General features: G+C 34.2%; 27 protein-coding genes and 1 long non-coding RNA gene across 72 annotated transcripts in view; 15 read left to right on the top strand and 13 right to left on the bottom strand.

The window, feature by feature from the left end:
• LOC107264076 (zinc finger protein 250) overlaps positions 1-1,525 on the bottom strand; it is a 4,122-nt gene extending 2,597 nt beyond the window's left edge. Inside the window, exons 1-3 of one of the 3 annotated variants that reach the window (XM_025081286.1) lie at positions 1,086-1,525; positions 736-981; positions 1-609 (exon numbers count right to left, since the gene is read on the bottom strand). The exon at positions 1-609 is cut by the window's left edge and continues 24 nt beyond it. In XM_025081286.1, coding sequence (XP_024937054.1) covers positions 1-609; positions 736-966 — 840 coding nt within the window. In that variant the 5' untranslated portion in view covers positions 967-981; positions 1,086-1,525. Of the gene's footprint in view, positions 610-735 lie in introns of all 3 variants that reach the window. The other 2 variants (XM_025081287.1, XM_015731946.2) reach the window with 2 other exon arrangements.
• Positions 1,526-1,728: 203 nt separating this feature from the next.
• On the bottom strand, positions 1,729-6,453 carry LOC107264074 (mutS protein homolog 4). 4 transcript variants are annotated; one of them, XM_015731944.2, is made up of 15 exons: positions 6,196-6,453; positions 5,970-6,117; positions 5,796-5,860; positions 5,568-5,716; positions 5,315-5,508; positions 5,111-5,232; positions 4,633-5,045; positions 4,367-4,553; positions 4,164-4,303; positions 3,982-4,085; positions 3,700-3,919; positions 3,539-3,640; positions 3,144-3,466; positions 2,813-3,005; positions 1,729-2,749 (listed from the first exon to the last, which is right to left on the bottom strand). In XM_015731944.2, exons 1-15 carry the CDS (start codon positions 6,317-6,319, stop codon positions 1,826-1,828), a joined length of 3,408 nt encoding a protein of 1,135 aa, XP_015587430.1. In that variant the 5' UTR covers positions 6,320-6,453; the 3' UTR covers positions 1,729-1,825. The 4 variants fall into 4 exon arrangements, with proteins under 4 accessions (XP_015587430.1, XP_024937048.1, XP_015587431.1 ...); XM_025081280.1 differs by lacking the exon at positions 6,196-6,453 and having other exon boundaries at positions 5,796-5,855; positions 5,970-6,083; XM_015731945.2 differs by lacking the exons at positions 5,796-5,860; positions 6,196-6,453 and having other exon boundaries at positions 5,970-6,100.
• An 87-nt stretch (positions 6,454-6,540) lies between these two features.
• On the top strand, positions 6,541-10,436 carry LOC107264081 (RCC1-like G exchanging factor-like protein). Of its 2 annotated transcripts, XR_003058614.1 has the most exons (9): positions 6,541-6,802; positions 7,243-7,503; positions 7,584-7,872; positions 7,968-8,140; positions 8,223-8,384; positions 8,466-8,725; positions 8,813-8,892; positions 10,230-10,328; positions 10,402-10,436. XR_003058614.1 is itself a non-coding variant. In XM_015731956.2 (8 exons), the coding sequence occupies exons 1-7, from the start codon at positions 6,694-6,696 to the stop codon at positions 8,888-8,890; spliced, it is 1,332 nt and encodes a 443-aa protein (XP_015587442.1). In that variant the 5' UTR covers positions 6,541-6,693; the 3' UTR covers positions 8,891-8,892; positions 10,055-10,173. The 2 variants fall into 2 exon arrangements, 1 of the variants encoding a protein (XP_015587442.1); XM_015731956.2 differs by lacking the exons at positions 10,230-10,328; positions 10,402-10,436 and adding an exon at positions 10,055-10,173.
• On the bottom strand, positions 9,093-14,030 carry LOC107264077. Its single transcript, XM_015731947.2, has 15 exons — positions 13,741-14,030; positions 13,424-13,619; positions 13,084-13,249; positions 12,787-12,965; positions 12,498-12,656; positions 12,262-12,419; positions 11,820-12,163; positions 11,631-11,742; positions 11,436-11,565; positions 11,228-11,367; positions 10,938-11,138; positions 10,663-10,812; positions 10,405-10,565; positions 10,104-10,326; positions 9,093-9,958 (listed from the first exon to the last, which is right to left on the bottom strand). Exons 1-15 carry the CDS (start codon positions 13,778-13,780, stop codon positions 9,822-9,824), a joined length of 2,496 nt encoding a protein of 831 aa, XP_015587433.1. The 5' UTR covers positions 13,781-14,030; the 3' UTR covers positions 9,093-9,821.
• A 710-nt stretch (positions 14,031-14,740) lies between these two features.
• Positions 14,741-18,667, top strand: LOC107264079. 3 transcript variants are annotated; one of them, XM_015731950.2, is made up of 14 exons: positions 14,741-14,852; positions 15,110-15,296; positions 15,479-15,741; positions 15,814-15,984; positions 16,056-16,217; positions 16,286-16,453; positions 16,520-16,698; positions 16,769-16,995; positions 17,079-17,221; positions 17,286-17,486; positions 17,574-17,699; positions 17,792-17,940; positions 18,064-18,268; positions 18,353-18,667. In XM_015731950.2, the coding sequence occupies exons 1-14, from the start codon at positions 14,780-14,782 to the stop codon at positions 18,484-18,486; spliced, it is 2,388 nt and encodes a 795-aa protein (XP_015587436.1). In that variant the 5' UTR covers positions 14,741-14,779; the 3' UTR covers positions 18,487-18,667. The 3 variants fall into 3 exon arrangements, with proteins under 3 accessions (XP_015587436.1, XP_024937057.1, XP_024937056.1); XM_025081289.1 differs by having other exon boundaries at positions 14,757-14,773; XM_025081288.1 differs by lacking the exon at positions 14,741-14,852 and adding an exon at positions 14,893-14,966.
• An 8-nt stretch (positions 18,668-18,675) lies between these two features.
• On the bottom strand, positions 18,676-24,532 carry LOC107264073 (nuclear pore complex protein Nup133). Of its 2 annotated transcripts, none has more exons than XM_015731943.2 (20): positions 24,378-24,532; positions 24,141-24,259; positions 23,644-23,983; positions 23,127-23,444; positions 22,807-22,977; positions 22,573-22,702; positions 22,292-22,471; positions 22,047-22,206; positions 21,791-21,959; positions 21,485-21,644; positions 21,297-21,409; positions 21,089-21,195; positions 20,799-21,015; positions 20,551-20,694; positions 20,272-20,473; positions 20,030-20,189; positions 19,739-19,934; positions 19,416-19,610; positions 19,117-19,339; positions 18,676-18,916 (listed from the first exon to the last, which is right to left on the bottom strand). In XM_015731943.2, the coding sequence occupies exons 2-20, from the start codon at positions 24,233-24,235 to the stop codon at positions 18,783-18,785; spliced, it is 3,414 nt and encodes a 1,137-aa protein (XP_015587429.1). In that variant the 5' UTR covers positions 24,236-24,259; positions 24,378-24,532; the 3' UTR covers positions 18,676-18,782. The 2 variants fall into 2 exon arrangements, with proteins under 2 accessions (XP_015587429.1, XP_015587428.1); XM_015731942.2 differs by having other exon boundaries at positions 24,141-24,272; positions 24,378-24,531.
• A 298-nt stretch (positions 24,533-24,830) lies between these two features.
• On the top strand, positions 24,831-30,145 carry LOC107264078 (gamma-tubulin complex component 3). Its single transcript, XM_015731948.2, has 11 exons — positions 24,831-24,909; positions 25,210-25,376; positions 25,453-25,585; positions 25,705-26,122; positions 26,198-26,700; positions 26,795-26,987; positions 27,118-27,322; positions 27,398-27,619; positions 27,704-27,835; positions 27,910-28,170; positions 28,313-30,145. The coding sequence occupies exons 1-11, from the start codon at positions 24,831-24,833 to the stop codon at positions 28,487-28,489; spliced, it is 2,490 nt and encodes an 829-aa protein (XP_015587434.1). The 3' UTR covers positions 28,490-30,145.
• On the top strand, positions 29,337-34,341 carry LOC107263855 (armadillo repeat-containing protein 3). 4 transcript variants are annotated; one of them, XM_025081282.1, is made up of 15 exons: positions 29,337-29,438; positions 30,267-30,488; positions 30,567-30,829; positions 30,890-31,214; positions 31,303-31,470; positions 31,534-31,737; positions 31,829-31,991; positions 32,084-32,202; positions 32,274-32,432; positions 32,511-32,749; positions 32,817-32,981; positions 33,061-33,194; positions 33,265-33,442; positions 33,532-33,847; positions 33,943-34,341. In XM_025081282.1, the coding sequence occupies exons 2-15, from the start codon at positions 30,468-30,470 to the stop codon at positions 34,261-34,263; spliced, it is 2,775 nt and encodes a 924-aa protein (XP_024937050.1). In that variant the 5' UTR covers positions 29,337-29,438; positions 30,267-30,467; the 3' UTR covers positions 34,264-34,341. The 4 variants fall into 4 exon arrangements, with proteins under 4 accessions (XP_024937050.1, XP_024937051.1, XP_024937052.1 ...); XM_025081283.1 differs by having other exon boundaries at positions 30,551-30,829; XM_025081285.1 differs by lacking the exons at positions 29,337-29,438; positions 30,267-30,488 and having other exon boundaries at positions 30,737-30,829; positions 30,890-30,932; positions 31,039-31,214.
• Positions 34,342-34,463: 122 nt separating this feature from the next.
• On the bottom strand, positions 34,464-44,186 carry LOC107264080. 3 transcript variants are annotated; one of them, XM_025081292.1, is made up of 8 exons: positions 44,051-44,186; positions 43,239-43,937; positions 42,913-43,135; positions 42,421-42,825; positions 36,067-36,632; positions 35,710-35,941; positions 35,273-35,632; positions 34,464-35,166 (listed from the first exon to the last, which is right to left on the bottom strand). In XM_025081292.1, the coding sequence occupies exons 4-8, from the start codon at positions 42,799-42,801 to the stop codon at positions 34,969-34,971; spliced, it is 1,737 nt and encodes a 578-aa protein (XP_024937060.1). In that variant the 5' UTR covers positions 42,802-42,825; positions 42,913-43,135; positions 43,239-43,937; positions 44,051-44,186; the 3' UTR covers positions 34,464-34,968. The 3 variants fall into 3 exon arrangements, with proteins under 3 accessions (XP_024937060.1, XP_015587440.1, XP_024937059.1); XM_015731954.2 differs by having other exon boundaries at positions 43,239-44,112; XM_025081291.1 differs by having other exon boundaries at positions 42,913-43,132; positions 43,239-44,112.
• Positions 37,025-40,801, top strand: LOC107264082. 2 transcript variants are annotated; one of them, XR_003058617.1, is made up of 6 exons: positions 37,025-37,269; positions 37,371-37,650; positions 38,031-38,172; positions 38,349-38,773; positions 38,835-38,956; positions 39,078-40,801. It is a non-coding gene; the product is annotated as an uncharacterized LOC107264082 (long non-coding RNA). The 2 variants fall into 2 exon arrangements; XR_003058616.1 differs by having other exon boundaries at positions 37,025-37,650.
• A 6,620-nt stretch (positions 44,187-50,806) lies between the features above and the next one.
• On the top strand, positions 50,807-56,875 carry LOC107264291. Of its 8 annotated transcripts, none has more exons than XM_025081293.1 (8): positions 50,807-50,927; positions 51,770-52,108; positions 52,674-53,274; positions 53,569-53,628; positions 53,724-53,851; positions 53,951-54,147; positions 54,220-56,490; positions 56,562-56,875. In XM_025081293.1, exons 2-7 carry the CDS (start codon positions 51,878-51,880, stop codon positions 54,299-54,301), a joined length of 1,299 nt encoding a protein of 432 aa, XP_024937061.1. In that variant the 5' UTR covers positions 50,807-50,927; positions 51,770-51,877; the 3' UTR covers positions 54,302-56,490; positions 56,562-56,875. The 8 variants fall into 8 exon arrangements, with proteins under 8 accessions (XP_024937061.1, XP_015587881.1, XP_015587885.1 ...); XM_015732395.2 differs by having other exon boundaries at positions 50,822-51,029; XM_015732399.2 differs by having other exon boundaries at positions 50,823-51,029; positions 53,569-53,625.
• LOC107264295 lies at positions 55,559-56,152 on the bottom strand. Its single transcript, XM_015732412.2, has 2 exons — positions 55,772-56,152; positions 55,559-55,647 (listed from the first exon to the last, which is right to left on the bottom strand). Exons 1-2 carry the CDS (start codon positions 56,122-56,124, stop codon positions 55,644-55,646), a joined length of 357 nt encoding a protein of 118 aa, XP_015587898.1. The 5' UTR covers positions 56,125-56,152; the 3' UTR covers positions 55,559-55,643.
• On the bottom strand, positions 56,503-64,941 carry LOC107264293 (glycine-rich protein DOT1). Of its 11 annotated transcripts, none has more exons than XM_015732403.2 (11): positions 64,625-64,941; positions 64,346-64,452; positions 63,876-64,013; positions 63,542-63,754; positions 63,270-63,467; positions 62,963-63,179; positions 62,776-62,887; positions 62,412-62,549; positions 61,731-61,772; positions 57,522-60,694; positions 56,503-56,765 (listed from the first exon to the last, which is right to left on the bottom strand). In XM_015732403.2, the coding sequence occupies exons 2-10, from the start codon at positions 64,438-64,440 to the stop codon at positions 60,648-60,650; spliced, it is 1,200 nt and encodes a 399-aa protein (XP_015587889.1). In that variant the 5' UTR covers positions 64,441-64,452; positions 64,625-64,941; the 3' UTR covers positions 56,503-56,765; positions 57,522-60,647. The 11 variants fall into 11 exon arrangements, with proteins under 11 accessions (XP_015587889.1, XP_024937065.1, XP_015587888.1 ...); XM_025081297.1 differs by having other exon boundaries at positions 57,522-58,346; positions 64,717-64,940; XM_015732402.2 differs by having other exon boundaries at positions 64,717-64,938.
• Positions 64,942-65,516: 575 nt separating this feature from the next.
• Positions 65,517-69,743, top strand: LOC107264373 (serine/threonine-protein kinase polo). Its single transcript, XM_015732570.2, has 7 exons — positions 65,517-65,774; positions 66,386-66,610; positions 66,686-66,903; positions 67,001-67,296; positions 67,378-67,674; positions 68,107-68,507; positions 68,626-69,743. Exons 1-7 carry the CDS (start codon positions 65,682-65,684, stop codon positions 68,812-68,814), a joined length of 1,719 nt encoding a protein of 572 aa, XP_015588056.1. The 5' UTR covers positions 65,517-65,681; the 3' UTR covers positions 68,815-69,743.
• Positions 69,744-70,238: 495 nt separating this feature from the next.
• LOC107264374 (transmembrane protein 43 homolog) lies at positions 70,239-72,681 on the top strand. Of its 3 annotated transcripts, none has more exons than XM_025081294.1 (6): positions 70,239-70,533; positions 70,804-70,986; positions 71,055-71,287; positions 71,401-71,701; positions 71,762-71,967; positions 72,047-72,681. In XM_025081294.1, exons 1-6 carry the CDS (start codon positions 70,519-70,521, stop codon positions 72,132-72,134), a joined length of 1,026 nt encoding a protein of 341 aa, XP_024937062.1. In that variant the 5' UTR covers positions 70,239-70,518; the 3' UTR covers positions 72,135-72,681. The 3 variants fall into 3 exon arrangements, with proteins under 3 accessions (XP_024937062.1, XP_015588057.1, XP_015588058.1); XM_015732571.2 differs by having other exon boundaries at positions 72,030-72,681; XM_015732572.2 differs by having other exon boundaries at positions 70,395-70,533; positions 70,807-70,986; positions 72,030-72,681.
• A 98-nt stretch (positions 72,682-72,779) lies between these two features.
• Positions 72,780-77,172, top strand: LOC107264068 (regulator of nonsense transcripts 3B). The gene is made up of 6 exons (XM_015731936.2): positions 72,780-73,043; positions 73,570-73,984; positions 74,076-74,227; positions 75,591-76,296; positions 76,380-76,687; positions 76,779-77,172. The coding sequence occupies exons 1-6, from the start codon at positions 72,927-72,929 to the stop codon at positions 77,007-77,009; spliced, it is 1,929 nt and encodes a 642-aa protein (XP_015587422.1). The 5' UTR covers positions 72,780-72,926; the 3' UTR covers positions 77,010-77,172.
• A 922-nt stretch (positions 77,173-78,094) lies between these two features.
• On the bottom strand, positions 78,095-84,608 carry LOC107264060 (condensin complex subunit 1). Its single transcript, XM_015731920.2, has 22 exons — positions 84,556-84,608; positions 84,144-84,289; positions 83,896-84,030; positions 83,614-83,795; positions 83,377-83,519; positions 83,163-83,244; positions 83,015-83,077; positions 82,705-82,938; positions 82,274-82,606; positions 82,014-82,182; positions 81,606-81,943; positions 81,131-81,523; positions 80,825-81,069; positions 80,626-80,746; positions 80,236-80,547; positions 80,035-80,165; positions 79,658-79,912; positions 79,309-79,581; positions 79,091-79,233; positions 78,683-79,003; positions 78,495-78,596; positions 78,095-78,400 (listed from the first exon to the last, which is right to left on the bottom strand). The coding sequence occupies exons 2-22, from the start codon at positions 84,277-84,279 to the stop codon at positions 78,237-78,239; spliced, it is 4,275 nt and encodes a 1,424-aa protein (XP_015587406.1). The 5' UTR covers positions 84,280-84,289; positions 84,556-84,608; the 3' UTR covers positions 78,095-78,236.
• Positions 84,609-84,821: 213 nt separating this feature from the next.
• Positions 84,822-89,435, top strand: LOC107264069 (WD repeat-containing protein WRAP73). Its single transcript, XM_025081512.1, has 6 exons — positions 84,822-85,039; positions 85,171-85,353; positions 85,423-85,602; positions 88,375-88,801; positions 88,889-89,098; positions 89,173-89,435. The coding sequence occupies exons 1-6, from the start codon at positions 84,875-84,877 to the stop codon at positions 89,370-89,372; spliced, it is 1,365 nt and encodes a 454-aa protein (XP_024937280.1). The 5' UTR covers positions 84,822-84,874; the 3' UTR covers positions 89,373-89,435.
• On the bottom strand, positions 85,622-88,265 carry LOC107264063 (probable elongator complex protein 2). Its single transcript, XM_015731928.2, has 2 exons — positions 86,909-88,265; positions 85,622-86,828 (listed from the first exon to the last, which is right to left on the bottom strand). Exons 1-2 carry the CDS (start codon positions 88,090-88,092, stop codon positions 85,661-85,663), a joined length of 2,352 nt encoding a protein of 783 aa, XP_015587414.1. The 5' UTR covers positions 88,093-88,265; the 3' UTR covers positions 85,622-85,660.
• On the top strand, positions 89,304-93,145 carry LOC107264065 (GPI mannosyltransferase 4). Of its 2 annotated transcripts, none has more exons than XM_015731933.2 (5): positions 89,304-89,378; positions 90,421-90,608; positions 90,700-91,100; positions 91,167-91,705; positions 91,820-93,145. In XM_015731933.2, the coding sequence occupies exons 2-5, from the start codon at positions 90,431-90,433 to the stop codon at positions 92,730-92,732; spliced, it is 2,031 nt and encodes a 676-aa protein (XP_015587419.1). In that variant the 5' UTR covers positions 89,304-89,378; positions 90,421-90,430; the 3' UTR covers positions 92,733-93,145. The 2 variants fall into 2 exon arrangements, with proteins under 2 accessions (XP_015587419.1, XP_015587420.1); XM_015731934.2 differs by lacking the exon at positions 89,304-89,378 and adding an exon at positions 89,825-90,033.
• On the bottom strand, positions 93,061-102,430 carry LOC107264061 (histone deacetylase 6). 4 transcript variants are annotated; one of them, XM_015731923.2, is made up of 19 exons: positions 102,073-102,429; positions 101,432-101,608; positions 100,549-100,971; positions 100,367-100,464; positions 100,083-100,256; positions 99,814-100,006; positions 99,599-99,658; positions 99,188-99,277; positions 98,999-99,105; positions 98,778-98,921; positions 98,597-98,703; positions 98,341-98,510; positions 97,915-98,255; positions 97,635-97,830; positions 97,270-97,399; positions 96,564-97,154; positions 96,323-96,504; positions 95,964-96,251; positions 93,061-95,838 (listed from the first exon to the last, which is right to left on the bottom strand). In XM_015731923.2, the coding sequence occupies exons 1-19, from the start codon at positions 102,073-102,075 to the stop codon at positions 95,740-95,742; spliced, it is 3,573 nt and encodes a 1,190-aa protein (XP_015587409.1). In that variant the 5' UTR covers positions 102,076-102,429; the 3' UTR covers positions 93,061-95,739. The 4 variants fall into 4 exon arrangements, with proteins under 4 accessions (XP_015587409.1, XP_015587407.1, XP_015587408.1 ...); XM_015731921.2 differs by lacking the exon at positions 102,073-102,429 and adding an exon at positions 101,887-102,021; XM_015731922.2 differs by lacking the exons at positions 99,599-99,658; positions 102,073-102,429 and adding exons at positions 99,489-99,548; positions 101,887-102,021.
• On the top strand, positions 101,583-106,500 carry LOC107264064 (mitochondrial intermediate peptidase). Of its 4 annotated transcripts, XM_015731929.2 has the most exons (12): positions 101,583-101,625; positions 101,868-101,916; positions 103,408-103,542; positions 103,657-103,919; positions 103,991-104,177; positions 104,243-104,322; positions 104,418-104,606; positions 104,691-104,832; positions 104,928-105,266; positions 105,351-105,572; positions 105,647-105,877; positions 105,947-106,500. In XM_015731929.2, exons 1-12 carry the CDS (start codon positions 101,591-101,593, stop codon positions 106,247-106,249), a joined length of 2,175 nt encoding a protein of 724 aa, XP_015587415.1. In that variant the 5' UTR covers positions 101,583-101,590; the 3' UTR covers positions 106,250-106,500. The 4 variants fall into 4 exon arrangements, with proteins under 4 accessions (XP_015587415.1, XP_024937278.1, XP_015587416.1 ...); XM_025081510.1 differs by lacking the exon at positions 101,583-101,625 and having other exon boundaries at positions 101,901-101,916; positions 103,398-103,542; XM_015731930.2 differs by lacking the exons at positions 101,583-101,625; positions 101,868-101,916 and adding an exon at positions 103,033-103,317.
• Positions 106,501-106,524: 24 nt separating this feature from the next.
• LOC107264062 (cullin-4B) lies at positions 106,525-113,552 on the bottom strand. Of its 3 annotated transcripts, none has more exons than XM_015731926.2 (11): positions 113,003-113,384; positions 111,846-112,209; positions 111,572-111,760; positions 111,311-111,457; positions 111,040-111,226; positions 110,768-110,960; positions 110,375-110,676; positions 110,005-110,235; positions 109,646-109,924; positions 109,408-109,560; positions 106,525-109,326 (listed from the first exon to the last, which is right to left on the bottom strand). In XM_015731926.2, exons 1-11 carry the CDS (start codon positions 113,382-113,384, stop codon positions 109,231-109,233), a joined length of 2,523 nt encoding a protein of 840 aa, XP_015587412.1. In that variant the 3' UTR covers positions 106,525-109,230. The 3 variants fall into 3 exon arrangements, with proteins under 3 accessions (XP_015587412.1, XP_015587413.1, XP_024937277.1); XM_015731927.2 differs by having other exon boundaries at positions 109,067-109,326; positions 110,768-110,957; positions 113,003-113,552; XM_025081509.1 differs by lacking the exon at positions 113,003-113,384 and adding an exon at positions 112,942-112,960 and having other exon boundaries at positions 109,067-109,326.
• Positions 113,553-113,686: 134 nt separating this feature from the next.
• Positions 113,687-114,855, top strand: LOC107264072 (peptidyl-prolyl cis-trans isomerase NIMA-interacting 4). The gene is made up of 5 exons (XM_025081514.1): positions 113,687-113,996; positions 114,066-114,087; positions 114,169-114,294; positions 114,413-114,532; positions 114,639-114,855. The coding sequence occupies exons 2-5, from the start codon at positions 114,067-114,069 to the stop codon at positions 114,795-114,797; spliced, it is 426 nt and encodes a 141-aa protein (XP_024937282.1). The 5' UTR covers positions 113,687-113,996; position 114,066; the 3' UTR covers positions 114,798-114,855.
• Positions 114,856-114,918: 63 nt separating this feature from the next.
• LOC107264071 lies at positions 114,919-118,775 on the bottom strand. Its single transcript, XM_025081513.1, has 5 exons — positions 118,579-118,775; positions 117,770-117,888; positions 116,106-116,285; positions 115,856-116,021; positions 114,919-115,538 (listed from the first exon to the last, which is right to left on the bottom strand). Exons 2-5 carry the CDS (start codon positions 117,879-117,881, stop codon positions 115,337-115,339), a joined length of 660 nt encoding a protein of 219 aa, XP_024937281.1. The 5' UTR covers positions 117,882-117,888; positions 118,579-118,775; the 3' UTR covers positions 114,919-115,336.
• Positions 118,776-120,973: 2,198 nt separating this feature from the next.
• Positions 120,974-126,868, top strand: LOC107264067 (zinc finger protein 567). Of its 2 annotated transcripts, none has more exons than XM_025081511.1 (8): positions 120,974-121,478; positions 122,076-122,613; positions 122,703-122,970; positions 123,068-123,265; positions 123,403-123,570; positions 123,650-123,842; positions 124,034-124,311; positions 124,378-126,868. In XM_025081511.1, the coding sequence occupies exons 1-8, from the start codon at positions 121,356-121,358 to the stop codon at positions 124,595-124,597; spliced, it is 1,986 nt and encodes a 661-aa protein (XP_024937279.1). In that variant the 5' UTR covers positions 120,974-121,355; the 3' UTR covers positions 124,598-126,868. The 2 variants fall into 2 exon arrangements, with proteins under 2 accessions (XP_024937279.1, XP_015587421.1); XM_015731935.2 differs by having other exon boundaries at positions 120,979-121,478; positions 124,034-124,297.
• Positions 126,869-126,919: 51 nt separating this feature from the next.
• Positions 126,920-128,766, bottom strand: LOC107264070 (general transcription factor IIF subunit 2; the record flags this gene model as incomplete). Its single annotated transcript, XM_015731939.1, is given in 6 exon segments — positions 126,920-127,360; positions 127,451-127,594; positions 127,692-127,816; positions 127,887-127,976; positions 128,399-128,550; positions 128,613-128,766. Coding segments are annotated over 6 exon segments (819 nt in total). The 3' UTR covers positions 126,920-127,201.
• A 65-nt stretch (positions 128,767-128,831) lies between these two features.
• LOC107263854 (GATA zinc finger domain-containing protein 14) lies at positions 128,832-131,560 on the top strand. The gene is made up of 2 exons (XM_015731501.1): positions 128,832-130,659; positions 130,834-131,560. Exons 1-2 carry the CDS (start codon positions 128,832-128,834, stop codon positions 131,553-131,555), a joined length of 2,550 nt encoding a protein of 849 aa, XP_015586987.1. The 3' UTR covers positions 131,556-131,560.
• The last annotated feature ends 1,234 nt before the right edge of the window (positions 131,561-132,794 follow it).

Here is a 132,794-nt window from a genome sequence, read left to right as displayed (position 1 = left end):
AATTTTGTTCATAACTTCTTTAGAGAGACTCCCGTTCTCACATACGTTGTGAACGTTACGGCCAAATAGTAAATCATATGGAATTTTACCATCCTTGGATTGAAAAGTTGTATTTTCAAGAATCTGTATAAATTTAAGACTTTGATACCAGACTTTTGATGGATTTTTTATGAGCCATGATTTTATAAGATTTTGGTAATCTCTCTTACTGCTTTCATCACATTTTGACACATTTCCATGCACTATTGTAAGATTCGTCCAAAGTGAACGTAATTCGCGCACCACACGTTCAGTAAATTCGCGACCATTACCACTTTGCAAAATTCGCGGTGCTCCAATGATTGTCAGTACATCAAAGAGTTTCAATGTGACTTCTTTGATAGTATTAGTTCGTAAAGCTTTGAGAACAATAAATTTAGAAAACTGATCTTCATAAATGAACAAATATTTGTAATTGTGTTCTTCTTCAGCTTGTATCTCCATTAAATCAATTTGACCTCTACACAATGAGTCTTGATTTATGACACTTGCTAATACAAAAGTTCTTTCGTTAGGAATTGCAGGCAAAATATCTGTGTTGGATTCTCCATTATGTGACAGCAAAGTACTCTGGAAAATATATAAATTTAAAGCTCTATAAATGTATCAATAATATAAGTAAACTTTGATACTGTGCTTTCAGGCTTTTATAAAATCTAAGCATGCAAAGTAATAAAATAAGCATGTCAATCTTACAGCTGGTTGTGCTTTTGAAGAAGATGGCATTGCATCAGTTTCATTAGTCTTTTGCTTATCAATGCATTGATCGCGATTAATTCCTATCTCTTGTGTTTTAGGACATAAAGTTTCATCAAATAATTCCATTTCTTGTTTGACAGATATAAAATCTGACTCAGTTCTTGCATTCAAAACTTGACTTAGCACATTCTTCATTGAAATCTTTTCTGTCATCCAGTCAGTTGCCATTGTCACAGTACAACACTTTTGAACAAATTTCACAATGTTTAACACAGCTTAACAATAGATATGCGCTTGATAAGTTATTCTCATAAAAATTTTTGAAATTATCAATTAATCATTTGTACTTTTTCTGTTTTATCTGTATTGTAGTAAGATTCACTTTGAAGAATATCATCTCAAAGTTTTAGAATATTAAAAAATCCTTTGGGGAGAGTTTATTATTAAAAAATATCAGACCCGGTTGTTGATCAATTTGACACTTTAAAAGGACGCGTTCGAAGTAATAAAAGTCATTAACCTATAAAATATCCTAGACACATCTACTGAAACTAGTAGCCAGGGTGAACATTTTTTCAATGCGAACTTATGCGGCACCGTCATCTAATAATATAATATATAGATTATTATATGCCAACTATTTTATATTCATTAAAAATTTATGTATAAAATATTTTCCCACTACACCGCCTGATGTGGACACTTGTATCATTGACAATATAAAATAATAATAGGAAGATGAATCTCTCTTTAGGATGACTACAGAAATTCTCTACTTCTTGGTCACAGTTTCTAGTACCAATTTAGGCCACCTTGTGGCGCATGTGCTTCAACACAGTTAACTTCCTTCTGGTTTGTCCTCTTCGTCCTTCAGACTGAACAGCTAATTTCCAACTTGTAAGGGTTGAAATAGATAAGGCAATACATGTAGACACGAATTTAATATAATAAAGGGATGGTACCTTTGAATATTTTTCGGAATTATTCGAATTAATGGTTTGAAGAATGTTTAATGTGTAATGTTTAACTTCGATTATGTACATTGAAATTAATCAATAATCTTGGAGATTGGGTAGAATCAAATATATTATTTATAACCACGACTTGTACTTGGTTCGTTTTTAAAATCATTTTTAAATTGTAATGTATATTGATCTGACGGAATTCCTCGAAGATTGTTTTCGATAATCATAATATCATTTTCGTCGTCATTTATCCTAAGAGAATTAAAAAACTGAGACTCTCGAAAATCATCGCCCTCAATGATTTTGAATATCTCGGCCTCTTTTCTACGCGCGGATAATTTCGCAGCCAGCGTTGAAATGGATGTTTGAGAAAATGTCACAGACTTGTCTTCGCTCAAATCGGGCGTTATCGGTTGACTTAAACGATTAGGTAACTTAGGAATCGGTAGCTGAATATTTCTTTCTGCTGAATATGACTTTTCGACTTGTAGATTTAGTTCCGGTTTTGGATTTTCGTTGTTCTCTTTTCTAACAATATCTCTAAAAGACGTAAATTCTTCATCCATTAGTTTGACAGTTCGGTTTTTCAAAGAAGTCAGATTTACCACTGTACATTTTTTTTTCGATAATTTACTCTCTTGTTTAGACATTTGCGTAGGCATGACCTTTTTTGACTCTGATAAAAATTCAAATTTTATTAATTTTGAATCTGAATATTCGCCTATGCTGTCTGTCGCTTTTCGTTTCTCGACAGCACTTAAATTTTCATGTTTTGAAATTATTGGCGCCAAATTGCTACAGCTTTTCTTGTATTTGTTCTTGTTTATTGGAGTGTGCTGCGCAACTGGATTTGATTGTGCGATCATTATCTTAGTCGTATCATCAGGATCTTCAATATCAAATTGTTGCATCTGTGTAATAAGCTCAAGAACATTTTGCTCTGTGAATTTGTTATCGTTTTCCAAAAGATCATATACTTCAGCTGCATACTTGTACCATTTCTTATTTTGTGACATGGCACTATTTTCTATAATATCTTTGCCGGGCTAAAATAACGGATAATCATTATTTGACATACATATATTAAGAAATATAATAAATAAATTTACCATGATTGTGTCTGATATCTTTAAAATATTTTCCCGTGCATGTTTTATCACACAATCAGGCAAATTACATGATTCTGCTAATGATATTCCATAATTCTCAAATGTTTCGATTCCTGTTTTCAATTTGTGGGTATAAATTAAGCGTGTCTTCTCAAATACCTTCTCAATCCTTGGTTTTGTTTCGAAGTAATGACTATACACAGATACAAAAAAAAGACAGATATTAATGTAAAAAATAATTATACCAATACGACAGTGACTATAAAATGATGTTATAAAAATAATGCCCTATTAATATTTTACCGAAGAACATCTAGTAATATATACTCACTTTATTACGTTGTTGTAAAGTTCAGTTAGTCGAGTCAAGTACAGAAAATGAGTTGCGCAGAACGTAAAAGCAGCTGTACATAAAAGAGATTCGCATATTGCCCAAACGAGTGATGTACCTTCCTCAACTGTAGTGCCTCTGCATAATTCATCAATAACTATTAAAGATCTTGGAGTGATTGTTTGCAAAATATACTGTACTTCTTTGACTTCCCGAACAAAAGACGAGGCATTACATTCAATATCGTCGCCGAAACATAGTGTACAATAAATTCGATCAGCTATGCGAAATTCAGCCTTTGTTGCCGGTACGTAACATCCAATCTAATAAATAGAAACTATAATACTGTAATATAAATTATTATTGTTCATTAATTGTAAACGATTGATTGATACCTGGGCCATAATTTGTAATAATATTATCTGCCTCAAGTAAACAGATTTTCCACTCATATTCGGTCCAATTATTGTGTGAAAATTGTATGGCACAGATGCTTCCTTAAAAAATAATAATATATTGATGGAACAGTCATTTGTATTGTGTAATTGTTATTTACCACATCATTGGGTGTGGGATTATCGGTTCCCATAATATCCATTATGGGATGTTTTGAATCGACTAAATTTAATCTTAATCCAAAAATTGGTTTTACGTAATCTTGTATGGAACTGATAAGTGCGTGTGAAGTGACAAGATCTAATTCTGCGATGTCTGCACTCAACTGATAAAGACAACCAATGTGTTCCCTGATTTCTGTTAAAGTCTCATTTAAAATACTGTAATGAAACAGAACATTAGTTATGGAGTTGCATCGCAATTTTTAAATTATTAAACGTACACGTTACTCATCAAATGAAGTTCATCACAAGCATCTTTACAATGTTGACTTTGTACCAGCAAGATATCCGTAGTCATATAAAACCAGCTTCTAACCTTCTTTATCTATTAAATAAAATCATAATAACTGCTGATTTAACTCTAAAATAATATTATACCTATTCCAATAATGATTTGTATAACCTCAATGAATTCTTTAGGTAAATCGGTGACTTTAATATTTCTGCGTCGTGGTACTTCCATTTGAATATGATAACCCATTGTTGCGCTACAACCTAGCGCAAGAGGAAGATTATATTTTTCATTTAGTCCCTGAACCATACCTGTAAATTGAAAATGATATAATTTCTATCGATAAGAATTTAAAAAATTCAATTAAAACGAACTTTTCATATCATCAATCAGCTCGCAATATGTTTGTCGCGCAACATCCAACATATCACTGATACCAGCTTTTAAGGCAAAGCATCGTTGCATATTTGCAGAAGTGAAACCCGCCACAGACCTGGCTTCCGGTTGAATCACTTTTAAAATCTTTTCTTTCATAATACCATATTGTGAATCTTGCAAATTCTATGAAAGAATCAATTAAACGAATTCTATTGCATAATAGTTTTGATGTACCGTCATATTGTTTCTTATATCAAGATACCTTTCTGGTTTTAATAAAGAATGATGATTTCGCAGTTTCTAATACAGCGTGAAGCACAGGAACTGCGTCAATCGTATGCTTCAATAAGAGCACAGAATTTAAATTTCGTTCAGCACTCAATACATTGTCATCGTGTAGAGTCTGCATTGATAAATTGTGAAGATGATCAACACCAGAAAATCGACGTACAGTCGCTTGGATGACCATCAGTAATGATTTATTGTTTACTAATTCAGCAACACATTTTTGTCGTTCCAAAATATCATTTGTGACGCATGGAGGCTGAAGAATTGAAGCTCTTAATAATTTTCTTCCCATAGGAGTTGAGCACCGGTCTAAAGTACCAAACAGACTGATATTTGCACGACCAGCTTGGGCCGATACCAGTTCTAGGCTTAGGGCGCTCTCTAAATCTGTAGGTAAATAAATAAGTCATTTTAACAATATCTCTAGACATAAAAATCTATTAACAATATACCTATGGTAGTAGAATTTTGAGATCCCTGAAACTCAATTCTCATTGACTTTGGTGCATACAGAATGTGTTGTATGTACTCGACATATTTTAACAAGGCTGCAGCAGCTGCCAAAGCATAAAATCTATAATAATTATAAATGAATAATTATGTTACACATTTATATTAATCGTAAATATTCATTTTAGAAAGTATAATTAACATGCTTTTGTTTAACAAAGAGTTCTACACTTGAATATTCATTAGCACAGTGGGTTCTTATGCGATCCATTCCTATGGTATCATTAAAATGCCATCGTCCAATTCCTGTGACATTCACATCTTTAAATTTTTCTTTGATAAACTGGTACAACCTGCTTAAACTGGTTGGTCGCTCACACATTGTATCTGGCATTAGAATCTATAGTAATTAGATATTGTTTTAATTTTATGATAACTTTCTTAAACTATGAGAGTTACCTCGACAGGTTGAAAGTAGTGAATTTTTGTCAGGGTATTTATGTATGTTTGACAGTCACTAATCTGACATAATATCATGTGAGGTTGTTGTAGATCCACTGCGGCCATACCTACTTCACATTTTGCATCACCACGTCCTGCTGTTATTGCTACATAAATTATTTATTATATTATATCATTGTATTTACAATTCCATATTTAAAAAACACAACCAAATTGCCTAAGTACCAAGAATAACAAGTGAAGTTATGCTGCTTGATGTTCCAGGAGTTATCATCGGAGCATTAGCTGAGCTAGATATACTTTTATTAGTATTAGTAGCTAATATTAACTAACCAAAGTATTACCTAACATTAATTTGAGTAACAAATTATAATGAACTTATATATTAAACGATCTTACGTAGAACTTCGTATTCGAGAGTAATATTTTTGGGCTGATGAGGAAGTGGTGCTTCTTCCTCTATACTTCCTTATTGGAGTTTTCATAGAAGATGAAGTGGCAGTTGTCGTCAATTGAACAAGTGGACGTCGATACCCAGAATCAAATTCTACAATATAATTATTTCTTTCGTTTCTATCGCGTAGTATTATAGTTGGATAGTCATGGAATGAATAAAGAAGCTTACGATATTTTGGCAGAATATTAGGGAATGCATCTTTTCCAAGATATCTATGTTTCTCATCTATTTTTGGCCGCTTCTTTGCTTTTGATGAGTGATTTACGTTTGCGTCTATATGCACGACATTCATTTTTGAATTTGATAGGTTCTTGGCTCTTTGACTTAAATGAAACTTAAAACGAACTTAAGTTTTTGATTAAATGAGTTTAAAACGTTCAGTTTTGTAACAATGGTGAGAAAGAATATAATAGTAGCGTTTGAATTATTGGGATTGAATTATCATGTCACGTGACTTAGAAGCTTTTTGATTGGTGGGTATTACAGACAATTTTATTGTTGTGGTTTGAAATTCTTTCCGCACGCACGTGTAGCGTGGATAGATAACTTCAGATACATTATGTGATGTTGTTTGTATAAATCACTTTGAGGTTATGGCGAAGTTAATGACATAAACTTATACTTTTTGAAATATTGAGATACAATACGTATCACAAATGAATTATAATGATCGGGTTAATCAGATCTTGTTCTAGTGCACTTATAAAACGGAGTAAGAAAGGCGCATCTGTGAAAAAGCCTAAGGGACCGAAACAGAAATTAAAAACCTTGCCGGGTAAGGATCAAGAATTAATATTATTGCTAAAATAAATAATGACATTATCTGTATACATTGTTCTTAGATTTTTAATAATTTATATTTCTATACAAACTTTGTATTATAGTAGTACTAGCGTATGATATTATTTAACATGTGCTAACTTAAGTATAACCTTATAAGTCACTTGTTAATTTGTTATATTACGATGTTTCTGTTTTCAATAATAATGTCGACGTTGCGTTTTAATATGAATATTTTTCTTATCTATTACCTGCAATGGTACTAATAAATTTTGGGATATTTTGACTTTTTGGAGATTTACATTAAATAATTAGTTATTTTTAGTGCTGTATATAATATAACATTTGTATAAATATAGAAATATTTAAAAATACATTTTAACTACAATATGTTTACTTAATATGATTATATGCTTGATAATAACTTTTTTTTAGAATTTCAATATCCCGTAAGTGAAGCAAGTGATCGCAGATTATATGTATGGGGACTTGCTGAACATGGAGCTTTGGGCTTAGCCATTTCTACCAAGGGAAAAAATAATATTGCATATACTCATAATCCACGGCGATTATCATTTGGAGAACGCCATAAAGTAGTAGACCTTGCTTGCGGTTATGGCTTTACAGCATTTGGAGTTCATTCAAATGACACTAATATTGTATATGGTTGTGGAATCAATACAGATTCTCAGCTAGGTAAAAAAAGTTCAAATCTTAGATATATATTATTACAACTTGTATTATACAATGAGAATCATTAAATATATCTTTAATAGGATACCATGTATCAGATGAAAAGAACAAGAGTGGGATAATAATAGACCCAAGGCCAGTAACCTTGCCCTTGAAGGAATCATCAACAAGGGTCGTTGGTTTAGCTGCTGGTAGAGCACATTTACTGATACTTACTGATGAAGGAGTTTTTACATTAGGTAACAATGGTTACGGACAATGTGGAAGACCGATTATAAATAATGAAAACTATACGAAAAGTAAGGTAGTGCATCATATACCAAATATTAAAGGTGATCGGATCACAGCTGTTTCAGCAGGGCAAGATCACAGGTTAGTGAGTATTTACTTCATGTACAAGTATAACTTTTCTGCAAATTTGTAAATCAATCAAACTTATAAATCAAAAATATATTGCTTTTTATCAGTATATTGCTAACTGAAAAGGGGGAAGTATACGCATTTGGTTGGGGTGCAGATGGACAAACTGGTCTTGCACATTATCGCAATGAATTTAAACCCAGTCTAGTCAAAGGAGACCTGGCTGGTCAAAATATAATTAAAGTTGCCTGTGTAGCAGATTGTGTCCTTGCACTTAGTGGTAAGTCAAGTTACATTTGCAAAAGTAAATTGTCACTTAACAGTTATTAATTTCTAACACTATCCTGTAACGCATTCAACAGATAAAGGTAAAGTTTTTGGATGGGGCAATTCGGAGTATGGACAATTACCGGTTCAGGGCGATACTCATCAAATAAATATAGCGACTGAAATTCACGAATGCCAAGACTTGGGTCACATCGTAGATATTGCGACTGGTGGAAGTTTTTGCATGATCTTAAATAGTAAGGAAGAGCACTGAGCTCTATTTAACCGATAAACATTATAATTTGGAAATATATTTCATCTATTATTGACTCAACCAGATACAGGAAATGTTTATGTATGGGGCTATGGAATTCTTGGCCTTGGACCCCAAGTTCAAAGGGTTTTAAAACCTACTCTTATACCATCAACCCTCTTTGGTTTAAATGCTTACGAAACCAATTCCCAAGTATCAAAAATATACTGTGGGATAAGCCATCTATCAGCAGTGACAAGGACCGGTGATCTTTATACATGGGGAAATAATAAATTTGGATGTTTAGGATTAGGGCATGAAAATAACCAATTCTTCCCATTAAAGGTATAGATGCTACTTTCTTTTTGTAATACAAAACTGTATATGATATTTTCAAAACTTATGATGACTTGAATATGTTTCCTTTACCAGGTGGCTGTTGGAGCTCAAGTTCAGAAAGTGGGTTGTGGAGTAGATCACACTATAGCAATCTGTAAACCTTTTGTTTAGAGGTATATCATTTTCTTTATAGACCATCAATATAAGACTTATTTTACTTATTTATTGCGTTTATTTTATTGAGACTTAATTCTTACTCTCCACTTAGTCGAATTACATATTTTCTGAATTTTAAAATAAACTATCATGATCAATGCAATCAAGGCAGATCAATTTACTTTTGTTTAAAGGATTATCATTAAGGCTGTGAGACTTACTAATTACTATGTAATTTTATTGACATGAACTTATTTATAATGTACACACAGTACACAACAGTCAATTCCATACTTTAATTTAAAATTGTACTTTTTATTTGATGTCCATGTTTACTCTTTTATAAAATATACAAATGATAGTAGTTTTCATCCTGCTAAGTCTGATTTGTCTAAAATAATTGCTAATATTACTTCATCTATCATAACGACAACCATAATTCCTGAATACATTTTTCAATAGCCATTTTCTTTGCTAAACAAAAAATATATATTTTGCTAAATGAAGATAAGTCTTCTTTATAGTACATCATGAAATAATGAATTACATAGTAGAAATTTACTTGTCTAAAATTTTTATGTAGTTGTATGGGTGACACCAGGTCTGTATATCAGACGAGGTATGTTCCAGGTACAAGAAATGAATTATAACTATATATAAGTCAAAATCGAACTTTTTGATATTCTCATGAAAATACAGTTAATTAACAAGTACAAAACTGTATTCAGGGGATTCTTTTATGTGAAAAATTATAAGAAGATGGTCCCTCCAAATTACATTTTACTCGTGGACAGACTATATGCAATTTCATTTGAAACTTCAAACACTACTAACACATGATATGGTGAAACTAAAATACGATTTATATTATCCTGGTTGAAAAGATAAAAAATAATTCTTCATCGCTGTATGAGATATGTTTGTCCCTAATGCCAGAAGCTATTAGTTAATAAAAATAAAAACAGATGATTGATAAAATTAGAATTACTGGTTTTGCAAATGAACTTGCACCACTTCTACACAGAAGATTTTCATATGAAAATGTGTACTTTAACATATCTGGGAATCGGCAGACGCTTGCATCTAGAATAAAACAATATATTACAGTATTCATTTAACAAGTAATATAACTATCCATGTCTGATTATGCTATATATTTGTATTGTGTATAAATTTCAGAGTTTATTACTTTCTATTGATATTTTATACTAATACTTTATAAACTCACCTGTACACTGGTATGAAGAACTGCTGGATACATTGCCAAATACTGCTACGTACAATGGTTGACACTGATGAATTACACTTGCATCTGGACAAGAGACAGTAAAACTATATGTGTTGCTTGTCACAGATGTGCAAGATGCAGCTGCAAGTGCTTCAGTTGTATTTACATGGAGAACATTGCGCGAAGTGCATACAGTGAGAGTGCCCCAGCCCGCCCCCTGAACCTGTAAATAATAAAAAATGTTGAGTCTTAAATAGATTTGCTTATTTTGAAAAATAATTTTTGATATTCGTTGCAGTACCTTTACTGTGGGAAGGTTTGACGATTCGGCAGTAAAGAAATAATTGGGATGGAGTCTGTAAAAGTTGACACCTGACGGTTCCACGTAATCGATAAATGAATTTGATGATCCTGATGATACAAAGTTTGCACCGCATTGCGAGTTTATCAATCGTTTTTGATCTGCAATTATATTTATAGATTAGGCTCTTTGACAAAAATGATTTTTTATACGAAATTCTAATCCCATCCTATGTTTTCTTTAGTATTATTAACGTACTTCGTTTTATCCTGGCTACCAAGTTACCAATTGGTTCTAAGGAACTTGTCGTATCCCCTGATGTGATGGCAAAGATATCTGTTGAGGGGTTAAACACCAAATCAGACCATCTGTCCTTTGATCCATAAGTCAGAAAGAGAATCGTAGCATCTGTGGGAACAGATTAATGCTTTAGATATACAATTATGATAATGGGAAATTTTTAATATCGTAAAATGACGTAATAATCTATTTTCGTGCGCGCTGCTTAACATTAATAATTTGTTTTCGTATACCTGGAACTTCTTCCCGCATAGTTCGCAACTGTTCCAAACAGTATTGTTTGTCAGTCTCAGAAACCGTGGAAGTGTATGGAATAATTAATACAATGTCGGAACTTCTTCCACCAATACCCAATCTCTGTTCAGAGTTTAATTTGTCAGTTTGCAACAATCGAAGAGTTTCGAAAGTTTTTGCAAGATCAAAACCAGTGGTATCTAAAATAATAATCGACTAAAGATATATTACTATTTTAGTTTTAATTCGTCCTATGTTATGTGGCAATATTTTTTATTAGTAAACCTACGATTTTGATAATTAGAGGAATTAAAGTTGTAAAAATTCAAAATGCTATTAGAAGAATCGATCATGATACTTCCATTGAAGGCGTTTATCAGAGTGAAGTTACTGTTAAACATGCCAACTTCTATACTCTCCAGCAAGTTGCTAAAATAAAAAGAAAGGTTGCAATAAATAAAAAAAGTTCTTTAAATAAGTACCCCAGAAGTACTTGCCCCAGAATTGGTTGTATAGAAGAAAATGGCCAATTGGTATCAAGGATGATAGTTAAATCAACAGAAGCACGATTGATATCGTTATATGCGTCCGTAATAGTACAAGTCAAATCACTGTTCATTGATGTCGCTAAAAGATTTACCAGAATCACAAATAATTAATTCACTTAAAATTTAATAAAATATTTTACTCACGTATATAATTCAATAATTGATTTGTGGAATAAGTGACGAAAGTTTCAATTCTAGCTGGATCAATTGTCGCCGTAGCAACATCTTCGCTTAGAAGCAACGATGCAATGTAAGCCTAAAAAGTTTAATTAAGCACATAAACCTTATAAAATGAAATATCTACAAGAGTAGTAATATAACAATTAAGTTTACCTGTGCAGCTATAGTTGCATTAGGTGCAACACTTGTTAATAACGTTCTACGATTACAAGCTCGTATGGTGGAATTAAAAACGCCACGAGGACTGTAATACATATCTAAAATCTGTGAGAGTCGAATAGTGGAAGTGCGGGAGTACCAGCTCGCTACATAATTTGCAAGAATTAAACCGTCCAAGTCACCCCTTATTTCAGCTGTAGTAAACTCAAGATTTTCGTTAGTACTGAGAAAATACCATTTTGGCAAAGCCGTAGAATTCCAATTGCCATTAACACCGACACTCAAAATTTTATCTGGTTTATCTGGACCCTGAACTAGTGCAACCTCAGCTAAGTCCCCTGTAAATAATAAAAGAAAAAATAGCGATCGTTATACCATTCCCATTGTAATTTATTGATAATCCTTTTTCAATTTTAATTTTACTGCCAATTATTACCAGCAAAAGTTGCAATCCACTTGTTATCTAGTGTTGCAGCCGAATCGTAACCCTTCTCTATTAGTTCTTCTCTTAATAAGCTACTTAGGCTTACAGTTTGTGGCTGAAGTGCAGCTGCTATACCTGCAAGAAGTGGACCACCTGCTACGGCACCCCAACTGTAAGATGAATTGGGATTAATAGTAATATAAAATTAGTATTGTAATTTTTTAATAATCCTATGCCCTATCACTTACGGGGTTTTAATGACTCCATTCTCGACGGGACATCTACTTGGGGTAATTATTGCCATGACTTTTGCGCTATCAGGATGATTCGGTGGTAATTCCGGATACAACCAATTTGGATCAACAGTATTCATCTTACGTTCTCCATTGTTGCTCTTCATTATTTCTCTATAGTGAAAGACACATTTTAAGCAGGTTTTATTTACACTAAGATGAATTAAGCTTAAGCAATTTGCGTTATTTCTAATTTATGTAATGATCTTTTATTTTTAATATTATATATATTGAACTTTCTTACAATTGCTCTGGAGACAGGGTCTCGACGTCATCAATAATTATATTCTCTGTATTACTTTCTGATTCTTCATTGACACTTCTCTCATTTCTATACAGATTATTTGTTACTCGACAAGTAGTCGCTTCGTCTCCTCTCTCAATTATTTCAATACTGCTTGACAGCATAAAGTGAAGAGTACACTGAAATAATGATAAATAACTTATCCTAATGTAGAAAAGTAAATGTAATTACGTATAATTAATTAATAATTAAAAAGCCAATTAAATTGTCAATGTGAATACGACATTTGTTTCTTACCCTTTCAACATCACTGAGACTATTATTCGGAAACGTAACTGCATTGCCTGGAATTAATCGAAGTGTCGCAGCACCCCGATAAAATTGTAATCCATTTGGTGCATACGGCGTGATACCATTTTGTGCCTGAACTCTATGATTTCGTTCGATACCATCTTGCCGAAATCTAAAATAAAATAAAGAATTAAAATGAAAAAAAGTATTTATTATACATACTTAGTACGCATCATGCATCGTATTTAAAATCAATATTAATCATCAAATCATTCAATCAGCTATTGAGTATTATGAATGGCATTAAGTAATTTTTTGGTAATTAAAATTATTCATTAATATTTACCTGTGCAAAAGAGCTACTGAAAGACCACGCAGATCCATATTTAAACCTGCAGTATTTTCAATCTTACGTAGGATTGCAATTAATGTATTAATATTGTGTGGAAGTCTGCTGTCCTTCTCCAAAAGGTAGGTATTATTATAACACTCGAGAAGAGATGACGGAACATTTCGTTGAGCATTTTCTTGCGCGTTAACGGCTGGAATGTGAAAATCATCATTAATACTGATAAGCTAAAAGTCGGCCGAAGTGCAGTATCGTCTGAACTTTTAATAAAATAGTCTAACGTGAAAATTACAAATCAATTTGAAATTCCTTACCCAATACGCCGATCACGACGATGTATAAAAACGATTGCATCTTTTAAATTACAGGATTGAACGTAAACTCAGAAACTGTAATTTTCTTCAATGCAGCTGCCACACGGTTACAAGCCACATCGTCAGCCACGAAGTAAATTTTAAATTTTAAACTTTTATCACAGCTATACAAATCCTTTCACCTTTTTCTCTTTTACATAAAGTACACGTTGTATGGTAATAAATTAAGGTATTGTTCTTCGTGAAAAACTTAGTGTCTTTATCGATTCGTTTCACTGGAGAAGCTGTACCACACCTTTGAAACGACATACAAAAAAGCTACTATCACTATCTGATGATAAGATACGATATCCTATGAGTAACCTGTTCCCTTCTCTGTGGAAAGATGGACAGATATGATATTACGGAAAGACTAATAGCAGAAAGTGTGTGTTTGAAAATTTCGAATTATTCAATTACGAAGGAATGCGTGAGCGAGTCACGCAACCCCATGTTGGATATCATTTTCATCAGAAGACGATTAACGTAGATCCAATATCGATTTCACAGTAAAAATTTTAGTCATTTATTTAACTAGTATTGTATTTATCAGAAATTAAGAAGATTGAATTATTTGAAACGCGAAGCCTCACATATTACTTATTATTAGTTTTATTTTAATACCGGCCGTAAGAATGTTGAAACTTTTAAAAAGTAACTCATTATCATACATTTTAAAATAAGATTTTAATAAACATATCTGTACATTCTTTGGTATTATAATAAAAATACATAACGAACAATGAAACACGGAATTAAAGTTTGTTAAATACTTTCTATTTTCTTCAAAGTTAATTCCATCCTTCTCAGATTTGCTGATGTATTTCAAAATATGACCACCAAAACTCTTAGATGCAAGGTTTAAAGAGACAAAGAATTAGGGCACATTTTTAAGAATATTTGTCCTTATCTTATCAGAGGTAGAGTAATGATATCACAAACCATCTCCATATCTCTGTGAGTCAGTGACTAGGATATACAAGTAGAACGTAGTGTGCGTATGACAATTTTCAATAATGCGATAAAGACGACCAACATGAGAGTTCAGCGTTTGGTGTTCTTAATGTGTTATGGTACGGACGCTGTCAAAATTTCGAAACAAAATTCACAAAGATCCTCGATAAAGATTCAACGTGAAAATCAGTACTTATGTGATTCTTCTTCTGACACCACATAGTGATGATTGTGTAGATGTTCATTCGATAACAAAATATTCAAGAATGCCATTGATGAACAATCGAGGATATTTATAACTTGCTCCATTGATCAATGCATTACAATATAACAATAGTATAACGATATGTCATATGTCATACTTTTATATCCACAGTATTATGCCTGGTAAATTCGCAAACCAGTATACCTGAGAAACTTCGAGAATGCTATACAAATGGAATTATGGAAGGTACTCAGTTACCGATGAATTTACGAGTCATAGTAGACATCGTGAGAAAGGCAGAAAGATATTCATATAGTTCAATGAATATGAGAGCAATGGCTACATCATTGTTACATAGGTGAGCAATGATGAGAATGACATTTTATATGTAAAAGTTGTTAAATAAAATTAATGTTTATAAGCACCACGTTTTTCAAATCAAACAAACTTTCGATCATTGTTGCATATTATATAGTCTTTATATTGTTCGGCATGATACTTAAAGATGGCGGGATATACAAGATATTTATTGAATTTCAGATTCAAATTCGACGGCGTTGAATTTCATGATAATCTGTCATTGATTGATGGTATATTTCCATTCAGTGGTACAGGATCGCAAAGAGCAAAGCATAGAATCATTGAGGAATTGATTCCTGGAAACGCAGATAGTTTCCATTGGGATGTTCTTACCTTAGAGGAACGATGCGCGTTGCATCGTGCTATTTCAAATACGATATGGAATCATCAATCAGCATCGGATGATAAACTGTGTACTTTTGGGAATATAGAGAAGATATCTGGTAAGGTAATTGTATAAAGTTAAAATTTAACATGCAATGGCTTCGGATATAATTATCTGAAATTAACTGCAGGCAGATCAATGACTGGTGACAAGAAAAAATGTCCCATAGAGTATGGAGTAATTATAACACCATTTGGTACTGTTGCAACTGGTGTAGTAATAAGTGCAATTGCTGCATCCCTTCAGCCACAGAGTGTAAACATTAAAATGCTACTGCCAGCAATTACTGTTAAATATTCAGGTATCCACAATCTTTATTCAGTTCAGATTTAATTTCCTTTAGACATATGCATTAATCACTGAATATTTTAGATGGTTTTCAAGATAGTGACTTACAGAGTATAAATTATAGCGAAGATGAAGTTGATCTTATTGTACCAAAGCATGAAATTCTTCTACGGAGATCAATGTGGTTTCAAACACTTGTTGCTTCCTCTGCTAAGCTCGACAATGTATGGGCAGCTACCTTGTCAGGTGAAAGACTCATTAGCAATTCTCTGTAAATTAACTAACGATTAAACCTTGACTGATTTTCATTTCAGGTGACTTAGCAGAAATGGCTGTCTATCAGGGTCCTATCGTTGGTTCAGAAATGGCAATTGGTGCAACAGGATTCTGGAATAGCACTATGCGTCCTAGCATATTCTATCTTACAGATAAACATGGAAGTTTAGATGCTACCAGAGCTGAAGTTGTAGGAGGAGTTGATGGTGAGCAAGAGAAATTCAAGATAAATAATATGTCAGATAACAAAAATTAATTCTGCATAATTTCAGGACTAGTGATTGCAGGAAATTTACAAGGATGGATTGATCAGATTCATAGTCTTCGATTGAGTCAGGTACTGGATATGTATTACAGCAATAGAGGAGTATCTTTTGATAAAAATATTAAAGCTTGCGAGAGAGCTAGAGCTTTCTTACACGTAGCTCCAAAAACGATATTGGATGAGCAAGTACGTTGTTACACAAATTATACTAACATTAATTTTTTAATGGTATTTATTATTATTTTTTTCCTATCAGACATACACAATGACACGTGTACTTGCATATCGCAATAGCATCGCATACATGACTGATGAAGCGTTAGAGAGAATGGCCGGTTATGCGAGTAATGCATTTTTTAATTATGCAGACAAATACTTATTTACAGAATTACACTGTTACAATGAGAAGGAAAAGCCTCACGTTGAGATGTTAATAGCATTTGATGGAGCATGGTCTAAAGAATATACTCAAGACTTTCTTGCGCAAGTATTCATACATCACAGATTTTTACTGACTATTTAAATCTTTATTTTTTATTGTATCATCAACTTAATTAATGTTTCAGCGTATTGTTGGAAGATACTGATGTTTCTATGTTTGGTTCCAAAATGGGTATAATTCATGGAACGACCGGCGAGTTGTTATTAAATGTTACAAACAGTCCTGCTGTCATTCACCATTTTATATCAGACATGACAAATATGACTTGTAAGTATTATTGCTAACATTTATCTTTAAGTATATTCGTTGCTCTAATGATACGAATACCTAGGGCCTTCGCAACTGAATTATACTAGAGTATTAGAAACAATATCTGTATATCTGGATAATGTATGGGAACAGAAAAGCACAGTTCGTACCATTGGAAATCTTGGACAGGCAGTAGTATTACTTGTTCCTCTTAATTCACTGGACGAAACGGAACAAGCATCGGCTATGGTAAAATTACGACAAATTAAATCTAAACATCCAGGTAATCATAATTATTTCTGTATTATTCAACGCTCAGAAATAAATGTAATAGACTACGATGAGTATCAGTGCAATATTCAAATTGCAGATGTACATTTCTTGTATTACACATCTGAATACAATGCTCAAATTTACCGAAAGTTTCTACTAACTCAGGAAGATCATTTGATAAGGAGCTTACAAATAGACGACATTACAAGACACCTCTCAATGGGTACGTTTAATTATTTTTGTTTATATCTTCTAAATTCTGATAACTACTATACTGCATTGTACGAATTATTCATACATTTGCACATCATTTAGTGCCAATGACAATACGACCAATTCCGTGTAATGCAAATAGTACAGTAGGAGCGAAAAATCAATTTGAAGCTTATATTAGTTCAGCACAAGATATGACATACCGATTGCATCCAGCTTGGAGAAACAATACGATGAGAATAATAGTAACGGTAAATTTAATTATCCCTTGATTATTCATATTAAATATTAAACAAAAATATGATAAAAGTAATGAACAATTGAGTTTGAATTACTATTCACTTTAATCAAAGGCAATATTGTTAATTGAATAGGTACACGGTGTTGGCTATGGTACAATAAAAGTGTGTTCATGGAACAAATGGAATAATAACGTTGAAAGGAAAGGATTCTATTGCAAAGAATTGTCTGGTCACAAAGAAATTACTTTAACTGATTATTCTATCTGTACAAAGGGCAAATCCTGTCCTGATACATATTATAGGATACAGAGTGTTTCATCATTAATGAAATGTACAGGTATGCTTAGTTATCAATTATATTCTAATGGAAATACTTTTGGTATGTTATTTATTTTAATCATCAAAATATTTTATATTTTAGAAATAGATTGCGAAACACCAGAGCACGTAAGATATATTATTCGCGCCGAGAATCAATTCTGCTCAGGATCAACATCCACTGTGTTTCTGTTACCAATTATAATAGTTTTTACGTTTACGTCACTGATTTTGTAAATAGTAACATCAAAGTACAAAAATTTACTACTCGCAATGCGCCTACAATAATTTTATAATTTATTATTTGTTCGCTGCACATGTCATAATTAGTTAATCGTATAAACATAGACCAATGAAAAAAAATCATGAAATTATTAATACTTGATGGTGTGCCATTTTACAATGGAAATTGATTAATACAAGACATTGTATTTGAAAAGTATTAAACATCGTTTATTACATTTACAAAGTATTAAATATACAAATAGCCTACTCTATTCATCGATTAAATGCAAATCTTAGCTTCAAGTGATTCAATAATTATGATCAGCGTATTCGTAAACAATTTCAATGAGAAACTTGAAGTTACTGGAGGCTGCCAGACTTCCCAGTTCTGGTTCTTTTAGGATTTCTTTAACAGGCGGTAGGAACTCGTAATGTTCTCCACCTATAGTAATACGAAAAGGTGGTTAAGATTTGTTCCATTTCCTATTAATTTCATTGCGTTAAATAATTATACTTTGTTCGCAAAATTCGCAAAAGAAATTTTATACTGTACGTGTCTTATCGATGCAAAGATAGAAAATTCATGTGTCAACTAATTCAAACAATGTTATAAGTTTGTGCACATATTAAAATATTACTTACCCATCAAATGTGTAAGGTCCATCAATTTGAAAAACAGTGTCTCCTGGACCTCTTGTTCACGATTGTTGCCAACGTTGTCCCATTTATTGCGTCGAGCAGCGCGCGCCCAAATTTTTAATTTCAATGCTGATCTATCCTCCTCTTCTTCAACGTATTCAAGCAAATCAAGTGCTTTCTTAAAGTCATACTCATTCGCAATAACATTCTCATCAGACGTATACAACTGAAATGGAGTAGATAGCTTAGAAAGTTATTCGACAAGGATATATAACCAGAAATACAGAGACTCAGAAATGTACCATGATAAGCTCCGTAGGACTAAGTACTCTCATTTTATCAATATCGTAACCGTATGCTGCTAGTACTTGTTCTGGTAAGTCCTCTTGATGTGCAATTAACGCCAATTCCCGGTCTACACTTTTGAGGCAGTCCTCTGTCTCCTCTAGAGGACCATCTGACGCTAGTAGTGCTAATTTCGATAGAGAGAGCATCGTCTATTTATGAAATAAAATATTAATATATTTTTCTATTAAGAATACCAGTGGTTTATAGTGACTCTAGAATTGCAGTTTCTTTTATAAACAAACATTAAATATGATACAATGATAAACTGTTATTCTACCTTCTTACGAGTGACCAATTCACTTTCTTCAAATGCCAAGGCATGAAGTGTGTTTGAGGCAAGACGTATTTCACCAGTAAGTGCAGCCTGTACCCAGGAAAGAGATGGATGCTCTGATAATCTTTCTGTTAATTCAACAGCACCACCTCGTCTACACCGTTCGATCAATTGTCCTTGTCGTCCATCCTTGACATACCTAACAAATTGATTATGCATTAATTATGCAGGTCTATATTTTATGTAATGTATCACAAAATAAGGTATCAGGGTTAATAATCATGCATGAGTTACCAAGAGAATAGAAATCCTGCAAAGTCCTGTGATGCAAATCTCTCCATATAAGAATCAAGTCGATTCTTATTATTTGTCAGTTCACATATTTGTATAAGAGATGCAAAGTCTGAATACTTTTCAGCAAGCATTGCAGCATTCTCATACTGCTCATCTTTTACTATTAAATAAATACGAATATAACAATGATAATTTCTATATTACAATATTTGTCAAACCACTTAATAAATTTAATTACATACTGAGTGGTTGAATCAGATTGGTCCTCTCAGCTTCATACTGTTTTAAGAGGTTATCAAATTTTTCTGTTCCACGTATACTTTCCAAATGGCATTTTCTTCCATCCAATATTAAATCTATAAGTCCAACTAATTGTTCGTATAGTTCATTTCGTATTGTTGAATCATTTGTGCCAGTAACACCATATTTCAAAGTTATAGTTTGCTAAAATAAGAACAAAAATCAGATCCGCGTTAAGATCACGTGTTTGATAAAAATGCATACTTTGATAAAATACAAACCATTGTATGAAGGCACTGATGTAACCCATGTTTACCAGTGGCTGCAGTCCACGGAAGATATTCTGTTATTGCATTTGAACCTCTCGATGGTACAAAATTTTCAGCATTATATTGTCTGTATTTTACTACCTCATGTAGAACACCCTTCCAATCGTACAAATAGAAAATCATATAACAAATAATATAACGACTTAATTTTGACAGATCTGTCAAATCGGTATTCAAAAATATTTTTAATTATCACTTACCAATAAAATCGAATTGACTTGCATTATGTACTGGGATACTTGTTGCGGCGATCTTTCCGTTTGGGTTATTTCGGAAGCGCTATTTACTAAGGTGGGTAAAAGTAAATGAACTTTACTAACTTCACGATAAAAAATGTCGCGCGTTGCCAAATCCTTTGAGACATAGGCTTCCGGTGGTAAGGTCTGTTCCATTATCGTATCCAGGATCTCAGAATTTCTTTTTGTCGTCGAATAACAATGATTAATAAATATTTGCATAATATTCAAAACAGTAAATATTAAACTTGTACCTGCTTTGCAGATTATAAATGGTTATCGCAGCTACGACTTTCTCAGCATATTCGCCGAGAACGTGTGATGTAGCCATCGTTATTCCTCTGTAAGACACTGCGCAAAACTACAAATAATTATAAGATAATTAGAAAGTTTCATAAGTACCGTATTGATAAAATATTGTTTATCTGATGAAAATACACAAGAACTTTGGTTAATACGCACCCTGTTCCACAAGTTGAATTCTTTGAGGAAACGTATGTAAAAATCTAAGGCTTTTTGCTTGCCTTCTAACTGATGCGGTATTTGCATTGACGTAACGTTAGTCAAAGTCATAGCTACAAAAGAGATTAATAATTAAATGTTAATAAAAATAGTAAGAAAAAAAGTATTAAATAAAATACAATACTAACATTGATCTCTGTGCTGCTCCCATCGTGGATCATTAGCTGGATAGTCGTCAATTAAATCTTTTGCAACTTTTAAGACAAGTGTATCTAGAACAGCATCAATGTCCATCACGGGTTCTTCTTGAAGCGGGAAAAGTTCATTAAGTATTTCTTCAGATTGAGCCTGATAAAATATAAATTTATAATATTTATAAACGATCAAAACGAATATTTCATTATATGATATAATAGTAGTCAACATATACACTGTTTTAGGTATTCAACATAAAGGAACAATATTTTTGTAATTTACATAAAATAAATAGCTACCTTATTCCGTCGAAGGCTATACAGAAATGCTGCACGCAATTGCGCTGCACCGTCCGAACTACAGAAAATCTGAGCATCGTCATTATTCGTGAAAGTTGAAAAGTTTTCAGCGGTTAAACTATTATTGCCTGCACCATAATCGATGCTCACATTTGAATCCATGTAACTTCTACAATAAGAACAATGAAAAGAGTGAAATACGTAAAGATACTAAAGCATTTGTACTGCTGATAAAAACTTAGACAATATAGCATACGTATTAAAATCTTGTGTGTTAAAGTCCGTAGGTATGATAGTAATGAGACCATTGTTTTTTGTGAACAATACTGGAGTTCCTGAACATAAAGCTCCTCCTAAAATACTATCCTCGCCACCTTTTACTAAATCGATATTGTCCTGTTCATGTTCGGAGGTCGCTAAATCGAAAGATAAATTGATATGATTAGCATTGATTAAAATAAATTATCGACAATACGAAACTTCGTTAAACAATATGCTTACTGTTAACTACGATTACGCTGTTTCGATCATATATAATTGCTTCCCATCCACTTAGAATGAAACGATAAGGCTGTGAAATTGGCTCAGTATTATCATGAATCATGTAGTAATAACCAATTTGTATAGGTATAAACCATTTAAACATGTTTGACAACATTGTACCTGATAACGGTATTAATCCTGGAAAATAAGAATCACTGTGTAAATAAAAATGACACGGTGAATAATTAAATTTTAATATTAATATTTCTTAACATAAATCTGTTTGCTTGCGTATTCACCTAATGCGAAATATAAACGTTCAAGTATATCTCCACGACGTCCTGCCATTAGAAGAACTATTCCTTCTTCACATGGCTGCATGTCAATTAACCAAGTGTTTACTTTTTGTGGATTACTTGCAGTCGATTCCTAGTAACATTAAAGTAGACACGAATTATAATTTTGTATTAATCAATAATAGCAATCAATCAAGTAAAATAGTTTTTTATAGTTGCTACATAACGAAAACTCACCCAGAAACTTCTTTGAAATGCTTGAGAAACAATATGACCAATATCTTCATCAAATTCCATTTTTTCTTGTTCATTATGTGGAAAAGACCAATATTGTAAAGAGGATCCTGCGAGTATCAGAACTCGCGACCCTCTATCACCCATTGGCGTACAAGTTACTTTAACCAATTTCTGTTAATAAATGAAAATAAGAACGTTTATTCTGTAATGTTATGCAGATCATACAATGATAATCGCAATGTTTCTCAGTATAAAATGCAAAATATATAAATCATTATTTGTAAAATCCTTAAGGCTGTTTTTAATTATAAAAATAGTACCGTTTCCATAACGGGCGACTGAGGCATTGCACCAAAAATGAGGGACGACATTCTGCGACCTATTCCACCTAGCCATCCTTGACTGGTTCGAAGGACTCTACACGAAATAGTATTCCGTCCGTTTACAAATTGCGGTTGTAAGAGTGCAACGGTACATGTTGTCGTGGCTAAAATACATCCATGACCTGGAATATAAGTAAGGCAGTCGACTTCCTGGCCTGCAAGTTCTGCACTTGTTTCTACTGAAGAGCCTTCGTGAGCCACGCTTGCCCAATAACGAACAATTCCTTCTGGTGATACTGCCATGCAGCTTGGTACCTAACGAGTCGAGACAGATCAATAATTTATACTTGAAGCAGTATAATTTTGTTATCAGTATACAATCCAAAATACTATATGTAAAATAATTTTAGATATCCAATAATTGAAGTACATTGTTATTGAGTGAGAGATAACAAAGCAATCAGTGAAGATGTAACACTATGAGAGAGGAATCAGATATAACATTATGTTTTACCTGTTGACCTGGTGGTAACCATACTGCAATGCATTCAGCTTTGTGCGCAAGATCACTTTGAGGTAAAAGTAATTCACGGCATTGACTGTTAAATGTTCGTCGTTGTTTGGGATCGTGGATGGTAGTTTTGCACTGCCATACCAGTAATCTTCGAGCACACACTAACCATGCCCAACCATCCAGTGATACATTGACACTGACTGTAGCATTACGGTCAACAAATGTTAAAGCTTCAGTTACGAGTACAGGTAATGACGATCCAAAACTTTCTACTGCATGATTCGCACTTCTATAAATTACTTGAACAGACTGATTCGAACGACCAGACACACTCGGAATACTAAAACATACAGTAAAACCATATTTACATAATATTTGAAGCTTGCATATACATTAACAGTATGCAGTTGAAGACAATATATTCTTCTTTTTACTTATGTACAATATCTCTTTTAATTTTGTTATAAACTATAAATTATGTAAAAAACGTTACTTACGAGCTGCTTTTCTTTAAAGATTGTACCATTGACAACCGTTTTCTTGGCGAATTTAGGGATTTACCCAAAGAATTTCCAATGGCACTACGATCCATTTTTCTTCCACTCACAATATGACACTTGAAAAGATTTCTATTTAAGGTTTCTACCAGTTTCTACAGGTTCTTATATCCAATTCTACTCAAACTGATTATTAAATAAATAAGTTTAGGTTAAGGTTGTATTCGTGAAACTAACCGGGAACCGAAAGCCGGCTGTAAATTTGAAATCATCGAAAAAAAATACATGTGGCGCCGTAAGATAATATACTCCAAATATGTAGAAAGGCCGACAGATGAAAACTGCAGCATTTTTCAGCCATTATGTAGGAAGCTATTTACCAACTGCTGTAAAAAATAATTCAAAGTATCAATAAATCTCTTATTTTTTTAAAATTGAAATTGGTTAGTTATTTAATTATTGTACAAATACAATATATATATTAAAAAATTGCAATTCATGACACTGCTCCAGTACATAGTTATGCATAAAATTTATCACTACTGCAACGTCAGATTTCAATTTCCTACATACTTCGTGCTTGTAAACAGTGAACAAGTGTCAGTTAGTTTTGAAATGCGTAAATGAGGGAATAATTAAAATAAGACTTGTTAATTTACAATTAGGGTTTGTGCGCCTTAAGGTATTACGATGACTGAATTAGAATCTGAGACTGTGAGCGATCTTCTGCAGAAAATGGTTATCTCCATTTGTGGAGAACAGAAACCAGGTTAGATTTTATTTCAGCCTACTTCATCTTCTGAAGAATGATATACTATGATTCTTAGTCTAATTATACCTAATTGTTTACATAGCTGAATGATTACAATATATTCTAGCTATTACATACTTATGCCACTCCTGTCACAACCTATGTCAATATTTATTTATCGACATAAAGTTAACATAGTAACTTCATTGTATATATAATTAATATTTAATATAGTTTACTTTTATTTATATAATTTATATTATGGAGTGTAATAACGTTTTTCTTTTTTTCAATAAAAAAATATTGTTTATGACATAGATGTTCTTAGAAGATTTATGCGATTTGCACTGGGTCTCTTGTCATCAACCCAAGGAATAGAAACATTTCGGGAAGATGAGTTATCTGTGGCAAGTCATATAAAGAGCAAATTGTCAGCACATGATGCTATACAGTTTGACAGGTTGCATAATGATCTTAAAGATAAGGTAACAACTTTAACATTTATTAAAAATACATAGAAGTATTATTATGTATTCATTCTTATAACAATTTCTTTTACAGCCATTAAAAAATAGATTAGGTATCTTGATATTTCTCCTCAACATGGGACAATCAGCGGAACAAGTCAAGGAGAAATATTTCACATTTCCAGATACACGGTTAGGATTACATTCACCGATGGCTTCATCAAGTGGTGAATAACAATTTTGTTTAATTCTTATATAAAAGATTCAAGAGAAGAGAGCCTTACATAGAAATGTATATGCAACACACAATCAAATGTTCAACATTTCATCTTATTTTTATAATCAGGTCAATCATCCCAGACATCATGTGCTCATGCTCAAATAGTCCCAGCAAGTTCTACCGGATCAAGCATACGCAGATTTCCCGCTAATCCAAGCAGAATTTTCAATGAGGACTGTGTCTCTGAAGATGTTCTCGTTCGAGATCTGATATATTCCTTCCAAGGCATTGAAGGAAAAATTCTTAAATTAGACTCCAATTACGGATTTCAAATCGATTCCACAGTAAATGTCAACAGATCTCATAGACAAGCTGTATTACGATTAAGTGAATTGGGATACTTGCATAATGTAGTGCGTAAAGGCCTAGATAGAATGTCTGTGGCAGGTGCAGGTATAGTAGCTGATAGCTTTGTAGCTGCTTTGCACCAGGAGTTATCTGAGTACTACAGGTTTATTGCTATCATGCAGGAAGAAGTCAATAGGTACGAGATTTAGTAATTCGTTAGTAATTCATTTCAGAAAATCAAAAAATATAAACAATTTTTCTCATTTAATAGAGCGCAAGGTCCATTGGGTTTGGATGGGGTAACACTTTCTCATCTGCATCTCTGGGCTTACGACCCTCTGGAAACTTTGAAATGGATGGCAAGTATTGTAAGAGCTTGTCGTGGGCAAAAGGGTGGTGCATTAGCTTCAGCTGTCTATGCATTCAGTCATCATGGTGATGCAGTAGTAAAGAGGCTTGTGAAAAGAATTTTGCAAAGCGTTTGCGATCCTCTTTATAACATGTTAATGAGATGGATAACAGATGGTGAATTGGATGATCCGTACAAAGAATTTTTCATAGAAGCTTGTGCTGATGTTGCGGATGATAGAATGTGGCACGAAAAGTATCAAGTGAGAGATTCCATGGTTCCATCTTTTATTAGTAAATGCCAAGCTAAAAAAATCTTGGGAACTGGGAAGAGTATAAATTTTCTAAGGGAAGTTTGTAAAGACTTTGCACCACTTCAAGGTCGAGATACAGGAATATTCAAGAACAATTCTCAGGATTCTAATGGTGATTCTTTTACATAAATAATTAAGGAATCTACATTTTGATAATCAGACCATTATTTTGCAGACAAAAGTAATTTACTTTTTTCTGTTTACAGTTGAAGCTTTCTTCGATATGGACCCAGATGGGCATCTACAAACCATGATGGATGCAGCTTACAAAGAAACTTCAATCAGAGTTGTTGAAATACTTACGAAACAGTATCAACTTATGGACCATTTGCAAGGGATAAAAGGATATTTGTTACTTGGTCAAGGACACTTTATACAGCATCTCATGCATTTGCTGGAGTATGTATTGACGATATATTTTCATGAAAATTTTTTGCATTGTTAAAATCTCATTAATTTTTTATACGAATTAGTTTTATAAAGATTTACAGTATTTCTTATTATCAGAATGTTTTCTACTCCATTCCAGACCTGAATTAGCAAAACCAGCAAATTCTTTGTATCCGCATAATATATCCTCGATACTCGAAACAGCAATTAGAGCAACAAGTTCAAAATTCGATGATTTAGATGTACAAAGACGTTTGGATGTCAGATTACTAGCACCGTCCGAAAGTGAAACCGGGTGGGACGTATTTATTTTAGATTACAACGTTGACGGACCCATAGGAACGGTAAATAAGATATTTATAGAATTTATTATTATACTCTCATAAAATAATATCAACTCTTTTTGTTCATTATTTTAGATTCTTGAACCTAATAGACAGACGTACCAAACTGTGTTCTTTTCTCTCTGGCGCGCGAAACGCATGGAAACGATTTTATCTGCAATTTGGAAACAGCAAACGACATCAGCAAAAATGTTTCGGAAAATGCGAGAAGTTTTGCCAATTCAAAATCATATTCATCTCATCACAAGCAGTATGGTTCATCTTGTGCATCAGATGCAATACTACTTTTTATTCGAGGTAGACTTACTATACTTGATTTGCAATTATATAGAATTTAGATTCTTGTTACTAGAAGATTCAAAGAATAATTTTTAATCATAGGTGATTGAGTGTTCTTGGGATATATTCGCAAAACAATTGGGACAAGCTGATTCCCTAGATGATATTATATTGGCGCACAATAATTTTGTTGAATCAGTAAGGCGAGGAACATTGCTCGATGAACAATCACAGGTAAGTCTTCGTATATATTATTCAAATATAATATATTTCTAAATACCATGCGATCATAAGCATCCTTTCTTTAGGAACTGATGGACCATTTACGTTCTGTATATGGACCAATACTTGATCTCCAAAATCTCGAGGAAAATTTTCTTGCTCGAGCAACTCAGGAATACGAAGCTAGATTGAACGAAGAAGAGTTCATTGGTGTGACAAGTGAAAAAACTAAAAAATGGGGCAAAACCAAAGCAGGAGATATTGAAAACTCCGAGCGGAAAAGTGCCTTCATGAAATATTTAAATACTCTCTCCATCCAATTAAGATTATTATCCAGAACTTATCAGGTGAGTTAATCTCATTCATCTCGTCTATAGTAAGTTTTATAGAAACTAAGTTATTAATATTAGTACATAAAATTGATAAATTAAATCGATAGTCAGTTATGACTTATGTAATGATCGGTAATAAAATGATTTCATGTTTCAGGATCGAGTGAAAAAATTCCTACTGATGTTAGCATCCGCAGAAGACGTGTCGCTGCAATTATTAAGTGTTCGACTGGACTTTAATGAATATTACAAGAGCAAAGACAGTCGTTTGGTAGCACCTCTCACTTATCAACACCGTCGGCAGAACGAGCAAAGTTTATTATCATGCAAGTGACAGTCGCCGATGAAAGATTCATTAAAATGTCTGAATAGTCCAAGTGATGATACTTGGGATAAAAAATACTCGTCCCCCAAGAGATCACGAATTGCTTTAAAAAATAGGGATAAAAATGTGCGTTTTGAGGTTCATGAAACTCTCTCGCCATATCGTCAGTTGCATAATGAGTGCGACGCAGCGAGTCACTTCTATCGGCATGAAAAATTGCCAAAATTAAAATTAAATATACAGGATTGTATTGCGTTAAAAAAGAAAACACAGAGAACAAATTTGAAGAATGTCGAACTGAGCAAACTGAAGTTTCGAATTTTTCTAGAGAATGAAATTTTGTCGTGCGCGCAAGTGGAATTTAAAACGAATAACGTCGACGGTGTCGAGACGCCTACAACACCTCTGACGCCAAATGTCGATTTTAATGAGATTACTGATTTTTCTCTTTATCCTCCTGCCAGCTCTTCTATTCCACTAGTTTTTCCATCGCTCGATGACATAAATATGTCTGAAATCATCCTAGCGAATGAATTTGATATATCAGAGCATAGTGATTTTTTAAAAAATCCTACCGACGACGTTCTCAAAATTCTAGATGATGCGTTCATCGTAAGCATCGAGAATTTTGAGAGTGTAGAATTCAATTCCGTACTGGAGATACAAGAAAATTATTTTACACCGGAACACTTTGAAATTTCACATGAAAATCTTAATTCCATCAATGAACATAGTGCTACGATAAAATCAAAAAAAACTAGAAGAAAAAAGTCCAAAGGAGAACTAACGGAGAGTCTCATAAAAAATATTAATAGCATTGAAATAGATGCTTCTTCAGAAAATTCCGCTTCCAACAATACAATCTTGGGAGTGGATGCAAATGATATGAATTGTGAATTGAATCCACAAACAAGAAGAAATCGAAAAAGCAGAATACCATTTTGCTGTCTTGGTTAAGGTACAATATACGATGAATATATACGAATAATAATTGTAGAACGTCGTACATATACATATGATCTTTACACAGTTATGTAGTACCATTATACTGCGTGTTACACAGTACAAAAACGATTGAAATTTCAATTTGGAATCTCTTATGCAAAATTATATTGAAACATATTCTCTCAAAAAGGCAAGCTTATTTCTTGCAAGGGATTATTGGACTATTTTTTATTAAAAAAAGATTCGATTGTATCGTTGATGCCAGGAATACTGTTAACGTACACAGTTATTGAATAACAAGTGATTAGACTAAACACTACGTGCCCATTTTGTAGAAAAAAAATACTCATATATGTACGCAAGGCATATATTTACAGCATTACTCAATATGAGTTAGCTGAGTTGCCATGCCAAATTTCTCATAGCAATCAACTATAAAGCACCATAACATATTTTCATAATGCATTAGTACCTGCTTGGTAGACTATTATATAATAATGATGGTACCTGTACTCCCTATCAATACTGCTTGTGCCATTGTAGTATTATTGTTCTTCTGTCGATACCCTATTACACCTTTTATTTATCTTCCATTTATTGATATTATTTCAAATGGAGTTGATTGATTCTGTAATTATCAGTTTTGGAGTAGCACTGTTATAGGCGCTTGATGTCCCTCAATATTTATCTTGGAATACGGAATAAAAGAACTTTATGTGATCTAATTATTTTTATTGCTGTTTAGTGCTATTGAATATATATAATAAAATCTTCTACACATATATTAATATCATTGTGAATTTAAAATATATTATTATCTATATCTATATGCTATCGATAGTAGGATGTGGGAAAAATCCCATCATCTGGCAATACTGCCGATAGCCAATCACATTCCGAATAAAGAAACAATCTTACAATCGCAATTCGAAAAAATGTAATGTAACATGGACAATTTTTTTGGAAGAGGAGGAAAGGATTCAATTAGTAATTTCAACAGGATATTTATCTATTAATACTTCAGTAACTAATATCGGAGAAAATGATTCAAAAGGATCCTGGCGTGAGATATTTTAATGGTTTAACTTTTTATGTTGACAAAGATGTTCTTTCATTTAATATCAGTTTTACAAAATAATAGAAATGCTTATCAACCGGAAAAGAACGTCAGGATCGTACAGTTCAGTTAAAAAGTAAACTTGATTTACTCAGCATAGACGTAAAGAATCCTGGAACAGCTGTACTTCTTTTACAATGCCAAGAAAATTCTGTGCTAATTGCTGCAGTTGCAGCATTATCAAAATTTGCATCAAAAGCTCAGGAAAATTTAGAAATTTTATTCGAATGTGGGATACTAGAAAAGATTGTACCTTTAATGAATCATGAGGACACATTTACACGACGGTCTGTTTATTAATGTCAAAATAATTGTCTTCTTTTAATCTTCATATTTGTACAAGACAGATTTGCAAGTAAATTATTGGCAGAAATGGCTGCCATTCCATTGGTAAGAAATGTTTTACTTGAATGCGAAGATTATGTACCACACTTTACAAAAGTTTTGCAAAATGATACTGACGTTTTTGCACAAGAATTTTCATCCTTGATACTAGCTCACCTTTCGAAGGATATGTATGGGGTAGCACAAATACTAAATCAGTGTCCTCGAATGGATTTTCTTTTTGAAAGGATCCAGTCATCTGATCCTGATGTTAAAAAGAACAGTATTGAAATCATATACAACTTACTTGAAGATCCTGTAGGATTTGCAAATATTCTTGGAACAAAGGTCCTTTTTATCCTATATTGCAACTATTTCATCTTTGAATCCAAGTAATAAAAAATGTCAAGCTAATGCTAATTCTTTTGCAATACAGACTTTTAGTTTTCCTTTGATATATAAACTTCTTGCGGAACCATATCCAGTTATTCAAAAAATTGCTTTGGATGTTCTCGAAAATCTAGTTTCAAGGAATAAAGATGATCAGCTTCAAGAAAATTTTCAAAGTACAGGAGGTTTGCAAGCATTGCTGAACATACTTGACGTAAGACTTAAATCGTTATATTAAAATTTATTATTAATATATGGTACTGCTATTTTATTATAGAATGACGAATGGATTGATGTGCATAGTAAAACATTGAATGTCCTTGCACTCGCAAGTGATAATATAAAAACGGTGGAGCTTTTAAATAACATTGGTGGAATTTTGAGATTGTTTAAATACATGGAGAATGCTATGAATTCTAAACTCCGTCATGAAGCTTTTAGTATTATTGTTCGTCTTGCAAATTCTTCTACTGGCAGGAAGGTTCTTTGATCTAATATTCTTTTCGTGAATGGATTCTTAATCAGTCATACCTTTGAAAAGAAACTGTACTATTACGTAATTGTTCTTAAAGGCTCTATATAATTATGGGATTATCGACTATTTGCTTGAAACTGTAGCTGAAGCTGTGACATTTGATTTTTATGAAGTTTCTTGCTATGGCATTGCGAAAATGACTTTGGATAAATCAGCTGCTCAGGAATTAGCTTTAAAAAATCCTATAAAAAAATTATTAGGTGAGGTTTTTCTATAATTATCACTCTTATACATAATATTTGGATATATTATTTAAACTGTCCCATGGAGAGTGAGCCTATTATTATCATAGATATTTTGAAAAATGAAAATCTAAAATGGTTCATAAGGCAAGCAGCAAGTTTTGCATTAAAAGAATTACTTAAAGCTGATCGAAAGAACTGTAAAAACTTTCTTGATGTAAAAGGCCAGGTAAGCAATATTTAACAATTGCAATATTATAATTTTAGCAAATTATATTTTCAAATAAATGCATTTTCCAGACTCTCTTATTGTGGCTACTCAAACAACCAATAGGAAAAATATCTGCAGAGACTCAAATAATAGCGATTGAAGCTTTATCCACTGTAGTAGAGTATGCTGAATTTAATAGTACTTTATTAAATGCTGATCTTGTTGACGCGATGTGTTCCTCTTTTGAAGTAAGTTTGTATACTTAATATAAAAAAAAAAGATACGATTACCTAAAACAATATAGCCACTTTCAAAATATTTCACAGTCAAAATATCATCAGAGTGATGAACTTCCAATAAGTTCCTGTCAAGCCATTGGGAAAATTTGTATCGATAAACATGGAAGAGATTTATTTATTCGCGTTAATGGACCAGTCAGACTCTATAATTTACTTAAATCTTCGGAATCTCTACCCGTCAAAAACGCTGCAGTTCAGCTTATACAGGAATTATCTGCGGATTCGTCTCTCGCTGCTTTACTCATAAAAGCTGGATGTTTTACATAGTGAGTAGATATACATATTTTAAAATGTTATTTGTTACATAATATAATATAAACTTTATTGAAACAGTATGACGAATGAACAAACAGATTTTAATATCATATCCTCTTGGAAAACTTGCAAGGAAACTCTTCTAGCTGCATATTTACCAGCCAAATTTGCATTTACGGGACGATTATCTCTGCACGACGTAACGCAAGATGGTTTTTATGTTATGCGTCGCACATTTTGTCCGTAAGATTGCACAGACTTTATTGAATGTGGAAAAATCATGGGGAACTTTTTTTCACGTGGATTTTGTTTACATTGTCAGGTTTCCTATATTAGACGACCTATTTCGTCTAAAGATATGTCCGTTGGATCCTATTTATGTAATAAATTTTTCTCAGCCACCTTCTGACTATCAAGATACATTAAACTTACAATATGAAAAGGAAAAAAGTCAAAGTATAGTCAATAGAGAATATATCAATATATAGTTGGATAATATAAAGGAATATTATTCTCTGATATGCAGTTCTTGGAACCAGAAGAACGTCTACGAGAACAAGTATTTCTAGAAAAAGTTTTGCGAGTATAGAAGTTATTAATAGTGCTATGGAATGGAAATTCGGAAAATTGCAACCAGACCCGTATCTCTACGAATACTTGGAATTATTCAAATGCAAGCTCATAGCGAATGAGATAGCAGAAACGTAAATACAATATAATTAATTATCATATAACTCATATATGTAATTCATCAATGTGACTGTGGTTAAATCAATCCATATTCATTTACTAGGTCATCAACTACATTGCCAGGACTTGCAAATATGAGTTTTATCGAATCTAGAGCAAGATTATTAGGTAAATTCGTAGCTCGACAAATGTCTGGTCCTGATCCTGATTGTCAATGCCGTAATCATCAATTCGACATACATATCAGTGAAATTAAACTGGACATCGAGACCAGCGTAATTCCACTTGGACAAGTGCGTGTTGGTTCCTTTCTTGAAAGAGCTTTGCTATTTAAAGTAATGGCAGATAAAATCTGTTTACCCACCGCTCTGGTACGCGGACAGTATGGCAAGGCTTGGGTTGAAATTGCAATCCCAAAGGTATAAAAGAATAGGAATTTTTTCTTATACATTTGCGAAATTCTTTGACTGACTACCGGTAGAGATATTATAATTGAATTTTTGAAAAATTTTAGATTGAATTGTTAAATAAGCAGTATCTAAAAACGCCAAGCAGTGTGAATGCTCTAATGAGTGACAGTGAAAATAAACGCACCAATACAAGTAAACAATTGATGTCTTTGAGTATAAATTCAGAAAGAAATTTGCCGTATGATAATCGAAATTTAGTAACAAATAGAAATCGTAATAGCGTATTTAATGGCCATAAACAGCCTATATTCCCTACAAAATTACTTCGACCAAATTTTATTGTTGATCTCATTTATAATCCTGGAGATCTTCTACCTATTGGGAGTTTGCAAGCTAAAAAGTATTGTGATGAGATTATTGCATGATTTTCCTTTTTATGCATGTATTTTTGATATTGAAAATAGTTTTTTTTTGGAGATAATGTATACACTGAGTTTTGAAATGAATTATATTTCTTAGAAAACTATTTATTATTATTTATAATTTATGTATTGTTAGGATATGTTTTATATTGATTGAATCATGTATCGATAACGGAAGATAGAGAAAATGATATTGACTCATCTTTACTTTGATCTTAGAGACAATTTATTACAATAATAAAATACAAAATGTTATTTACATTCGTTTCGTTACATCTGAGATCGCTAAAAGAAACTCAAGTTCGTATTCAGATCTGAGTACGTTAAGTTATAGTTAGCTTGAATAATTATTTAGTACTATTAATATTATTTACTATTGCCTTAGAAGATATTTGAAGTTAAATAAAGGATCTGAATACGTACGTCAGCATACGATTATTGACAGTTTAGCAACAAATAGGAAAATGGCGCCTAAAAGCTCGTTAATATATGAATTACGTATAAATAACGTTATTTCGATGTTAAGCCGATGTTAAATAATTGTGAGGATTTGGATGGATCGTCTCAGAAAATTCAGCTCTCGGATTATTGTCATTCACTGCTCGAAGCTGTTGATTAATCACCCGTTAATTCTCCATCGTCTCCTTTAGGTTTTCTCATAGAATCGATAAACACAACACGGTCCACGCGAGTGATCCTAATCCCTATTTATTGTTGTTGCTGCTGTTTCTGCTGTGGTCTCATTTCGCCAAGCTTTACAAGACCAAAGAAGCTTTTATCACGTTGAAAAAGTGTATATCGTGCTGGTCCAACCTCCTTTATAACTAAACGATCATTAGCTTGTAAATATGTCACTTGTGCCGAGAAACATGATCGACTTTTGTGTCCAACACCTGGACTATATACCTGTTGAAAAAAAAAAGATATTTTACCAAAATTCCTTATACTATAAAACTTTCTATAATCAATCCTCAAAGAGTACTTAAATCAATACCTATATAAAATAACTTACCATACATTGTAAAACTGGTACTCCATTTACTAGCATATGAAAACCATTTTCATCATGTTCGTCAAGATAATGAATTTGACCATAGACCAAATAAAGTCCAGCTTCGTGAACAGTAAGATATCCATCAGAACCAAGCGAAAAGTGTTTTGTCATCCCAAGATCATTTACCCAATTACTAGATTGCCATGCTTTAAAAACACCGCTGCCATGTCGAACCCTTCCGTTTCCGGTATGTTCATCCTCACTAGAAAAAAGGGTACTATCCGCACCATAGTGAGCAGCATACACAGGTCTGGGTGCTCGAAGATGACGTCTAGTCAATCCATGTCGTGCAGGTTTAACAGCTGTTGGGGTGAATGCCTAAAGAAATGTTCAAATAAAAAAAAAATTAAAAAAATCTCCAATCAGAATTAAACTAATAAAAATATTATCCCTACCCTCGAAGCTTTTTGTTCCTGAACCATAAGGGACTGTGGTGCCTCATCCCTCCGTCTTGATGTTCTACCATTATCAACCCCTCTATCAGAGCCATCACTGATATCTGTCATTCTTTCATTTTCATTTTGACTACTACTACCACGTCTCGATGGAGGGGATACGTGTGCCGTCGCTCGTCTTCTTTGAGCATAGTACTTCTTAGGAGGATGTCTATTAGAGGCAGTAAGCATTCTGCAACATAATAAAAATGATGCTCAATGAGGTGATAAATAAATACAATTGCATATGTCTATGTATCCATAAAAGAAAGGGTTTATCAATCTGATCATATACTAATTATTAATAAAAAATCGTACTCATGGTGAATCAAAGCTCGATTCCTACTCTTCTCCGTCGTATGATGCATCAATGTATCATAGAGCATAAGTCTTGGAGCAACCGTGTCACGAGAAGAATTTCGAATACTCGAAAAATATCCAGAAGAATATATAGGTACCCCACTATTAGAAAATCCAACAGGCGGTTCCGATGGTATAGAACGCTTATGCTTTGTATGACTATCGTCGGGCTTCTCATTATTTCTTCTTTTGTGCTCCCTTTCTTCTTCCAATAAACGTTCCCGCTCGATATTCTTATTATTCTCACGAACATTCTTTTCAAATTCAGGTCCCCTCTTCGCTTCGACTTTATGAAGAGCCTCCAGCATCTCTTTCAAATCCTTGTCGGATCCAGCCGTATCCTTATCCGCTTTGGTAGCCTGAGAAAACTCTGACGAACGTGTACTGTATCCCGAGGCATGATAGTCACTAGAATAATCATGTGAGCCAGGAAATTCATCGTCGTAACTTGAATCATAATCAGCATTGTCTATATCAGCTTCCCCGGAATCATCATCCTCTTCGTTACCTTCCTCGGCGTTTATCTATAAAAATATAAATGAAATTCATTCTATTATTATATGGTAGCGAATAATCCCTAACCCAGTACCACGATATTATCCCGTTGGATACGCACGAACGAAAATAACAATTACGCTCGGCATAGGAAGTTAGGTTAGGTACTAGACTACACGGTATACTGCATATACGTTATACATATACTACATAGTGTATATATTATATATGTGTATATAGACATTCACGTGAGTATAGTTCTATGCTAAATTCACCATGGGCTACTACTTATGCACCAGCTATACTAAATATAGATTGCCAATCTTACAGATCCCGACCATATATGCAGATCGGTATGAACTCGAGATTTCTTTGGTGCTGAATCAATGACTGTACAGTATATTTGTATACGTTATTTACCTATATTACATGTACTGTATACATATATGCGTACTCGATGAATCAGCTACACTCAAGGAATTCCATCGACGGCTTTGTTTACGAGGGGGACTAACCTTATCGTTGGATGAATTTAGCTAGTGATAAGAGACAGGTTTTTGTCCTCCTGCGGCATTTAAGGTGGCACGTGTTAAGTGTCCTGGTGGGGCTCTGCCGTGTGTATTAACATGTATGCGCATATAGTCAATATACGCCTTGGACGAGCACGTGCGTAGACACGCGATAATCAATTTCATTATGAGACAGTGATAACAGGTGGTCGTGTCATGAGAACTTTTTAGGGTGTAATAATATTATGGAATTTATAGATTTTCATACGATAAATCGATCGAGGGTTGTGGAGGATAATGAAAAAAGAAAAAACTTTTGGATAAAGATTCTTCACGATGACAAGACTCAGTTGACGATGGTTTTATGTACTTTCCCTTGTCGATGATCAGTTGGGCAAAATTTTTGACGTTGAATAGTCGAGGATGCTGGCGAAGGGTGGGAGCAAAAAAGATCTGTAATTTTTTTTATCACAGTCGTTTCGTAAATAGATGACTCATCAAAGTCGAACTATATCGTGTATTGACTATACAGAGAAAGGTGATATCATATTTGTTAGTATTTGAAAATTATTTGAGTGCTATAATAATCCTTGGAGTACCAAGAGATAAATTTTTTATCTAAATTTGGTACTCTTTATATATTTTGCTGAAAATAGCTTCCTGAAGACGGATCTAACCTAAAGTTTTTTAAATGTTGGGGCTATATATTGTAACTTATCGACATATAGAAACACCCCTGGGACAGCATCCATGTCCAAAGGGATATGGATGAGGTTGTGACAGTATAATTTAATGGTTATATATTTTTCAATATAATTTTTTAATCTGTTTCTATTTTCAGTATTGTTAATGATGCAATCTATTGATCATTAAGACAGCACAGCAAACATTAATTGAATATATTTTCTTTTCTTTCAGCTCAATATTCCTATGTGACAAGTCAAATATATTTTTCGTTCGACGCCATTGAATTGCCTTTGGCCGCTGTATTGGGACGTTCATTAATGAACAAATATGACATATATTAATCTTTACCGTTGAATCATCCTGTCTACTAGAGGTAACAATGTCAACATGTATTTTCATTTAATTTTAATTTAAAATCTACTGTCAATTCTTGTTGGTATGATAAATTTACTGCTAGGCTTTATCTTATATCCGTAAATCGTCGTAAATAATGAAAGGAAATTTAAAAAATGTTTTATCAATATATTTAATAATTGTTATTAAACACAGGTTGAGAACCATTGGATTTTATGGTACCCGTGTAAATTGAAACTTGCTACTTCGCGTATGGCGACTTTCCACGTTGGAAATACGACTCGGGGGACTCAAGTGAGTCCCTACTGGATTATGTGTACCAATATATGTATATACATAATGTATACATGATACTCCATACGTCAAGCCATTGACCTCAACTGGATGGTACTTAATTTTACATGAACACTTTGTTCGAAGCTGAATACTTCTGCAGGTATTTTAATGAAACTCTTTGACAGGATTCCTATGTGAGCGACAAGGCATTCCTCCTTTTATCGACCTTTCAAGACTCTCAGTCACGTGGTGTACAGAGAAGTAGCCACGTGTGTACCCGTATACACAATTACTGGAGATTAGCAAGGATCCCCAGTAGAGAATTTTATCGCTGTTCTTTTATGGTAAATGAATCATTACGTTCCTTTATGAATTGTCAGTCACTGAAATAGTAAACAATTCCAGATCCTCATTTTTCGTACGAACCAACAGAAGTCCTCGACCTATCGACTTGGCTCGTAGATGACTTGTCCCATTTTCGAAATACATCCCTGAGGATATGATAGCCTAAGGGCTTCTTGCTTAAGGTCAGTACACAGTCAGAGTCATTGATAACGTCAATAGGCTAATCCGCTATGCAATTAGTGACATAGTAGAGATTAAGTAGCTGTTACTTAGTTGTTAAATAATCATTTTATTTTATTTTAGAACCAACCGGTGACAGCACGAAAGTACATTCATGAAAAAAATGAGGCTTCGATTTGAGCATCCCCGAATTTGTATGGTAGTCTGAAGACACGTGAAGATTAAGTCATACATAATACATCAATTAACCCAGGAATGGTTGCGTGATTTTGTTCTCCATTTGAAAAACATTGAGTTGGGGTGTCTTAGACACTTCACGCCCCTATTTCCGGGCTAATGTATTTACAGAGCCTTTCATAAGACTATGGCATTAGATGATGTATGTACAGCATAAGTATTTTTTATCAGTTTACTGTTCATTTTTGGTAAAAATATTTTTTTTATTTGTTACGCTAGTATTTACATAAATTCATTGTTGGGTTTAGGAAACATTTTCTTAGCTCTTTAAGGCTTATCACAAACGTGGATGTCTTCATGATTTGTTGTAGTAAACGCAACCGCAAGATCCTTTTCGAATAACAGCACTGTGCTACTTGACATAATAATGTCGATATGAATAACGCTTTACGACATACAGGATGCGTGATTCATTTATTTAACTTTTATCCCTTTAACCGTTATGTATACCACTGTCAAAGTCTCTCTAATGTTCTTTTCAATACTGATATATTGACTAAAAACTAAATTGGTCAATAAATCTTGTAAAGAAAAACAAAAAGAAGTTTGAATGCTCTTACCAAGAAACTTAAAAACTGTGTAGAATTAAATGTAAAAATTATCTTGTCACACTCGATTGTACTTAATGACGATTGTCGTTCGTTAATTTATCATTTAACGCAAGATACAACTCGGTGAAAGTATCCAGTCATTGTGTTATGGGCATAGGTGAGGCAATTACAGGCACGATTAAATACGATTAGACCAATTAGAAAAAATAGCTGATCTCGTTACGCTATTAACGTTGTAAAATAGTTTCAATTACGAATATTTCTAGCACGTAGTTCTCCCAACAGCATCCGACACTTCATTTCGTCTCGACTTCCTTGTAAAGAATTAACAAGTAATTTCTACCAAGTGCAACTTTATGCGTTCATCTTATTTTATGCCTATCATAGAAATTTTAGCATTCGAAAGTCCCTTTAATCAAACAGCAACATAACCTTCAATTTTTGGTTCTGACATTTTGCTCGTGCTGCAAAGCGCAATCGTTATATTCTTTTGCTAACCTGTCGAGAATTTTTTTCTGGAAACTTTGGAATTACAGGATCTCGTGGAAACGTTATCGAAAGGTGAAACACATATCGTTCTTCTTACTACCGGCGTTTGTCCATTTTGCAAAAACTACGAGACAAGATGGCCGTCCGAATGGCGCCAACACAAATTAGAATCCAGACTCTGCCCTTTTGAGTCAGCTTGGTGAGCGTGGGTGATACATGTTCCTCGTATAATTCGAATAAATTCATATATAGAAATGCAACTTCTAGGTATGTATGACCTTTCAAATAAAATTTGTATATAGTCAGCCGATCTAGCAGCTGTAAAAACTCAATCGCAATTCATGTTTTACTTGATTGAACGTACGACCCATTTGAATCAATTTGCGATATTTAACCCCCTTATATGTTCACGGCACATGTGCCTTGTAAATTACAAGAGCATACAAGTTCCACAATATATGCTTATCATAGCGATAAACGTTTCCGGATAATGTGTTTTGCATGAGACATAAAAGCAAAATGCTTATCTTTTTTAATCGTTACTGACAAAGATACATGATTTTCCCGAAACATTTACTACTACGGATTTACAATAATTTTAAATATACGATATAACAACTATTACTGTATCAAGTAAAATCACCCATTTAAATACAAACACTACATGTCAAATTAGCCTATTGATTTTGTAACAGTATTATATGCTTGTCAGTCAATATTATGGTATCAGTAGATACACGAATATGCTTTCAACCATTGACACATAATTAATCAATAAGTAAAATCCTAAAGTAAATTCATTACTATATCCGAGTGTCAATAGACGGCGGACTGATAAGATGAGATTAAAAGGTTAGAAATTTTAAATCAAAGTGACGCTTTGCCATCTAACTTAGTCAAGAATTTCGTTAATCATGCGAGACTGTTACTAACAAAGCCAGCAGCAGAAGTCACTTCGCGATTTCCTAAAACCCACGCGACTCATTTGAATTTATAATTCCTCTGTTATATAAAAGATGGATTAATTTTCCAGAGTGAGTGCGACACCTACACATATTAATGGAACTAAACAAACATGATTTTTCTTATAATAAATTACAATTAAAATCTATAAATATAAAATACACGGTTCCCGATAAAAGTACCAACGTTGGTTCTACCATGGAGATCAAATGGGCGGGCTAACTTCAGGTGGTTGCGCTCAGTGTGATACCTATCAGCTGTATACCTATATTGACGTAATGTAGCTAATATATATATATAATTAACGCCAGGTACTTCAGTCATCAACACGAGAAATGGTTACTGCATCCAGGCCATTAATATCGTCAGTTACCATTTGAACTGCCGACAATTGCTCCAATAACAATAATGTAACGACTGACATCGATTGACCTAATTCTGTTCGTGCATATAGTTGCGTAATTAAGGGCAATATTAGAAATGAAAATCCCATTCCTTTGACAGCCTGTGTTACGCAAGAGTACTATCGGAATAAAAATATATAGATTTGAAGGAGTCTGGGGTGGAGACTGTTAATGACAATTCAAAGTACGAGTGTCACAAGTGCATTAAAGTGTATTTTATGAAAACTAACCTTTAATTTCTTATAAGATATACATATATATATATAAGAGGAGTTAGGATTAATCGCTTCTAAATACAATTACGTAAGATAATTTTGTCAGATTAATCTCTGGGTTCAAAAGTTAATGGCATGATCGTGTTTCATTGCAATAATTATAATGATAACGTTATTGTCAGTTTTGTACGTTTTGTCATGGCGTTATTTGGTCGTACGATTATTGCATGATTAAATGACTGAACATAATGTTGCGTACGACCGATAGTGAAAAGAAATGGAGTATCTCATAATTATAGACGCGTGAGACAAGCATGTACAAATTGTCTTGTAAGAATGGCATAGTAATAGTCACGAGATAATTTGACGTCGAAGGTTTTTCAATTCTTCGACAAAGTCAAGATTATTGATACTTGGTAAGAATTCTCGTGATTAAAAAAAAAAAAGCAATTATTAACCTCAAGGAGATTGATTGGCTTGGATCAGTGGAATTTATCCTAAGAACAAGACTAGATTTAAATACCCTTATAAGAATATTCAATCATTTTTGTGTACAGGTGGAAAGATGAAAATTATTTAAAAAAAAAAAAATTATAAAATCTCTCACCTCTTCTTCAAACGCCTTCAACTCGTTGAGAAGATCTTCCTCCAGGAGTCGATGCTTCAGACTTTCAACGTCCCGTTTCAGAATCTCCACGTCCCGTGCACTTTCCAGTACACGTCGCACCTTCCAGATCTCAAGACCAAGACACACGAGAGCAATAAGAATCGCCGTGACCCCCAATATCGTATGTCGTCGAGGTCGGAATCGCGGTTTATTAAAACCTTGCTCAATATCCGAATGGGATATGCTCAAGTTTTCACGTGAGAAGCTTAAAAACGAGCGCGACTCGTCCCTAGTTGCAGTATCGTTAAGTATCTTTTGATCTTGAGACTTTTGTTTAACGCGGGCAGCATTGCCATCTTCTTCAGGCAGCATAGAAGTCATGTCTGCATAAGATTACTCTCTTCCCTTTAAAATAAATGACTCCAATCTAATCCTGTTTCCTTCTGGGGAATCTACTTGCCCTCTGGCAATTATTTAATTCTCTTGAGATACCTTGTTCCTTGAGAATTTCCTAATTCCTTGAATGACGATGTCGAAATCTATCATTGAGCAGTGGTCATTCTTGAACTCGTTTTTGTCACGTGTAACTTCCTCTTTGATTGCGTCTTGCCGTCAGGTTAATATTATTTGTTTCTTATGTTTCAATAAACTCGTAGTACTTTTTTCTCCTCTCTGCCTCCCTTCAACGAGATACTTGTCGAATAGACTCGTACTGCTTAAAAGCATTAATAAGACATAGTAATAATTAGGATAATGAAAAATTCAACCTGAGGAATAATAGAATTTCTTTGGCGAGGTAATGCGGCATTGTTATTCACCTGCATAAGCGGGAATCCATACGAGAGACTTTAATGCCAAGGTGAGCGATGTTCCAGTTAGTATTTAATGTAAATAATTTATATTTTTGATCCAGCTCCGTATATGTCCAAGAGATGTTAATGACTGTCTAGAAGATATCCCGCCACTACGTGATTCGAAGATTTCCAATATTGATTGAATAAAAGATCGTTTGACTGTTACTCGTCAGACTTCTGAATGATTTAATTTTCTAGGATCTACGTGAAAATCTAAACAAGCTTTTGTCTGGGTTCATGAAACTTTGTCGAATTTTTCTCTCAATAACAGCAGGCCGCCTTGTCTCGCGTAGGCGAACCTAAAAGATTTACGATGAACCGAGACGTTAAATGTCCAGCGGGCAGCTACAAGAGCACGACCCCCTTTAAAACCTGTCGGGTAACTTCTTTTCCCCTTCTGACTTCAAGAAGATCAGGACTGACACGTCCACTCGGTTCTACGTCCTCCTCATAAACCGTCACTTCCTCTCGGTATCCCTTATATTCTTCTTCTCCTTCGTCTTCTTCCTCCTCTTCTTTATCAAGTCTTTTTCTCTTGAAAGCGATGTTTCACGCGCTCCCACGGTTTCTACTCCGGTGACACCGAGCACTCAGTGATCCTCATCTTCGGCGCAGGTATTAAAATACCGTCAAGATGACAGTAAATACGTTAACTCGTAGAGTCTGTGACAAGGATGTGCAATGTGTCAGAAATAAGAGAGAAGGTATCAGCAGGGAACTAAAGTACAATTGTCGTATAGAAAGTAAAGGGAGTATAATGTTTTAAAAGACGATACTTGTATTGCGTATGGCTAAGTAATAACCGGCGTACTGCCCTCGAGAGCTTTTGGCAGACTGGCTAGGAAGAGCTCGGTGGCTCCGTGTTTATCACAACGGCGCCTACAGCATTGCCAATGGCGTAGCCACCACTCGTCTCTACACATACATGTACTCCTATGAGTTCCTCTCACGTGCCCAGTCCCTCCACGACTATTCCTCATGTCTTTCCTCAACCAATTCCTCTCATTCGATATCTTTCATCTGTGTATCCTGATGTATCTGAGCACTGATGTGCCACCCTGTGATTCTGGTAACGATCAACATCTTGACACATATGTATACCAATATACACCGTCTACGTTCATCTTTTGTACCTTCCTTACAGCTCATCACTCTCTGTGAATTTGAGGTTAACTTACGAGAGCAATGTAACGGCAATTGTACCTGATAACAATTTCTTCGTAATCCTTGCATGGTGGTATTCGTGCCAGATAAATCTCATGATTCAATAATATAATTTACTTATCAATTCCAAAGATTGATTCAGGAATGACAATCTAGGGCGTATGGATGATGACATCACTTTGATAATATTTCGCAGTGACGGTTCCCTTCCTGGAAGTAACGTGCTTATTTATGTTATGCCAGTTATTGCTGACTATTACCTATAGGCAACTGGTTAAATAACTCTAACGTGATGTCACTCGGTGTTTGGGTAGCTTCCGAAGTTTTTTATTCCTCTATTTCTTTCTTCCTCTAGCAGCGCCATCTTTCCTTTTTCTCTCGACTTCCCGGCGTCTATTACACAAAGGAGAGGAACGTCTGCAGATGGGAATTCCTCGGCAAAGACTGGACACACGCGTACGGAAAAAAAGAGAAGGAATTAACAGCACGCTAAGACGAATCGACTGTGTCTTGACGTGGATTAACCTTTTCTCACGCGGACGTCACTTTAGTCACTTTAGCGTTCCCGTCATGAGTTACTTTTATTCTTCGACGCCACGATTGGAAAAGACTGCAGCACGTGTCATTAGACATATAAACGAAGCACAAATTACTTCTAGCTGGAATAAATCCGACGAACTAAGGGAAAAATCGTATCAATATCTCTTAAGCAAATTCTTCGTGATCTCTTGCTGAGATGTTAATTGGCCTTCGAACGATCGAGACAAATGGCGGTTTGTTCAATAATGGTCATTGGCGCAAATATTCTAGATCGCACGCACGCACATCGTTCAATTGTCTTGATAATATAAAGCTCTCAACCCTCTCAACTAATCCATGTTTTCTATGAACAACAATTCATAGTTATGTATTCAAACATACGTATGCACGAATAGTAGGAATCATGGCAAATCGTTTTGTGAAATATTTTAGAACGCACTGTTTTTGACGATGGCTAATGAGAAGTCTTCAGAGACTGATTTAGTAGTTGACGAGATAAGAGAATGCCGAAGAATCTGGGGAACGCATTAATCTCTTATTATTCAGGAATGCCGGGAATGCCTTATCGTTGAAAATACTTTTTGCTATCTCGCTCTCGAGTCTGTTTGCCTGCAAACTCCTTGGTTGTTTTGACGCTATATAATGATAAAAAGCCACACGTGAAATTCACTCTCGTGATAACTTTCGTCGACCTATATTACAAGGATTTTGATCAACGATTGATTAACTACTATCGAAATAGCAATCGATTTTAAATCAGAACCGTGATACGTTAACGGAGCATAAATTATAAATACCTCTGTTACTTAATATTATATAAACGACAGTGATCTCTATGGCACCAACATTATAATCGCCAATTCAACTTTTTAATTATATCTATAATGAAAATAAATATTAAAATAAAAAGATCTACTGCAGCTACTTAGGTACTTGAAAGATGCATTGTATACGCATAAAAAAATGTCAACAATTACATCTCATAAAATATTTCATAAATCGACGACTGTATTTTTTTCAATTATTATTTATAATCCTCGCGTGTTTCCAAATGATCATCGTCGCTTAAACTTTATAGCTCTCGACGCTAACACTAGTGTAAAACGTCGTGTTTCTCCACGTGGGCGGTATAAAACGACCAAAAGTCATTGTCCGTTTAATTATAATCCAGAAGAGAGGACAGTTCCTGGCATAAGTTGACGTTTGTCATTGCCAATAGGTAAACTTGATATTTAAAATATTTTTTTATAAATATTACAATTCAAAAATCAAACAGGATATCTACTTGCACTGAATTTCCTCAATAATTTGTATTATAAAATAAAACTTGTATACAACTATTGCGCTCCTATATAATGATTAACTAATGAGTTTTGCAGACGTTAACCAAACCATGTAGGACGAGACGAAGAAAAACTTCGTCGTTATTAGAATCAATTTACGTATGATTGGACAGAACACTAGTTAAACACTGACAATTACCTCATTCTGAATTCATTCTTAGTTTTTCTTCCTTTTTATCATTTCGTTAATCCTCATAACAGGTTTCAATATAATTCCACGTGAGACTAATACAATTAATAAAACACCTCACGTAGCATCCTAATACCCAATTCTGAATTAATTTCTAATCTGCATCGACCAATGATTAAATATATTTAAATTATCTACCAGCGTGTATCCGGCAGTGAGAATATTAAAATTAGAATAACGTTATAATTAATATTACAAATAATACAGATTACTTATATAATAATTATAATTATTATCACTGTCTAGTAATCATTATGCAACTCTGATTATAATAAAAGCACTTTGCTAAGACTTTCTATGAAAGAACCTTATTCCTCTTGTTATGCACTGACCTCTAACATTTCTGGGACATACTCCAAGGTTAGTACATACAATGATACTTGGTTACAAACAAGATTTTAGATAAGAAAGGCATTTGCCCTCTTGCGCTATGTTGTAAATAACTATCATAATTTGGACCTTCAACGTATGTATTCTACATAGTGTAGAACGTAAAGGTAAAGTAAATGTTACTTATTGCGTTTAACTAAATTGAATTTAACTATGTACTATATCCTGAGGTAGGGGAGACCGGTGTCAGTTTAAACACGGTATCGAATAAAATAAAACCGTTTAATTTATCATCTATTGGCATTGAATAAATTATAATTGCCTGATCAGCTGTAATGTTGCTTTTAAAAAAAGTGAGCAACATTTCACAAGAAAATTTTGTAAGAGTCATTCATGATATTAATTTAGATATAATTCGTTTGTGCTTCAACCGATACCCGTCTCCTCTAGGCTTAATAAGTTAATTATGAATATAGAAGAAAATAAGGATACGTGAACGTACGATATGGGCCATAGCTGAATAAGCAATAGGCACATCAATAGACATACGTACAGGTGAACAGTCAGATACAGTATCGTAACCGTAACGCAATGAGATTTCGCAATTCCTTAGCATAGGTCCAGGTAGGTTGGCAAGGTAGGATTTATTTTCATTGTTTTTTTCTCCTCGGCAGAACCAACGGCATTGACCTCGCTGAACGAGGCGCCAGGTCGACCTAAATTCTCTCTCGACGGAGGTCCACTTGTTGGTTAATATATCACATCCAGGATGTTAGTGCTGTTTTCTTGAAAGTGAAAATCGAACTGATTTCTTCTTAGATTTTATTTCCATTCCATGTTGTCTCGTATTCTGGAAATGTTCAGACACAAAATTACCTTGTACGCAGTAACGTGGATCTATGTCAGATTGGGAAATAGGAAGGCCTTTGGGTTTCTTACCTGTTGTCTGGTTGTTTCCAAGTATTCTACCTGGTAGTATCCGGAACGTTGTCAGTTATAAATTGTAACAGCTTGTGTTCAGGAACATCATGAGAAAATAAAGAAAAAATAGATAATATGAGTAGCTTAACTGTAGCATGACTTCCATGTTTTATTTTGAGATATAATTGTTGATTTCAGTTATTTTAATCAGATAAGTATATGTATAAGTATACATTTTCTAAGATTTTTAAGCCATTAATAATTATAGTTATGAGATAATGAATTCTCACGAGTAATAATAGATTTTCGTAAGTTCCGGCTGTTTGAAAAATGACCGTTATACCTACTTAGTCAAATATGATATTGCTAGTTCTAGTTTAAAAACACGTTCTCCGTTTTTAAATAACATCTCTAACTCTCGTTCGTATTTCTAGAAAGTAATTTCAAAAAGTTGAATATAGGTTTCTCAAATCCTAGTGACGTATCTTCTGGCAGACTAATCGTGCATATTGATATGTTGGTCCTAGAGACGATGAACTATGACGATTATCTAAATATAGGTTGATCCGGGTCTTTTCAACCCAGGGGGTCAGAAATTCGAAGTGAAGGTAAACCATACCGATTATGAAAAATAGGGCGTGCGATTGCTACTTTTTTGTTTTTGCGTCGCAACTAGCATAATTCAATTAGACAGCACTGGAATCAAAAACATCATTAAACGAAAGTAAATGGCATTAAAGGTCAGATTTAGTATTGCAATAGCATTTCACTATAGATTATAAAACAAAAAATATTAGCACTAAAGAAAAAGTCCGTTACTCGTCGTCAGACATTCAATTAAATTCTTATTAAATATATTATATTGTGTAGACAGAAATAAAAGATACGTGTAATGAGAAATAAAAAAATTATGTAATGACAGTTATACAATTTCGTAATGAATGTAATAATTTCATTGGCAAGTTTTGAATTAATTACAATGGATATACTGCCAACTGCGTAAATATTAAACGAAATAACGTATCTGGTCTAACGCTGATGGATTAACATTACAGTCAATAAATGATACCAGGGAGTAAAACCAGAGTCGCGATGTGTAATAAAACTTATGTATTCAAATATATATATACGAATAGAAACTTGAAACGAGTAGTTGGGATTCCTAATAGCCTCAAGTCTTACGATCACAGATTGGATGGTTGTCGTTTCTAATAGTTATTGCAGGAAGCTGCGACTCGCTTATAGAGATTCCAATCGACACTTTGAAGATTGACCTTCGTCATGGAGTCAAGTGGGCTGTTCCAGGAACTGATGGTTGATCGCAATCAAATAAAAAATATTGCCATTAAATATATAAAGAGAGTCTTGTGCTTATTGCATTGAAAAATTAGATCACGTTGTATTAGTGAACCGCGAATATCGAGAATTCATACTTTCGTATGCAATAAGAAGACACGTATTTGACTGAGGTAGAACAGTTTGGTTATTTAAAAAAAATGTTCTTCATTTAAGCTCTGTATTTCTTCACAGAATTATAGTTTTATCATTTCATTGCAAAGAAGAAATATTTATACTGCATTTTAATGCAACAGCGCACTCTGTATTGAGCGAAAAGAAGCAGCATAGCTAATTTAAAGTATAACCATGTTCTGCAATACCGACCACTCTTGAAGACTTCATATATTATAAGTTTATATTTTTTGATTATATTGTATTTCAATTAGTGATTAGGTATTTATAATATTATCAATGGGATTTGCTGCAAGATATACTATAATTAAGTATTTGTGTTTTTTTTTATATCCTTTTATGCATGAGGAATTTCGATTAACTGGTCAAAGTACGTAATCTGGGATAGTGTAATAAATCTGTGATGTGTGATGAATTTGTACTATTATTATAATAGATATTGTATAAGTAAATTTGAATAAGCAGATGTATATTAGTTGACAAACATTCCTTTTAGTTAACAATCGGATTGTATTGACAAGAAGTAACGAGTGTTTCGAAACTTCGTTGAATTTCATTCGTGATAAACATGAATGAATAATTCGCGCGATCAGTTAATTTCTTACTATTATTAGCAAATGCGTATAGCGTTATTGGTGCTTATTGTAAGCAAGTTTTATAGTGCGAGTATATATAGATATATATCGTATGATAAACACTGGAAGCTTACATTTATTTCAGATATAATAATGAATCTGCAAGAAATCCCGTATGTGAATTACATAATTACAATAATGACGTGGATGAACGTATTCTGGAAAAAGCCATGAGAAATTTACCGATTGTAGGATGGGACACGGTAAATATGGAATTCGTAGCAAGGAACTCGAGTAAGGAACCAGTTCTTGCCTTGAGAGGAAGCCGAAAAAAGAAAGGAAAGAGAGATAAAAGTGTTCCGGCATTTTTGGCCAGCTTTCGAATGCTAAGGATGACTGTAAAATTTGGCAAAATTCAAAAGAAAGCAAAGAGCATTAACGCATACAGATATTCAGCAATTCAAAAGTACAAATGTATAAAATCGAGGAAACATAAATACGATGAAATCGTCACGATTATGGATACGACGTACGTGATCTCGTATAAACGATTCTAATTATGGTACTGTAAAATGAATCGATGGCTAGTCAGGTGTTCGCGGAAATAAATGGTACCGGATACATTTACATTTGCCGAATGAACGCATTTGCGAATACCATCGACATGATGTGTCTCACGAACTCTGATTCGATTCAAAGAGGCATAATAAAAAATGCAGAGGTACGCATTTCCCACAATGACCCATCTAAATGCATCTACAATTACATCTTTTGTCACTCTATGGTAAAAAAATAGCTGTTTCTAAGAAATTCGAGACAGGTTAGGTCGTATTCATGATTTTTTAACCTTTATCTAATTTTTTAACACTCTTCGGAAATATCGCTGAATCAATCGCCTGATGTATTTTTGTTAAAAAAATAATGTTACACAAATAAAGGGTTCAACAGACGAATGCAGATGCGTTTGAGCGCTGCTGCTGTTGCTCTAGGGAGTTTAGAAGGGAATGTTGGTACGATTTTGATAACGAAGAGTCAACCCGGTCGAATGGTAGAAGGAGCAACTGAGGGGCCCCGTTCAGTACCGTCAGGCCCCGAAGTAGTTGAGGGATAGTAAACAAAGGTAGGACTGTGAGTCCCGCATTACTTTTACTCCAATGGACTCGTGAATAGGATCCCGTGAATGGCTGTGGTATTTGTGCGAATATTCCGCAATGCGTAAGGGGTAAGTGATAGTAATGATAAGAGAGATATTTGAGCGTTTTTGTAGATTCTTATTATCTCCCACTCTCTTGTTATTATCGCTCTCGTGGAAGCCTATAAACAAAAGGCGCCAATGCGTCTTCCGAGAATGCAACAGGTGCCGCCGCCACTTTGCGATCTCTACACGAATACCAATTTGAATCACTGCGCTAGATTCGAAAAATGAAACTCGAGACTCCTACACGTGATTTTTTTGTTGTTGTGTAAGATACATACATTATTTTATTCACTTATGCCAAGACGCTGTCAGTTTTCTTGCGGCTTTCGACGGGACATGATTGCCGTTAGAGACTTTAGAGTGAATCTATTTTTGACGCGAAAGTGTGATAACTGTAAAAGAAGATATACCGTTTTAGGTGATTCAGTGTACATATTGGATAATTTTCAATCAACTTTGGAAGTTTATCATGAGATGTTTTGTGATCTCAGTTAAGCGCATCGCGTATCATTTTGTTGCGCTATTTTATTTAATTTTTTGAAAATTGATTAGTTTACTGGATATCATCTTGATGTGCTTTCTGGATGATAATACAAAGTTAGAATATAATTTTACTATCCTTTTTTATATTTAGCGTATATTTAATTTTATATATCACAAATACCTTTACAATGTTTGTGTTTTATTTAATTTATATTTAATGAACATAGAAAGTATTTATTTTTATTTTGTTTGTCAATTAATATAATTTGTGTATGTTGCAGAGAACATGCGGTGCACAGGCCATTAGTCAAATAGTGTGGCCAGCAACAGAACTACCCATCATTTTCAAATTTTAAAACCTCAAAGACATCAAGGTTTTAAAGTTCAATATGGAAGTTAGAGGAGATCGTACACAAAGCATCTTAGAGATTGATAATGCACAGCAGCCAAACGATACCAATATAGTTGATTGGAATGTCAATATGAAACTGACATTGCCAAATTCAAAAAGGGAGAAAATTTTCCGAAGAATAAGAGATTCGCTAGTTTTCATATTAGCTATTGCATTTGCCATTTTATTATCCAATGTCAAGAAAGAAGTGCATGCTTTACAAGTGCAGGTAATTTTTAATTTCAAGTAAGGTCGATGTTTAATAATGGTCATTGGATACATATTAAGTGTAACCATTTATAGTTATGAAATTAATTTGATTATCAGTATAATCTTTACAATTCTAGTCTTTCTGAAAAATACCATATCAGTAACTCTTTATTGCAAAGTAAAAGATAACTGAATCTATATATTGTATTTCTTCACATTGTTAAAGTATATAGCTGATTATATATTTTTTACATCTACATATCTTCTTTTATCATTCTTATTAAAAACACATTGCACTATATGTTTTTTTTATATATGGACAACGGACACGTTCGTGATAAGATTATTCCAAAACGCAGGATGTGTACACATTTGACTCACGTATGATTTTGTCATCAGGAGTTGAATGTTATTTCTGTGTGATTGTCGAAATGACAAAAAATTAATATTAACGAAGCAATAGTAATAGTTCTAATCTGTATATAATCCATCATCATGAATAATAATACTTAATCTCAGTATAATACAGTAACAAATGACGTAAATCAATGAAACTAATAAACTATTTTAATTTTTGGCCTCAGGTGCATTGTATGAACACAAATCTGGTAATTCTAATGTTCAAATACGACAAACTACACAGGAATTTCAATCGTGCATGGTTTCAACATTTGAAAGACAAGTCGCAACGGTCTCCATATAACTTAGATGTACAGGAACTTCCGGATAATTTCTTCGAGACTTCCATATCGGATGATGAATTAAAAAGCATTGAAACACAACACAGCTCCGACCCGACGAACGCTACCAGCAATTTGCAGAAGACTGGGACACAATTTCCAAATACAGTAACAATAATGGCGAACAGAAATGGTTCATCAACAAATTCAAATAGCAAAACAAGTGCAATGACTAAGCACAATTTTAATTCCCATCATTTGAATGACACTGAGATTGGGGACTATGACGAGAAAGAAATAGTTGTACGAGTCGAGAGAGCAAACTTAACTAACGACGAACAGAGTTCCATATCGGATGAGCGATCGCGTTTTAAAAGCTACGATACTGATGACGATCAGACTTCGTGGACCGAATCTCGCAGAAGCAGATCGCGAAGGGATGATGGAAGAGGTAAAAAACGGAGAAAGAGCCAAAGGCGGCCCAAGCGCAGTCGCAGGCGATTGGGTATACTTAGACGATATTTGTATACAGTCTCTATACTATGAAATCTCTATAAAATTTATACGCGGCACGGACGATATTTTGTTGTACATCTTTAATAAATTTATTGAATATTTCATACTTGAGAAAGACCAAGGGTCTTTATATAACGTTTGAGTAATTGTTATGCTTGAGAAATATGCTTACTCTTAATTCTTAAAGCAAAAGTAGGTCTCTTAGATATCTCAATGATTACGTCCGCATGCCGCACAGTATGTTAATGTTGATAAATGAATGAATCATTTCATGATTTTGTAGGTCCGTTGGTAGCAACGTTTATAGGAGCTGTGCCAGAACAGCAAGTAACGGATACAGGTAGTTAGTATATGTCATCAGTTGTCACAGTAATCCAGATTTGAAAGTCTAGCTTACTCTGGTATTAGGATTGCTAATGTTTTCATATCTCGTTACAGTTTACATTGGACCATGGGTAAAAAGTACTAAGAATGAGTCACAGTACAATCTTAATAAATTTCATTTGGTAGAGGACAAGAGATCTATCGAAGTGACCACCAGTGGCCTTTACATGATTACCACTCAAGTGAGTGATATAAAATAGTTCTTATCTGAAAATCCTTTGTCAGTATCGTATTGGAAAATTCTATGTATACCATTTCATTCGATTTAATCCTATTTATAGATTTTCTACTTTGGTGAACATACGCATTACTCCTATTGGATTCTGTTAAGTTCGGAGGGTTCTTCTACAACCAAAAAAATTGCTAAATGCGCTACGGACTCTACTATTCCAGCTACAGAAATATCATGTTATACAGGTGTGGTGATGCCATTGCGTAGAGGTGACAGATTACGCTTACAACAGCAAGAACGCGACAGGTAAGATAATTAATAGACAAATCAATATATTGTATAAAATGTTTAATAACTATAAAATTATTTCCTTCTTAGGTTAATTAATTTACGTGCTGGTCACAGTTACATTCAGCTGGTATTATTATCCAGTGATGCTCAGAGAAGACACCCTTGGTGAAACAAGAATAAGATATTCTGGTTCAATAATTCCCTTAAGTTAAACTCCGGAAAGATCTCATTGCCAAATATAACATTTGGCAATAGAATAAAGAGAACGACTTATAACCGTATGCTGATAACACCAATCTTGACTGTTGTTAATTTTTATGCAGTCTATCTTAGCAGTATCGATACAACAATCTTTACGTTTTCAATTGATTGTTACTATGCCTTAGAGCATAGACCGGTATAGCTTGCGAGAGAAAATTTATGTTTAATACACAATTAGTCTTTAATTGTGACCGTGATAATGTTTTTTGTCTTTAATTAATAGTCACTATCAAACAACAAGAATTTGTATGGTTACCAACATGTTATCCAACGAATTTGAATAACGTGATAATTCGAACTATGTGCCCTATAGGCATAAAATTCAAATCATCTATAAATGCCTTGATGCAAAATTGAGGTAGTCAGAGATACGATATTTTTAAAATCAGTCAATTCTCACTTTTTCAATACATCATTGTTTAAAAACACTGCCATAGCTTTTGGGCATACTATCGAATAATACCAAATACTTAAAACTTTTCTATAGTGAGCAATGCTTCCTAACTATACTGCTTAACTATTGTGTACGGCAAAGTATGTACTGTTTGTTGTATACTTAATTTTGTTTACGTCTTAAGGCTAATTGCCAATTTGTACATAAAATCAAGTGAATTTTAGACGTGCAATGTTAATTAACGTCTGCTGTACGTGTCGAGAATATTTTAGCGTTTATTACCGCTTCACGAATACATTGATGAGCCGAATAATTTAGAGCATTTATAGAATAGGGTTACTGAAGACGTATAAGCTCAAACAGTTAGAATATATAATAACATAAAAAAAACCTGTGTGAGGTGGATAAAGTATTTATTGTTATCGGTATAACGTTCATTATAAAATAATCAGGAAATGAGAAATGATACAAAGAGATAAATGGTAGTTAATCTTAGTGTTCATTTTTGGTAAACGTATTCATACTTTTATCTTGATATAAAAAGAAATGTACATGCCATCTTTAAAAAGCATATACTTCTTGTGGAGAAATAATTTCATTGACTTTATCCACCTTGTACAGATTAAATCATGGTGATAATTAACGCGCTGTCATATGTATAATATATTAAGTGATAGTTATTTTTTATAGCTGCTTCATTACGACGTCATATTTTTTATATATTTTTATTACAGTTTATATTAGTCAATTGTGACAAAGCACTACGTTTTTATATGAACGAATCAGCGTTAAACTTCGTGACTTTAAGAATATACAGTGCCATTTTATTTTATTTCCTCTGGTGCTTTTGTTGTATTTACCTATTGTAAGAAATAAAGGACCATTTTGTAAAAGTTTCTCGTGCTTTCAATTTTTTAAATTTGTTAATTAACACAAAAATTCGTTAAGCAACATCCTTCTAATCCGTTTATCCTAAGGAGTTACCAAAAATCTTTAGAATTTTCGGACGTGTCTCCCTCTGCAGGACTGTCACATCCGTCATTAATTTGCAAATTCCCATTGTCATTAACGTTTACTTTGTCGATTGCTTCGTTCAGCGACAAACCTTTCAAAGTTCCTTGTAAAATTTTCAACATCTTCTCTATCAATTCTACAGGAATCTGTAATATGGCCTCTTTCCTTTTCAAGTCTCTTGCAACTGATTCGACATTACTCTCTCCATTGAAATCTCTTATCGGCATTACCAACTGTTTCAATTTCTTATCCGCTTTATATTCCAGTAACAAACATGGAACTTTTATATTTATTCCAAATTTTGTCAAAGTTAAATGACTCATGTCGCAACAATCTATTATCTAGAGGGACGACATTAGCTACTGGCTACTTTGTATCGATTACCATAGTCGTATACTGAGTTATTATTTCCGTTACCATGGTAACAGGTATTATTCATATTACTGAAAACTATTTACTATGGCAAGAACTAAATCGTGAGTGAACTGTACCAGTTCAAAAGTTGACACTGGATTGTTCAAATCTTACATTGAAACTTGTGTTATTTTGCGGTCCGTAGTAATAACTTAAAGAAAAACACTATCAACAGACAAAGATTGCAATAGAATAAGGGAGAAGAAAAACAAAATGTAAATAAAGCACAATTGAAGATTAAAGATATTATCGAAACATTAAATACCAATATAAAGGTAACGTGACTCTTTTGACACTTCAGTAATATTGGTTTATTTGTAAAATATATAAATTGATACTGTACTAGAAAACATCAGTGATACTACTTGAGAATGGATGGCTCAATAAACTTTCCACATATTCTGATGATGCTGGCCGTCAAAGGACATCAAGCCTAGGTCCAATTCCTTGATGATGTTGCATTAAGCACTGGAGCCAGTCATGTGGCAGATACAATTCAAGATGATTCCGTTCGTCATGGCCAAAAGTGCAGGAGTCAAGAGTTGTCATCCTAGAGAGAAAAATGTGATGTAGTATTCAATGACTTGGAAAGTATTGTAATTACGATTATCAATAATCCTGGGCCTACTGCCTGACGAACTTTAAATACTTTCTCTGATCGCTGGTTATTCGTTTTGATAATCCTTCGCATTATAAGATAGGCTTTTCGTCTTTTTTGGGAGTCAATGTAGACTTACATGTACTGAAACGTCCCACTTAATCTTATCAGTCGTAGCTTATTTTATTCTTTCCTTCTATATCTCGTTAATACTTTAGTTCTTTTTCATCATATTATCTCACCAATGTCTTTCACTATCGTAACTAATCATCATTTCGTATCTCGTGCTTCTTTTAATTTCTATCACGTGTCCAATCACTACCTAACGCTTTTTCAATACTTGCAGAAATTAGTCTATCACTAATCAGCAATATTATCCTACGTATAAAGTGGAAGGTACGTGGACCTGGAAGCTGTAAATTAAAAGATTTAATTTACTTTCAAGTTAACCATACCAATTCAATTAATATTTTCAAATTTCTTTGTTCAAGCTTACAAAAATTATTTCATCGTATTCCTTTCTTAATTAAAAAAAAAAGATTATCAGGTCGTACGGAGCTCCACTTTATACTGATCCATGGTAGATAAATTAGATTGCCGTTTCTTTTTTTTTTTTCTCTATTAAAACCTCTTGTGAGCGATACGACGTACTCAGATTTTTTGTTTACAAAGAAAGAACGAATAGATACTGAGTTTGTTTTTACTCACCTGAGCTTGGGCTGAGGTCTACACGAGCATTTGATATTTTAAGGTTTTTTTTTAAAGGTATAGCGCAGATTTACTGTACGTCATATATTTTCTTTTCTTATTCATTGCTTTCACGTTTCTTTCTTTCATTTCATTTTGTTAACGACATTGTCTCGACTTGCATTCAGTATAATTGAAAACCACTTAAGGATGTCTCTCGCGCAACGTGTCTTTCTTTTTCCATCGTACATTGTATTGAGTACATTACGTATATTACGTATGCAAGAATCCATGTAACCTCATTACACACATCAGTGTGATAAATTAGTCGTAATAGCTCGGAGGATGAAAGAACTTCTATCAAATATTAATTAAATGATGTAACAGATACTAATAATAACGAGAGCAATGAATGGCATATCGTTTAATAATGAGTTATCGATATTTCATCTTTTTCACTCAAACAACAAGTTATTTAATATTGATCCAATAATAAAGAAAACTACTATATACGGTTTCATGAAATATTTTACACACAGTGTCACTATATTATTGTTTTGTATATTTCTCTTGAATTTTTCTCTTTTTTCTTTTCAACCAACAAACTTCATCGTTAATCATAGAGCAAACCGTATATTGAGATTTTAAAAGTACTTTATCATATAAATATATAAATATATATATACCGTCGCTCTCAAATTAATGCTACACTTTTATCAATACGATATTTGTATTATTATTTGCATATACTTTCAGTATCGGTATCTCTGGTATGCTGGTAACTCAGGAAGGATATTCTCTCTTTCGTTCTTTCTGATTTCTGAGTTTCTCAGGTGGTCGCTACGCCTGTGGAATAAACTTCAATTGCGTCAAACTCCCTCGCAGAAATATTTTCATACGTTCATTAAATTTTCATTCGCAATTTCGTTGTGTTACGTGTACACGTGCGATGACAAAATATTTATTAAAAAAAGACAATTAAACGCGAGTTATAAATACAACGACGATAAGACGATACGTACGAATGACGTAAGGGATTATTTTTTTAAAAATAAAAAAAAAACCTAAATCCTTGTTCTCTACAACGTGTTTGACTTAAAAAGAAAAAAAGAGTCAATAAAGTGTCTTTTACCTGCGTGTCTTACACCTTTATACTCTATACCTAAGATTTGACTTCAATTAAAATTTACCTGCTATATTACATTCGTTTAGAGCCGATAACGCATTGATAATGTGTAACGTCGATTTTCTTTTTTGTTTTCTTTCTTTCTGCTTTATCTTATCGCTCTTTCCCTAGGGCAGTTGCTGGTTTCCCAGATACTCGAAGCAATATCTTCTCGTGAAACGCATCCTTCGCAGAACAAGGTGAGGTAATAATAAACGTAAGAGATATTGCTTTTTGTTGTGATAATTTTTTTTTCAATCTTCCTTGCACTTCGACGTTCGTTCTATTGCTTACAATATTAGATGTTCGACACTACGTCTATTAGGATGACATTACGACAATGAGTTTTGTATAATAAATTAGCTATTGGTTAATTAATAATAACTTTTTATATTAAAACAGAATATTGGACGAACCAATATTAGGTTAGGAGTGTGTGTACTGTCACGAAAGAATAATGAATTTTTCTTCTTCTCCTTCTTCTTCGTATTCATGAGAAAAGTCATGAGAGTCACAGCAAGTCATGAGAAATTACGCCTCCTTTCAATACGAGACTTGTACTTTAAAACGTGTTTCACTGACTGATTGTCATTCTGTCAAGAATACGTGAAAAAAGATCAATGTTTGAATTCAAATTTTATAAAACTTTCCGTCAAAAGATTTCTCGGTCCCAAATCCCATGCGACATACGTCACGATACACAAGATGGATGCCGGAGAAATATGACGTGCGTGATGAAAAAAAAAAAAAAATGAAGAGAAAGTAAAGTAAAAATAGATCATAAGTCTTTGCGTGATAATAATCAATTAATTAAACGAACGTTAAACGACTCTACGCATATTCGAATTAATTAACACGTACGTATATATAATTGTCTGCTTTTGAGCAGCGCAGTATAGATGCTCGATTGTCCCATTGACATTTTGAAAAAAAATTCCTTTAAGGATTGGGCTAAGCTGAATTAAAACTTTTTAATAGATTATATCGATACGTCGAACTAACACACACATACACACACGCGCGCACACGCACACATTCTCTCTCTCTCTCTCTCTCTCTCTCTCTCTCTCTCTCTCTCTCTTTATATGTATATATATACATATATATGTTAAATATATATATATATTAACAGAAACGGGGAAAATAAAACGGCTGGTTGAAAGAAGTTGCGTTTTCATGTCGGTTTGGCCGTGCATAAAATACAATGGATGAGTGAATCTCATATAGCGATACGAGCGTGAGAAAGCAAAAAAAAACTCTTCGTATACTTACAAACGAGTGGATTTTCATCCAATAATCTTTTACATGTTCATTTAATGTTTCTCTTTGTTCTTTATTTCATAACTGTCAATCTCACCTTTGCGTTATTATAATTAAATCAAACCTGCTCGCCCGTTGATAACGACCTCGCAACGACGAGAATCGATCCGTATCGTCGCGACAATCGATAAATCGATATTATTCATCGATCTTGATACTAGACTGGCGTAAAATAATCGGTGCTCCGTCGGAAAAAAAAATATTTTTACTTAAATTTACAAATTTAATTAACCAATTCACGACGTAGATACTTTTACTGTTAGTCAGGTAAAATAGAAAAAACGATCTTGTCGTTTTATCATATTCGATCTCATTGGGAACCTCCTTTGATCGGATTTGTTTTTTTTTTCCTTTTTCGTTTCTTATGTTCGCGCTAATCCACGTTGTGTGCAATCTTCCCAGCCACGCGATAAACTCTGGTATTATGAGATCACGCAATCGTTTTGTACGTGCCGGCAATCGAATGTAACTATATTACCTAAAGTCGTTAGCATTTTTTTTGTTTGTTTAGAAATACTTGAAAAGCATTCCAGCAATTTATCGTGCTCATTGTAATACGCGAGTCCGCGTTTATCACGCGGTGGGAATTACGAGTTTAAATTAATTTGGAAAAGATAGTGATGTTTTGATAATTAAAATTAAATAGTCGAATTTTTAAATATTTAATAGCGTCGCTGAGACTGGGCGTTTTGGTAACCAGCACTGCCACCTGCGAACAACCATAGCTCCTCCGTTCAGTAACTTGGAATTTTTCATTCGATAACTGTTTTTCTTTATATGATACTTATTATTTTGATATTGCATAGATCATATTAATTACTCTCAGATACCTATCAACTCATTGGTATAAACCTGACTGATTGAATGTTTCTCTTCAGAGATTTTTCTATCTGAATTTTACCTGTTTATACTTGACATTCTCTTTTTCACTTCTACCTAAACAGCCTTCTATGCTTCATTCTTAGCTGATTCTTGCTCATGACTATCGTTATACTATAATGATTAACCTAAGACAGAAGTTCACGATGTGACTTTTTCATTTAAAATTCCAAGCCTTGTCGTTATATCTCCTCTTTGGTCCCAGCCTATCGTTACCTTCGTCAAGCAGGCAAATAAGTACTAAATTAAGCTTGAGTGGAGAAACTATTTTTTTTTTCCTATTATTATTTCAGCCTACACCATTTTCCAAAACCTAATCATCTCATTGCTCTGTCGCTCCTGCGAAGTCAACTTTATTCCAATTGCACATACGAAGAATCGACTTTACTTTCTGTTATCCGTTTTTGCTTGTAAAACAATCGAAATATAATTATTTCCATCTTAAGCGTGGAACTTTTAATTTACAAAATACCTAACTTGATTTGAATTTTCTTTATCTTAAATTTACTTCGGGTCCGCGTGTAGTCTTTTATGATCTTGTTGCTGATTGTATTCTTACGGATCAAATAACTCCTGGGCCTTTCACCACGTCTAGCTTTTTCCGAACGAGACTGTTGTACCTTAATACCTTCTCATAAATAAACCTATTGACAAATATTTTTCTATCAAATACCAGTCGTGCTCGAAGTATCTCATTTTTATATATACATATATGCATACGTACTCTACATACATATATGATTTTGATCTAACGAACGGCAGCCGTTTAAAGTATCAGTAATAAATATAGAAAAGACTCTGTGTCGCCTAACCTAACGATTTCCTAAGATCTCAATATGTTTTTCGATTGTGAGATTGGTACTCACCGTAATCCTGCTTCCCGTATGAGCCATCTTGATTTGAATAATCTGTAACAATACCAGAGAGACAGAGTGTTAGTAGGGATACTATTAGAAAAAAAAAAAAAGAAAAGAAATCCATTTAAAGAAAGCATTAGTCTGACTCAGACGAGAAAGATCTACAACGTTCGAAACATCTTACAAATTCTCGATTGCCCGTCTCTTAGGAATACAAGTCATAAAAAAAATTTCTTTACTATTTTAACACTACTATAGATTTCGCATGCTATTATTCAATGAGCCAAATAGCATGAGAAGGCAGGGAGGTAGTGTGCTGCAGCGCTGGTTATCAAAATAAATGAAAAAGAACTATAAGAATTACCATCGTCCGTCAGGTTCTTCTGAATTAGAATTTCAGACGGGTACTAAACGAAGCAATACAAAATCTAGATAACGTATATATAAAAGCCCTCCTACTATCGAGAAAGTGCCGCAACAATTGCTAAATATATTTGTACTTAAAAAATGGGCATCTCTTCTATAACGTCTTCCTGATCAGCCATTTCTCGTCTGAATCACATCACATCCGAAGCGTAAATGAGGCGTGAAGTGATGAAAAGCGCGAGCGAACAAAGGATAGAAGCAAACCCGTAGACTCTACGGAACAAGGAAAAATAGACTGAGGAATGATCAGTCGAAATAACTAACCATAGGTTTGTGTGGAGTAGCCACCCTCGTTGGTGACGTTGGTGGCATTAGAGGATCGGTCATCGTAATGATTGCTAGGGGCATATGCCCCACTGCCTGCAGCCACTGCAGCTCCTACTGCCCCCTGCTGGTAACTGGCTGTGCATGCATCATGGACTGTTATTATGCTGCACTCTTAATGCGCTGGTTGTTCAAACGAAGATGCAATTTTAATGAAATTACTCGCAATTCTATTATACAAAGTTATTGAAGCTTCGTTTAAACTTCCTGTCACGCGTTACACCTATTATCATTGAATGAGCAGATAATGCTGCCTCGAAGGTACATAGGAAGAGGAAACTTACACCAGAAACCAGATACTCACCGGAAGGAGCTTTGTTGTAACCGTAGGGATCGCCTGTGTTGTATGCCCCAGCAGCAGGAACAGCAGGAGCTCCTCCGTACCTGCTATCAGGTGGTACTGTTGCTCCGTAACCCTGGATAGAGAATATTTAGATGTATTTTTATTTAGCATTTTAATAGTTCATTGTCATGCAAAGAGAAACATTTACCGCTGGTGGTACGTAATCCGGAGGTTGATAACTTTCGTATCCTTGATAGGATGATTGTGTATAACCACCACTTTGCTGTGGACCTCCGTATCCTCCTCCGCCGGTACTTCCACCACCACCATTTCCACCACCGTAACCTCCTACTTGCTGTTGTTGCTGAGGAGGTTGTTGCTGTCCTCCGCCGTAGCCATTACCCGCGCCTCCTCCATAACCTTGGCTATGAAATCAATGAAACAATTGTTAAGATAAATTATTACAATTTTTACACGCACCGTAGCATTTTTTAGGTCACCAGAAGTCAGTTTACCTAGGTGGCTGTGTGGCATAGCCATTTGCAGATTGTACTGGTGGTTGATCATATCGGGGTCTTTTAGGAGGTCCACTGGCACCTGGAGGTCCTCCTCCACGTTTCATAGGTCCACCACGTCCACCGCCACCTCCTCCTCTACCACGATCTATGTAACCACCTCTACCTCCTGGTCCTCCTCTTTGCATTCCACCACCCCTATAAGAATTCCGATTGTAGCTTTCAAGTTAGATTCAAAATAATGCAAAATATAATGTAACTTGCTATCATACCTAGATCCACCTCTCGTACCACCACGATCCATGCCCATACCGCCACGACCTCGGAAGAGACCACCACCTCCCCGAGAATCTCCTCTACCAAAGTCGCCTCTACCTCTTCCACGAAAGCCTCCTCCCATCCCGCCTCTACCTCCTCTAGGAGGTCCGCCCATTCCTGGAGGAGGTGGGCCATTGCCTGGACCCATTCCTGGTTCTGGAGGACCTCTGAAAATTATTTTATATTTATATAAAATAGTATTTGTCTTTTTAATATCCATAATTCAGTTTTCTTAGAACTACTACTCAAAGATATATTGTACGTAATAGAATTTGTATACACAATTACCCCGGTGGAAAGTGTCCACCACGACCACCTCGAAGAGGTGGACCTCCTCGTCCACGCATGCCTGGTGGCCCACCACGCATACCACCTCCAGGACCACCACCACGTCCTCTCATCATTCCTCCTCTTGGAGGACCACCCCTGTAAAACAGAATAAGTTTACAGAATATTACTAAAAGACAATTGGTTAGTTTCGTATACTTTAATATAATAATAAATACTGGTTTTAATATCTTACACTACAAAATAAAAGACGATTCTTTGAAATAATATGTAATTCAATACCATGATCTATATTAAAGACTTTTCAGGAATTTTATTTTTAGTGTATAAAATATTCAAACCAAAAATATGATACCAATTTTCGAATTCTATTTTGGAGTAACGCATAATCTTCGACTACATATAATCAGTTATGTCTATTCATTGTAAATAGAAAATACAATGTAAACAATACATAATCCAACACGAACCTTCCTCTATCACCAAATCCACCGCGTCCTCGCATAGGAGGTCCACCAGGTCCTCCGCGACCCCTAAAGACACCCCTCCCTGGCGCACCCTCCATTATCAATAACTTCTGTAATAACAAGCACGCTTTCAAAACACCGGTGCAAATCTTAAAAAATATAAGCACATTACACCACGGACGCCATCGAGAAAAATCACGAGCTAAGAATTTTACGCGCGATTTTTCGCCGATTTGCACAAAACGGTTGATCTATATTTCTATAAAGTGTACAGAATATTACACTCTCTAAGTCTCTTGAGTCGCCCGTGGAATAACTTAATTGCACTTTACTCTTCTCTTAGTTATTTGATGAATGAGAAATAATCCACGCACAGACTAAAGACGCGCCAACAGGGTCGACAAGCCGCCAGGGAAAATGGACGCCGGCTGCCGGAAAGAGGAGCATCGACCATACTAATGAAAATGAGCACCGATGGCCGCCCGCTGGTTTACCGGATGTTACCTCTCATTGGCTACTGTTACACGAGTACAAATTATAAACGAAACCATAACCTTCATGTCAAATAGAATGAAGAATTACTGAACCCATAAAGATGAGATTCTTTCCATTCAGATTATAAGTACATAAAAGTTAACATATTTGGCAACAGAGTGACTAGTTCGTATGACACTGTCTTTTTTAACTTTGAATAAGGAGTGCCTACAAAAAGTAGCGTTAATATATTATTTCACCATTATAATGTTAATATCTAATATATTCGAAATAAATAAATTGAATGATTATACATTTCAAGATTTTATATATTTAAAAATTTTGAAATCATCCATTGAGTAATCTATTTTGCAATTATAGTACTATAAACTTATTATTATATTGATGAACTCTTATCACTTATACGTTTACTTTAAGCACAGTCAATTTTATTATTTTGTTATCCATTTTGACATAAATTTATAAATGTAAAGGTACTTTGGAAATAGCCACTATACATGCTGGATTCTCAAAGGACAGTTGAGAACAGTGTAAGGATCTATCGGCCGGCGAATGAAGTTTCAAGGACTGCCGGGAGGGTGCGCATTATTGACGCGGGTTTATTTAAATTTGGTCAGGCGGTTCAAGTCTCGCGTTGTGATTGGTTGATTTGAAATATTCTGGCGATTTAAACATCGAAGTCCGTTGCTCGTTTTCTGCGAGAAGCAACAGCTACTTGAAAGCGAGTTGCCAAGAAGACCAGTTTTGTCGCTTCAGCGTGAGCTTGTCAACTACGAACTTTTTACTCGACTTCGAAGTTTTATACATTGACTGCTCTGCCATAAGGATCACGAAAGGACGCATTATGTCGAAAGAGGAAAAGGAGTGTACCATTCCGGACATCATATACGACGTAAATTCCGGAAAAAGTTACATCAAAGGCCGGTTTTTCGGCAAGGTGAGCATGTACTTTCAAAATGAACATGATGCCCGTCAATCGTTTCTGTAACGCCTACTTTAAACTAATGCATTTTATTCCAAGTACACTGGAATAATATTTTTTTTACAGAAGTTTCTGACTCTTCCTGTATTTATCAATTCCTTGTAAACTTCTATACTTATATCTTTGTCTTGCTTATGAAAATATTTATATACAAGGGTAAATACACTATGAAAGACTTATTGGTTACAAACACTTATGAAAGTTCACACTTTTGGTAATGGATCGTAGTTTAATTTTGTTGGACATGACATCTGATACCAACATTCCAATAATGCATATGCATTTTCATGAATTTTAATGTGCTCGACATATATTGATGAATTTCATAAATCAGTTTTTCAATATCAGTCATCCTAAGCAAAACGATATGTTACGATTCATTATATATAAATGTTTTATAAATAAGAGAAATTGTTTTTGTAGCAACATTTTATTAACACTAATATTGTTGACTAAATACATAATTTTATCAAGTTTCCTTTTAAGAGTTTTCTTTAATTGATCCAAATTATATTGTGTTGTTAAATATTTATACAAATTGCTTAAGCTTTTCTTCATCTCAATAGGGTGGATTTGCAAAATGTTACGAAATCAAGGAGTCAAAGTCACATCACGTCTTTGCTGGAAAGATAGTGCCAAAATCGATAATGACTAAAAGTAATCAACGCGACAAAATGACACAAGAAATAGCTATTCACAGAAGCTTAAACCATCGGCACATTGTAGGATTTCATGGATTCTTTGATGATTCAAATAATATATATATCATCCTGGAGCTCTGTCGGAAAAGGGTAAATCATTTTGGCATCGTAAAACTATTTTTGCTAAGAGCAGAATATGAAAATTTCATAATTATATCATTTTAGTCAATGATGGAGCTACATAAACGTAGAAAAGCATTGACTGAGTGTGAAACGAGATTCTACATGAAGCAAATTTTGGATGGTGTTTTTTACTTACATCAAAATAAGATTATTCACAGAGATTTGAAGCTAGGAAATTTATTCCTCAATGACGATTTACAAGTAAAAATTGGTGATTTTGGTCTTGCAACGAAATTGGAGCGTGACGACGAACGCAAAAAGTACGTAAAGAAAATTCCATAAAATACAAATTAAACCAGTGCTCTCTCTTATATTAAATTTAAAGTTTTTATTCTTTTTGCTCTCCTTCTAATACAGAACACTGTGCGGGACACCAAATTATATAGCTCCAGAAATTCTTAACAAAGTTGGACATTCTTATGAGGTTGATGTATGGAGTATCGGTTGTATTATGTACACATTGCTTGCTGGGAAACCTCCATTTGAGACCTCCAGTCTGAAAGAAACATACGCAAGAATCAAACAAGTTCAATATAAAACCCCACAACATCTCAGCACTGCTGCAATGAATATGATATCAAATATGTTGCAAGGGAATCCTTCGAAACGTCCCAATGTAGGAAAACTAATGAAGGACGTGTTCTTCACTTCAGGTAAACTTATTTTCAATTTATTTCAATTAGACAAACCATTTGATCAACTCCTAAATGACTCATAACGTAATATTTCTATAGGGTTTTTGCCAACGAGTTTACCCTTATCCTGCCTCACAATGGCTCCACGATCCGATATGTTGGAGATGCACAATCAACGCAAGCCATTAACTGAAATGAATCATAATACGGGCAAGGAGACGATTGATAATATACCAGGGATTCCCAACAGTCCAGCGCCCAAGTCGAAGTCTGTGGATGGCAATTCGGAAGTGCAGAAGTTAAATCATGACATAAAGAAGATGCTGCAAACGTTAAAAGACCAGCTGGCTGCAGTCTTAAGTTCTAAACCGACGCGCAAAGCAGCTAACTCTGCAGGTACCTTTCTTCAATCGGCAAATAGCATGTTTATTATTTTAACTTTTGGTATTGTTTAATATTAACGATGCCATCCTAACAACAAGACCACATTGCGCTCTGAGGATGCTTTTGTAATTGGTTTGCTTCATAGTATATTTTACTTAGTTTCTTTTAACCAGAAGATAATTAAGGTTTCGTCACAAGTAATGACAATCATTTCCATGACTTTAGCTATCCGAGATTTGTTCATCATGTTATGGTAATTAATAATCTCTAATCTAAACGTTACTCGAAAATAAACCAAATGGTAATTTCCAGTTTTTTCAAAGATCGTTATTTAGTTATTAGTACGTAATAACGTTATAGAGAAGAAAACATTATTTTATAAATGTAAACTTGATTATTATTCATTCTAAGGAATCTTTATACTAAATCCATGAAATTTCACAGATGAAATGACTGACCCAGCTGCACAGCCATTTGTCTGGGTAAGTAAATGGGTGGACTATTCGGATAAGTATGGTTTCGGTTACCAACTTTCCGACGATGGTGTCGGTGTGATGTTTAATGATGGAACGCGCCTGATAATGTTGGCGAACGGCTTCAACATTCATTACATAAATCGGGAGGGAAAAGAGTTGTATTACACGACCAAAGAATTTCCTAGTCACCTCGATAAGAAGATGAAACTGTTGGACTTCTTCCTGCGGTACATGAACGAACACTTAATGAAAGCAGGAGGATCCGTTGCAGTGAAACAAAGCGATTCCATGTCGAGAATTCCGTACATGCATCAATGGTTCAGAACACAATCTGCTGTTGTCATGCAGTTGACCAACGGATCTATACAGGTGAGTCTGTCTCATAGATTTTGAACAACCATCTATATCTTCGGATAGCAAATACAATATTTTGTTTTAATAAACATGTGCTTTAATTGTTAAGTTTATTTTTTAAAATTTGTTCTAGATCAATTTCCTCGATCACACAAAAATCATAATGTGTCCGCTCATGGCAGCGGTGACTTACATCGATAAAGAGAAAAACTTTCGCACGTATCGATTCCAGACTATTCAGGAAAACGGTTGTTGCAGTGGTCTTGGAAAGAACTTGAGCTACGCTTATGAAAAGATTCGTCTGATGATACTGAATCGATAGTCTTGTTATAAGGTTGGCACGCTTATAGAAAAGAAAATTGAGAGCAGCGTCCTGAGACTGCAAGTTTTAACGATACGTATCTTTTTAACAGTGACCAAGAAACATTTTTAGAAATGCTTAGATCTGTAGTACTTTTTTTTTTAGATACTTTTTTTATGTTCATGAGGAAAGTATACGAGAAAATGAGAGGAGTGCACGCAATATAGAGTACTAATAGAGCTAGATGGAATAGGCGAATATATTCTATATCTTGATTCGAAATTGGAGATCCACTAATGGAAATTTAATATCTACTATTCATATTGCCAAACGGGAATACAGTCAGAAATACTTAACATTACCTTGCTCTCGAGGAAACATTTCCTTTAAAAATTTATATACGCCATAATTGCATCTCTATCATTGCGTCACATTTTTAATCGCAGGTCACAGTTTCGGACAGAAACTTCGAGCATATGAAAAGATTTATATGTTGTAAACTTTATAGCTTTAAAAAAAAATACAGTTAAGTAAAAGCGAAATTTACTTGTTCACCTACATACATAGATTCGGACTAGCTGCCCATTCCACAAATGTGTGTTTTGGTCAATGCTCTATGTGGATTTCCAATAAGTCAATTGGAATAATGTGCCTTTTGCAGCGTCCTTAAATAATATTGATAGGTGAATATGTATATGTAATTCATTACATCGGGACAGAATTAAATGCATGATTAGTCGATCGTATGACTTGATGATCTATCCGAAACTGCTTGAAACCGGTACGATCATTCGCAATACACACTATCTTTTTGAAAAACGTTATGGTAATATGTCAAAGCAGAGTACAAGCTTAATATATTTTTAAGGTATTAGAAATAACGACTATTTAATTTTCATCATTTATCTTGTACGTGATCAAATAAACGTCCATTTTTTAAAAGATTCAAAGGACGTCTGATTCTCTTTTTTGATGTTAAATGTCAAAAATTCATAGAGTCTTTAATATCTTTAAAAGTATTGTTTTTTTGTACAACTTACAACTTTTTGTTATAGCATTATATCATCTCATTCCGACTTTAGTAAAAATGAGCTTGCTCACATTAATTGGGGGGAAAAAAAAGCATTGAAGAAAGTAATCATAACTAAACTCTCACGATTATTATACATATAATTTTCAAAATATGTCTTTATACGTTTCGTTTTATAGAGTGATTGAAGTGGAAAAATGATTTTTATTTTACACAATTTTTCTTTCCCAAGTACTGCTGCAGAGTCAATATATAAATAATTTAGACCACTTACGTCATTGAAAACTAAAATCGTTAAAAGTTAACACTGAATAATGTTATCATGCCAATGACGTTTTAGATTTAAAGATTAGTTCTACTTTAACGAAGTACGAAAAATCAATAAACATTTTAAGTTATATTGAAGGATACATGTGTATCTATGGATGAAAGATATGTCATGTAATCCAGTGATGAAATGTTGAACATCATGATGGAAAGATATCAGAATATTGAAAATTGTTTAATGTGTAATTAGTAATTTGCTTGCGGTAAAATGAGTTCGTGTAAAGAATATTTGCCATGCAAGAATAAAAGGGCATGTAACGAGTTGCACCAGGCGCGTAACCTCAAAATGTAGTTCGATAAATAAAAATTAATTTTCTCATAAAGAATACGAACTAAACCTTGATGATCATCATACTTAATACTGCATAATGTATCGCACAAATGTAAGAAAGATACTTTTTAGAAATAACTATAATGTTATACTTTACACAATAGATTATTCAACTTCATCTATAATAATTTTTTCTATCTACAATATTGTACAGCTATAATATAAAAGTATTGTATGAATAACGATGTTGTTAATGTAACAACGAATATTCTAATTTGCGACTATGTTCAATATTGAACCATATAAATTGACAATATTTGTGCCGAGGTCTTTGTAATTAATCTTTCTCCTTATTTGCCATGATTATATTAATGGAAAATAGCAGAATGGACAACCACAACGGTTGCATACAGAGCGAGCACATCGAAATCGTTCAAACGGGCGACAATTAGGTCTTGTACATGTACCAATGAGTGTTTCGGAGCAATTCAAAGAATCATGGCTCACAGCGATCATAGGTTCAATTTTATTTGCTGTTGGCATGTGTCTTCTTTTTTGGAATGAGGTGTGTTTAATGAAAATTTTTTACTTAATGTAATGAGTATAGCTTCAGTAACAAATACTCATTTCTAGGGTCATGCTGCAAAGGTAGCTCATTCTTTAGATGAGGCTTTGCGTAATGTTGCTGTGCTCTCAAATCCAATGAAGATACTACCTGAACACGAAGGGCGTTTGGTTCATTTTACTGGCTATATATCGGTCTCTGAACCTTTAACAGAACCAGATTATGGAGTTGTTATGGCTAGTGTCAAACTTAAAAGACGAGTTCAGATGTATCAGTGGATTGAGATTGAAGAAGAGCGAAGGTAACTTCTTTTCTTAATTCTGTAATAACACAGTCATCCAAGTTGTAAACATACGAATTTTGTACAACTTTAATCAATGTATTGAATTCAATCTTATAATTAACATTTTTCAGTTTTGGAGAAGCAACGGAAGATAAAAAACATTATTACTATTCTACTGAGTGGAAAGATAAACTTATCGATTCTGATCAATTTTATATTAGAACTGGACATCATAATCCAAAGAATATACCTATTAAGAGTCAAGTACAAATTGCAGATGAAGTTAAAATAGGAGCTATAACACTTGGTACAGAACTAAAGAAAAAGTTCAATGATTTTGTCGAAATTACTAGCGATGAGAGACCAGAGCGTAGAGATATTAAAATGCACTCAGGATTATATTATCATAGTGCAGATTTGTGGAATCCTCAGGTACCGATCAGTCAAAAAAATTATTTCATTCATGTTACAACATAATATTTTCATGCTCAGGTAGGAGACATTCGAATACAATTTTCCTATGCAGGAAAAGCTGACGACATTTACTCCATCGTTGGCTTGATGATTCATGGAACAATAGTTCCATATATCACTTCACGTGGTGAAGAAGTTTTGCTTCAACGTAAACACAAGCTGTCAGTAGATCAAATGTTCCATATGGAACACGTTCACAATTATTGGCGCACATGGACTAATAGGTAACATAATGATTTTCTAAACAATTACCTCGAAAATCAATAAAAATATAATTATTATACAGAGGTCTTGGATGGCTAGTGATGTTTCTAGCAGCAACATGCTTGGCGAATATATTGAGGACACTGATCTTGAACTCTACCTTCCTGTGTGGGATAATTGCAATTGAATCTGTTACTATGTCAGTTTCAATGTCAATCAGTTTACTGGTTATTGGTTTTGCTTGGGTATGGTACCGTCCATTCATCGGTCTTTGCTTAGCATTGTCTTCTATTTTACCCTTCATATACTCTACATTGATATCAACTTCGCAACCTCAACAACGTGATGATTATAGAAGATTGTAGAAGAGTTTCATTATATATTATGTTTCTCTTAATTTTATAGTACATATAACGTTTCATCTTTCAGTCCCTAATTTTTCATTTACAGAGCATTTATCTTTTTACTTTTATAAAAACAAAATGCAAGCTGGCCGTGATTTAGTAAACATTTAGCATCGTCCAAACAATTGTCTAAAAGATTTTTTAATATACGTTTAAGAGAGTTTCCATTAAGAATAGACATTTAAGATGTATATGAAAAATTGTATACTTGTAGCTCACATATAATTACTCTTAAAACAACAGTATTAATAGTTTGTAATATGTCTACTCTGTCGTGTAGTATGTATTGTATTATTTAAAAATAGTAGATTTATGTTAACTTTGCAATATATATATAATGAACATAATAAAAAAATGTGCTGTAAATCTCTGTTTTTTACTGTTTCAAAAAAATCTCCATTGGAAACATCGTGTAGTACTCAAGATGGCAGTGGACTGTTCATAAACGGCAGAGGTTTATTTTGTTGACCTGTTTGAAAATTGTTCGCTCAGAACATTATTTATTGAAAAGTTGGGATTGGCATGATAAAAGCAATACTCTTGGCTTTCATAAAAATCGACGATTTCATCTGAGAATGACTGAAGAAACACAGCAGTCTGAGGCATCAGCTCAAACTGAATCACAGACCAGCACTCCTGATGCTAACAAGTTAAGAGACAATAAAAAGGAGAAATGCCGACCTATGACAAAGGTACATCATAATTTGATACGAAATACATGTTTACAAATTCGTTTAAAATATTTTATGTAAATTGCTACCCTCTGGGTAGATTGTATTTTAGAAAAACGTATTTTCAATGTTTGGTTAGGATACAGTTTATAATTTCATTATTTCGGGTATTAAAACAATATTAGTTCATTAAGTTTTATTCTTAACCAATAAGTTGTTATAAAAAGAGCAGGAATAATTTTAATTGTCTATGTATCATTAAAAAATATTCTGTTTTGGATTTAATTCAGTTAAGTACAATGCCGTTCTAATGTTTTTGATATTGTAATATTATTTAGAAGGAGGCCAAACTGCAGAATACGACCTATTTTTGAAGCTAGCTATGAATTGTTGTGTTTTTTAGATGTGGTTCTTCAAGAAAAAGTTGTATTCTACAATTTTACCTAGAATGATAAAAATACAGATTTCAAAAATAAATTTATAATTGGTATAAGAAATCTTACATAATACAATCTATTTTAAGTCATACTGTTTATTATTTGTATAGGTAGTAATAAGGCGACTACCACCATCGATGACACAGGAGCAATTTATGGAGCAGGTCTCTCCACTTCCTGAGCACGATTATCTGTATTTTGTCAAAGCTGATACGTCACTTGGTCAATATGCATTCTCACGTGCTTATATCAACTTCCTGGAGCAGCAGGACATTTTTATATTTCGAGAGAAATTTGATAATTATGTCTTCGTTGACTCAAAGGGTGCAGAGTATCCAGCTGTAGTAGAATTTGCTCCATTCCAAAGGTTACCCAAGAAACGTGTAGGGAAGAAGAAGGATTTGAAATGTGGTACCCTTGAAGCAGATCCATATTACATTAGTTTCCTGGAAAGTTTAAAAAATTTGGAATCCGAGTCTGGAACAGGGCAGCCAAAAACAGAATACTCTTATCAGCCATCCGACAGTAAGTATCAGAACTGTTCAATGAAATATTATCACTATAAATACACAGCGTAATATAGTGTCAAAATTAAACCATGAACACTTTGTTCTAGACTCACAAAAGAAAGTAACAACCACACCACTCTTGGAATTTCTAAAACAACGTAAGCAAGAGAAACAACGTCTAAGGGATGAAAAGCGAGAAGAACGACGTCGTCGGGATATCGAGAGGCGGAGAGCAAAAGATGAGCCAACAATATCTAAGGTGATTATAATCATTGCTATTAATTATAAGGAGCTTTACATTTATTTAATAATCTACTAATTTTTCCCTTATAAACTAATTGCACAAATAATTTTACTGAACTCAAAGATTTGTAAAACATTCAGTTCCATTTGATCGTTCGTATAAGGGCCAATTCAGTGATTCCCAAACTTTTAGATATCCTCCTCTTTAAAAAATAATAAGCATGATTCCTTCCAGTATAAATTTCCGAAAAACATAACGCGCTAGTGTTTGGGAAACATTGCCTACATTTAGTCGCTGATATTAACCTTCCCCTTCGCAGCGCATACACTGTAGCGATGAAGACCAGAACGAAAACCTATACCTTGTTTTGTCCTCAAGTTCTGTATTAAAAGAAGTCATTTCCCAATGTCCCGGTGACACCCTGGAGCAACCCGTAGAATCCCATCGTAAATTCTTTGAAGCAAAGTGCACTGAGGAACCAAATCATTCGAAAGTGAATGACAGTTTGTGTAACATCCGTGATCGAATTTCTGAAGGCGTTGACGTTTACACAAAGGAGAAGACAATAACGCGTATTAAGAAACATGAGAATTCTGATATAAGACAATCTGACATTAGAAAATTATTTGATTACCGTGAAAAGGGTTTCAGAAGAGAAGACTTCTACTGGAGAAAATATAATGCACATGATCGTAATTGGTTTCATACCAAATGCGGTCTTGTAGCAGAAAGAAAGAAAAAAAATGTAGCAATTCGATGTGCAGATAACAATGAATATTTCCCAGCTTTGCCAAAGAGTCATTCGATGAACTTACGAAAGATATGGGAATCACAAAATCCAAACTGTTTAACTAAATCAAAAAGTTGTAGCGCTGTTCCTATTAGCGACACGATATGTCCTTTTAAAACAGCCATCAAAACTGGATTACCAGGATTTCGTAAAAACTCATGAACGGCATATACAGCTGATGAGTAATGAAGAAATTCATGTTTCCCGTAATTAATCAGTCCACTGCTGAGGGATCATCGGCAATGTCACTTTTTATATCCACACGATACTTCAAAGATTCTTAAGAAATTATATTCCAGAACGTTATACGTTATTTGTAATAGACGAGTGCACGAAATTTATTGTCGCTTGTTATTTTCTTTAATAAATAACAGCACAAGCGTTATCACTGAACACGGAGGAAATAATTATATAATATTATATTCTTTATGAATATGTTTTCTTTTACTCATAGAAGCTCTAGGTGTTTTCTTTATCTTTGAACTTCAATTCGATTAGCAGTTCTCGCCTGAGTAAGTCGACATAGATCAGTGTCGTCTTATAGAATTCCCAGTGCATTATGAAAGTACAAGACTTCGTCTGTTGCAGGTGCTCAAGAATCCAGATGCTGAGCGAGAAACGAGCAAGGATAACAAAGAGAACAAGGACGAGAAAGAAAAGCTGTCTCTGAAGGATTTGAAGAATCGCAATAAGCGAGATGAGAGAATGCGTGAGAAATTGTCTCGAGACCGAGATTCGAAGACGCTAGCTAAAGGATACCGGGAACGAGATGAAAGAAACAAGGACAGAGATGCATCAAAGCATCAAAGAAAGCACGAGGAGAAAAAACCATATGGCAGAAAAGATGACAGAGAAAATCCAAAGGAAGACAGGCGAAGCGAAATGAAGGAGGACAGGAAGAACGAGCCTAAGGACGACGGGAAGGAATTAAGAGATCGTAAGGCGGAAGAGAAGCGAGGAAAGAGTTACGAGAAGATGAGACAAGAAAAGAAGAGACTAGCTGAAGCTAAGAGACAGAATGTTGATACCTGTGCGGAAGCAACAACTGCAGCTGGTGCGAAGCCAAGGAAGGAGGAACGAGAGTCTAGTCAAAAGAAGGACAAACAAGTTGAAATCGTCGTATCCGCTGCTTCCAGGAAAACAGACAAAAGTCAAACGTCTAAGGATGACACGAAGAAGAATACTGATAAGCAAAAGGTCAAAGTAGACTCTGATGATAGCAAATCTTCGGAGCCAGTAGTAAAGGATGATAAGTTGGATGCGGCGTCTTTAAGGCAAATCACAGAAATTCAAGGTAAGCCATCGTTACTTTCGTCTTAACCAAGCTTTATGGGATTTTTAGAACATTCAATGATCCTAAAATATTCTTATTTTCAGAAAGTGTAGGAGTGCCGTTATCGTGTCAGAACGATTCCAAGGAGTCAGCAAAATCAAGGTCGAACGATCATATTGATCAGGAGACAAATTACAGCGCCGACTTAGACAGCAGGAAGGACACAGGAAAAGTGGTAAAGAGACGCAGTTCATTGGAAAGTGGCGGCGAAGGGGGAGCAGGTGATGGTGGATCATTGAGACGTCATAAATCCTTAGATGGTGCCGACCAGAGTAACCTGAAGAAAAATGAAGCTGAGGATAAAGAAAAGGATAAGAAGGATCCAAGATTAGAACGTAGGATCAGAAACAAGGTAAAATAAAATGAGTCTAATCATTTCAAAGATATTATCTGTACCGTGAAAAATCAATAGTAGGAATTTCATGACTAATTACACCTTCCAGGATCGTCCTGCCATGGAGATCTATCGACCTGGTATGGGAAAGTTCAGTAAACAGAGGTTAGAACGTGAAAAATCTGCCAATGACGATAGGGCATCTCTATCACAAAGTCCTACTCCTAGTTCTGCACCTTCTAGTACTTCCGCAATCTCGATGACTTCCAAGCCAACCAAATCAGCAACGGAAGTGCGATCCATGACGTTTAAGCGTAGCGCTAGCCGTGACTTACCTTAGCGTAAGAAACATCGACATTCTGCTTAATCGTCATCTTATGCATGCATTTGATGATTTCTTATTAAGGTGTATAATGCCTCGGCTGTGTTCGTATCGAAGGTACGTTTCACATTGTACAGGCCGAGTAGACATTGATTGGATAAATCGTCATCATCATCATCATGAGGATGGTCTAGGTCTGTACGCATGTTAATTCGCCTTCGAACTTCCTTTTCTTGTTTTTTTACTTTATTTCAGTATAATTCCTTAGTCTGCCCTGTATGCATCTCTGAGAGTTATTATGTTTTCTCTCTTCCTCACTTTTCTTTTGTTTATAACACTTTTGCATATACATTCGATCCACGAAAATGTGGAACCAGATTGGATTGATGATTTGATGTGTCACAGTGTCTAGTCTTGTTGAAGGATAACGAAATTCTCTCCTTTAAGATTTTATGTTACTTAGAATATTCTTATAGAGAAATTAAGACGATTATTTCTCTATTAGTACTGATGAAAAGATGATTTTGTTTTTGTATAATAACGTAATATTATAATGATTTAGAAGACACTTGGATATCCTATGTCTTCTAATAGTAATTCTTTTGTTACCTTGTAACGACTAAGAAATGGTTTCTAAGATGGAATCTATGGGATCGAATGGTTTGTTCTAAGTAAGAACAATTCGCTGTGAATAATGAAAAAATACAGATTTAATTATAGCAGTGCTAAGAGCATAATAATATACTCTAGGAGCATGAATTTAATTATTTTACATTTGTAGATTATCGAACTCTAAATGAATTTTACTTAAGCAATCGTCACATTCTGACACAATGATATGTGTGCATACTATTGTTATTTTGTTTTATTAATTCATTAAAAGAAAAAAAAAATGAAAACAACTGTACAATAATATTGATCTCTGTGCACGTCCTTCTGTTTACTGGAAATGATTACAGTTAGATAATTGAATTATAGCTCATCGGTTCTTCTTGTTGATAAGACTTCAGAATAACTTATAAGTCTCTAAAGAAGAGAGCAATGCAATAATAAATCATGTGTAAAATATTTATGCTATTGATGAAATTCACAAGATGCCAATGTAATTATTTTCCGTTATTTTTATTTGAAATGCAGTATAAGAAATGTACAAATTGCATATTTCAGTTTAATCGAATAACTCGTTACTAGTTTAATGAAAAAAATGATGAATTATAAGGCCTTTAATGATATGCTAAACTAATCTTACATTTTTTTCGATCGTGCTGACCGCGTTGATAATCGCAGTGATGTTCTTGTTGGTGTTTCTGTTGATGATCTTGCAGGTGTTCTACTCGTTTGACTTCGTTTTGGAGTCGTTAATGTACTGGGGGTTTCAAGTATCTTCTGTCGTCTTGGTGTTTTTGAAGCTAATAAAAAATAAAGATTTAAATAAATGATTTTGTTTCATAAAATCAATAAAGCAATCTGTATAATGTTAATTTTAATTTTATTGGCACTCACTTCGCTTTGAAGGAGTTTTGCTGAAAGCCAAGGCAGCATCTTCTTCAGAGTCTGAATCAGACTTTTGCTCCGTCGTGCGTGATTTACGTTTACTTTTTATATCTGAATCATTAAATTAATTAATTCGTTTTCGTGAAAATATGAACAAGTATTACATACGGATATTATTAATTCTAATTATCACATACATCTTCTTGGGGTTGATACTGGGTCGTCATCATCCGACGAATCGTCTTCTTCGCTGCTGCTTTGTTTTCCTGCTTTACGAACCATTTTTTTACGAGGCGGAAGTCGTGGAGGAGGCATAACATCAGCATCTGGATCTCTATCTTCCATAGTTTTTGCGTTCTCAAGCATTTCCTTAATCTTCTCGTCTAATTCAAGACAAGCTGCCTTTGCATCTGGTTTTTTTTTTGTCTGATCGATTATACTCCTTAGAGCCCTTTGCACTTCTCTGTGATGAATCTTGTCTTTTAGAAGTGGAAGACTCTCTATTAGACGTCTGATACCTGAAAGAATATACCATTTTATTGTTAGCTACACGCTAAAAGAAAATTCGTAATGAAATTAAGACTGTCGATTATTTCATTAATTACTTTTTCCACTGAAATGAAGAAGTGATAAGCAATAAGAAAGATCGCGCCATTGGCGTTCAGTGGTAGCCAATTTAAAACGTGCGCAGAGCTTTTCGATTATGGTATCCACTTGTCTTTCCTTTTGTAATAATCCCAATATATAACTATAAGTAAAAGAAAGAACATTTAATTGTTGTAAAACTGTAATGTTGAGAAAATTTTATGGTTTGTTCATTTACCGGAGAACCTCCTGGAACTTATCCTCTTCCAAATGAAGCTCAGGATCGCTTAATCGAGATAGTATATCTGGCATTACATTGTACAAAGCGTTACCCTTTTGAGAAAGATCTCTAAAGAACTGCTTCGTACTTTGACAAATGTCAGGATCGGGGTCGACAATACAAAGTGCCAACTCTGACACTTGGCCCTTGACCCTCACCATTTCTCTCATTATCAGGTTGGATAACATACGAACACAAGTACTTCGCACATTAGTATTGTCATCGCGAAGCCTGCAATCAATATTATTTACAGTTTTCTAACTTTAGAGTAATGTTAAATAAAAATATGTCTTCTCTTGCAACATACCTGCCATAAATGTGGCTCGTCCAAGGCTCTATCTGATTAGGAAATCTAATAGTCAAGTCCGTCAGTCCAATCAAAACGTTCGCTCTAATTCCAGGATAGGGCGATCGTTCCATTATCGTAACCAAAAGTTGTAGAGACTCCTCGCAAAAGCGACTACTGACAGTCATCATTTTACTGAGAGCAAGAACACCCCAGGCCTGTACATTTTCATCATTATATTTGTCTGGATATCGACAAATGTCTAGCACGAGAGGACTGCAATTATTTTCAAAAATCGACTTAGTTCGTTTAGCCACTGAATAAATTGCATAACAATGATTTCGAAAAATGACTAATGATCACACAAAAAATATGAGCAACGTGTTAAATGTACGCACACAAATTTAGCGAGTAGTCCATCCCCTGTAACGATGTCATTTTCTAACGTCGCATTAATAAATTCTGCATCAGCATCATCAGCCGTGGCTCCTTCTAGAGCTTCTTCGCCATTGTCCTCAATAGTACTATTCTACGTGAAACGAAAATGCTAAATTAATAATATCGTAAGATATTAATATGTGAAAACTGTTAAATAGTACCTCTTTGTTACGAAGAGTTTGACTCGCACAGGAAGGAGTGTTTGGAACACTCTCCGGTAGCAACGTATCTCTTTTCTTAGATTTACGTCCACGTTTCATCTCTCGTAATTCATTTCTACGTTTTAATTCCTTGTATACTGCAGTATCAAGGTGTACCATCTGTCGAATGGCAATGTGACCAACAAGATATAAGAGTCTTGCTAAGAGTGGTGCAGGTGCTACAGCACTGTATGAACCGTTTTTGACAAAATTACCTTTCGCAACCACATCAAGCATCATTTCCTTAATTAACTTATCAGGTTGATTCGCTAACTAATAAAATATATTTATTATTTCTGAAACTATTCTATGCTAAATGAGTAAATCTTGCACAAAAATATTCTATCTTACATGATATATAATATTGATAGCATCGGTTGCAAAGGAAATGTAACACTCATCCTCCAGATTCATGAAATTCTCAGTTAGAAGCTCAAGAATGTTTTGGAATATTTCATGATCGTTTGCATACCTACAAGCGAAAACGAGCATTAAATAGAAAATTGTAAAGCCACAAAAAAGAACTCTACTAACAGATAAGTAAACTTACCTAACAGGAGGCTTATTGGGATCTGTGTTATTGTTTGGAATCTTATGAAGCGCTCTACAAGTGTCCCTAGCTAAGAGCAAATCAGTTTTCGCTCGTCTACCGAGCCCTATTTTTAATAAAACATCCAAATTCCCAGTAATTATTGCAGATTCACCTTTCGCTGCCATAGTTATTAAGACGAGAGCAGCTCTGCTCTCTTCCGGCGTGGTATCCGGTAATTTCATCGAGAATTTTTCCCACATGACCTATGCGAAGATCGATACTCAATTCACTGATTCCAAAAGAAAATTAAATATAGTCAATTACCTGCAACGCGTCTGCATCAAGATCCTTACTATTACACCAGGAAACAATCAACTGAGTAAGTGCAGGACTCTGTCCAGGTTCGAGATCCATTACAAAGCGAATAAGAGCTTTTACAGATGCCAAGCCACGTTGACGCCCTGATTGATATTGTTGATTGGTTCCTAGATACAGTTCTTTGTAAACGTTGGCCACATTGTCCTGGACTGATTGATCGCGACTAAAGACCTGAAATAAAGCTTTTCGTACTCCATTTATGGCACCAGCTACACGAAACTGACAAGCTGTACCAAGAAATGCACAAGCTTCTACAGCATCGCTGGCTGTGGTTGAAAAAAGAAGATGTTCAGCCTGCGGTATAGCGTTTGCAAGCTCTTGAGCGAATTGCGAACAATCCTGCGAATTAAACAATTGTATTTGTAATTGGAGTTTGGATATTTCATGCGGAATGAATGGAGAAATTATTCTTTTGCCTTACCTTCAAATATTCGACGAGTCTTTTTTGTGCATTGAGTTCGTCCTTTTGCCTTTTACGCTCTTTTTCCTTTGACTTTTCCAATTCAGTTGTTTTGTTATTGTTATTTGCCATATTGGAGTCCGAAGCCTCCGACTCCATGAATATTTTCAGTAAAAATAGAAAGAGACATTCTTCTTGACTATTGGAATCGATATTCCTCATATCTGGTGCTCCAGGAAGTTGTGCACTTACATGCCATAAGTATTGCACTGCTTCCAATACATGTTCTCTCAACATCAACTGTCTTACTTTCTCAAAAGCCTCGTCCACGTCTTCAATGTTTTCATTTGCGGTGTTTTCTATATTTTCCGTAGATTCAATAACTTAGTAATCGCTTGTATAGATAGAAATGTAATTAATAACTATTACCTTCTTTCAAAACAGTTTTGATAGCTGTCCTTATTACTGGAAGCTGACTATTCCAAAATTGCAATCTCTCCTCGTCTCCACGAACGCTTTGACTGGCCTGCTCAGTGCGCAGTTGTTTCAATTTAGTTATTGCGTCTTCAAGTTGTTTCGATAATTCATTCTGGTTAAGCTGCAAGCATTAAAAATTTTCTTCAATTAAAATTCTTATAGTATGTCGTTAATTGTGAGGATGTTCTTAAAACAAAATACTTGTTTTCTACCTTAGCAGCGTAAGGATTACCCTGAAGCAATGCACGTAATAATTGAAATGCCTGCTTTCGAACGTTTGCACTTTTGTCTTCCAATCGTAACACAGTCGCTTTAAGAAGACTTCCTTGTCTAGCTAGAGGAACAGCACCCTCACAGCATAACTTTTGCCACGTGTTAAGAACCTTCGACCTGACATAAGCATTGATATCCAGGATATGTTCTTCTAGGTTATCCAGACACTCATCACGTTTCTCTTTTTGCTCCGGAGTTAAATCTTCTCCCGTTAAAGCTCCTAATATTATTGCTCCTAGGATGCTGATAACGCAGTTTCTCATAGTGTATTGCTGCAAGTAATATAAGACATTACAATAAGGATTTCTATTAAGTAATTAAAGAAGTTCTGTTAATAAACTTTCTCAGAGATTCACACAAAAAATCTTACATCGTTTGATAGATAATCTGTGATGCTACCTAAAATAGGCAATAAGAGGTCAGGCCGTGCTGAGGAGAGAGATTCCAGAAATATTGAAATATTGCGAGCATCTCCTTCTTCAGCTTCGGTTTGGCCGATTTCTCGGACGAATTCCTTTATCATTCCGGTACAACCGGTTTCAGTTACAATTTGGGCAATTCCTGTGGCAAGTGGAATCGCTAAGACGTCATGTAATTTCACCAACTGAACAAAACAGAAAAATCAGTTTCTGATGAATTCCAATTTTTGTAAATTATGTGAATCGACAATTAATACATACCTGTACTATTTTTATTACACAGATTACACCGTGATTGTACCTTTTTACTAGTGTACCTAAAATCTGTATAAGATATGGTTTTGTAGTAACGTATTTAAAGAACTTTATTTATTTCTTAAGACTTTTGTAATCCAAATCAACAAATTACCTCGAAAATTGTTTCTCGTAGTGGCTTTTGCTTTGAATCTTTTGCGTCTTCCAATAATGTATAGCATATTTGCGTCAGAACCCTGTAAAAGTATATTATTGAATGAGTTATTCAGTAGAATCATTTGATTTTTTCCACAAGTTATGTAGTTATGAGATATAGCTATTGAAGATAAATTATTTAATTAATTAGCAATCATGTTTAATAGACTTACGAGATAAATGAATCCTCAGCAATAGGAGGTTGCCACAGCTTTTGCAGTGGTTGCTGTACCCAACGATATATAAGCTCCAATGATTTCTGCTTATGCCTTTCCCACTCTTCTTCTGCATCTGATTTTTTAGCATTCTTCTTTCGCTATTTCATAATACATAAGAAAGAATTCGTTTTATTTTTTATTCATTATCATAAATTTACTTTTTACTCGTTTGGATATAAATTTCTGTTATACCTTTCCCATCAGATCAATAGTACCAGCATCTTGCTGCACACGACCATTAATATGACGCATAAACCAAGATACAAGATATGCTAACATTTTATTGATACATAGTAAACGGGATCTATCTTCTGGTATCAATTCTGTACCATAATCAAACACCTTCTCTAAATCATCCACTAATATTTCCAGAGCTATCAGATGAATGAAAAGAAAAACATAAGCACATGATCTCACAAAATGATCATTTTAAAATCAGATTGTGTGATTTGATTTTTATAACTATTAACTTACTTTTCATGAGCCTATCGAATCCTCTAGTAATCATAGACAGCTCAATTTTGGAACCATGTACAATTATGGAAAAGAAGGTGTCAAAATGCTCCAGAATAAAATTTACACCATTATCTTGCAAGGCAGCTCTGGTATCTGTTAAATAAATTATTATAATCATCAGAATGTCAATAGCAATATCTAGCTCTTCTCATCTTTTACTGACATACAAAATGTAATTTAATCATAAAAAAATTTGAGACATATACCACTGATGGCTTGGGGTATAGCACGCGGTGGAAGAACTTCATTGACACAATACTGTCCTGTATGTGACTGTAAAAGTTCATCCTTCTCCAAAGGTATCACAAACTCCAAGATTTTAGATTGATTTTCTTTTTTCATTTTCTTAATTCTGTGCACATCAAAATTGTAAATGATTATGTAAAATTAATGAACAATGTAAATGAACAGTTACTAAGAAGATTAAAGAGTTATTACAACACCATTCATATTGAAGAAATAGAGAATAATTTCATTAACCTTATAGAAACACAATTATATACTTTATGTATATACACTGAAATTCAATTTTAAGTGAGTATTAAAATAAAAAAAAGTTACACAAAATTATATTGTTCAATAATTTTAATAATGATTAAATACTAAACATAGGCTTACGTTTTACTGAATTCTTCAAGTAGAACTAGAAACAAATTTACTAACTGCCATACCTGGCCATACAGAAGCTTTTTAAATTCAATAATACCAACTATAAAATTAAGAAGAGGTATTTTATTTAACGTAAGAACATTAATAAAGAGGATGTCACAAATAATTATGTGTTTTTCATTATTAACTTAGTGTATATAGTTAATCGAAACTGCGAATTATTCAATCACTATCTGATATTCTAATCATATTATCATATAAAATAATTTTTTGTAGTTGCCTGCAGTGCATTTTCAAGTCACCGGTTTTAAATTGAAGGAGACGCGCGATGACGACAGAAGTGGAAAATGAGATATTTCGCATGAATAGTAACTTGTGCAGTTTTTCCAATGATGAAAGGTTTTTAGCAGTAGCATTTCAAGGAAACTTGATTATTAAAAATACGGGAACCTTTGATACTTTCCAATCATACGTATTTGGAGATATTATTGAGGTTAGTGTATCATGTTGGACTCATGCTACAACAGATGCTTTCCTCATATATCTTTCATGACGATAGAATATAATATAACGATATTACTGTTGATACGTTTAATTGTTATTGATATTAATAAATAATTGCAGTATATCGAATGGTCCCTGGACAGTGAATATATATTATGCTCCAATTTCAAGAAAGCTGTTGTCAGGGTATTTTCAATTTGCTTCCCAGAATGGAGATGCAAATTGATTGAAGGTAGTGCAGGATTAGAACGAGTAATATGGTCTCCGGATAATAGGCACATTATTACAGTGGCAGATTTTAATGTAATTAAATCACCAAGTATATTATGCATACAGGTTCATTTGCTATATTTTATATATATTTTTGTACAGATTCAAATATCAATATGGTCTTTGGAAAATAGAAACGTAACATACATACAGAATTCAAAATCATCTACTAACAAGAAACTCGAATTTAGTCCAAATGGAAAGAAACTGGCTCTTATAGTAGCAGAAAATGATGAAGATAATGTTGCTATCTACAAAACAAAGAACTGGAAAATAAGTAGGGTAAGTATGATTCTTATAGCCGAGTATATAAATAAACGTTTATTCTTGCATGTAAAATTTACAAAAGAGACAGCTCCGTAATATTAAACTGGTAAATTTTAACTGTATGATCACAGCTACAACTTGCTAACTGTAGAATTCCTTTCTGTGAGTTTTCTCCTTCTGGCTGGAACATGAGCCTTTTAACTGTTAAATGATGAGCTTCAGATGTATTGTATGTGACATATTTTTTCCAAACAGGGTTTCCACTCTCTATTACAACTTTCTGAATTTCTATATTACCACTATCAAAACCAATTGCTATAACATATGCATCCATGTTAACAAACAATGGTGCGAATGCAATCGCTGTTACTGAATTGTCTTTACTATCCAAACTGGTAATCGGCATGACTACATTATCATTCTGAATAGAAGTACTCCATATACCGATTTTTCCATCACGGGATCCTGTCGCATAGTACTTTGAATCATGCGACCACGCACAGGACCAAATTATACGACTGTGCAGACTATCCTTCTTTAAACTAGCAGCTATTAAATTATACGAATTTTCATCCTGTTGAAACAGGGACCATCTTCTATCCCTTGATACTGATACTAAGAATCGATCATTTGGAGAGAATGCCAATTGCGTTACTGTCAGCTGGTGAGACACTAATTTTTGAACTTGTGACCAAGTCTTTGTACTCCATAGAATAATAGCAGAGTGTTCAGGCGACGTAGATTTACAAGCTGTAGCAAGCATAGAACCATCGTGTCTTGCAGCCAGGGAAAATATTTCATACCCATGTCCATATAACTTTTGTAACTCTGGCCATAGTGTGTGTTGAATTAATTCCTCTTCAGTTGGAGGTTGTTCATAGTTTAGATCTTTTGAATAACCAACATATAAGTTTTCTCCAGTTGCTTTTTCTCCTTCAAAAACCGCTTTATTTGTTAAGCCAAGTGCAGGCACCGAAGCACTCTCAGCTAAAACTCCTTGGAAATCATTGGCATTAGCTAGTTTCTTTAAATAGTTTATAAACGTTGCTGGCGCCGTGAATGTTCTTATTACTTTTTCTTCAGCACCTGATGCAAACATGTAAGGGGATAACATTGCTAGACAAGACATGTCATAGCCGTGAACTTGAGGACGTCCTATTTCATGCCAACACTCATCTAACTCATACCTCCAGGGTGCATGAATTCTTGTGGTTTGATCTGAGCTAGTTGTCATTAGAAATCTGTAATGAAATTATAGTTAGAGTTAATGATATGGTTATTGATAATATCAAGGGTTATTGAAAGATATAGAATTACATACCTTCCCTTTGAATCCCAACATAAATCTACAACTTCTGCAAAATGGCCACTAGGTGCTGTTTCCGGAGCCCAGTTATTTGTTTCTTGTAAATATTTCCAAATATGGAAAGATCCCTGGTATCCATGAGCTAGTATACTCTCTCCATTTGGTCCAAATTTACAACCATAAAATCCTACGGAATTTCCACCAACATCTCCAACTCTTATTGACTCTAACCAAATACCACTTACAGGATCAGGTTCCCAAATTATCATAGTTTTATCGAGCGAAGATGATAATAATTTCATAGGTTGATCATATTTTCCATTACAAATTTTTGCTGGATGCCAATGTATTCCATAAATCCATCCCTCATGGCTACTTAAAATAGATTCCAATGTGACATTATATTTTATTTTTTCAACAAGAAATTGTTGTTTTTTCTGTTTAAGTTCATCAGGATCAATTTCTTCTTTGTCCATAGAAATTTTCCATAAACGTATTGTGCTATCCTGTGAACCAGTAGCTAAGAGCACATTGCCATTGTTGTCATGAGCAAAATCCATACAACGAATCCAATCTTCGTGACCAACCAATAATTGAACTTTTATAAAATTTTCTGATGAATCCTGACAATATAATTGCACTGAAGAGTCCTCCATTGACAAAGCTAATAGAGGCTTTTGACAATTGGGCAAAAATGAAAATACAGCTTCGACTGGCAACTTTTGCTTAAGTTCCAATGTTTGAAAACAGTGAAGATCCCTATTACTGTTTCTTTTCCAAAGTTTGAAATCTCCATTAATGGATCCTGTACAGATAATTAATGTATGGTAGTCTTCACTTGAACTGTTATCATCTTCAGGAACGTACAATGCATTGGCAATGGTAAGAGCATCAGTATTTTTCAGTATTGATGTAGGCTCAAACGTGTCACTGGTTTTTGACCAGATAATAGCAGTGCCATCATTTGATGCTGATAAAAACTCAGTTTCTGGTTGCAAATCCGGCTTTTTAATCCATCGAAGACCGATAACTCGTCCACTATGTCGATGAAGTGTTTTAAAAACTTTACCAGTGCCAAAATTGTCTGGTTTGTATAATGCAACAGCATTGCAGGCTCCATAACAAACAACTCCATTATATCCCCAGTCAAGAGAATGTGGAAAACGGTTGCATGCGCAACATATATAACGGGTAGTCATTACTCTGTTTATTTCTTGATTAAGTTTTCTTGCTTGAAAATTAGCCTAACGCTTACAATTTAGCGTCCCATGTGCTCATACTCCACAGGCTGATATGCTCCTTAGATGTGGCAGTTTTGTATCTACAACAGAACAATAAGTTCACAGCTGATGAAACTGTTGTACCGACTGAACTGGATCCTTTTGTTGTACATTCTTGTAGAAGCAATTCAAATATAATTTTGCAAATTGTTTTTAAATGCATAATTGTGTTAAATTGCATAATTGTTTTTAATATTTCAGAAATTAATATGTGAAAGACTAAAAACTATTAACGGAATTTGCTGGTCTCCTGATAGCGAACTATTATGTATATGGTGCTCCAATATAGGAGAATCAAAATTACTTGTATTTTCGGCTATTTTGGACAGCCATGTAGGAGTATATTCTCCAGAAGATGATACAGATAAAGGTGATATAGAAAATGAATTTAAACGAGGCATAAAAGGAATCAATAAAGTCAAATGGATTCCAAGTGGTCAACTTATAGCTATTACTGGATATAATGAAATGGTTGTGCTTATAAATTACGTAACGTGGAAGCCACTGTTGGAATTATACTTGAATTCAATAATAAATGAATCTGATTATATGAATAAAGTATATAAGGAATGTATTATTCAAATTCGAGATTCAAACAAATATTCATCAGTAAATGGAAAACATCTTTGTAAGTACCATATTAAAAGTTAATTTTTAATATCAACTGCACACTGCAATTTATTAAAATGTCAATTTCATTCCTTTAAATATATAGTAGAAGAAATAAATGACCGTCCAATAAACATTCCAATTGTTAAAAGGGAAAACAATACCGATCCAATCATAACTGATGTGGATATATTAGAATTCAGCTCCTGTGGTCGTTATTTAGCTGTAAGGTATCAGGCTTATCCTACTACACTGTGGATATGGGATATAAATATTGACAGTGTAGAATATTTGATTCTCCGAAATCCTATTACCAGTAAGTTATACCATATTTATTGTCTTAGTACTCATTTGATTGAGATAATCCAAATCTTGTATTCCATTTTTAAGGTGTAAAGTGGAGTCCAACTTGCAGTCGTTTAATAGCACTTACAGAAACTCCTCATATATTCGAATGGTGTCCTGAGGGAGCAACATGCATACAAACACCAAAAGGAATAATTGTCTCAGATGTGCAATGGCATCTAGGAGGAAAAATTTTAGCTTTATGTGGATACAATAAAGGAGCTATTTTTAATATTTTTGATTGATACAGGGTAATGCATAGTAATGACTGGTTTTTATAAAATAAAACTGTAAAATATCGTAAACCATATACAATACAGGGTGTTTCTTAAGCCCCGGACAGGAGACATACCGTTAGATCCGACGTGAAAAAATATAAAATTGGCGTCAACAGTATTCAAGATTTTTAATTAGTTATTAATTGTTACGGATTAAACTAAGCCAATAATAAGCGCGTGAGAACTGGTAACTCCTCCTCAGTCTCCTCCCATTGGGGACAGCCAATCATTTAATTCCCCACAAAAACAGTGACCAGTGGATACGTAAACGAATATAGTAATGTAAATAAACAAAAGAGTAACGGAAATAAACAAAAGAAAAATGCAAAATGTTTTTTGTGGGAAAATAAATGATTGGCTATCCCTAATGGGAGGAGACTGAGGAGGAGTTACCAGTTCTCACGCGCTTATGATTGGTTTACTTTAATCCGTAATAATTAATAAACTAATTAAAAATTATGAATAATGTTCACGCCAAATTTTTATTTTTTCACGCCGGATCTAACGATATGTCTCCTGTCCGGGGCTTAAGAAACACCGTGTATTATTGAAAATTTCTATAAAAATGTTCTCATCTCTGATTATTGAGTTTTTCATCAGTTGAAATAACATACGATATTGAATTCGGGTATGTGAAAAAATTAAAATTAACTATAAGCATTAGCATTTATTGCCATCTTAATATCCTTATTTTAAAAGATACAAATTGAATTTCGCACGTGAAACACGTGTTGCTATAATATATTAAGAAATTATGTGATAGCTGATATTTCAGTAGATGAAGTAGAATTGCCTAAAATCTATTAATGTCAATTGATTTTGATGTTATTGCAGTAATATCTATTTACTGATAAAATAGGGGTGTAAATGATGAACAATACTATCGTCGACTCGTTAAGTACAAGTGCTTATAGTTTATGTACACAAATACGAAAAGTGTCACTAGTGTCAACTAACCTTAAATTTGAAACAACAAACGATGCGGATTTGAATAATTGTTAAAGAACTGTTATAGAATTTTCATAATGGGCTACAAAAATGAATACCATAGATCAATTGATGAATATAATTTAGCAACACCCATTCAATTGAAAATGGTATGCTATTGGGTCTTGGCTGGTTTAAGGATAGTACTGACATTCCTGCCACAAATTGGTTATATACATCCTGATGAATATTTTCAATCAATAGAAGTAATTGCAGGTACGTTTTAATTTATGAGAATTTATTATGAGATTATGGTTTCAATATAACATTGCAGAATTATATTTTTTTATGATTTGTTCCTTTTCAGGCGATTACTTTGATATCGATGTTTACAAACCATGGGAGTATAATGCTTCCTTTCCCGTACGAACAGCTGTGTTTCCCTATTTAATTGTTGGAACATCATATTCTATTCTAAGCAGATTGTCCCCATATTCTATTTATTTATTTGGTACACCTTTAAAATCACCATACTTTCTAATCTTATTCCCACGACTACTTATGTGTGGTTTCTCGTTTGTTTCCGACTATTGCCTTTATAGAATATGCAATTTGTATAATCAGAATTATAGAGTGAGATTAGTCACATATGCCAGTTCTTACATTATGATCACATATGCTACAAGAACATTTTCTAATAGTATTGAGCTTGTATTAACGTCTTTATTGTTGCACTTTGTATCGGAATGCATGGCCTATTCAGAGAAGGTAATAAATAAAGTTAATAGTTAAACAAGTCATTTACGGAGCGACTATAAGTTTTTATTATTTCAGATTGTCTTTCAAAGTGATCATCTCTTTGAAAGGTACAGACGAGCCTCAAGCGATGTGGAAAGAGTCAAATATTATAAGCTACTGGCATCTTTGCCACAGCATTCCTTGAATCACTGTCTCATTTTGGCAACTATAACCGTTGCTGGTATTTTCAATAGACCGACCTTCATAGCTTTTGCATTTCCACCAATATTCTTTTGGCTTCAAAGAGGTCTTGGTTCGAAAACTGTAGGGCTTCTTGACTTCCATATAAGAATCTTTACATTTATTCTATATGGCATTCCCACTGCTATTTTCTTTATACTCTTTGATAGTTTTTACTTTGGATACTTAACATTAGCCGAGATACATAATTTAGACATTGGCATGAAGAACTTTGTAGTGACTCCACTCAATTTTCTAAAGTACAATTCAGAAACTAAAAATCTTGCTAGTCACGGCCTCCATCCACGTTTTCTACACTTCCTAGTAAATGTACCACTATTGTATAACGTTCTTGGAATCATTGGTCTCATCACCTTTGGTAAAATGATATACAGGTGAGTGATAATGATATTAATAAATCAAACACTGGAATACTGAACACTTAAACAAAAATCTCAAAGTTATTATTTCTTAAATACGCCCAATAAATGTTCTTTCATGATTTCCAGTGGCTTGAAAGCTCGATGGCTTGAGTTACCACGTATCCAAAGCATTATCGGTCTGATGACAACGTCATTCATCCTGCCAATATTGATTCTGTCTATATTTCCACATCAGGAGCCACGTTTCATTATTCCTGTGACTCTGCCACTAGTGTTTCTCTATGCCGAAAAGATATGCGACAACCCAAGTACAAAAACAGTTGCTTATGTTAATTATAAAGCGAGAAAGCAATCACAGCAGCGAAAAAATTCGAAAATTCGAAAACTTGTTGCCACATGGTATATTTGTAACACGTTGTTGGCCTTCTTTTACGGTTTTGCTCATCAGGGCGGTGTGTTTCCATTGGCAACGCACATTGCTGCAGAACTGAAAGCTAAACCGCATCTGACACATATTCATGTATTCACATCGTATACATACTCGTTCCCAACAGCTTTAATCCAACTAAGAAATACAAAAAGAACGTACATAACAAAGGATAAATATAAGTATCGTTTGACCAAAGATTTCTTTCTTTATGAACAAGGTGCCAGGGATATCGATGATATTTATGAGGACATTGCCAAAAAATTACAGGAGTGCGAAAAACAGTTTATGGTTAAAAAGATTCCATATAGGTTCTATTACGCACTTCCTGTAACTTTATTTGATGACTTTATGGAATATGCATTTAAGAATAATTCAAGATTAATTCATTATCGTGTTATAAGGACGTTTTATCCACATGTAACCGTAGAATGGTTACCGTTTCTTGATACGATTAAGCACTGTATTTTTTATGGAAAATCGGAGGTCTGCATTCAGCAATTATTTGAAAAACCAGCAGAAAATGTATTCAAGCTTTTACGTCAGTTTGGTTTGCTGTTATTGAGAATTGAATATCCCACCAAGGAAACAAATCAAAACATTATTTTATAGCCCACGAAGACGCCATGCTTCTCATGTCTTAATAGATATTCAAATCGGCAAGTATTCACTCTCAATCTTGTTCCATATTGAGACTGACGTTGATATTCCGATAATGAATACATTAATATCTTTCAAATCTTTTAACATTGACTTAATGCTTACTACTGATCCAATTGATATTAGAAACGATTGTTAAGTGACAAATAATAACGTGGAAGTTGACTAATCGATAAATCATTTAACAAAATGTCATATATACGAGTTGGTAATTACATCTAAAATAGAATTAAGAAGGCCTGGAGTCAATGAATGGTTAGGAATAAATAAGTTTTGATTGTTCGCTACTCAACATTTCTATTTTTTCGTATAGGAGAACGTTACATAAATCTTATTCGATAAATTAATTTGTTTAATTAAATTAATCGTGATGAAGTTTGTGTGTGCTGATAACTAATTAATAGTTAGAACGAATCTAGGTTGCTATTGGTCCTAAGAGCGCTCTTATGCCAACCACAGCCTGATATTTATTCGTACCAGTATTTATTACTATTGCTGCACTGAAATTATTTATTCCTTCTATCACCTAATCTATCACGTAGAGCCGAGAAGTTTTCTCCCAGAGGCAATAATCAAATGGTTTACAATTAAATGTTAAAATATTATATCGCCAATTTATACAAGTGCAAGTGCGTGCACTAAGTAACTAACGAAAAATAATTTATACGCGTGGTGGCAGCGAATCAATTATTTTACAAGATTAGACGTTCGGTAATTTAACGTCAATACATCAGATGCAACTCAATATAAGCAATTGTACATATACTAGATAACAATTATATATAAAGTATAATTATAATTCTTTTTTGATATTAAGGTTTGCATTTTAAGCGTAGTCTGTATTTCAAAAGTTAATATATAAAAAAGAAATGATGATACTAAGGTAATTCTGCCGTCTACGTAAATTAAACTGTTGCACCAAAATTTGTTATATATGAAAGTTTTAGTATTCAGTTACATGTCAAAAAAATGTCAAGCCCATTTACCGATCATTTGGGAGAATAATTAAATGTTGAAAATCGACATTTTTATATGGGACCTTATGACCGGAGCAATCAGTGGCATTTTTTCGTTAATAATTTGTATACTTAGATCAAAGATAGCGGAAATATAAAAAGCATCTCGTGTTTGTTAGACGTTACAGATCGTATCCGATAAAAAAAAAAAGTAGAGTTACCGGACATCTCAAAAGATAAATCAGATTATCGAGACAATAATAAGTTCAGAAGGAACAACTCGCTTGGAATGGCGTAGCTATGAACACGGGGCAAAAGCTTGGCAACAGTGCATTATCCGATACAGCTATAATGTGAACTGATTCAAACGAGCATTTAAAATTAGTTTTGCAACAAAACTCGGGATTTTATAATTACAGCACGTTATTAGAAAATCAGAATTATTTGTGCAACTAATAATTATAATATTGTGGATGCTTGATTTTCAACATATATAGTCGCTAGGGCTCATGACCTCTGCGTAGCAGCAGAACTACCTTCCTTAACGTGCACAGTATAACTCAGTATAACTGTTTCTTCCTCTGTCAGTCTTATTATTATTGATTCGGATGTTAACGTTTATGCTGATTATTAAGTTAGTGCATATTCTTTTTTTGATCTTTGCAATGTTACTATCCTCAAAGTAAAGCAAGTATACCTTTTGATCCTACGGATTGAATTTGGAAATTTGAGGAGGTATTGTTTTCAAGGCAAACTATTAGATCTTAACTTATGGTCAGTTCTAATTAATCGATTAATTTTAATATTTGGTTAATTATGGACATCACATGGTTTGCCCTCTGATCAATATATGTATTGTAACATATTGCAACAGGACATAAAACTCAAACGAGTAAAATATATTAACTTAAATACAAATACAATATTTTTTTAAGCCAATATTTTGAGCTGTTCCTTAGTACATCAATTATTACTTTAATATCTAAGCTGTTGACCGATTTTGTATTTTATAACTTTTTGTACCAACAATGTTCTCGCAGATGTAAAAAATTCAGTTTTTACACCAATCGATATAAAATAGATATAGAATAGCATTTACTATATTATGAAGTTGTACAGTTCGTATAAACTCTTTGATTTAGTGTATTTTATAAGAAAAATAATCGTATTATTTTTTATCAGAAAACAAAATTGCATTTATTCTCCTCATAGTGAGTTCAGTTTTTGCTAGTTGATATTGAATATCAAAATAAGTTGCACAGAACTCTTTGACGCTAACAAAGATAGCTTGTATATAATAGGTACTTAAGAAACAAGAATATCCTATATTTTTTCAACGTATTAATATTATTAATCATGCAATTGTTTTAACCACTTATCCTGCCATTTAATCAACGGTCGCCTGGGCTCAAACTGTCTAATAATTCTACTATTTTTATACCAAAAGTCAGTGGTCCGCATACGTTTCCCACATTTAAAGAACAATTATGGGCCACAGAGAGTTGAACTTCTGGGCAATATGATTCCAGACTAAGTGATTAACGATCATAGAAGTATTGATCTTTCCGAGTAAAATTATACGATTTTCTAACAGTAAATGTATATTGTCTTACAGCTTGACTAACTATAAAAGTAAACTATCTATCATAGATAATGATTTTGATTCTACATAGAAAAATACATCTTTATCTTAATTCAATACACTACCACTGTAAGGTAATTCAATAATGTACTTTCAGTCATTTTAATTTTCAAAAAAATAACCACCATAACACTGCAATGAGCTTGACAAACTTTATCATAATGCATCGCATGTTGTACACTCATTATTATAGTTTATCCAATTTCATAAAAAAGTGTACTGTCCCTGCATTTAAATGACGGTACAGTTTTGTCGTATTGTGATTTGACAGCAGATGTTCCTCATATTTCTATTGCACTAGTACAAGTTTTAACATGTTGACTCTTGAAAGACCGAGCATGAAAATTGTAAATAAATGGTATCAGTGTGTGTCCATAACTAGTGCTGGATCACTGTATGTCCATGGGAGATCTTGATTGAATTTGCTACGGTGTGCAGCATTCCGTGCTGCGTATAATCGCTAGAAATAAAGTATTCCCCTTTTTGTGAATTCAGTCATAAAAACTACTGGGTACTTCAAAGCGTGTGTTGTAACCTCTTGAAAGACTGTAATGATAGAAATCTAATGAAGTATGTGGTACTTACTGGATTGTCAATGTAGGCTTCGCATCCATAACACCAAACCGATAGGTCACTGAAGCTGAGGGTCATGGGGTGTTCTGCCACTTGACTGTGAGTCACAGCATGCTGATTAACACTACGAGCACAGTGTACTGTGTAGCACTGGAGACAAATCCAATTTTCAGCAGCACTGTTGCACTCTGTGCAAGGTGATCGAACATCTATGCCACTGGGTGGTACATCTCTCACGGTATTCAAGTGTGGGCACTCTCTTAAAGGTACTACTGCAAACATCTCTCCATCTACCAGGGCCTGAGGCAATTAAATATATAGGCTATAGATGAAATAGAAATATTTTTTTGACTATGAAAGAAGTAACAAACCTGCAGATTGTCTGAGAGATAGTCAAAAAGATTTGTAGTGGGAACAGCACTTGCCAAGCTGCTTTCTTCACTCTGACCTTCCCTGCTACTACCAGCACCATCACTCGTACCAGCACGACTGTCCTTCGAGTTCTGTACATCTTTCTTCTCCGTTGGATTTATACACTCTTTGAAGCCACGAGCTAGAAACAATGGTTCAGTCTATTGTTGATTTTTCTTTTTATTAAGACTGTTAATATACCTGAAAAACAAGTTCCAGTTTCTTCTTGGGCACCGGTTGTGCTGCCTGGAATATCGCCGATCATTTCGGTATTACGTCCGACGGTCTTTAAACTTCTAATTTTCATATTTTCCACTTCGTTTTGCAGTTTCAATATTTCTTCGTCTGTCACAGTGTTTAAATTATGTTTGTCAAACGAAAGATTAAAATCTAGCTTCTCGCTTTCAATTTCCTCAAAAGCAATTTTGCATTCTGACTTATGTCCGGCACCACCCTCAACTCTTAAGCTCTCTTCGGAATGTTTTTGACTGGGTTTAATCCTTGGAAGTACTTTCTCCTTTGGCAAGGACATTTGAAAGGCCAAATTCGGCCAGAATTGCTTATGCGTTTTGAGAACGTTGTTTATCGTATTAATTGCACTTGTACACGGTGCTTGGCCAGCATCCAACACTGCAGGAGGATCTCCAAGAAGAGCCTTGGTACACATAGTCATAGCGTAGGAAATGGAGTTAATATTGTAACCACCCTCTAGACTAAGTATAACTCGACCATTTGCTAATGATGACAGCCAATGTGTTAAATGTCCATACATTTCCGGAGACACTTTGCAACCTTTGGAAAGTAGAAAATCCAAATATTGTAGATAAAAATTTAAATACAGGGTTATAAATTAAAACTTTAAAATAATGTTGGAAGCAAGGACTATGAAATAACATTGTATGGTTACCTCCTAATGGATCACCATTGCAGGCATCAAATCCTGCTGAAACCAGAACTAATTCTGGATTGTACTGATAGGCGATTGGCATTACGATTTGTTGAAATGCTGCTATATACTCAGCATCACCCATTCCTTTCTGTATAAAAATCATAAGAGAATTCCGTTTTACGACTGAAGGAAATGAGAGCAAATTCTAAAAATTAACTGGTTACGGCCGCTACTATTGATTGGCTAATTATGAAAATCATCGAGTATCATTGTTTGAAATAATAATAATAATCAGAAGCACAGGCACACTACGTTAAAGCAATGTATGAAAAAATCATTAAATATTCACATGACTTCATATTCATGGATCAATTCGCTCTTACCTTATTCCATGGAATGTTTACATTGAATCCTTCTCCAGGTCCAGAGCCGACAACAGTATAATTTGCCTTTTTTGAATTTGGAAAGAATCCAGCATTATCATACCTATGCACTGATATATAAAGAATAGTGGGATCTTGCTCCAGAATACTTTGCGTCCCATTGCCATGATGAATATCCCAATCTACTATCAATACCCTATGTATTACAAAAGAAAGTAAATGTACTATAACATTTTAAAAACAGAAAAATCGTATTATTTCTATTTTCCTATATGAATACCTTTTCAAATTATGATATTGCACAGCATATCTAGCTGCAATTGTGATATTATTAAAGATGCAGAAACCACAAGGAGCGTCTTCTTCAGCATGATGACCAGGTGGTCTGACAATAGCCACTCCTGATTGACTTTCACTATTCAATACACTATCAACAACTTGAAGCAATGAACCAGCAGAAACACAGGCACTGGTCCAGGTCTCAGGATGCAAATAAACGGAATTAAGATCAGACGCTTGTTTTACTAAGTCTCTCAACTTTGTATCAGCAGTCTTCTTAATTATATCTATGTGATCTTTTGAATGTGCCAAAAGCAGTTCCTCTTCGGTAGCAACTCTTCCCTTTTAGATAGAATAATATATTCCAGTATTGATGTAAAACTTTCATCGTTTATAATATAAACTATTAGTATAATCGGACTCGTACCTGCAAAACGTGACATCGTTTTAGTAAACCGTACTCCTCGTGCTTTGTATAAATGTTAGATATTCTCTCTGGTTTTTCCGGATGAGAATCGTCTGGAACGTTGATATGCTTGAGCATTCTCGGATCGTACACAACACACACTCTATTCGGTGCTTTAGTCAGGTTAGTGACTGAAAAGAAAAATCCATGACTGATCGTCGAGTTAGCATGACATTGAAAAAACACGATACATCTTGTATTTTTATGAGTAACTTACATTGGATCAAGAAATTTAATTTTCTATCAATTTCTTGTAAAAGTTCGGGACTCTGCACTGGGTAACAGTTTCGTGTTTCGTAGAAATCAGGTTTTGTCTCATCACCTCTGAAATATATATTGAGTTCTTTTGTATAAATAAATGAAGAATAAAAATAATTTCATTAAATTGACCAACGTACTTGTAAATAACTGTAGGTAAATGTCTGTTGTTGTTTTCTTCTTCGTTGTTTGTAGTACTATTAATGCTATAAGTTTCTTGATACTGATAACAATTCCAATATGGTTTATGAATATAAATGATATTCAAGATTGTTTCACGTATGCTGAAACACAAGAATTTCTTGAATAAATAAAGAACTTTATTGCTAGAAGAGAAAATTAATATTATTTTTTCACAGACCTCGCACATGGTGGATCCAGCGAACGCAACATTGGACACGGATCACCTAATAAAGCTCTTAATGTTAATGCTGCACCTTCGGCCAAAGACTTTAAGCAATATCCACCCTAGATAATGAACAATGATAAATTAAACGAACAACTATGATGAAAATTTTATTAATCAATAATTAACAATAGGAATACCTACTTCCAATACCACAGCAACTTTTCCACCTGCTAAACTTAGCAGTGAGGATAAAAGATGTGCATAGCATGCTGGTGTTACTTCCATTTCTCCCTAAAATATTAATAAATTATAATAATCTTAACTCCGATTGAATTTCACAATAAAACTATATGAAACAAAAGCATATAAAACTATTTGTTACGTGTATCATTTAAACAAATTATAATCTTGCTTCAAAGTAAAATAGAATTAAAAATAAATATTCATGATCGTTTGTGATTTTCGAGAAATTAATTTAAAAAAATAATAAGTATTAGATAACCTTCTCATCCCCTACTGCAGAATCAAAGCCAGCAGATACAATGACATGGTCAGGGCAAAACTAACATGGAAAAATAAACAGCGTTAGTAATAAAGAAGATATCGTTTTACCTCTGGACAACCAAGAGCTGCATCATAACCAGCTGAGACTATAACAATATCCGGTTGAAACTAGAAACATCATTGTCAATTACTCTTCTTTAATGAATGACATCAAACAACGAATTACGATGTATTTATATGTATAGAATACTTCGCAATTATTATTGTAGGAATATAAGTATTAAAAATTTTGTTAAAATCTATATTATTTGAAATACATTTACCTCGTAAGCCATTGGTAGCAAAACCTGTTGAAATATTGCAAGATAATCAGCGTTGGTCATGCCGGTTTTATTTAAAGGCACGTTAAAGTTGTAACCCTCTCCCGGACCATCTCCGACGTAATCATAATTGGACTCTCTTAAATTTGGCCAGAATTTACCATGTTCGTAACGGTGAATTGAGAAGTAGACGACTCTAAAAGTATTTTGGAGGAATTACTCGATTGCAGTTCATTTCGAGATTATTGATTCCGGTAAGATGAAAAGATTACCGCGGGTCATTATAAAACATTTGTTGTGTCGCCTGACCGTGATGCACGTCCCAATCTACGATTAAAATTTTGCTAGCTAAATTCTTTTCTAAGAGTGTCTGCGTTGCAATTGCAACATTATTGAAGAAACAGTATCCACAATATTCTGCTTTCATTGCATGATGTCCAGGAGGTCTAGAATTGCGAAATAAAATACCATGTACACATTTTTAATTGTAAAATAAAGAACGTATTCCATAAAGTATTTAAGTTTTAAAGCGTACAAAAAAGCAGTACTTTATTACCTGATAATAGCCATTCCATTTTGTACATCTCCTTTGCAGATACTTTCTACCAAATTTATTGTTGATCCAGCAGCTAATAAAGACAATCGGTAAGTCGACTAAAAGGAACGATGTGGAAATATTAATTGTCTAGCTTTTTTCTTATTGTGACACATATTTAAATTTTATAATGTTGTACTTACCGGATGGATGTATATTGCGTCATATTTGGAAGACAATTTTTCAAGTTTTTCTGCGTCCGTACACCTATCTGTTGCTTTCAAAAAATCTATTTGTTCTTGAGTGTGTTTCAGTAGTAATTCATCCTCATTTGCAGATCTTGATTCAATAAATTTGCATCTATCTACTAGGCCATATTGCTCACATTTTTCCAAGACCTTTGTAAACCTTTCAGGACATTCTGGATATGCTTTATCCCATAGACACAGATGTTCAGCCATGCGCCGATCAAAAACCAGGCCAGTGTCTTTTCGAACCATGTTCATAGCATCAATAGCTTTTTGATAAATATCTTGGATGAAGATGTTATTTGATTTCTTTCCTTGTAGAACTTTTCGTTGAGCAGCATCCCGTTTTGCAGCAATTAGAGCAGCAGAAGGTCTCGCCTTTTTGACAAAGAATGAAGAAATGGAATCAAAAGCTATTGTATTATCAAAATATTGTGAAAACTTTACGTAAATATAAGAGTGATTTATATAAATGTGTTAAAAAATGAACTTAGAGGAGATTTCATACACTACATTCACATTAAATTAAAATTGTAGAGAAGTTCCTGATGTTCTAAGTCTGCAGGTTATATGTTATACATAGTAAATTATACAGATAAGAATTTCATGAAATGATAAAAAGTTATATAGGGTCACTCATGACAAACGTAAACTTAAGTTTGCCTTCCATTTGCATCTCACAGTAGAATTAGTTTGTTTGTATGAATAAAGCTGTATACTCCAACTAGATAGTACGAGAAGAGGCAATGATTCTCTAAAATGTAATCCTTAGATAAGAGTAAGAGTCACATTTGGTTTAATATGTGAGCCTTCAAATAGATAAATAGGTAATAATCACATTTGAGACCCTGGCTGACTTTTTCCCAGTAACAGCCTTCGTTGTAGTTGACATGGTTCCTTTAACAAGCTTCCGTTGACTTTTCCTAGAACCTTCTATAGCCTTTATTAGCTGAATTTCACTGTCTGCCAACTGCTTGGCAGCAGTTAAGAGATTTCCATGCGTCCCAGAATACGACTGTGTAAGATTCAAACGTAAGTCCAATGAATAACTTCAATGAAATACCAAGTCAAATAAATAATAGCAATACAAAACCGGAGAAAAATGATATAGATAATTGTGTTTTCATAAAAAAACAACTTTTGCTCTGTCACAGAAGCTCCAAAACATTGGTAGCTTACGCTTAATATGATTCAAGACTGTGAAATGACTGTAATTCTAGTTTAGCACAATAATAAGGGATGCTATCTAGTTTATAAGTTTTTTATTACTACAGGTATCTCGTGAATAACTACCCAGGAAATAACGTGTGGGCGATGAAAAAGGTAAGATGTATCCTTGTATAGGCAGAGGCCTTGTGCCCCTTCCTCAAGATTTGACTCATTGACCGACATAATAAGAATCTCCTACATTCAGAAACTATGGGTACACTCCACAAGAATTCAAGTATTTGCATGAAACAAAAATCATAGTATTCTCACCATTTGTACTCTTTCAAGTAACCTTGAAGGTTTTAGTGGATGCTATCTCTCAAGAGGATCGAATCACTTAATGAAAGCCATATTTTTACGAGACGAATCGCACACAACTACATTAATTTCAATTAAACGCTACTCCTGCCTAACGAGCAATGACGAACGGTACAACATAATTATAGACCGTTGTTTAAAGAAAATTTATCTTTCAGATGAAATTTCTTTTCCATTCAATGTATTCGAGTAGAATTTAAGTTTCGAGTACAAATATATGTACATATACAGGGTGTTCCGAAACTACCTGACCCGGTGGGTATGGCGGTGTTCGGGAGGCTTCACTGATCACGAAAATGACCTTTTTGTCCGGAAGGTCATAGTTTTAGGGTGGCGACCCGAAGAGAACCAGAAATCGAGAACGTTATCTATATCGGTAACCGGAGCCGCCTTGGGACCGTGATTCAAAAAATCACGTCACAACATATACGGTGTTCCGAAACTACCTGACCCGGTGGGTATGGCGGTGTTCGGGAGGCTTCACTGATCACGAAAATGACCTTTTTGTCCGGAAGGTCATAGTTTTTAAATGGAGCAGGTCAAAGTTGACCAATCAGAGGGAGCGTCAAGAGAAACGTAGGCACTGCGAACTCTGATTTTTCTTCCCTGGCTTTTGTTTCTCGTAGCTTGTTTCTTGTTTCCAATAGGCATGTCTTCGGCTGACGTCATCCTGCCCGAAGCCACCGAAAAACAAAAGCGAGGGAAGAAAACTCAGAGTTCGCAGGTGCCTACGTTTCTCTTGACGCCTCGTTCTGATTAGTCAACTTTGACCTGCTCCCATTTAAAAACTATGACCTTCTGAACAAAAAGAAGGTCATTTTCGTGATTAGTGAAGCCTCCCGAACACCGCCATACCCACCGGGTCAGGTAGTTTCGGAACACCCTCTATATCGTTGAACAGAAAGTGGTGCCACCACATTTTTAGAAGGCAGAGAAACGAACAATTCTGCTAGATATGTTTGGCATTTAAAAAAGAATGCTTGATGTTTTCAAGAATTTTAACGTTTCATTAATATTGTAGTATTTAATTGTTATAAAGAATTAGAAATTTTTCTGAATACTATTAGAGACTTGAAGAATATTCTTATTAGGTCCACGTGTTTTCATAGATTTTACGTGTCAATGTCTATGATGTGGTAACCTTTGTATCAAGTATTAGTAGCTTGGAGTATTTTTACGCGTAGTTATTTATCAATGGTAACGACGTAATGTTATACATTTTTAAAAAAATATTATACGTATAACAGTTTACGAATGACGGTGCTTTCATTCTATAGTTTCATTTAGAAAATGCTTCGAATCTTGACTGGTGCTGCGATAGGGCAGATTGAAAGATGCAGAGCAGTTAGTACTTGGACTTCCTTGGCTACTGCATTTAACTCAAAGGCTTCAGAGAAATATTGGCTATCAAGAAAAGAAACTGTAAGTATGATGAAACTTAATATTGATACCAATTGCTTATGTATGTGATTTTACTTGGAGTAACTTTGTTCAAAGTTGCAGCATCATTAAGAATATCGATTATTTCTTTTCTAGGGTCTATTTGGCATACCAGAGCTTGAAAATGCAGAAGGGTTCACTGCTCTCAAAAGACGTGCATTATCTCACTGTGATGCACTTATTGCAGAAGCCACAAGTGAAGATCGAAAAAGAAAGATGGTGGAAATATTCGATGAACTATCGGACACATTGTGCAAAGTAGCTGATATGGCAGAGTTTGTGAGAATAGCTCATCCTGAAATTGAATTTGCAAATGCAGCAGAAGATGCTTGTATAGCAATTAGTGGTGTTGTTGAAAAGTTAGTTAATACTTTGATTGTGTCTTTGTTGCATATAAATTTATAAATAACTTTCTTTCTCTTTATTATAGACTAAATACTCACAGGGAACTTTACAATGCTCTAACACGTGTTGTATCCAAAGGTGATGTACAGAGAACAACAGACATAGATAATCATGTAGCAAAATTATTTATATTTGACTTTGAACAATGTGGCATTCATCTACCTGAACAACAGAGACAACAAGTTGTCGAATTAAACGATTACATTCTACAAGTAAATAATTGGAATGCCATATTAGCGAAAACGGATAAAAAGTTATCAAAATTTCTATTTTATAGGTGGGACAAAAATTTATGGCAGGCGCTGTTAATCCACGTGCTGTAAAGAGCGAAATTTTACCAAAAAATATCAGAGAACAGTAATTATCCAATAAGAACATATAACATTTTTATTCTTAATATTTGCAAATGGTATCCATACGACATTTGCCGTCTTATATAATGAAATTTTCAGTTTTGCGGCAGAAGGCGGACAAATATTGGTGCATGGTCTTTATACGGATTCGTCTAATGCTCTTGCTCGAGAAGCAGCTTATAAGATATTCTTATATCCAGATGGACAGCAGGAACACCTACTACGAGAACTTTTAAATTCCAGACATGAATTAGCGGAAATTTGTGGATTTCCTACGTATGCGCACAGGTGAAGTTTTCACAGCTGCATGTCCAAATACTCCACAATGAGCTGTCTCCATATTTACATTAAAATTTTTTTTTTCTAATACAGAGCCGTCAAAGGAAGTACAGTAGAAACTCCTGAGGTTGTGTATGACTTCTTAAATATATTGAACCATGAATTAAGAGATCGTGCAGCAGTTGATTTTGATGTAATGCAAGAGATGAAAAATGCAGAAAATTCCTCGAAGCAGGTCTGCTCTCAATGCTCTGTATTTTATGAATATTCTTTGTCACCAAACATAATACCGTCATACGGATTTACTCATTTGTCAATTCTATAATGTAGACATTAATGGCATGGGATACTGCGTATTTTATGGCAAAGGCCAAGAAATCTTGGCTGAATACATCCACTGCAGAATTTGCGCCATATTTCTCCCTAGGAACATGTATGGATGGCTTGAGTACATTGACGCAAGCATTATATGGTGTGAGATTAGAATCAGAACCTGTATTGCCTGGTGAGGTGTGGTCAAAGGATGTACGAAAGTTGGCTGTAATTGATGAAAATGAAGGAACGCTGGGCTATATTTATTGTGACTTTTACGAAAGAGAAGGAAAGCCTAATCAAGATTGTCACTTTACTATCAGAGGTGGAAGACAATTACCAGACGGTTCTTACCAAGTAAAGATTATACCTTGTATAATGTTCCTCTTTAGTACTGATTCAATAGTGCAAATTATCATTCATTAGCTATGACAATTTCAGAGTCCTATAGTGGTGTTAATGTTATCATTACCATCGCCTAGGTGGTCATCTCCTTGTTTATTGAGTCCCTCATCCGTGGATAATCTCTTTCATGAAATGGGGCACGCGTTGCATTCAATGCTTGGTAGAACTCAATATCAACATGTAACTGGTACTAGATGTAGTACTGATTTTGCTGAAGTGCCAAGTGTACTTATGGAGTACTTTGCAAGCGATCCAAAAGTGAGTATACATCGAAATCTAATAGCATTTTACATATAAGTAAAAAATATAACCTAAATAAACATTATTCTCAGGTGGTAGCGACCTTTGCCAAGCATTTTCAGACTCAAGAACGAATCCCAGAAGTTATGCTGCACAGATTATGCGCCTCTAAAAGCATGTTTCCTGCCTCTGAATTACAGAATCAGGTGTTTTATAGTATGTTGGATCAAGTTTATCATAGTAAACGTTTGGAACGTTCTAGTACAGAAATTCTGTCAGAGCTCCAGGAGAAGTTTTATGGTCTGCCCTATGTGGAGAATACAGTACGTTTTCGTTATAACACCTGTTATAAAATTTAAACAAGATGACGCATTTATTGAGATTATTCACAGGCATGGCAATTGAGATTCTCCCATTTGGTTGGCTATGGCGCAAAGTATTATTCCTATCTCATATCTCGCGCCATTGCTTCTTGGATCTGGCAGACTTATTTCCAAGCCGATCCCCTCTGTCGTTCCTCCGGTGAGAAATATCGACGGGAATGTCTGGCTCATGGTGGCGGGAAACCACCCTCTAAATTAGTATCCGATTTTCTTAATAAAGAAGCTAATGCAACAAATTTCGCCAAATCGTTGATCAATGAAATAGACATGAAGAATGATCATGTGCAGACAATAAAACGGATGTTTAATTAATAATCGTGGAGACTTTTACCCCTAACTACATCTCCTATTGATATTGTAACATTTTGTAATTATGTATATTCAGCAGTACATCCGACGTTAGTTTCAATTCAAAACTAATATATCCCTTGATTGAAAATTTAAGTGATCTTTAACACATTGTCTTCATAGTATAATTCGTCACACTATAAGTGTACACTTGTATGTGATGTAAATAGGAGCTGAACATGACAAAACTAGCAAACTAAATTTTTTTTAGTTTTTTCGTTGTGTTTTATTACAAGTACGGAACCTTACCCTATTTACAATCTTGACAAATTCTACGAAATGTTACACAAAAATAAGTTTCGTAGCGTAGCTTACTTATTCGGATCAAAGGCAGTATAAAGTAATGCGCGAGACAATAGCACTTGTCCTTCTTCGACGTCCTGAGATTTGACGGCAGTATCTCCTTTAAGCTTTTCATGTAAGCTTAGGTTCATCCATGGAGGATGGATAATAATTAACGAATATTTTTTTATTCAAAAGCTGTGGGCAGATTTACTGTTTAAATGCTGAGCACGAGTACAGTTTGAAATATTCAACTCAATTGCGGTAGCGTACGCCAAGATTGCATAATGGTTATGCCACTTTTAAATTTTTATTAAAGAGTGGACCATTAAAAATTTCATACAGTAGAATTTGGATAATATGAGTAATGATAATAATAATCTCTCCAACATCAACTCGCGTTACTTTGTACTACGTTTGTGTCAGAGATATAATCAGCGCCTTGTATTTAATTCAAATAATTTATAGTGAAACTCTTTCACTCTCTTTCCCGAGATTTGGATCGAATATTACAACCTTTTTATGGTTCAATCAGTAACGCTTTTCTCAGTTCTTAAAAATCTCAGCAACTAAAGCTAATCGATAAATAATCGTCGCCAAGACGAAATCATAAGCCGCTCAATGTTTCATTTAATAATTCGCATGAATAATAATGTTAATTGTAAGTATTCTTCTTGTTCAATAACAATCAGTTCCTACATTACGCAGTTCTGTTTATATTCTTTTTTATTCATGTTTTTTTCTTCTTAACTCTCACATACTTCTCGGTATATCATTAAGGTTTTTTACTGTTTCTTTTCCCTTTTTTTTTTCTTTTAGTTATTACTCTCATATTATTCACAAAAACACTGGACACATCTTTTTACACGATTTTTCATATATAGCTTTTTAGATTACACTAGAAATTAGAATTGAGAGGGTTTGCGATCTTAAGCTGGTCTAAAGGTTAATCACTGTAGCTACCAATTAATTGTCGAATATCTGATGTAATCTGGCTTTCTTGTCTCATTTCCTATGAATAGTATTAGCTTCCTGTTGTTTCTCAAAATTGTAGAAATTTTTTGTTTGTTTTTATTCGAGATTGCAATCTCCTTAGCTTTTGAGCATTTTTGAAAATAAACTTTGCAACACAGAGTAAAAATGCTTTAAGACTTGTCCAACTGACATTAAAAGCAATCACTGCTCACTGATTAATCGAAGTATATTTCATATATGTGGCTTCTTAAATAATGTAAGATCAAAATGACAAGTTCTAAATGAAAAGCAAAAAGGAAGAAACTGTCATAATACATATATTGCAGTCAAATCTATCTACTGTACCAAAGTTACTCTATCGAATCCTTATAAAATCAGCTACAAATACATTAGTCATTAATGACTTTGAGTACATTGCACTGATGTTAATGTAAGTAACTGATGTAATGAAAGTACCTAAAACACAAGATAAGTAGAAATAACAAAAAATCAGACAAATCATTTGAAATAGCAACGTGGACTAAGGTAAAAACGTAAAAAAAAAAACCTGAAAATTATAGATTCACATATAGCGCCTATTTAATACAATTTTATTAAAATAGAATGGAAGTAAATTCGAATTTCAAAAGGAATAGCTGACTTTCTGGATTATGATAAAACAAAAACAAGTGCCAAATTACTCTGCATTGCAAGGTATTAACTTCAGCCACTTTTCAGTATTACATTATTTCTTAATATGAGAATTTGTTCAGTCTCAGTTGTGAACATTTATGAACGTACTTTATTAATTAGCAAACTGTCATCCATGGTCTTTAAAGTCTCTGTGTTTAACGAAGTACCTAAGAATCACGGAAGAATTATTCCCATCGGTATCTGTTCAAATCATTCACGTACTCAGATTATTTGTCTTTAGTATCCAAATTAGTTCAAAGATTAACGAATTTTCTTCACATTTTAGGGCTGGATCACTCCAGTACGAAGCTACACCGTGTACGAATTTTTAAATATTTTTAATCGTTATTTTCTTTGAAAAGGAGCACTATGACGTTTCTCATCTCGCGTTAACGTTATATTGCGTTTTCATCCTTAAACTATTGTCATTGCAGAGAGTCACAGTATTATATTATATTCCATTTTCCACTATACTCATTTAATTCTTAATATACTGTGAAAAACTGCATCTCATTAAAAAACTGTCGACACATCTCTAAATCAACGTGTTGTCGAAGATCTTTACGTGTGGTCCATTATTTTTCTGTAATATCTTCATTTTTCTTCTTTTTTTTCTTAGCAAAACCCAAAAAATAAGACAAACGATATAACAGGTGGCGACACTATACTCAAAATTGCCAGTAGACGTTCTATATGCTGTCCGAACGTTAAGTCTTCAGACTAATTGTCAGTGAGCACGATGTCTCATGATTTCTCATTGAAGCTTTGTCACATCGAGATCGACATCGATACAGTATATGTAACGCGAAGTAGCTTTTTTTTCAGTTGGATTTGACGAAGTTGCGCAATGTCAAATTGATAATCCGTCAATCGTCTTATTCCAGTTTGATCTTCCTCACTTGTTTTCTCCAATCCTTCACAATTAACACGAGCATACACCGAAATTGACCTGTTGATTTTTTACTAAGAAACGTAAATTTAACCCAGCTCGTTTTGACTTTGGCATTCGGTTGAGGTTACGCGACATAGTTGTACTGATTTGAATTGTCCTTATCTCGTTCCATATAGTCACGATCTATCAGAGACTCGATTCGTTTCTTCAAATCTGCTGGCTAAAAGTAAAAAAATGATTATTAGATAATTAGATAAACTAATGCTGTAAGAACTGAATAAGATTAAACGGAGTAACTTACTTTTACGGGGAATTTCAATTGATTGTAGAGCTCGCTAATAAGGAGATTATGTGTAAGTGTCTTTCTCATTTTCATGATTCTGACAATTGCTGCGTCTATCTGGTATTGTCTGTCCTGATATACCCTTTCTTCAGTTGCTTTTTGTTCCTCGTTCTGATGGACAAAGATAGATATTTTTAATAAAGCTTTTAATTTTAACAGAATGAATTCGCTATGATAAACATAGAATCAATCTTACCGTTTCCTTCATTTGGATTTGATTAATTTTAATACGGAAGAGCTTGTTAGTGAATTCGGCATTGAAGACAAATCTATCATTATCCGCAACATCTCTTCCTCGTGGATTCTTTTGCAGAACTCTAGCCTTCCCACAGGCTAAAGATTGTAAAGTTCTTCGCAGCTCTCCATCTTCAATGTTCGTAGCAGCCTTAATATCCTCCAAGGACAAGTTGTCAGCATCATTAAATAGAATTAGTACCAAGGCTTGAAACAATGAAACCTGTAGTTCCTTGTTACCCTGTTAACAAATCATTGGTGTGTAATAATTGAATTTAACAAATAATTTAACAAACATTATCAACATATTCCATTAATTACCTGATTGAACCACGCCTTGAGAACGCAATGCCCCAATGTTGGCTGCCATTGCAATTTTCTTCCACTATGTTTACCCAGATAGAATTTGTTAAAAACATCTTGATACTGAACCATCTCAGCTGGTAATGTTACTTCCATGACGGGATACGTTGGCCAATAACCCATTGTGAGTATGGATACCGTTAAATCCAAATTGCTAGCTGTTATTTCATTTTGAAGATTTCCTGCATACTGTGATTAAGGAAACCCATAATCATGAAAAGGTTTCGAAGAAGATATACTATTTAACTTTATCATTTATATAAGAAGCATCACATCAACCATTACTTCAATTACAATTAAATTAACGAATACTTCTTGATTTTTTTACCTGCTTGAATGCGATATTAATATCTTTACTAAGTTCCATATCTTTGAACATTCCTTCCAGTTTGCTAGTAAATCCTCCGCCGCATTCTTGCTTCAACTTCGACAACATTGATTTTTCAGCGTCAACAGATGCCGACTTGCCTACTAATAGCCGTTTTGCTAAATCTTTCTTGTAAAACGCCTCGAAAACGTCCTTTCCGTGAATAAAACGGAACAGCACCATTATTTTGTCGAGCAACCGTTCTAGCTCTTCCTCCGTTGCTTCCTTGTTTCCAGCACGTAATTTGCAATCTACAAACTTTGCTAAAAAGGACGAAGAATGATGTACAACATTTAAGAGTTATGAATGAAAATCTTTTATTTATTGTTATATGCAAAAGAACATGAACCATACCTATGAGTTCTGCAGGTTTATTCGCCCGCTGGTTTATAAACGCTTCGAAAGCTTCCTTCAAACTATTGGCAAACTTTTCATTCCTATGGAAACACGTGTTCACGATATTATCCATTTTATCCTTAAAGTCCAAAAGTTCCTGGACCATTGTTTTGTCCTTTTCTGGATCTATCACTATCGTCTTTCCTTTCTTCTGAAATGTATAGGATAGTGTGATTGTACATTTCCAACGATTTTTTCAATGTAATAATTAATTAAACTAATAAACGTACCTTAATATAACTATTGAAGTTCAAACACAGTTCCACGAGACCATTCTTTACACGACTGTACAAATTATAAAGTAACGATAAATCGCTGATTCTGTTTTCATCCAATAAGCCACTTAAACCTTTCTGCAAAATGCTTGAAATATGCTCAGACAGCAATTGTTTCTCAACAGTGTGTATGAGTGACCATCTGCAATATTAGTCCATGAAAATTAAGGTTCTTATCAAACTTAAGTATGTTACGTTGAAATAGTTGTCAGAAAACGATACGCACTTCGTGGATGTATCGAGGTAATGTAACAGTCTCTCATTTTCTTCCTGAAGTCGTTTATCAACATGTGCAAGATACTCAGAAACATCATGTTCATTCATCAGTCGTTGACCCTCTGCAGCATACAGCCTTTCTGTAGCCACCAGGAACCTATAGAAAAAGCGTGTAAACCTTTATTAACGGTTTTTATAATTAACCATGCTCAAAACAAATTGAATTTATTATTGAATATAGATTGGAGAGTCTGTAAAGTATACAACATACTTGGTTTCAAAGGCCTCTTGGTAGATTTGCAGATCGGACAGCATTCTGAGTAAAGATTTGAGAAGAGTTCGGTCCACAGTATCGCCTTGACGTTCTTTCTCTATTAGCATTAGAAGTCCTTCAACCGTACGCGTTTGAACTAAATTATTTAGGACGATATGCAGTCTGAATAGATGTAATCCCATATCCCTGTAATATACAGAATAAAAAAAAAATGATGTAACAACAATGTGACTGAGACAAAAACACAGATGATCCATAAATTGTTGCCTACCAAATAGACGAAATGCTGGGATTTTGTAAGACATAAGTCCTATCCAGGTACAAAAAGATACTCCTAATCATAATCATCTGTCGACAGTGGGACTGCCAGCATTCATTCATTTTTTTTAAGAAGATGTGCCTGTCCATCGACTCTGCCAAGAATTGTTCTATATTGGCTTTAACATGTGATTCAGTGAGTTCTGTTAAATTTGCATACAACGTGGATGCCATTTTATGATTACACATATTTTCCACAGCTTGGTAAAGTTCTTCCAAGGAGTAACGAATACTTTTACTAGTTTGTATCGCAACAACAGCTTCTCGTAATTTCTCCCATGTTTGTTCCTGGTAATTTTCTGGTAGTTTTGGTTTATCTGTACATAGATGTAATACAATGTCAATTTAAAACTCTAGGTTCCAAACAAAAATGTCAAAGCATAAGTAAAAAATAGGCATATTTATCCAATTAATACAATAAACAAGTCTTTTAAATTAAAGAATCTATTAAAGAATATGTGTTGCAAGACAATTATAATATTATCATATTTAAACAACAGCTATAAAAATACCATTTGTTCTTATATATGGATATCATCGATGACTAATTAAGAATCAAATTCTAGAAACTACTACACTCTTCATAAACAGCAATGGAGATGAATCTTAAACTAGCAATGTAAGAAGAAAACGTTAGTATGTGTAGTTTTCAAGATTCAATCTATTTATATATCTTTATATAATTAGCATAATATTAAATCCTTTGAAAAGAATGATCATTCATAATCATTCAAGTAATATCTGCGTTATAAAAAATTGTAGCCGAGAGAAAATTGTTGTAGATTTAAAAATTACAATGTGTCCAAAAGGATGATTCAGTCTAAAGTGAGATGCAAAAATTCTATAGAACAATTGTTCATTTCGCCAGGATTTTTTTAAAGATAGGTTAGGTTAGTGCCAGACAGCTGGTTATAAGAAGGGCATATCTGCGGGCGAACGTCCTTGAGATGTCAAGTAAAGATAAGAAGGAAACGCGCTGATGGCACGAGCATGCGGAACCTCATTTCGCAAAATACGTAGTAGCATGCCAAGCAGTGCAAATACAATACCCCTCGCGCAGTCAAGCAATGCCAGCTGATTTCGAGGTTATGTTCCTCCATGTTCGCTTACTTTTGAAATTCTTGATGACGAGCTTCCTAGCCGAGCCTGGCTTTGCGCTCGCTAAACTCGGCGAAATTTTGTTGACTCCGTTAGGGTTGGCGACGGTCAACGCCGAGAAATTGGCCCGCTTTTGGGTGTTCGTCGCAGCCGCTGTGTCCGTCATGTTCTCGATCTCGTCGATGTCCGAGGCGGCGACAGCGGCGACGGCGGCGGCGACGGCAGCAGTTGCAGCAGCGACGGCAGCAGTTGCGGCGGTTGTGGCGACAGTTGTAGCACTTGCGGCGGAGTGTTTATTGCGTTTCGTCAAGTTCTTGATCACCGCCGTGTGGTCAGCGGCCGACCTCTTCACCTGTCCTGTAGCCAGAAGCTGAGTCCTTCCGAGCCTAGACATATGCGCGCATCACCCGGCCGCTGGCCCTTAATACACGGAAAACTTTGTTTTCCACGGGATAATCCACAAAACCTCAATATTCTTTTCTATTTAATGTTCGCACTGGCTTATTTCACCTATTTTTCGGCCAGAGAAAAATGTTATTATTTCGACTCCTGCTTATGACGGGACTCGCGAACAATTGGCACTCACCGCGCATGCGCAACCATTACTTGTCTGGCGCTCTGTAATCTTTGCGTGCGCAGCATCTTGGACCGGTTTAAATATTCAAAAATCACAAACTCATCGTTGCAACTTCTTTCTCTTATTCTTCCACATCCTGGCATTGTTCAATGTAATTTTGCTAACGTTCCTGAACTCGTCACTATCATTGGAAACCCCTGATAGATAATCATATAATAATTTGTTTACCAGCAGTATAATTGCGTTAAAGATTTATTACAATTTTTTATTGTTTTTGTCACGAGATCGTATATATGAGAAAAAGCAATTAATTCGCTATACATTATAAAATATTTAATTTAATATTTTAATTGTAAAATTACATAGGTTGTTACAAAACTTTCAGACCGACATTTAAATTTGGTTTCCTTTAACGAAGGACTTCCCGAGGTAATATATATGATTTAATCTTCTAATAGTATATTTGTATTAATCTAATTTTTTACTATTAATAAACAGGATGATTGCAATATGGAAATTGGTAATTGAAAATTTCATGCGCGCGCATTTCCTCATGTGGTTCTAACCTTCATCGCACCACAATTGCTTCTGTTAACATCAGATTCAATCAGATTCAGTGAAAATGCCACCGAAAAAAGCTGCCGGTGGAGCTAAAGCTGGGAAGTCGAAAGGTGGAGACGATGGCGATAAAGGAAAAGGCGAGAAAAAGGGAGGCACTGCTGTAAAAGTAAATGTTTCATTTGTCATACTGTACTTTTCATTATTTGTAATACTATAGTAGATAGGTAATTTAGTATATTTTGTTAGTGCAATAACATTTTTATATTTGTTCTCTCTATTGCTAGGTAAGACACATTCTTTGCGAGAAGCAATCAAAAATATTAGAAGCACTTGAAAAATTAAAAGCTGGTCAAAAGTTTAATGAAGTTGCAGCAACATATAGTGAAGACAAGGCACGATCAGGAGTAAGTATTCCAATTTGAATATGCATTTATGATAAAATTAGTTATTAAGGATTTTATTACTAAATTATCTATTAATATTTAAATTCAACTATTTAATTCTTATAAGGGTGATCTAGGTTGGATGACACGTGGCTCTATGGTCGGTCCATTTCAAGAAGCTGCATTTGCTTTACCTGTATCTAGTCTTGGGTCTCCAGTATATACAGATCCACCGGTTAAAACAAAATTTGGATATCATATCATTATGGTTGAGGGAAAGAAGTAAAAATTGTATCAATTTTTACAATTGTTTAATTTTATAAATAAACTTTTAATATTTATTACATTGATATTTCTTACATGCATAGTATCCAACATAGAGATATTAGGAAACAAAGAAGTCATTATTTCTTTACATAAAGAAAAGAGATTTATTGTTCAATGTTAGTTCTGTAGTACAAATTATATAAACATTCATACAATATAAATACCGTATTTGACCGCAAGCTGTGACAAAAATACTAAGGTTGGTCTATCCTCAAATATTATAGCAGGGAAATAAAATTAATGAGAAGAGCTATTTGTCATTAGTTAAAAGTAAGAGAGACAATGGGATTATAATCGCAATAAATACAGCGCTCATACATGCTACTCAGTCACTTCCCTTAATTATCTCACATGAGAACAGTACTTGCCACGAAGTCTAAATTTTGATGTAAGATCTTTGACTAATTGAACTAAATTTTCGTAAATACATGGACCAGAAACAGTGATTCTACAATAAAATATAAAAAATGCTTCATGACAATTTTCTAGATATGCTTTTTAAACACGGATGTTGGGATTGGTGAATCGTACGTATTTTAAGAGAGAATCGTTCTCTTCGCAGACCCAAGGTTTCTTGTGATGACAGGCAACGTCATGCCAGTTAACACCGTCATTGTAAAACTGATTAAGAACAGCCAAACAATTTTCTGGTGCCCCACCTTGGATGGCTTCACGGTTGTCAGGTTGTGGTTTCCCAATACTGAAAATATTTATATTCCTGTTAGCATCATATAAAACACGAGATCTACTATTATACATTTAGAATATTAAACAATCCTCTATTCTACAGTTAAAAAAATACTACGAACTATTACAAGGGAAAATTTCATTTAAATAGACACCGTGACACATTCTATTTAAGATATTAACATTCCACAGAGCATCTTGGTAATATTTAGATATTTTTCATTATCCAATCGATTTCCATTCTAAGTAATAGAAAAATATTACATTCCAAATACTGACAATCAAATATGAATAAGGTAACCTAATGGAACATCAAATCAGATATCTTACCCGCCACTCTCAGACCAATCGTTTTGCGTGCGATCAGTTGTCGGTGCCAATTTTTGGAGCTCAGCAGTCCAGAACCATCCATTCACATTGAGAGGCTGAAGATCAGGTCGATCGCAACCCTTGAAGTCACAGAGACGGCCAGAGGTCCAGATGTACTTAACTTTGTCTATGAAATGAATAATTTATTAAATCCTCCAGACACTACCAATTGCTATCAAGTCGTACAAGTAGGTTATGAGCTACTTCTTACTCTGTACAATGCGACTCTTGATGAACTCATTCTCAGCAGAAGTTTCCAAAGAAACAAGATCCATGCAACGCTGTCTGCAGAAGTTTCTTCCGGCAAGCCAATCCATTTCTTGTCCGCTGGTCCTGGGCTCAGCCCATGAGAAGTAATAGCCCTTTCCATTGAAACGTTCATGGATGGTCCCTATAAAATAAAATTTCAAAAAATAATTAATCTTAGGTAAATCCACAGTCCCTAATAAGCGATATCCAAAATAAAAGTATAATGGTCTTAAGCGATCGTCATACGAATAATAATCCAACTAAGCGTAGTCGTACTAAAAAAAAACTATTCTATCTCTTCCGGGTCAACTTTCACTAAAAATATTTGTTTTGCCGATTGTCAATGGTATTCTAATAGGTGACACTATCCCTATCAGTAATGGAATCCTGTTTCCCTGTGGCACACTTTAGAGAGAATTCTCTTATCTCATTCCAGAGTTTCACTTCCCAATGCGGGCAGAATAATAAAAGTGTCTTAATGGCAATCGTAAAATACGAATCACAGAAAGAAAATTGCTATTTACTGAATGTCAAGGGAATCCCAATTACTTTTCATTGGTAAGAAAGACGCCCTGTGAGAGGCGAGTCCTCGGTATAGAAATAGAACCGAAACGTGAACGGCCTTAGTTTACGATCTCTCCTATACAATTTAAACTTTTCGCTCTTATAGTTAAGTCGACAGAGCACGCGATAAATGTAGTAAATAGTGAATATCGATCATGAAATTTTCATTCAATAATTTAGAGAATATTAATGCTTTTAAAGAGAAATGGATTGAGCAATTACCGTTACTCGTGACCTACAGCGGCCACAGACACTATACGTAGACATTGACGTGGTGGGTTCAACGTTAATGACGGCTTTCCCAAATATAGAAGAAGAAAGTTCATTACAAAATGCACAGAGCTACGTGATGAGAATATTTACTTAGTGTTTCAAACCATTAAAGTCAAAGACAATTATCGAGAATCCCATGAGGATTGTACCTATTAATGATATATTATGGATTATAATTAACAGGATCAATGACACGGTATAGTAACTTCAATTCAACTAGGATTTTTCTAACTTAATATTTTTTTAAATGTAACAGAACCCATTAATTTCCTGATTAATTCAATTACCTTCATTTACATCCAGAATGATTTGATCGAGAAAGTATAACCTAGTATTCTAGTATCCGTGACTATGATGAATAATAATTGAATTTACATTACCAATCGGTAGGCATACAATAGTGAAGTCATCGTATGCTTTCTATATTTATAGAGGGATATGGGTGAATGAAACGACACGTGCCTCTTGGTCGATTAGAAGAAATTTCTCTTAATTGGATTAGCATAAGGTATCACGGTCACGGATTTGACGATCGACGATCCTCAATAATTATCATATCTAATTGAATGGATCACGCAAACGCGGCATTACGAATTTTATAGAATCAATATAACTTATTTCTTAACCCGAAATATTTAGGTTCTTCAAACGACATTTATGGAATTAGTGTTTAAATGTCGAATATTGAAAATCCTTATGTATGTATTTGAGTCAGTAGGTCTTCGTCAAAAGTTCCGACTAAGATTTGCATGAATTGCGCAAGTAGAAAGAATTCAAAGCGTCATTTACTTTGTGCGCAAAGTGCCGGTACAGGTGGTTCCAGGATTCTTCCAGCGGGCTGCGGCTGGAACTGTGCCGCGCATAGCGTAGCCAGAGCACCGAGAACGATGAGCCGCAACATTTTCTGTCTGCAATATGAAAAATATTTGTTATCGTCGTACTCGGATGTATCAATACAATCGTGGAGAACATATTATGCAAATCTTATGAAGGTAAATATTTTATTGTTCCCGTTAAAATGTTTGTTGGCTATATTCTGATACAGAGGTCGGGTCGAAGCTGCATCCAAATCTTATGCAAGGAACTGTTCAGTACATCCATAAGGTCGATGACCGATGGTCGATGGTTTAATTAGATGCAGCTCAAGTGCTTCGAGGAAACCTTCGATGGTCAACTTTCTTTAAAACCGGTCCTATGTTCCCAATATTTTATAGGGTGGTACAGGGAGTGGTGTATCAGTGTTTCCAGAATACAAAATAACACAGAAACTTGTTTTCTAGGAAACAAGTATCACACTGAATCGACAGTAATTAGTTAAAGACAAATTGTACTCTAAATCACAAGTTATACAAGGAAATGACTTTTCATCACAATTTACACTAAATAAGTAGAGTATTCATGTTACGTTTTAATATCTGCTATGAAATTATCGAAATTCTTAATAAAATCTAACAAATAAACTGTCAATCCTTTTTGTGGATATATTATATTACATGGAAATCACTATCACAGGTATCATTAAACCTTCACCGTCTTAAGGAATGTTAGCGAAAAGAGAAAAAGAAATATTCAGTCAAATAGTTTAAAACGATGCTCACCTATGAACGTTCGCGAACGAACTGCAGTGCTTTCATCGGCGGCACCCCTATATATACACAATGAAGACTCATCGGTCCAGTACTTTTACGAGCGGCCAGGTATTTTCGGTGCGATTGCCAATCTTCGATTTCGTATAGTGCCTGATAATATGTTGGCCTCAGGTCATGACAGATAGAAAGCTTGAAGTGATACACCCACTGGTGACCCTGACATGTGAACTTCTTCCTCTAAATTTTCGTGTACAAATATTATAAACGCATACCTCGAATGTTTTACGCTGTGAAAAATCCAATAGACTGAATATAATAAAGGCAGAAAAACTTTCACGTCTTTTCATGAACAAACGTGACTCCGTACACATATTGTCGTCATTTTCGTAGCTGCTTTCCGAGTAGAACGTTACCCCAAACTCTGTACGTAATTGTAGGTACCAATTGATAGGTAGTAGAAAACAATTTTGTAGAAAATTACGTGAAACTTATTCACTGGTATTCCATACTGGTACGTGATAGGGGGAAAAAATAGTATTGCTATTGAAATATATTCTACCTGTTATTATGCTTGGTTATTAGTAAAATTCGCCTAGGGTGCTGTTTTCTGAAGAATATTATATCCGGGGAAAATTTCAGTGCCACTTTCAATTGTCACTTGGTGTTAACAGGCTACGTGTAACTCGTGATTGTACATGAGGAATTTGAAATCGTTATTAGAACTTTCCAGAACATTTTTCATCCGTCGATTCTGCTACATATGTATTTTCGTTGCTGAAACTTAATTAACGTTTCAATTCACTGAAGATGATATCGTAAAATCATTTATTATGTATCTAAGTGATATTGCTTTTTGCGCTTATTGACTTGTAATGCAAGATGTTTCGAAAGCGTGTAATCAAGGTTGAATTAGGATTTTTGCATGACAAAATTAAGAGCTTCATTGACTATGTACTTCGTTGATATGTATCTTTGATAAATTTATTATAGTGAAATTATCGTGGTCCTTTAAAGGCTTATTCTCATTTCAATATGTTTGTTCAACTTCGTTGGTTATTTCTCTTTGACAAACGCCTGCGAGAAAACGAAGACTTTCGCTAACACACCCTCGGAATTTTAAAAAGTCGATATCTTTGTAAATCTTTCCGTTCGTGCCTGTCTTCTAAGACACGATTCTAGATTTAGTGTATCCAATGTGCCTGTGTGGGACATTATTTTCGTGAATTCGATTAAAATCGGTAATGTTAACAGCTATTTTAAGAATTATAGAAAGGACTTACAGTGTCAATTCGCCATTGACTGGTGAGAGTACTATGATTGTCTGTACCAAGGAGACAATTTTTATACTCACTTTATAACAGACATTATTGCGGTAAATAATATTACTAACTTTCCACGTATTCGATTATCTGCTGTGATTGTTTGGCGACCATGATTATCCTCAACCTTGTTGGATTGATTCTTCTTTAAAATAAACAACTGAATTATAATGTAGCTGTTCATACTATATAATACAAGGAAATGATTTTCTTAATTAATGTAGCATATAAAATAAGAACAAAGATACATGCTTTTTTAGATACGACTCTGTCATAAATGTAGACACTACTGATTAAATGTTGCACAATTAAGACGGTTCTTGTAATGTATTGCATACCAAACATTTTTTTTTTCCACAAAGGAAAAGAATTCATCTTTGCCATTCTTTATGTTAATTGTGACGTGTGTCTCCCAACACAATGTATTGTCAGAAAATATTCTTAGGTACCGTTAGAGACAATAATGTCTGATGTGCTATGTAGGTGACCCAGAAACAGTTGACGGAATATTATTCGGTACCCTTTGATAAAATAAAAATATATACACTATCAATTGTAGAATATTTAATCGCATCCGATTAACTAGAAGATATGGTAACGGACATACGTTAAATGTCTGTTGATCCATGATATGTAGAGAGTAATAAATGGTTCGTCGTTACATGACGTATGCGTACCGAAACCTTTCAGGGCCTACGTGAATCATCGAGACAACATTGGACTACTGTCCTGAAAAGATGAGAGTTTCGTTAAATATTATTTCGCTTTAAAACTGTTACTGCATACAGTCTGCATTAGTTCCTATGAAACAGATATTATTCAACGATCCAAACGTGAGAAAAATGGGCATTGAGTACTAGATATTTATATTGTTAGGAGATTGAACAAGCGTCATTGATCACTGTCGATCACGAATTGTCGATAATTTATAATAAGCTAAGGATAATATAATAATACTAATTAAAGAAAGTAGCGAATAAAATCAAATTAATTCATGAGATTGTCTTTAAACAATTGACTGTCAATTGTTTCGAACGTGATGCGCGTGTGAATGTGTGGAACTATAGTAACATTGATCGCCCGCAGATGGTGCTGATTAACGGAGCATGCGTAAACACAGCAGACCACTTTTTGGCACATAAAATGTGAAAATAAGTAAAATATCTTGTGAAAAATTATGTCGTGACACGAATAATCGTTCTAGCCTTTCTTAGCTAGATGCGATTTCATTGAGGTTAAACGGACACGCATAGATTACATGTAATGAAGTATATTTAGGCTATGAAAAGGAATATTTTTCTTTAACACATTGGAGCAATATGTCCGGCCTCCGGTTAGCGTCTTCGCCGATCTTTTGTTTACGAGCTATTCCTCTGAACGCGTAACTTTGGATTATCCGCGATTTAGTAGTGCCCCGAGGATGCTCAGTGTCCGAGTTTCATTGTCGCCGGTTAGCCTTGGAAAATAATGTCCGAGCCGGAGCTGTGCCGGCTCTGCGCCGAGACCAAAGAGAACTTCATTGGAATCTATGACGCCGAGGGCCAAAAGCTTGCGATAGAGGCTAAGATTGCCAAGTGCTTGCAGATTCAGGTACAGTCGATAAACGCTGCTGTAATTTGTGTCTATGATTGCATCCCGCTTGTCGGCTTTTCCTGCTCTTTCTTTTGTATTATCTTCATTTATCTTATTATTATTTGCTTCCGTTAAATTATCTTTATAACGTTCTTACTCGGTTTGACATCTTTACCAACGCAGAAACATCCTCGAACGCTATTATTGTCAGTGTGCTTTTAAGGGAGGCATATTGTTCTTATAAGAATTTTATAGTTTTACATTTAATCTGAATAATTTGTCTTAGTTAATGATGTTTAATATTTTTTGGGAGTATTGTTTTTGTATTTTTATTTTTATATCAGTCTATATTGTAGCTGTCTTTTAGTTTTGATGTGTAGTCTTAAGAGAACAGTACTTTTGTAATTGAGATTGTTATGTGGTTCTTTTGGTTTTTAAAAGCTTAATAAATATTCAGTTTATGAATTATGTTTTCTTCAAGTTTCTTTTCATCCTATTCCTTTGTGCTTCTTAGATTTTGGTGGTATGTTTTAAGTCTACAAGACATTTATTTAGTTAAATGTATTTCTATTTACTTATCTCTTAATGTAATACAATTTTACTATTTTTCTATAGGTGGTAATAACAGATGGTCTTCCACTGTCAGTCTGCATCGATTGCTGTGTTCTTTTAAACCAGTGCAGCGAATTCTTTGAAAAGACTAATCAAGCTCAAACTTCCCTTCGACAGCTACTGATAGATCCAAAGTCTGAATCTCCACCATTAGAGCCAAATGTAGATTATGTGGAGAAGGCAGTAGAATTTCCAAAGGAGGAGGAAGTCACGGAAGGAATTGTTGAGTGTCACTTGTCTGATAATTACATTAACGATTCTGTTAATGAAATCAATGACAGTTATTTCAATGATGATAATAATGACAGTGACCCATCTAAATATGAAGTTGAGGAAATGCAAGAGTCTACAAAGCAAAGAAAGTGTAGAACGCCTGTGAAGAAGAATTCTCCCAAGCAAACAAGAAAACGATTAAAAAGGAGATCTCAAGCACAAAAAATGGAAGACTTAGAATTAGGAATAGCTTCAGACTTTGAAGAGGAGCATAATGACATGAATGCAAAAGTCTCTTTAAAACATTATCCTGAAAATTATATGACAGGTGAGAAAAATTGTATTTGATTTTGCTTAATATACTCTTGATGGACATTAAATATATAAAATAGACATAATATTATATTATAAATACAGGGACAGAGTCTGATATGGAAATGATTGAAGCTCGTGAAACTGAGCCTTCAAAACCAGGTCGTAAAAGAGGAGAAGGTTTAGAAAGATATCCTTGGCTTTGTACTGACTGCAATGAAAAATTACCAAGCCGAGATACATTACAAAATCACCACGCAACTGTACACAATCAAAAAGCAAAATATATGTGCGTGCAATGCTGTAAGGTCTACGACAAATACTATGGATTCCTTACCCATGTAAAGAGACATAAAAACAAGTCAAAATTTAAGTAAGTAATAAGTCATTATCATTGTGCTAGAAAACATTTACATTTAACTGCAAGCAGCAGAGCCTAATATGCACCGTATAAACGGTTTCTCTCTCAGCTGTGACGATTGTGGAAAATCCTTTGTTCACAAAAAAGTATTGGATTCTCACAAAGCAATACACAGTGAAGAACGTCCTCATGTTTGTCAAACGTGTGGAAAAGCGTTTAGGCAGCAGAGTGCTTTATATATTCATAGTCGATGCCATTTACCAGATACTATGAAAAATCGGTTTCCATGTGACCAATGCGATAAAAGGTAAGGAGAGAAAATACTAGCCTATTAAGAAATTCTTTATTATATAAATACTTAGTATCACTATATTATCTTCCTAGAAACGATGTTGAGTTTCTCGTTTATACATATCGATATTTCTACAGAAATATTTCTTTCAGATTTTCCACAAAGCCAAATCTGGTAACGCACAAGCGTATTCATTCTGGTGTAAGAAATTTCACGTGTGATCAATGCGGTAAGAGTTTTATACAAAAAGGAAACTTGGAGGCACATTTCTTAACACATTCTGCTGATAAGCCATACACCTGTTCTCAATGTCCCAAAGCGTAAGTCATTAATTCATGCTATGAGTTGTATTATCGGATAAGGAATAGTTAACAGTGCAAAATAAATGGTATATTATAGATTTAAAACACCACTTCAATTGAAGAAACATGAAACAGTTCACACCGGTGCCAAACCTCATCAGTGTGCTGTATGTGGGAGAACATTTAGGGAGAAAGGAACATTACGTGAACACCATAGGATACATACAGGTGCAATGCCATTCACATGCGAATTCTGTGGCAAATGCTTTCGATTCAAAGGAATATTGACTGTGAGTAAAGAACAATAGACATACTATTAATAGCACATGAAAATGTCCTAGATTGATGTAATAGTTTACCGAGTATTCAATAATTTTTTTTAATGGCAATGCTATAACGTATAATTCAGGAGAGGCCAATGATCAAGAACAAAGTTTTTTTCTCTATAAAATTAAAGTAATTATTGATATTATTATTTCAGACTCACAGACGTCAACACACTGGCGAGAGGCCATACAGCTGTTTAGAATGTCAGCATCACTTTACCAATTGGCCAAATTACAATAAACATATGAAACGTAGGCATGGAATTAATACGTCACATACCAAACATCTGCAACAACCACAGCCACATATACAACATCAACATCAGCACCAACAGCAGCCACCACAGTCTCAGCCACAACCTACCACACCGGATGATACACTTGCCATGCCGCAACACAATGAGCCTACAACAGTTCAAGTAAGTAAGACGAAGTGAGTGAATTTAATAATTAGTTCCTTTATTTACATGAAAAGGATTAATTAATATATGTATTATAGGTTATACAAGCAGTGCCTCATACCTCAGTATCTCAACCCATCGTTGTTCAGGCAATACCCACCACAGCCATCCAAAGCTTTCAGGCTGAAGTTCCAGTCACTGTACAAGAGACGGTATTTCGCGAAAGAAACACAACGTATTTTAATACAGTGCCGGCTGCGTTACAAAATTTCTTACAACCGAATCTACCGTACAATTTTTATAACATTTCAAACGTGACGGAGAGCGATCTCATTCAGCATAGATAAAATTACGTGCATTCGTCGTTCGTAATTCGTAAGAGAATAAAATTCAATCAAAAGGAAGACTTCGTTGGTACAAAATTCATGGTAAAATTGACCATTGTGTGTCATTTTAATTTCTGGTAAAAGTCTAAATAACATCTGGTGTTAGGTAGGAGTCGAAAAATTAATAACGAACAATGGATGACTCGACTATTCGATTGATAGAAATCAAATGCCTAAGATGAAGATGACTGTGTCGTCCTAGACGGTATATTCACTAATTTAACCGTAAATTTGGTCCATTTGAAAATTTTTATTTTTATAACGAATTCATAGGTTTCTTGGCGCTCTCTTCGAAGTGACGAGTAGCAGGTGTACATGCATACACTGCCTTTCAAACTGTCGTTTAAAAAAGAAATAAATAATATTATTTGATTAGATATTGAACGCTTATTTACTGATACACTTAGCAGTATTTCTCTACTCATTCATTTTATACCTAAATATTTCAAGTTTTTCAAATACATTCAGTGCTGCTTTAAATAGGTCTCAAAATGGACATTACATTACAAAATGGACAGTAATGGGAATTATTGTTTTCATGAAATTTCGGCAGTCAATAGCTAGTGCTATATACAGTAATGTTATATAAATTATTTAAATGCGTTTTTCGTTTAGGAAGGCAACGAAGATAATCAATGAAGCTACGGAGTTTTAATCAGTTTTAGTAGTATGGGAGGAACTGTATATGTATATATATTATATATATATATATATATATATATATATATATATATATTAAAAAATCGATTTGATTTTTGACCGAGACATTTTTATAAACATTACGTTAAGCATTTGATATTGTTAAAAGTTTATTGGAAAGGATTTTCAAGGTTTTGCAAAGAATATTCTTTAAGAGAAAAGGACATTAGAAACTTTAACTATGAACTGTACAACGATTGACAATAGATATTACATCCTGCATCGACGTTCCAACGTAATTATTTAATTGACATTGATTTTCATTTATTATCATGAATTAATTCAACTATACTACATATATTAATATCTATGCATTATATCGATTGAGACATAAATCATAATTAAATAACAGTTAACATTCGTTAACTCGGGAATGGCCGCGCAGTTCTGTTCTCTACTTGAAGAGAATTGATTTTGGGTGTCTCAGACACCCCACGCGCTTAGTCCTGAGTTAATGAATCTTATCCTCATGAATACTGTCAGCAACTGAATAACCAGAATGTATTAGAATAGAGAACCTTGTGTTTGTTACTGTGGACAGATAACATAGCCTAATGAAGAAACCAGAAGATTTGTTCTTTTTTCTTTCTATTTCTGTTTTTAATTATCCACAATACATATGTCACATATAGCTCTCATAATAATTGTATATCGTATTACCAGTGTTCCATTATTAATTTTTTGACAGTCTTCATTGACTGTGGCAGATTATAATCAAACCAAAGAAGATTATTCGCAGTCTGTTAACAAAGTAGTAAATATTCTGTAAGAATATTTTTTTGTACCAGTGTCGTGTGTCATACAATTTTTCATCATTGTGAAAGTGACCACTAGCCTATTGAGACAATGAAAAATTAATTGTCTCATTCAACCGATTACAGTCTGCCAAGAGTCATCAAATCCTAACACTACCTGATGATATTCAATATTGTCTGCACCTTTGAAATTATTTATAAGTCTTGGACCAAAATTGTAGAATGCAGTAAATACGTTTTGTGCCATTTTATTAATTGTGCATTGAGACGTATCTCATAGCAGTTGGTATATTATCAGGTTAGTCACAGGAAGAGATATACTATTGTACTGTAAAATTGGCTATGAAATTTAGAAATGACTGTAAAGCACGTTTAGAATTTTATGATCGACTGAGAAAAGGCTTATTATACTGTATTGAGAATCATTTAGTTTTAATATTTGAGGCACTTGTGGATAATCACGAATCATTGACAATGTATCCATTGGATTATATTCCAGTACTAATAAGAAATAGCCCTCTGTATTATCTGACAGTGAACTAGATACGATTTTAAAGACCTTTGTAAAACCTTCATATGTAGATATGCTTAAATGATCTAGTTTTAGCAGACACGAACGTCTTCAAGTATTTTTGTGAACTCCCGTACCATACCCTAATAGCAATTGTTTCTATACCGCGATACGCCGCGCAATCGTCGTGTTGCACGGTCTGAGTATATCAAACAATAAAACTAAAATTACATATCAATGTCATTGACTTTCTTCTCTTAATCATATTATTATAGATGTATGCACCATATCATTAAAAAGGTTTTTTTATTGTTGATAATAGAATTAGAATTCTTCTTGGATCATAGATTTTTTTACAATTTGTACATCATAACGTAAGAATTTTTCGTTTAAATTGGTCTAATTCTTTCCTTCGTATTTTACAATCAAATATCAAATTGTAATTAAAGTTGATAGCGTTGGTTGAGTGCGAAAAGTATCGTGGATGTCAAAGTCTTATCAAATCCTTTTGTTCATCTTGATGAAATATGTATTGCATAAGAAATATTAAAGATATTGAAGAGTATAAAGATTAGTCATCGTCAGAATCATCGGTTTTAGTGGTTGTTGTTTCGGCAGGTTTCTCTTCGTCTTTATAGTGACGATATTCAGGCTTTAATTCCCACATGTTTCTGTGTGGATTTTTTAAATTATAATTGCATACCTCGTTAAGAATTTCTTTCAAATATACCTGAAATGAAATACATATATAGGTAAAAAAAGGTAGTAGACAAAAGTGATCATACAATGTCAAATAGATAAATTATTTCTAATAACTTACTATAGGCTGCCTGGTAATTTTCACAAGATCCCTGATGTTATAATATTGATGCTTTTCAAATGCAGCAAATAACATGTCGAGTACAGAATCCTTATCATCACGCATCTTCTTGCCCTCTGCTTTCTTCTTTTCAGCATATTCGATCTGGAAAGATTGAATAAAGAAAAACAAATATTCAAGAACTCTACATAAATTTACATAATTAGAATGCTGGAATTTTGAAGCAGTAAATCAAACTTACATTATGCTTGTGATCTGACACTGGTTTGAAATTTTGGACTACTCTATCTAACTGTTGAACTTGTCTTTGAGGTACTGATGCCCTTTTAATACTTTCCAACTTCAGTTTCATGTAACAATTATCGGCTGTGAATAGAATGTTCATAAATTATTCTTAATATAAAGTACTATTATCGTTGAGGAATAAAGTACGCACCATAGGGCCGACATTCTAATTTCTGTACAATTCTACCTTCCATAAACAACTTTTCTGTTTCTGGAACAATGGCATCTGAGCTACTGGAAGCTTTAAAAATCAAAAATGTTTTTAGTCTCAATTAGTTTTACACTTGCACCACGATTGTTCTAAACGAGTGTAATGGTTAAAGAAAATATTTGAAAATATTAGTTTTAACTAAGATAATCCATTGTGGTGGAAGAACTTGGATGGTGATTCCATTATGGCACGAAGATCCATGCGAGTAAGCATAGCAAATCGTGCCAGCAGTTCACTTGATCCAGAATCAAGAATTGAGTCATTTGAATATTCAAAAGAATGGTGGAAGCACATAAGTGATACTGAAGTTGTTACATCTATTACACTCTTCAAGTTTTTGATCTATTTCCGAGTCCGTGAGAATGATCTCTTCTATTTCTTTTGATTTCATAGCTGCCACCCTTTCTTCCGATGTGTATTTTTATTATTTGAAAATATTAGTTCTAACTGACGTGTAACATGAGAGAAAACACCAAGCATTTGTCGTGTTACTGTTGTTACATCGAGTCTGTGTTGTTTAGGAATATCTTCTTCTCCAGGTTCTTTTAATGCTAAAACAGCCTCTGATAGTTTCAGAGATACCTCTGCCTTTTGTCCAGGGTTTCTAGAATAATTTATACAAGTTACCTCTGTATATATCCTATGAGTAAAAATTAGTTTACTCACTTGGTTATTTTTAATTTGCCAACTTCTATATTGCCAGGAGCTTTCTCCCATTTATTGGCTATATACTTTGGTACTTTAACCAGCCATACACCACGACCAGCATTACTTAAATCTAAATCTTTCTCGACATGTGGTACTACCGCTGACATTATAGCTGTAAGAATAATAACACTCAGACTCAATGTAAAAATTGTTAATAACTTAACCATATAATCTGAAATGTTTAAGATCATTAAAACTAAACATAAGCACCTTTCTGGACACAGTGCTGTTAGTGATGCTCATAAAACAGAGGAAGATAATTCTTTAAATCGAAGTAATAGTTGGTTTAATGATAGTTCAAGAGAGAGTGACCACAATGACGAACATGTTATAAAATCAAAAAGAATACTTAGAAATACAAAACATAAAGAAATAACAGGAAATGTGTTTGATGACCTATTATCAGAGGATAAAAATATAACTTCAACAAGAAGCATCGAAAATGCTAATGAAAGTAAAGATTCTCTTGAGAGATCTATAAAGAAGTCAAGGCTAAATATATTTAAAAAGAAACGATTAAGTCTGCTGGGTTCTATGGTGCAGAAGGCAATAGAAGACGATGATACTATGGAAGAATCAAACGAGCAAAATGTTACTGCTGAGAATGATCCAGCATCTAATGCAAATAATTTATCAATGAGTCCAGCACCGATGACTCAGACTTTACACTCAAAAATGAATAATTCCGAGAACAATTCATTTAACTCAAAAACTAAGGAACAAACGCCTTCTCAATTAAAAAGTCAACTAAACACTTCGGAATCATTAAATCGTTCAAACACACTAAATCCTATGATAATATTAACTCATTCACCAGAAATAGATAACTTAGTATCAGAAATTGGTTCAAGATTACTAATTGATCAAGGGTCGGATAATCGTCCATATCAAGAACAAAATTCTGAACATAAAGATATGTCCAAAAAAGTATTGAACAAGAAAACCGTTGATGAGTCTCAAGATCATTCAAAATCCAAAAATATGAATAGATCAGCTCGTCAGATAAATAAAACGAACCCTACAACACCTCAAAGGCAAACACGTTCGTCACATTCATCAATGTACATTAGTCACATAGAAAAAACAGATTTTTCTACAGGTTCAGATGCAGATAACTCATTGAGTGAATCTGGAAATCCATCGATTGCAAAGAGAAAAGCTCTAACAGCTGGCAGAAGAACTCGTTCGACAGCATCTTTAAATCGAATAAACGAATCTTATCGATTAAATATGAATCAATCACAAAATGTTGAAAGATTTAGAATGATTCGTAGTCAATCCAAGTCTAATATACAGGATTCTCCAAAATCAATAAAACGTTTGCACATGTCATTCCTTAACCTTCGTAATAAGTCTCCTGAGAAAACAGAGGAGACTATAGAAAATGTGGAGAATGACAAGAGCAGAAAAAATGTTCAATTTTTATTATCATCTAAAAAATCGATATCTCAAAATCAAAATAGTACTGAATCGGAGAGTCTTGAAAATTTAGCTACGGAGAGTAAGGATATGCGTCATTCGATTGAGAATAATCAAATTAATTCAAAAATTTCTGAAGAATCTCTTAACAGAGATTCAGAAAGTCCAATCAGTCCATCTCAAATTTCATCCCCAAAGAAATCAATAACTCACAATAAAGATGATTCAAAGAACGATGAGACAAAATCAGATGAAAATGACTTACCAAAATCCAAACCAAATTTCCTCAGAAAATTGCATAAAAGTCTAGCAGCCGACGTATTTGACAATATTCTTTCCAGCAAAAGCATTAAAGATTCAAACACCAATATGACTTCCGACAAAAGTCCCACCGAAGTACCAAGGGATAATAATTCACCCGTATCAAATACAACTAAAAGAAGTGACGTTGATTTCTGTCCAGATACTCCCTCAATAAGTAATTTAGGAATGATACCTATATCACAATCAACACCCTACAACAAAAAGATTGTTCCATCAACACCTTCCCCTATGAAACGTATAAGTAACGAGAATTTTGTAAATGGTATGTTCCAAATTGAATCATCCACCGTAGACCAACCAGAAATAAGTAATACGTTACAAACAAATAAAATTCATAAAATCGGTAGCATACTCCAACACGAATCTGAGATAAACGAGAATACACAAAACAACAAAATAATTGATAATAACATTGCAGACGGTCCATCTGTTTCAGAGTCTATAAATAACATCGTTAAAAGGCCAACAATTATTTCAAGTGTAACATCGAATTTCAAAATTTCTCGAACAACCAAAAAACAGATCATATTAAATGAAAATGCTGATCAAGCAAGTACACAAATTCTACAGGATAAAGATAAAATGGCGGAAATAAAGAAGACATTGGACAATATAAAGAAACGTGAATTGGAGAAGATAGACAGATACCTAACAAAGATTCCATCAGATCGAATCAACAAACCTACGATACCGAATGAAAGACCATTTCAATTAACAAACAAGGAGTCCATTAAAAAACCTAAGCAAGTCGACAAAGCTTACATAGTAAATGGCAGAGTGTACAAAAGGCCAAAACTTCCGAGACCAAAATCATGGGCGACAAATCGTCTTTACCAATATTTGTGGAAACGCCTTGAACCAAAATACAAATTAAATACAAGAGTACGTTCGGAAAAATTTATAATCATGCTTGCCGACGTTGTATCCTTGACCATAAGACGCAAGAAGTACAACAACTATATCAAAGAAATTGAGGTCTTGATGAAGGAGATGGCTCGTTTGGAAATCATAAAAACTCGCAATGATTTCTATGACTTCTGTTATGAGTTTCTCCCGTACGAATTTCGTGTAAAAGCTACTCCGATTTTATTGCCGGGCAATGTCATGAGTATACCGTATGACCCGGAGTTGCTGCACACTCCGATATTAAATGAATAATTATATTTTCAATGTTTCCTATAACGTTTTCGCTACTCTTGTATGTTACTGCTGCTTCCCGTATTTAATTATGATTTAATGGTGATTTAATAATTAATAAAACTTTAGGTGATTGTAATGTACGGGAAAGGTCTTAAGAAACCTGCGAACAAATCGGCTCCCTTGACCACAACCAAAAGCATTTATTTCCTCCGATTTTACATTTATTTTACGCTCTTACATTTGTCGTGCCCTCTCGCCGGGCCGTTCCTCACACATACCAGTACACCACAGGCTTTTTGCTTGGCTAATTTATTGAGGCCAAGTACATAAGTCACTACATGTTTTCCTATTATATGATTTACCACTGGCCCATCATTTTAATTATATTTTCAATGTTTCCTATAACGTTTTCGCTACTCTTGTATGTTACTGCTGCTTCCCGTATTTAATTATGATTTAATGGTGATTTAATAATTAATAAAACTTTAGGTGATTGTAATGTACGGGAAAGGTCTTAAGAAACCTGCGAACAAATCGGCTCCCTTGACCACAACCAAAAGCATTTATTTCCTCCGATTTTACATTTATTTTACGCTCTTACATTTGTCGTGCCCTCTCGCCGGGCCGTTCCTCACACATACCAGTACACCACAGGCTTTTTGCTTGGCTAATTTATTGGATTTGATTTAATATTTTTGCTTGGTATTTTTTTAGCAAGGATTTATTTTTTATGAAATGGCTACACTTTTAATACTTGGCGTAACCGTTTTGTTTTGAAAAAACATTTTTGGTGTTATTAAACTAATAACAGCATTCCAAAGTGAAAATAGCCGTCATAGATATTTTATTATAAAAAATATTTTAAAATCTGTAAGAACTATTAAACTGAAGATGCAGAAAATCTGTCGCATTTACAACTGCAATGATCGAACAATGCACCAGCATTACGCATAATACTTATATAACTAAAGACCTAAGATAAACGAAAGACCTTACAAAATTCGCGTCATTTATCGTCTGAATATTTCGAAATTATATTCCCTGAAAAATCTAATTATTCAAAAGTCCTTCCGCCGAAAGACAAAGCTCTGACGTAAATAAGAAATCAATATATCACTCTACAGAGTAAAAATCAAATCACAACCACGAACGTACGAACATTAATGTAAATTTGCCATAAATAATAAAATTCTCGGTTTACCTATCAACATAAAAAAATCTGTATATCAGTATATATTAATCAATATATGATAAGAC

The sequence above is a fragment of the Cephus cinctus genome, unplaced genomic scaffold, assembly GCF_000341935.2.
Source record: "Cephus cinctus unplaced genomic scaffold, Ccin1 Ccin1_scaffold0168, whole genome shotgun sequence".
Classification (NCBI taxonomy): domain Eukaryota; kingdom Metazoa; phylum Arthropoda; class Insecta; order Hymenoptera; family Cephidae; genus Cephus; species Cephus cinctus.
This window is presented reverse-complemented; position numbering and strand designations above follow the sequence as displayed.

Bases quoted from the DNA above. Each gene is read 5' to 3' on its own strand.
- LOC107264074 (XM_015731944.2), bottom strand. From the start codon at position 6,319: ATGAATGTCGTGCATATAGACGCAAACGTAAATCACTCATCAAAAGCA. The intron at 4,554-4,632 runs GTATCTTGATAT...ATTCTTTCATAG, and splicing joins TCTTTATTAAAACCAGAAAG to AATTTGCAAGATTCACAATA. The intron at 4,304-4,366 runs GTTCGTTTTAAT...TTCAATTTACAG, and splicing joins GCTGATTGATGATATGAAAA to GTATGGTTCAGGGACTAAAT.
- LOC107264081 (XM_015731956.2), top strand. From the start codon at position 6,694: ATGATCGGGTTAATCAGATCTTGTTCTAGTGCACTTATAAAACGGAGT. The intron at 7,504-7,583 runs GTAAAAAAAGTT...TATCTTTAATAG, and splicing joins CAATACAGATTCTCAGCTAG to GATACCATGTATCAGATGAA. The intron at 8,141-8,222 runs GTAAGTCAAGTT...CGCATTCAACAG, and splicing joins TTGTGTCCTTGCACTTAGTG to ATAAAGGTAAAGTTTTTGGA.
- LOC107264077 (XM_015731947.2), bottom strand. From the start codon at position 13,780: ATGCAATCGTTTTTATACATCGTCGTGATCGGCGTATTGG. The intron at 12,164-12,261 runs GTAATAATTGGC...TATTATTTACAG, and splicing joins GTGGATTGCAACTTTTGCTG to GGGACTTAGCTGAGGTTGCA. The intron at 10,566-10,662 runs GTACGTTAATAA...ATATAATTGCAG, and splicing joins GGTAGCCAGGATAAAACGAA to ATCAAAAACGATTGATAAAC.
- LOC107264079 (XM_015731950.2), top strand. From the start codon at position 14,780: ATGACAATTTTCAATAATGCGATAAAGACGACCAACATGAGAGTTCAG. The intron at 16,218-16,285 runs GTGAAAGACTCA...TTTTCATTTCAG, and splicing joins ATGGGCAGCTACCTTGTCAG to GTGACTTAGCAGAAATGGCT. The intron at 16,454-16,519 runs GTGAGCAAGAGA...GCATAATTTCAG, and splicing joins AGTTGTAGGAGGAGTTGATG to GACTAGTGATTGCAGGAAAT.
- LOC107264073 (XM_015731942.2), bottom strand. From the start codon at position 24,490: ATGCTGCAGTTTTCATCTGTCGGCCTTTCTACATATTTGGAGTATATT. The intron at 23,984-24,140 runs GTAAGTAACGTT...TGTATGTTTTAG, and splicing joins TCTTTAAAGAAAAGCAGCTC to TATTCCGAGTGTGTCTGGTC. The intron at 22,703-22,806 runs GTGAGTTTTCGT...TAATGTTACTAG, and splicing joins CATTTCAAAGAAGTTTCTGG to GAATCGACTGCAAGTAATCC.
- LOC107264078 (XM_015731948.2), top strand. From the start codon at position 24,831: ATGACTGAATTAGAATCTGAGACTGTGAGCGATCTTCTGCAGAAAATG. The intron at 26,123-26,197 runs GTACGAGATTTA...CTCATTTAATAG, and splicing joins ATGCAGGAAGAAGTCAATAG to AGCGCAAGGTCCATTGGGTT. The intron at 27,620-27,703 runs GTAGACTTACTA...TTTTAATCATAG, and splicing joins AATACTACTTTTTATTCGAG to GTGATTGAGTGTTCTTGGGA.
- LOC107263855 (XM_025081282.1), top strand. From the start codon at position 30,468: ATGATTCAAAAGGATCCTGGC. The intron at 30,489-30,566 runs GTGAGATATTTT...ACAAAATAATAG, and splicing joins TGATTCAAAAGGATCCTGGC to AAATGCTTATCAACCGGAAA. The intron at 31,738-31,828 runs GTTCTTTGATCT...TTGTTCTTAAAG, and splicing joins ATTCTTCTACTGGCAGGAAG to GCTCTATATAATTATGGGAT.
- LOC107264080 (XM_025081292.1), bottom strand. From the start codon at position 42,801: ATGACTTCTATGCTGCCTGAAGAAGATGGCAATGCTGCCCGCGTTAAA. The intron at 35,942-36,066 runs GTACGATTTTTT...ATTATGTTGCAG, and splicing joins CGAGCTTTGATTCACCATGA to AATGCTTACTGCCTCTAATA. The intron at 35,633-35,709 runs GTAGGGATAATA...ACATTTCTTTAG, and splicing joins AGGAACAAAAAGCTTCGAGG to GCATTCACCCCAACAGCTGT.
- LOC107264291 (XM_025081293.1), top strand. From the start codon at position 51,878: ATGGAAGTTAGAGGAGATCGTACACAAAGCATCTTAGAGATTGATAAT. The intron at 52,109-52,673 runs GTAATTTTTAAT...TTTTGGCCTCAG, and splicing joins TGCATGCTTTACAAGTGCAG to GTGCATTGTATGAACACAAA. The intron at 53,852-53,950 runs GTGAGTGATATA...TCCTATTTATAG, and splicing joins TTTACATGATTACCACTCAA to ATTTTCTACTTTGGTGAACA.
- LOC107264295 (XM_015732412.2), bottom strand. From the start codon at position 56,124: ATGAGTCATTTAACTTTGACAAAATTTGGAATAAATATAAAAGTTCCA.
- LOC107264293 (XM_015732403.2), bottom strand. From the start codon at position 64,440: ATGGAGGGTGCGCCAGGGAGGGGTGTCTTTAGGGGTCGCGGAGGACCT. The intron at 63,468-63,541 runs GTATGATAGCAA...GAATTCTTATAG, and splicing joins GGTACGAGAGGTGGATCTAG to GGGTGGTGGAATGCAAAGAG. The intron at 62,550-62,775 runs GTGAGTATCTGG...ATGCATGCACAG, and splicing joins TTACAACAAAGCTCCTTCCG to CCAGTTACCAGCAGGGGGCA.
- LOC107264373 (XM_015732570.2), top strand. From the start codon at position 65,682: ATGTCGAAAGAGGAAAAGGAGTGTACCATTCCGGACATCATATACGAC. The intron at 65,775-66,385 runs GTGAGCATGTAC...TCATCTCAATAG, and splicing joins AAGGCCGGTTTTTCGGCAAG to GGTGGATTTGCAAAATGTTA. The intron at 67,675-68,106 runs GTACCTTTCTTC...GAAATTTCACAG, and splicing joins CAAAGCAGCTAACTCTGCAG to ATGAAATGACTGACCCAGCT.
- LOC107264374 (XM_015732571.2), top strand. The intron at 70,987-71,054 runs GTGTGTTTAATG...ACTCATTTCTAG, and splicing joins GTCTTCTTTTTTGGAATGAG to GGTCATGCTGCAAAGGTAGC. The intron at 71,968-72,029 runs GTAACATAATGA...ATTATTATACAG, and splicing joins TGGCGCACATGGACTAATAG to AGGTCTTGGATGGCTAGTGA.
- LOC107264068 (XM_015731936.2), top strand. From the start codon at position 72,927: ATGACTGAAGAAACACAGCAGTCTGAGGCATCAGCTCAAACTGAATCA. The intron at 73,044-73,569 runs GTACATCATAAT...TTATTTGTATAG, and splicing joins AATGCCGACCTATGACAAAG to GTAGTAATAAGGCGACTACC. The intron at 76,297-76,379 runs GTAAGCCATCGT...TCTTATTTTCAG, and splicing joins GCAAATCACAGAAATTCAAG to AAAGTGTAGGAGTGCCGTTA.
- LOC107264060 (XM_015731920.2), bottom strand. From the start codon at position 84,279: ATGAAAAAAGAAAATCAATCTAAAATCTTGGAGTTTGTGATACCTTTG. The intron at 81,524-81,605 runs GTAAGGCAAAAG...TTTAATTCGCAG, and splicing joins GACTCGTCGAATATTTGAAG to GATTGTTCGCAATTCGCTCA. The intron at 80,166-80,235 runs GTACTATTTAAC...CGTTTCACGTAG, and splicing joins AAACTCTTCGTAACAAAGAG to AATAGTACTATTGAGGACAA.
- LOC107264069 (XM_025081512.1), top strand. From the start codon at position 84,875: ATGACGACAGAAGTGGAAAATGAGATATTTCGCATGAATAGTAACTTG. The intron at 85,040-85,170 runs GTTAGTGTATCA...AAATAATTGCAG, and splicing joins TATTTGGAGATATTATTGAG to TATATCGAATGGTCCCTGGA. The intron at 85,354-85,422 runs GTAATTAAATCA...ATTTTTGTACAG, and splicing joins TTACAGTGGCAGATTTTAAT to ATTCAAATATCAATATGGTC.
- LOC107264063 (XM_015731928.2), bottom strand. From the start codon at position 88,092: ATGACTACCCGTTATATATGTTGCGCATGCAACCGTTTTCCACATTCT. The intron at 86,829-86,908 runs GTATGTAATTCT...ATTTCATTACAG, and splicing joins TGTTGGGATTCAAAGGGAAG to ATTTCTAATGACAACTAGCT.
- LOC107264065 (XM_015731933.2), top strand. From the start codon at position 90,431: ATGGGCTACAAAAATGAATACCATAGATCAATTGATGAATATAATTTA. The intron at 91,101-91,166 runs GTAATAAATAAA...TTATTATTTCAG, and splicing joins GCATGGCCTATTCAGAGAAG to ATTGTCTTTCAAAGTGATCA. The intron at 91,706-91,819 runs GTGAGTGATAAT...CATGATTTCCAG, and splicing joins TTTGGTAAAATGATATACAG to TGGCTTGAAAGCTCGATGGC.
- LOC107264064 (XM_015731929.2), top strand. From the start codon at position 101,591: ATGCGTCCCAGAATACGACTGTGTAAGATTCAAAC. The intron at 101,626-101,867 runs GTAAGTCCAATG...TTATTACTACAG, and splicing joins CGACTGTGTAAGATTCAAAC to GTATCTCGTGAATAACTACC. The intron at 104,833-104,927 runs GTCTGCTCTCAA...TCTATAATGTAG, and splicing joins CAGAAAATTCCTCGAAGCAG to ACATTAATGGCATGGGATAC.
- LOC107264061 (XM_015731921.2), bottom strand. From the start codon at position 101,985: ATGTCGGTCAATGAGTCAAATCTTGAGGAAGGGGCACAAGGCCTCTGC. The intron at 98,922-98,998 runs GTCTGTGAAAAA...CTTGTGTTTCAG, and splicing joins CTGGATCCACCATGTGCGAG to CATACGTGAAACAATCTTGA. The intron at 98,704-98,777 runs GTACGTTGGTCA...TATATATTTCAG, and splicing joins TTACCTACAGTTATTTACAA to AGGTGATGAGACAAAACCTG.
- LOC107264062 (XM_015731926.2), bottom strand. From the start codon at position 113,384: ATGTCTAGGCTCGGAAGGACTCAGCTTCTGGCTACAGGACAGGTGAAG. The intron at 111,761-111,845 runs GTAGGCAACAAT...TGTATATTACAG, and splicing joins CCCAGCATTTCGTCTATTTG to GGATATGGGATTACATCTAT. The intron at 109,925-110,004 runs GTAATTAATGGA...ATTTGTTAACAG, and splicing joins TCAAGGCGTGGTTCAATCAG to GGTAACAAGGAACTACAGGT.
- LOC107264072 (XM_025081514.1), top strand. From the start codon at position 114,067: ATGATTGCAATATGGAAATTG. The intron at 114,088-114,168 runs GTAATTGAAAAT...TGTTAACATCAG, and splicing joins TGATTGCAATATGGAAATTG to ATTCAATCAGATTCAGTGAA. The intron at 114,533-114,638 runs GTAAGTATTCCA...AATTCTTATAAG, and splicing joins AAGACAAGGCACGATCAGGA to GGTGATCTAGGTTGGATGAC.
- LOC107264071 (XM_025081513.1), bottom strand. From the start codon at position 117,881: ATGTTGCGGCTCATCGTTCTCGGTGCTCTGGCTACGCTATGCGCGGCA. The intron at 116,286-117,769 runs GTAAATGACGCT...TTTATTTTATAG, and splicing joins ACCGGCACTTTGCGCACAAA to GGACCATCCATGAACGTTTC. The intron at 115,539-115,855 runs GTAAGATATCTG...AAATATTTTCAG, and splicing joins GATTGGTCTGAGAGTGGCGG to TATTGGGAAACCACAACCTG.
- LOC107264067 (XM_015731935.2), top strand. From the start codon at position 121,356: ATGTCCGAGCCGGAGCTGTGCCGGCTCTGCGCCGAGACCAAAGAGAAC. The intron at 121,479-122,075 runs GTACAGTCGATA...ATTTTTCTATAG, and splicing joins CCAAGTGCTTGCAGATTCAG to GTGGTAATAACAGATGGTCT. The intron at 123,266-123,402 runs GTAAGGAGAGAA...TATTTCTTTCAG, and splicing joins TGTGACCAATGCGATAAAAG to ATTTTCCACAAAGCCAAATC.
- LOC107263854 (XM_015731501.1), top strand. From the start codon at position 128,832: ATGTTTAAGATCATTAAAACTAAACATAAGCACCTTTCTGGACACAGT. The intron at 130,660-130,833 runs GTATGTTCCAAA...CATCTGTTTCAG, and splicing joins TAACGAGAATTTTGTAAATG to AGTCTATAAATAACATCGTT.